Genomic DNA, 142,791 nt, shown 5'->3' on the forward strand with positions numbered 1-142,791 from the left:
AGTCAGAGCAGCATGTCCTGCTCGGATTAGTGATCGGTGATATGTGTTCTGTGGGTCTGCTGTCCAGACATTACTCTGAGTGTGACCCAAATATTCTGAATGGCAAAGTGGGAGGTGCACGCTGGGGCTCAGGGAAGTGGAGAGTAGAAGGGTTGGCAGTTTATAGGTTTGGCAAAGGATTTAGGACCATCTTTGGAGTTCAAGTTCATTGATATACAATCTGTCTAGGCTTTATCAATAACAAGTTAACGCATCGATATTTTATAGCCATTAATGAGCTGTGTAACCTGAGGGAAGTCATGCTCTCCTTTCCTGGCTTCACCTTATTCCTCTGTGAATGAGAGGTCTCGGCGAGGTGACATCAAAGGTTAAAAATTCCTAGCTGTGGGGCAACACCTGACATGTGGCACTCTACCAGGTTAACTTTCCTAACCTGCTCAGGTCTCAGTCCTCGCCTTCTTGATCGTCATGCTTGTGGTTAGGAAGAACCTTTTAAAATAAAATCTTAAACCTCTGTACTTGACCTAGCCAACTGGCTTCAACATTTGGACAAAAACCAAACAGTTATTAACAGGTTAGTGACAGATTAGTAACAGTCTGATTCAATTAAAATTAGTCATTTAAGTCAGGCACAGAATCTCAGAGGAGCTCAGGGCCAGCATCTGGGCTCCCTCAAGTTTTTCTGGGGAGGCAAGAAGGTGACGTAGGTGACACTGTTGGAATCCACCAGGAGACCTTTGCTGGCCCCAGGGAGGATTCAGTTATGGGAAATCCACAGACAGACCTGCCTGTGGTCTCCTAGGCACTCCCCCAGGGTGGTGGTGTGATGGCAGAGGGACTCTTTGGAGATTGGCACTGGTGTATGTGGCCGGGAAGGCAACAGAGGGCATCTCTGCTTGCCCTACTCGAGCTACACAGGTGTGTCCCAGCATACACTGAATACAATTTACATTGTAGCCTTCTGGATACAATTTACATTGTAGCCTGTCAAGGCTGTTGAGTCATCTACTTGGGGTGAATTTGAGCCAGTACTTAGAGGACAGCCACAGCAAGATGGGCACATCTGATACATCTAATCACCTCTCCCTGGGGGCTCAGTGCCCATGGGGAAGCCTTCTGCAAGAATCCCAGCGTTTGCTACCCTCTCCCTGCTTCGGGATCCCAGTTCTTATAGCACCAGTGATTCCAGAAAACAGGAATATGGATCACTGAGGGGAGGACTGAGACGGGTCATGCTGGAAACCCGTCTGAACATCAGGATGGAGTAGCCCTTCTGCAGGACTCTTTGGGTAGCCAGTCATGGGGATACTAGGCTCCAAAGCTGGGACCCTGGGGAGATCACCTGTCGACAGGTCCTGGGGAGTCCACAGTTCACCGGTCTCAGGGAAGCTCTGCCTCCGAGGAGACCCACTTGGGGTGACTCACCCTCACCTCCCTTCTCACACCCCCTCTCTGCTTCCCAAACCCTCTGTTCTGGCTCCTCTGCCCTGTTCTAGGGCTTCTCAGCAGAGAGAGAACCTCCGGGAGTTGATGTTCATCTTGGTGACTCCAATGAGCTTGAGTGGTGTGGAGAGACTGAAGGAGGAGGCCAGCGGAGAGTCGCAGAAGAGGTCTGACAGCTCATCCCTCTCCTCCAGCTCATAGGTGGCGTCGTTGAGCATCCGCCTGTGGAGGTCACAGGTCTGCTCTATCTTCAGTTTGTTGATGTCACTGCGCAGGCGCATGAGCTGTCTGGCCAGCTGCTGGTCCTGCAGCCGCATCTCCATCTGGAAGGGAGGAGGGGCCATTAGAGCTGAGCTAGAAAGGATTGGGGGGGGGGGGGGACAACGATGGACTGCAGCTCCACAGCTCCTGACAAGCACAGACCCGCTAATTGGACTCAACTAATGGTTTGCATCATCAATGAGTCCACTTGGAGATATTAGCAAGTTCCCAGCTCAGGGGAGTGAAAAGGCACCCATAGCGAGGTCACAGATGATGACATGCTTGCCAAACACTCCTTTGTGCTAAGCTAGACACGATGTCGAAATCTTTCTGGGAGAAGTGCACGTCACTCCTGGCTTAATGGTGTTTCCAGCCCTGTCTCATAATTTACAGATATGTACAGATGGAATAAGGGTATAAAGAGAATAATGGGGATAATAAATACCAAATTCCGAAGCATAGTTACCTCTGGGCAGGAAGGAGGGAATGTGATTGGAAAAGGTATATAGGGTCTTCAACTTGTATTGGTAATGTTTCATATCTTATGTTGGGTAATGAGTATGCTGTTATATTATTCTTTAAATGTTTTAGAATGCCTGCAACATTTTTTTTTTTTTTATCCTCACCCAAGGACATTTTTTCATTTTTTTGTTCAAATAAAGTGGGAGGGGGAGAGAGAGAGAGAGAGAGAAACATCAATGTGAAAGGGACACATTGAGGGGCTGCCTCCCACACGACCCAACCAGGGCCAGGGACAAACTGCAACCGAGGTATGTGACCTTAGCAGGATCCGAACCCGGGTCTCTCTGAAACGCAGGCCGACGCTCCAACCGCTGAGCAAAACTGGCCAGGGCTGACTGCAACATTTCTTAATAAAGTATCCAAAGAGCCAAACATAAATACATGCTAATATTTATTGAATGTTTTCCTATAAACTGTTCTAAGCTCTTTGAGAATGTATTGGTCAGTTCGGGCTGCCATGAAAAATACCATAGACTGGGAGGTTTAAACAATAGACATTTATTTCTCACAGTCCCAGAGGTCAGGAAGTCCAGGAGCAAGTTGCAGTCTGATTCAGTTCCTTGTGAGGACCCTCTTCCTGGCTTGCAGATGGCCACTTTCTCACTATGACCTCACATGATAGAGAGAAAAAGACCTCTCTCTTTTTATAAAGACACTAATTCTATCATGGAGGCCTACCCTTGTGACCTCAAAATCTAATCACCTCCCAAGGACCCACCTCCAAATACTATCACATTTCGGACTAGGGCTTCAACATGTAAATTGGGGGAGGGGATACAGACATTTAGTCCATAACAGGGCTTATTAATATGCAACAGTCAATCTTCTACAATTCCATCAAGTAATTTCATCATCTCCCCAATTTATATATGAATAGGCCAAGTAAGTCACTGTGTCAAGTGACAAAGCTCATACATGGCAGAGCTGGGATTAGGAACTCAGACAATCAGACTCAGGAATCTAAACTACTGGCAACTAAGCTCTTCTGCCCTTTTGCTTAGAGTTGGAGTGTCGGGGTGGGAGTGAGTTCTGTGCTCAGGGACCTAGCAGAAGGTTCATAATATTTCTAGTGCCTCAGTGTTTCCTGTTAGGAAGGGATGCGATAATAACTCCTCACCTGGTCTAACATGTCCAGTTTCCATTATTCACCTACATGTGAACCTTGTTGGAACTGCACAGCCAGTCCTGGGGTAACAGCAGGACAGTCTGAGTATTTCATACGTCTGGGGAAGTTTCAGTGAGTCGCTCAGTGTCACAGTTGTGTGGTGGCAGAGATGGGATTGGAGCCCAATGGATCTCTTCAGAGTCCTAGTGCAGAGCATTTTCCATTAACGATATTTCCATTATCGGTCACTAAGGTCACCAGCTGCTCCCGCTTGACAGATCTGATTTCTGCTCACCCTTTCCTCTGCTTATGCTCGCAAGTGTTTATGGTCTTAGTGTCTTCATGTGTCTCAGCTGTGTCGTTCACCTGGTGCTTGAAGCCAAACTAATATAGAAAAATCAACCATGAGATCCCAGAGGGACCCTCTCTGTGGTTATGTAAATAAATCCAAATGTTGTCACTTTTCTCCTGTTCATATTTACAATCAAGTGCATTGCAGGGTAGAAAATAAGCGACGTCATCGGTAAGCATTTCACTTTTTTCGCTCTCTCTTTCATTTTTGTGTACTTCTACAGATCTCTTCTCATTTTATAGATGAGAAAAATCAAGATAGAAAGTCTTGCTTGGGGATAGCAAAGTATTTAATGGCAGAATCTGGATTAAAATTTATAGCCTCCACTTAAGTAGTTTACTTCTCCATCTTTAGGCATAATGACCTGAATTTATTGCCAATTGGAATCTATTGCTCTAGATGAGCGCCAGACTAATGGTGGCAGGCTTGCTCCTGGGCAGCTGCTCACTGATTCATCCATTTGGAGGCCCCAGCACGCCTGGAAATGGGCTAGCTGCTGCCTAACCTGTCTCAAACTGGTTGTCTGAAAGACAGGGCCAGCTCACACCCATTGTTTTATTTGATAAGGTCTTCTGGGAGTTTTGCTCAAACCACTTACTTTTGGAGTATTTTATTATTTGAAGAGAGAGTTCTGAAAAGCTAGGAGCCCTATCATTTAGATTTGAACTTTGGCCTCAGGAATTGGATCTTTGGTCTGAAAAGAACCTTATTTAAAGTTGGAGACTTTTAGGTTGAGCAGGTGTCTGGGAGTATCTGTGAGATGTGGCCTGCAGTGGGTACCTGGTGGGGGGAAGGGGCCATTTTTTCTTTTTTTAAACACTTTTTTAAAAATATGTTTTTATTGATTTGAGAGAGAGAGATGAAGGAAGAGTGAGAGAGAAAAATCCATGAGAGAGAAACATCCATGAGAGAGAACCATCAATCGGCTACCTCCTAGAGCCTTCTACTGGGGATTGAGCCCAAAACCCTGGCTTGTGCCCTGACCAAGAATTGAACCAACAACCTCTTGTGCATGGGATGATGCTCAATAAACTAGCCACACGGGCCAGGGCGAGGGGCCATTTTTCTATGGCTGATAGATGTGGTCAAAGGTCAGAGGAACAATTTAGGGTTTAAAACCCATCAGAATCAGCTGGACAGAGGGGTGATAGTAAGGCACATGCCCAGTGTCGTTTGACTGAACAAAAGTCACCTCAGTGGAGCCACCTCACAAACCCATTCAGCTTGGACTCAATCAATTCTGCAGGAGACAAAGAAGAGAAAGAAAACCACACTTTCAGTAAAGCTGGCGAGTGCCCAGTCTGCTCGTTTGTACCCCACCCTGAGGGCGGGGAGGGAATCTGCAGGCCTTGGTCTGAGGACCCCTCCTAGGATGAATGCCCCACACTGGGAGTCTCTCAAAATACACATTTTGTTATGAGTCCTGAACATCTACCAACTATTTCAGTTGATGCTGAAAGAAACAGTGTTTGTTCCAACAGTACAAGAAAAACCAGCAGTGACAGCCCTAATCTCACCTACTCCGTGGGCCACACCGGGGTTTTCCAAGGGTGATTTACGCCTTAAACACTAACTTGAGTCCCTGTTTAAAAGGTAACCCAACTGTAACCACATAGAAAAAAGTTCCCACTGCCTCCGAAGAAACCTAAGCATAATGCGCAGGAGTAAGAGGCATTTTTTCCCCCAGAAATTTTTTTCAATTGGGATTAAATACATAAATCTTACCATCTTAACCATTTTAAGGTGTGCCGTTCAGTGGCATTAAGTGCATTTATATTGTCGTGCAACCATCACCACCACCTATCTCCAGAACTTTTTACCTCTTGCAAAACTGAAACTCTGGGCCCTGGCCAGTTAGCTCGGTTGGTTAGAGCGTCGTCCCAATACCCCGAGGTTTGGGTTTGATCCCCAGTCAGGGCGCATACACGAATCAACCAATGAATGAATGAATAAGTGGAACAACAAATTGATGTTTCTCTATTTCTCTCTCTCCCCCCCTTCCCTCCCTTCCTCTCTCAAATCAATTAATACATTTTTAAAAATCTGAAACTCTGTCGTCATTAACAACTTCTTGTTCCCCTTTCCCGCCCTTGGCAATCGCCATTCTACTCTCTGCCTCTGTGAATGTGACTGCTTTAGAAACCTCCCGTGAGTAAAATCTATAGTATTTGTTTTTTTGTGACTAGTTTATCTCAGTACAATGTCTTCACGGTTCATACAGTTAAGAGGCTTTCTACAAATTGAATATTTTCAGAAAAATTTTATGAACATATGTCTCTGCTGATCCTGTGTAGAGTAAGGCAGAAAAATTGTAGTTCCTGAGGATGGTGGAGAGCAGGGTCTGGGGATGAGGCAGCAGCTGCTTCCTTTCTCTCTTTTCTGCCAAGGGGACCCTCAGGGCAGTGGTGACCCCGCCTCTCTCCACACCTCCCACCCTGTCTTCTGCCACGTGACCTGGATGATTGGGATTTTTACCTGTTTCATGGTTGAGGAAACCAACTCAAAGAAGTTAAGGAACTGTGCCTGGTGGCACTCAAGTCACACGGGGCCTGTCAGAGCCCGGAGATGGCGACCTCTCCATGACCTCTATTGACCTGAGGGGGGCTGGGTCCCAGAGGCAGCAGAAATGGGAAAGGCATTGCTCTGGGGTTGGAATCGGGGCTCACGCTGAACTTCACTCCTCATTAGCTGTGTGGCTTTGGGCAAGTCACTAATGCTCCTTGAATTTCTGCCTCTTCACCTAAAAAAAAAAGGCATAATGCCTATTCCAAGGGCTGTGAGAAGCAAATTAGATGTTAAGTAATATGCCAAGTAAGCTGAACAATGCCAGTCAGATAAAGGTAAGTGATTCAGGGCTTGAATCTTTTCTCTCCACACCCAGGTGCAGGACATGGAAACCGCCAGGGCCTCCCAGTTTTAAGGCTTTATTAAAGAAACTGAGATGCTGGCCCCAGTGATTCAACTACCAAAGTGGCTTTGATGCATTCCCTGGCAAAGGCTCACCTGTAGGATGTGGGGATCTCTAATCCCCCCTCCCAAGGGTAAAGGCGCTTGCTGGATTCTCAGAGGTGTGGCCTCTATCCCAACAATCCTGTAATTAGGGGATAGAACTTGGTGAAAGGGGAAGAAATGTCACTGCGTTGCCTTCAGCACACTGTGGTGCCAGGCGGGTTCCAATCAGGGCAGAAAGCACATGAAGGGTTGGCGGACAACCAGTGCTCTCTTGTAATAACTGTTTGTAGCCCCCACAGGTTTGTTTTCTTGAGTCAGACAAGAACGCTTCTTAGGTTGTTTCTTAAGGTAGAAGGTGAATCTCCAAGCACAGGATTAAGTAACTAAAGGTGGTAGTTAAACTGCTCTGGAGGAGATTTCCTTAGCTCGGGTTGGTGAGGTGAGGGGGTGGTGGGAGGCCAGGGAGAGAGGAGACAGCCAGGAGAATGGCCAGAGAGGAAATTCAGACGGCAGGGAGATCTAATATGAGTGAGTAAGTGGTTTACTGTGAGGTCTCTTTAGACAAGTCTCATGGGTCACCAGTGAGTCCCTGGGGAGTTAGTAGAGGGGCTTGACTCCTGCCTCCGGGCTGGGTGAAATAAAGACAAAGTCAGTAAAATGATGTGGATAACATCTGACAGGTGCTCAGTACATCAAACATAGAATTACCATATGATCTAGCAATTCCCCAAAGAAATGAAAGCAGGGACTCAGATACTTGTACACCATGTCCACAGCAGCATGTTCACAATAGTCAAACGGTGGAAGCAGCCCAAGTGTCCAGTGATGGAAGAACGAATATACAAAATGTGATAAATCCATACAAATAAATAATTTTTAGCCTTGAAAATAAAGGAAGTTCTGACACATGCTGCAATATGGATGAACCTTGAGGACATATATAAGTGAAAAAAACCCAGACACGAAAGGACAAATACTACATGATTCCACTTATATGAAGTACCTACAGCTGTCAAATTCAGAGACAGAAAAGAGGATGGTGGTTGCCAGGGCCTGGGGAGAGGGGGACTCAATGCAGACTTTCAGTTTGAGAACATGAGAAAGTTCTGGAGGTGGATGGTGGTGATAGTTGCACAACACTGTGAATGTAATTAATGAATTGTACACTTAAAAATGGTTAACATGTTACATTTTATGTTGTATGTATTTACCACAAGTAAAAGTAACAACAAAAGTTGCAAATTTGGGGTGACTACCCAGACCTGGTTTGCCCAGGACATTCCTGGTTTTAGCCCCCCAAGTCCCACAGCCTGGGACTCTCCTGGCCCCAGGCAAACAGGAATGGTTAGTCACCCTACCTACAGCAAGTATGGCTGCAGGCGTTGACACTGAGGACTGGTCCTGGCCAATCAGAGACACCCTCTGTGCAGTGTAGGCTTTAACTTGAGCAGCAATGGGAACTGATCAGATCCTGACAGAGGCCTGGTGGTCGAGAGGTTGACGGCCTCTCTGAGGTGGGTTAGAGGAGCCCTGGCCACAAAAGGGGGGCCAGAGTATTTTGTTCTTTGCCACCGGCCACTGCAGCATTTGGGAGAAGCAGCACTTTTGTGGAAGCCTGGAGAATCCTTCCTTCCTTAGCACCCCTTGCCCACTTCCTCTATGTTCACTCGCTCTGTCTAGAACACCCACTGATCTCTTGGCATCCCAGGGAAGCAAATGCCTTTCTTCATAGTTGCCAATGGATCTGCTTAAATACTTTCTCGAGTCTGATATCTACAGGTCCAAAGTGTCCTGAAGGTTTTAGGAATTTAAAAAACAACAAAGGCCAAGCCGGAGTGGCTCCGTTGGTTGACCATCGTCCTGTGCACTGAAAGGTTGCTGGTTTGATTCCCAGGCAGGGCGCACGCCTGGGTTGCAGGTCCAATCCCTGGTCAGGGCACGTATGAAAGGCAACCGATCGATGTTTCTCTCTCACATTGAGGTTTCTCTCTCTCTCCCTTCTTCTCTCTAATCTCTCTAAGCATGTCCTCAGGTGAGGATTTAAAAAACAACAAAAGACTATAAATATCAGACTGTCCGGAGCAGAAGCAATTCTTCCGAAGGTGCTGTCTTCATCCCATGGCAGCGTCTACTTCCTAAAACAGGTCCAACGTGTGGATTGTCACACAGACCCTCCTCTTTCCAACAAGACTTTCCTGGAACCCTATTCATAATCTGCTTTGTTTCTATTCTCCAGTGCTTTGTTTTCTGGAGAATTCTGCACATTTGGCTGCAGAAGTTTCTGTTCTCTGTTTGGAAAAACAAGAAATCATGGCTTGACACCTGGCCCTGTGCATATCCAAAAGCACATCTGGGCCCTGGCCGGTTTGGCTCAGCGGTTAGAGCATCGGCCTGCTGTCTGGAGAGACCCGGGTTCGGTTCCCACTAAGGGCATGTACCTCGGTTGCAGTTTGTCCCCGGCCCTGGTTGGTCGTGCGGGTGGCAGCCACTCGATGTGTCCCTTTCACGTCGATGTTTCTCTCTCTCTCTCTCTCTCTCCCCCTCCCACTCTATCTGTGCAAAAAATGGAAAAATGTCCTCGGGTGAGGATAAAAAAAACAACAACAAACAAACAAAAAAAACAAAAGCACATCTGGGACAGGGATTTCCAAATGCATCTTTAATGCCTGCTCCAGAGAAATCCTGGCGCCCAGGGCCCAACCAGAGGCAAATGAATGAGCTGGGTTGGAGGGCATCATAATTAGCACAGACCTGGGCAGACTGAAAAAATCCTAAAGTGATCAAGGGCATTTTGTTTAATCCTTATCTCTGAGGCTCACATCTACGCGGCCCCGCCCAACAGCTGCAACTGGTTGCTGATTGATGCTGGAGAGAGACTGGGAATAAAACCCAGGCCGTTTTCTCAACTGCACACGAGGGAACGCAACATGCATCGCTCTCCTGTGAGACTTAATTCTCGAACCTTGAAAATACTTTGTGCAACCCATTCTGAAACGTCCAGCTTACTGTTTGACTCAGTGTTCTGTGGGGATGCATTTGGAAGCCTGGGTAAAATATTATTCATTATTTGAGCTTGAGTTTGGCCTCTGAGAAACAGCCAGAATAATGCTGTCAAGAAATAAGGGCACTGGGGTCATTGAAGTGTGCCGCTAGATGGCAACTTCAGATTCTGGGAACGATTTCACTACATTTTTTCCCCAATAGTCTAGAAACCAAACTGAGTTGGTGACTTTGTTTCCAGGGCAAGCTGTCAGCTCGGGGGAACCCCAGTGGCTGTTCTCTGGAGGGAGCCGACCCCGGGACCACTGCTCCTGACAGGCAGAGGCCACCTCGCGGCTGCAGAAAGTTCCCTCACCCTTCCACCATGTGAGGACACAGCGAGAAGTCTGACCCGGAAGAGAGCCCTCTCCTGCCCGTGCTGGTACCGTGATCCTGGACTTGCAGCCTCCAGACTGTGAGAATTGTGTCTGCTGTTCTAAGCCACCCAGTCTGTGGTATTCTATTGGAGCAGCCTGAAGGGGCTAAGACACAGTCCTCGTTCAGCTCCTAATGAGATGAGTGACTCTGGGAGGTGATGTGACCCCTCTGTGGAAAGGGGATGTTGCTCACCTCCCCTGGCTTCATAAGACTACATTCTGAACAGGATGGGGGGCTGGACACTCTATACCCAAGAAAGAAGTTCTGTGCCCCAAAGTGAGAGCAGGAGACACGGGCACAGGCTGGGAAAGACAGGTCCAGATTAGTGTGCCCACAGTCACCTCTCACCCCATGCCTCAGCCTTCTCGCCGGCCTCCTCCCTGCTTCCCCTCCCACTCTTTGTACTGGATCCTACACTCATGAGGTTGAGGAACAAGTCTCCCCCCTTCTTCAAATATTTCAGAGGTACGACCGCCCCTCCTGGCTCCCCTGCTCTCTCCTGCCTCACCTCTCCCATTCTCTCCCCAGCCCCGCCCATGGCAGCCACACTGGGTCCTTGTCCCCTCCCAAGAACCCCTCCTTCAGGCCTCATCGTCCCTCAGGCTCAGCTTGACCTTTAGCTCCCCATCCCACGGGTTGGGTGACAGGCCTCACCACGAGTAACTATCATAGCACCTAAACATGCCATTGTCAGACTGTGCTCACCAGGACCACCCCAGTGCCCGGCACATAGCTCTGGTGTGCAAAAGCCATTTGTTGAATGAATGAATAAATAAATGATGAAAGCAAGGAAAGAAAGAGAGGGAGGGAGGGAGGGAGGGAGGGAGGGAAGAAGGAAGGAAGGAAGGAAGGAAGGAAGGAAGGAAGGAAGGAAGGAAGGAAGGAAGGAAGGAAGGAGCGAACCAGGTCTTGATTTTTCGCAGCTGGGACAATCCTTGGGAAACCATTTTTTTGACCTTCCCACACAGGCTGCCCTCCACGCCTATGGCGAGGCAGTAAAGAGAATGAACAAAACATCAGCTCATGGGTTCAAAGTCCTCCACGCTCACTGGCGTTTGACTCTGCGCAAGTTGCTCAAGCTGAGCCTCAATTTCCTTATCTGTGAAATGGGCATAATATAATAATACTCTGAGAATTAAATAACTAAAACATACAGAGTGGGGCAAAAGCAGGTTAACAGTTATTTGTATGGAAAATAATACGATAATTAATAAATACTAATACAAGAATAAACTGTTTCGTGTACTCACAACTATAAACTTACTTTCGCCCCACCCTGTATATAAGATACTTGGTACAGGACATGGGAGTCCATAAATATTAATTCTATCTTACCCTTTCTTCATAATCAGAACCACAGAGCTAAACACTCAATTTATTTATTCTTTCAACTATTTTCCACATGACACTCTTATCTCTCCTACTAGGTTACAAAACTCCTACAGGCATGTAGGAGTCTTCTTTGCTCCCCAGCAGTGCCTGGAGCAGAGCCTGTCACCCACCTATGCTTCCCACACACGTGTGCGTGGCAACTTCCACCTGACACCTGTGTTACTCTGCACTTGCCCGAGCACAGCCCGTGGGGTGGGTAGGGCAGTATTAGCATCTCCATCATCAAGTGGCTCGTTCAGTGTCACAGAGCCAGTGATGCCAAAGCACTTCAGGATTTCAAATGGAGGCAGGGGACCTCCCAAGTAGGGGTGTCCTTAGCTGGGATACGAGAAGGTCCAGGTTCAGCCAGTGTGGACCTTCCCCAACTTCCCTACCAAAGCCCAGGACAGCAAGTGGGGGCTGTCTTGGACCAACAGCCTGTCCCAGGACTGTGCCACCCACAGCAAGGCTATTCCCATTGGGCCCACAGCCAGACTGCAGGGAAGGCTGGGTTCCTCGCCTCCCTGAACCAACATGCCCTGCAAAAGGGTGGACAGAGAGAAGACGCTCCAGGTGGGGACGTCTTCCTGCTCTGCTGGGAGCTCCCTGCATTGCCTTCTGAGCTCCCACCTGCAGGAAGCAGTGCCTGGCCCAGCAGGGATTACCTTCATTAACTGATTGCCTGGAGCTCAGCTTTGGCCAGGGCAGGTGTCAAATGTGGATGCAGAGTGCGAGGCACCCGAGCCCCCTTAGAGAGCTTCAGGAGACCCTTAAAGCACCCATGTTGGGACTTCTAGACTTTTCTTGAGTTCCGGGCTTCCCAGCTTGGACACCAGTGGAGTGGAAGTTTCATGTGGAGGCTGGACAAAGAACAGAGGGTCTGGGCTTCACCCGCTGGAGGGGCCTCACAGCAGCCTATGGTCCTGGAGTGTGCTCAGAACCCATCTCAGGGGCATCTGTGCCCCGGTTTCCCTCAAGTTCCAGGGTGACAGGATAAGTCATAGCTGCTCTCCCCTCATCCCACCCCGCTCACCTCAAGTGCTCAGGTAGGTCTCTGGAACTGCTGAGTACGATGAAATGTGGCCAGCACTGACCACGGGGGCTGCTGACCCGAGTGGGAGACAAGAAAGGGGTGGGCTGGAGAGGGCTGGGCTGGAGCCGGCGAGACGGTCTGATGGGCCCTCACGGAATCTGCACAGCTCCTTCCTGCCTTGAAAACGGAGGGTTGCCCGACCGGTGTGGCTCAGTGGGGGAGCATTGACTCATGCACCAAGAGGTCGCGGGTTTGATTCCCAGTCAGGGCACATGCCCAGGTTGTGGGCCCGATCCCCAGTAGGGGGTATGCAGGAGGCGGCCAGTCAATGTTCTCTCTCATCGATGTTTCTATCTCTCTGTCCCTCTCCCTTCCTCTCTCTCTCAAAATCAATAAAGAAGAGAAATAAAAAAAAAAAAAAAGAAAAGAAAACAGAGGGTTGATCATCCCTTGGTTCCTTCCTGCTCCAGGACTAGATGGTTCTGCTCATAAGTCTAACTAGCACTGTGAGAATTCGCACTGTTAGAAAGAGGAGGTTTGGTCCTCTCGAATCGCAGGCACTGGTGGGGTGCCTGCCCTGGGTGGGAGCTGGAGGGGAGAAAGATAAGCTTCTCGACCTGCCCAGGACCTGCCTTCCCCCTGGCTGCTGAGCAGCCTTGCAGACACGACCTGGGTGGAGGGCCGAGAGCTGTGGCTCCTGAGTGCCGGGCCCGGCACAGCCTTGGACACCGCTCCATGCTGCCGAGGGCTTAGCGGCCTTCCGTGAGCCTGCGTGTGACTTCCCTGGCTTTTGTCACTGCCGTGACTGGTTCAGGCCTGCACCCAGGGACTGGACTACAACCACTGGGCAGGGCCTGGTGTTTCAGACCCTGGCAGCAGCCTGGGGGGAGGGAGTGGGTGCAGAAGCTTGTAGAATAATCCATCCCACAGAAAGGAATTGCCCGGCCAAGGGGCATGCCTCAGGCTTGCCCTGTTGACAGTCCCTTCTGAACCTATCTGCCCCGGACCCTTCTCGGAGAGAGACGGGTGTTCTTGGAAAGGGGGCAACATCGAGTCAACTTTGGAGAGTAACAGCCCAAAGTTCCAGGAATTGAGAGAATGTGTTGACTGAGCACAAAACTTTATGAAATACAAAGTACATTCTCACTCATTTGATCACAGGAGCAACTGGCTGCGTGGCAGCTGTTCCAAGCAGGGGTTCTGAGGTCAGGCAGACCTGGGTTCAAATCCCTGCTCTGCTGGTTGATCTCGGGCAAGTTACTTACCTCAGTTTTCTCTTCTGTATAATGGGAATAGTAATAGTGCCTATTCAATGATGTGATGTGTAAATAAGTATTAACCTAGTACCTGACTGTTCCAGGAACTCAGCAGGTGCTCAGTCTCCTCCCCCTGCCTTCCTCATTGTCCCTTCATGACACCCTGCCAGCTAGGTATTGATTATTCCCATTTTACAATGACAAAACTCAGGACTAGGCTAGTTAGTCTTCCTAAAGTCACACAGCTAAGGTGTGGCAGAACTCGATTGGAAGTCTCATCTTGTTAGAAATTTTATGCTTTTCCCACTCTGCCTGTGACCCGTTAATGGGCCAATAGCCTGAGAATCACCCATGGGCACTTGTTCAACTCCTGACACCCATCCAGAGTTTCCACAGAGAGTTGGGGAGGGCGCTGTATCTTTAACAAACCTGGAGCCTCATCCCCACTACCCACTAGACACTGTTGTATAGTTATTAAACCCAGAGGGTGGCCATTGGAGGAATTGGGTTTATTATAGGAGAAATACGGAGAAGCTTAATGTCAGTTATGCTCAAAGGTGTGGATTTGGTTGGTGAGGAAGTTGGGGGTTTGTGTATTTCCCCTTGGCTAATTTCATTGTTCACAGTGCCTAGTACATGGCGGCCATTCAGCATGGAACTCAAATCCCCCATGCATTTTGGAACTGTATTTATTGTACCTCTAGTATAGCTTTTATCACACTACATCACTGTGTTTACTTGCTGTCTCTTCCACAAAAGGGAAACCCCATAAAGACATTCACCTGGGCCTCCACCTGCACCAGCACCTAAGCCCAGCACCAGTGAACATGGGTTGCATTGAACAGACAGAGGACTGAATCAATGGTCCCTGACTGCCTCTTACTGCCCAGGACTGAATCGAAGGTCCCTGACTGCCTCTTACAGCCCAAGACTGAATCAATGGTCCCTCACTGTCTCTTACAGGCCAGGACTGAATTGAAGGTCCCTGACTGTCTCTGACAGCCCCAGACTGAATCAATGGTCCCTGACTGTCTCTTACAGCCCAGGACTGAGTTGAAGGTCCCTGACTGCTTCTTACAGCCCAGGACTGAATTGAAGGTCCCTGACTGTCTCTTACAGCCCAGGACTGAATTGAAGGTCCCTGACTGTCTCTTACTTCCCAGGACTGAATTGAAGGTCCCTGACTGTCTCTTACTGCCCAGGACTGAATCAATGGTCCCTGATTGTCTCTTACTGCCCAGGACTGAGTTGAAGGTCCCTGACTGTCTCTTACTGCCCAGGACTGAATCAATGGTCCCTGATTGTCTCTTACTGCCCAGGACTGAATTGAAGGTCCCTGACTGTCTCTTACTTCCCAGGACTGAATTGAAGGTCCCTGACTGTCTCTTACTGCCCAGGACTGAATCAATGGTCCCTGACTGTCTCTTACTGCCCAGGACTGAATTGAAGGTCCCTGACTGTCTTTTACAGCCTAGGACTGAATCAATGGTCCCTGACTGTCTTTTACAGCCTAGGACTGAATCAATGGTCCCTAACTGTCTCTTACAGCCCAGGACTGAATCAATTGTCCCTGACTGCCTCGTACTGCCCAGAACTGCCTCGTGCTGTTATGCAGGTTGGATACAACCATCAGGCCTCTGCTCCTTCCCTCTCCCCTCTCCTTTGCACTACAAGACAGCAAGAAAAGGAAAGGAGGTGAGACCTCCTGATTCCTAGTCCACTACATCTCACTGGTCCTCAGTCCCCACTCACTGGCTTTCACGCAGAGTGGGGAGTTTCTGGGGATCCCAGGCCTCACCTTTCTTACCTTATTCTAGGAGACTCTATGCCTCTTTTTTTTTTTTTTTTTTTTTTTTTATATGCAGACCACAAGATGAAGAATGTGTACCAATTACACTGGCAAGAGAGAGAGGAGTTTGGTTCTTATCTTTCTTTTGTCTTTTATTTTTATTTTTTTTCCTCCCTAATTATATATATTTCCATTTTAGAAATTTTAAAAGCTACAGAGAAGTCCAAAGAATGATATTAGCACCCAGAAATTAAAGATCAGTGCTGTTGTGGCCTATCTGTGTATAAATTTGACGCCTTCGTTATACATTCTGTAGTAACCACTACAGGGCCCACCTCTGGCCAGATGAAGAGAACAGAGTTCTCCTCCGGCAGCTGCTGGTGTGGACCAGCCAGACTGAGAAGACTTCGCCTGGAGCAAAGGGCCACCTGGACGAGCAACTCTCTGGATGAACCCGCTCAGCCAGCACCCGGTGGCTCTGACCAAGTTACTCTCCTCATGGAACGGGCGTAGCTGCCCCGTCTCTGTAAAGGGCTGTTATGAGACATTGCTAATAGCTTTCTGTAACCCTTTACATGTGTCTCATTCTGAAACTGCAGGGTTTTAAATGTGGACTTTTGAAAAAAATCATGGCCCCACTGACTTGAACATCACATGTGAGTACTATGCCTCGTACAAAGGGAAAATATCTGCATCCAGAGCCAGGACGTGCCGGTCCATGTCTGGGTTTAGCCACATCCTTGCATAGGACCATGGGCAAATCCTTGCATAGGACCGTGGGCAAGTCAGCTTCAGTGACCCTCAGGCTCATCATCTTTCTGATGCTGACCCTTCCCATCTGTAGAATGGGAATAGCAAATACCTCCAAGCCACGCACAGAAAACTGTATGTATAAGTGCCTTTGGGACCATAAAGTGCTCCTTAGATGGAAGGTGTTCACATGGCCATCTTCACATTTCTCACCTCTGCCCCTATCAGGAGATGCTCGGTGAGTTTGAACTGTCATTCAGCCGTATCATTCAGCAGCAATGGCTAAGACTGGCCTCAGAGGGCTGGGCTTGGACACTCCAGTCATCTGCTTGCCAAGCACAGGTAGGAAAGGGTTAACCAGGAGAGGGTGAGCTCACGCTGCCACCAGAGGGGCCAGGTGAGTCCAGGGCTGCAGCCTCCTGCCACAGCAGGCCCTAGAATGATGAACAGGTCAGGGTTCTTCCCCCTTCCTCTAACAACCACAAACTCTTTGAGGGCTCTGTCTGCGGAGATCCACCTGCAGGAAGCTAAAAGAGAGCCATCTGCCGACGCCCAGGGATTCTTGCTACAAAGACAACCCTGGAGGAAGCTGGAATGTTTTCTTTTGAGCTGCGGCATCACGCGGGCCACGCAGAAGAGTTCCCCCTTTCCTTTGCCTTCCAGGTTGGCAAAGGGAACATGGCAACGGGATTCAAGAGAGAAGACGAGGGCAGGGACTGCTTTCCTCTTCCCCTCGGGCTGCTAGCTCGGGGATCAGGGACATGTCTGAATTCGGCCAGAGGGTCAGTCCCACGGCTTCAGGGTCCTGCCCTCTCTAGCTCACCCTTTCCTGAAACACTGCCCCCACCCCAGCCCAGGCCACCTGACCACCTAGCCAGACCGCCCCAAAGGTGGAGGCTGGAGGCTGCGACCTTTGGCGAGGTGAGCAGGCTGGAAATATCAGACTTGCACAGTGGCCATGTAACTGGGTTCTGAGTCAGTCTCCCATCAACAGCAAAGCTGGGTGTCAGCCTGGAGGAGCCAAGTGGCCCAAAGCCAACCTAGGGCAGAGGCAGCCACCCTGTCTGAATATCCTGAAAGTCTTCATAGCTGGAAGGGTAATGCTAACAGCTACACGTTGATGAGCAACACCTTCCTTGTATCACCTGACACATGGACCTGAAAAAACCCCACTCTACTTGCAAGTCCCTGGGGTGGTCAAAATGACTGGCCTCTTCTTCGATGGAAACTGAGAGGGAGAGTGGACCCTGAAAGGAGCTGATGGGATCCTTTAATGCACTGGAAATAAGCCAAAAACCAGGCAGTCACTGGGTGTCTTTGAGCTGGACTGGTAGGAGGCAGGGGGTGGACCAGCAGATCTCTCGGGCCCACCACCACCTGCCTCTGGAAGGGTCGTCACTGAACAAATGCCTTGCCGGCTGCGGTAACTGCTCCTGGGACCACCGCACCACAGTCAGGGGACCACTGGGCACAAACCCACACTGAGCCCAAACTCCAGTCATGTTGGGTGTTTGGCTTTGAGTAGGGAAAACAGCCACACAAGGGACTAAATTACAGATTTCTGATCTGTTTTCTCACCCCGTCACGAGAAAAGACAACTTTGCACCTGAGCCTGCCCAGGTAGAAAACTTGATTCTGGGTTTAAAACATAACCAAAGTTATTTGAAACCACTTACATTGGGTTAAAAAAAATTGGCGAATGTTAAGTGATACCTTGAATGAGTTAACAGATGATGAATTAGAAAAACGATGACAAGAAGTGTAATGTTTTGACTGAGTTTTGAAAACAGGAGAGTGGGTTTGTTATTCAAATGTTGAACTCTCTTTTTTAATTCGGTCAAAGCATTTTACAAGTTGCCTTGTAACTGTTTAATCTCCTAGAAGGGCAGAATTGTGCACAGTTGAGTTGTCCTGCCTGCCAGTCTGTGTTTGGGCTGCTTCTGACCTCAGACATCCCCTCTTCTGAGCAAATTTGGTTCTTGGACCTTCTGTGCGGGATGCTGTGAGTGGTTCCAGCCACCGGCCGAGCCCCAAGCCAAAAGGGCAGTTACAGCAGGAACAGGGTGCAGGCTTGGGGATCCTTGGGGCTTCCTCTGAGGTCTAGTCTCCTGGTCTGTCTTGCCTGCCTATCAGTCCTTATTCTCAAAGTGTGATCCGTGAGCCAGATCTTTAGGATCAGAATCTTCTTTTCAATGAGAGACCCTGGGATCTGTATGCACATTGGAGCTCACCCGAGCCCCTCTGCAGGGAGGTCACCTCTCCAACCTCATCTGCCTCTCTGCCCAGCGCTCTCTACTCCCAGTGGAAAAGGCTGAGGTCAAGCTCTGACTTTGCTGCTTCCGAGTCATATCATTCCAGGCAGCTCATCTGACTTCTGTGCGCCTTGGTTTACTCATCTGTAAGATGGAGACAATAACTGCATTCGCACAGGTCTATTGTAAGAATCACGGAGATAATGGAGTGAGGGCTGGGATTCCCTCATTCAATCTCATTTCTCCCTCTGTCCCCACCCCCACGCACTCTGTTGACCACTGACATCTTTGCGAATTTGCATTTTTAGGAATCATGCAGCAGAGTCGAGTCAAATGCACTACGTAGTATGGTGGCTAAGAAGAGCACATACGATCCAACCAGATGGGCCACTGTCCACATTTCTACTCTCTCACTTATTGCTACATTCCTCCCTGAGCCTCAGTTTCCTCTTCAGTAAAATGGGGGTAACAGGAAGGTGATGTGACAATCAAAAGAGGTAAGTAATGCAAGTGATGCGTCCAGTACACAGTGACAAATCTCAGGCTTATTATCATTACTTTTATTAACCTCCCCTGGTTGCACAGAGAAGTAGAGGGAGGGTGGGAATATCATGCAAATATAAAGCATCAGTAATAATAATGCTATTCCCTGTACTTATTTAAGAAAGGCTTTGGCAGCCAACTTATTCCTGACACTTACTGCTTCTCTCTCCACCTATGGAGTATTCCTCTATCCATTGCCCATGGTTGCCCTTGACCTGGCTCACCTTCCTTCTCTCAGCCAGCATACTCTGGCCAGGCACGTGTTCTGCTTGGTTGCGATGGCTTGGCAAAAAAAGTGAGCGTGTCTGTAGGTCTGTGCCAATGGTTCACCAACTACTTGTACTTTTGAGGAACCTGGGAACTTTAAAACCCACGAATGCCTGGTACTCACTCCCTAAATGTTCATCTGATTGGTCTGGGGTATGGTCTAGGATTCGGGAGGTTTCCAGGTTTCCGTGGCGATTCTAAGGTGCAGCCTGAGTTGAGAGGCACCTCTGTCATACAGGATGGGGACAAGCACTAGTGAACTCCCTACCAGTTCACAGGAAATTCCTTCTCGGATCTGCACCCCAAAGGGAGGCCGATGGGGAATGCTCACTTAGAAAGTAAAAGCCTCTGCTCCCAGAAGCAATAAAATCCCAAGTGAACCCTAAACCAACAAATTGAATCCTTGATTAATGGAAATATTATTTGTTCCTCTTTATGAAAACAAATGAAAGCAGTTCAGCTTCAGGAATTTAAAGGGCAGCTTCCAGAGTCTGCCCTGACCACCTCACGTGCCTCCCTCCTCCCCTCTTACACTCCCCTGAGCACCCAGGGGTGATGGAGCATCTGTGACACGTGGAGAATCCACAGGTGCCATGTCTTTTATGCAAACCAACTTACACCCCGCTTACTAAAGACAGACACAGTGGAAAGGTGCGTTTTAAGATGCAGTCTCAACATCAGGATGTCCAATTAATCAGATGCCTGGGTCCCTGAACACCCCCAGCCTCAATTATTTATTTCAACTCATGGGGAATTTCAGGCCCCAGTGAGGAGGTATTTTTTAGTGTGCAGAACGAACCAAACAGGCTCTGCCTACCCAGCTGACTCAGAAGTTACTAGTGACTGTGGAGTCAGCTGGCCCTTGGTGACTGGCTCAGCTGTGGTTAGAGGGGCCTGCCCGGGCAGAAGTGACCTGGGCCGCAGGTGATGGGTGGAAGGCAGGCGTTGAGAGCATGGGGAGAGTTAGCTTCATGCCTGGCTCTGCTGAGAGGCCGAGGCCTGGGATCAGAGCTTCTCCCTGGGCAAAGGGCACACAGCCTGCATGCCGCCCCCCCTCACGTGAGATGCCACTGACGGGAGCCTACTGTGCCCGTGGGCAGAAAAAGTTCAAACGGATGGCCCCAGCTCCCAAAGCCATGCCTCTTGCTTACACTCATTTCACCTGGATGCGCTCCCCGCCCTGACTTCTGGGCAGATTCCTACTCAGCCTCTGGGGCCCGGCCCGAAGCTTCCACCCCAGGCCTGGTCAGCCACGCTGCCCTCCGTGCGGCTCCCTGCACACCGCTCGGTTCCGACAGACCACTGCTGGGCTGAGCCTGAGCTACTTACAGCAGTGCCCCCACAGCTCGTGCCCTGACGCTCTGCCCGGAGCTCACCCCACTGTCCAGCACAGCACACTCTGCTTGCTGGATGGACGGTCGCTGGAGCCAGGCGGCAGCTTGGCTGGATGGCAGGGCTTCAGAGAGAAGGAGGGGCTGTCATACTCCAGGAGCCCTCCGAGCCGTGCAGGGACCAGAGGGTGAGACCCTGACGTTGCGAGTGGCACTGGGGAAGGTTGGGGACAACTTCATGGGCTCAGGTTCTTATAGGCAACACTTGCTTCCTAAGTACCTGAGATTAGGGGCTTATTGCTGCATGGATGTCATGGAACCACATAGCAATAAAGTCTACCCCTGATGTAATAGGAAGATGATAGATGTGCAATTGGGAGAGGGAGAGATGGGGACAGAAACAGAGAGAGACACACACACACAGAGACAAACAGAGAATGGCATTTCTGGGGATCCTTGGAGGGGCAGCCACTTACCAGTTCCTTCCTGAGCCAGGCTATCGCTTCGTCGATGTTCTCAAAGCCTTCCAGCTTGCCAGTGGGCTGGGTCGCCTCATCCTGGCTGGCACCTTCACTAGGCGGAGGATGCTGCCTGGTCTCTCTCGGCGGGGAGGGCTCTTCCTCCCCACACTGCCCCTGCTCAGCCGCTGGCCTCGGGAAGGGCCATGCTTGCTCCTCCAGCCTTGCCTGCCATTCCAGGTAGGAGGGCCTGCGGGTCTCCAGCCTCAGTTTCTCAGTCAGGGCCTTCAGGCTCCTCAGGTGGTCGTCAGGAGGTGGGGTGGCTCCTGCCAGCCCATCTTCCCCCACCACTGCTTCTTCCACTTGGATCTGGGGCACAGACATTCTAGAGCCTGCTGGGGCAGTCAGACATGGGAGGTGGCGGAGTGATGAGGGAGTCCTGGCGGGTGGTAAGGTTGGAGCCGCTCTGGAATGGTCTCACCCAGCTGGGGCCAAGGCTCCCGAGGGCATTGCTGGGATCTGAGCAGCTCCCAGGGCCGAGGGACCAGGGCCGAGGCGCAGAGTGCCCACCGGAGCAGCTGCAGAGCTTTGGGTTTAAGCTTCTTTCTGGAGTCCTGTGGGCGCCATGCTTCACACAAGGCAGGAACAGACAAGCGTTAGCAGGAATCTTTGGGGCAGCTTTGCCAAGAAGATCTATGAGTCCTGGAGATGCAGGCAGATCAGAGATGGGCGGGGACGCAGCTCCCTCCTCAAGGGGAAGGGCAGGTGGTGAGAAGCTGCTGGCCACCACAGGCCCTGCAGGAAGGATGCAAACAATGTCAGTGAAGGATGTGAACAAGGCCTGCATGCTCCTGAGCTCCCGGGAGAGCACACTGAGGCTCAGAGAGGTTCAGTGACTAGCCTGCTAACTGTTACTTAAGGACTAGAAGTGAGGTGATTGCAATGCCTTAACTTGGTGCAGAGAAGTTAATAATAAATCAATACATTGTACAGTGTTTCACGATTTATGAAATGATTCCACCTCTATTATCTTATAATCCTCACTGCAAGTCTATAATTACCTGCTTTTGGCCCCATTTTACATGTAAGATACCTGAGTTTCTGAGATGTTAAGTGACTCACCAGCGAGTTCCCAGCAATTAGCCGGAACAAGACCAGGTGGTTTGATTCTGAGGACTCAGGTCTCTCTGAGTGACCACTGCCTGAGGGCCCCATGCAGAAGCAGGTGTCCCGCTGGGTCCAGGAACCAGTGACCCCACCCCTCCCCGCCCACCACAGCACCTGTCTTTGGGCACCAGCTCTCCAAGGCCTGTCTTGCAGCACACCCTCAGCTTCTTCCTCCAAGAACAACACCTTACCTCACCTCTTCAGAGGAGGAAGCAACTAAACCTGCAGCTGAGGAAGGAAAAGCCAATGTATTCAAGGTTGATTGGTAAACCAAGTGACTCACCATTCCAGAAAGATGGTTATCACATTCATGCCCACACAGCAATGCCTCCTGGGCAAGGGCTCCTGCTCGCTCCCCTGATTTGGCCAAGGAGAAGGTTGAGCCAAGGTGCTTGCCCCGTAATGTCAGGGCACAGAGTAGAGAGTAACTTGGAGTTAAAATTTTGCCCTGGCCCCCCAGCCTCCTTGTCCCTGCACCCACAGGGTACATCAGAGCAGGAACGTTTGACTTGGACGATAGAGAGAAGTCCTTGGCTTTCAGGGTGTTTTAAAAATCCATGCTGAGAGCAAGCTGTGAAAAAGAGTAAAGTGATGTGGAACAGTGTCCAAGATAAAGCTTACGTGAAAAAATGAGACGTTCGCAGACTGGAGAGGATGCCACCCTTGGGGTGGAAAAGGAGGGGGAGGCAGAGTGATTTTTGTCGACTTGTGTGTGCCTAAAAAGGTCTCTGCAGGGAGAAAAACTGGAACCCAGAGTTGTGATTGCTTGTCTGGGGTGACGGGGACTGGGCGTCAGGTGATGGTGGGCAGGAATAGGAGGCGGCAGAATTGGGGACTGGGGGGCAAAACCAAAACTCAGGCTGGGCCACCCAGGGAGGATGTGCAGTTTCTCTCCGACTGGGGCATGGAGATGCTCAATAAGAGCAGAGCTTGCTGTCTGCCCCAGGCGTTGCTGCAGTTCCCACCTGCAGTGCAATCTGGCCAGGGCAAGGCTCGCTGCCTTTCCCCCTGCTCTGATGCCCCTGCTTTGAAGCATCGCTGAGGAATGAGGAGTATTCCACCCCAAGTGATAGCACAGAAACCTCCGCCTCACCTCCAGCCATGCAGGTAGGAATTCCCTGAGGAATTTCCACAACCTTGGATTGCCAGGCCGCACTCCTGGGAGCTGAAATTCAGTTAATCTAGGGAGGGCACTCCGGCACTCCGGGGTCAGCGCATTTTTAAAACTCTCCACGGGGTCTGAGTGAGCTTGGGGTTGAGAACCACTGGGCTTGAGATAGAAACACTACATGTGAAATCAGATTGTGTTAGCTGTAGGTGCTGTCAGGCTAGCTGAGCCTCAGTTTCCTCACCTGTAAAACGGGGCCATAGTACCAACCTCCTAGGTTTGGGGCATTGGCAGAACTACGGTTGGATGGCGCACTCAGTGGGCTTAGCATGCTCTGCGAAGGGGTGTTCTCATGAGCGTCTTTCTTTGCAGTCTCACGGATACACAGGCGTCTTTGGAATCTCTCCTAATCTGAAGACTTATTAGCCGCTTTGTGGGGCCCCTCCCAGGCGCCGGCTCCCTTTGTCGAGGTGCCAGAATTTGTTTTGAGTTTGCCTTAGGACGTTTACCCTATAGGGCTTCTTCCCACTGACAAGGGAGCTCTGGTTATTTCCAGCGAAGCTTTTTGGAGAGGATCTAATTGCAGACAACTGTGAGCAGATGAAGCTGATGGGAAGGCTCACAGGCCCTATCTCCCCGCTGCACACCCACCAAGGAGGGCAGGGTCATCTACAGCCAGAGGGAGAGCCTGTTAGGGAAGGGCCTTCCCTTTGGGGTGGGCGACAGTTATGCCTGGATGACTTTAGGGGGCTGCCTCCTTGGGAAGGGGGGTTAGTTTAATTGGTGGTCTCTACGTCAAGTCGGAGAAGGCCTGAGAAGACAGGGTCAGGGCGACTTGGAGGCACCAGGGGGCTGTGAGTCAGCTAACAATGACCCTTCAATCCACTGAGTTTTAGGGAGTGTGTGAAAGCAACCCTGTGCCATCATGCTCCTCCCAGGAGCCCTGAGCAGCAGGAGGGATCACCCCATTTCACAGATGAGAAAATCAAGGCCAGGAGGGGTGAAAGCCCCGCCCATGGCCACAGGCAGGTGGCAGCAACGGGAATTAAGCACAGAACCCTCAGACTCTGGTCAACCTTTCTACTCCAGAGGGTGTAGGCCTTTGGGTCAGACCCCAGGGCACCCAGTTCTCTCATTGTGGACATGTCACATCATGACCACTCCATTTCTGCGTCCTCTTCTGAGAAGTGGGGTCACCAGGACCGGCTATATAACTTGCCCGGCGTGGTGCAAAATGAGAATGCAAGGCTCCTTGTTAAAGTGAACTAAGAATTTTAAGATGGCAACAGCAGACTGTTAATCCAGGTGCAGGGCCCGTGGGGCTGCCTGGGTCCCTCGCTCATGAAGCGGACCGTGGGGTGACCCCGTGGGCTTCATAGGGCATTGTGAGGGTAAAGTAGCTAATAGCCAGCCCTTAATGTGGTGCATGGTATAGTTTTTAAAAGTATACCTTTAAAGTCACACTTTAAAAAGTATTATTCTTAACCTATATAATTTTATTAACCAATGTCACCCCAATAAATTTAATTTTTAAAGTATTATTCTGAGGACGATAAGACCTATCCGGGTGCATCAGTCATGTCACCAGATGCCCCCTCGGGCTGCGCTGAGCAGTCGTCCTGTTGGTCCCTGACCTGCTGGGTGGCCTGAGCTCATCTCTGCCCCTTCCATCCTTCCTTGAAAGCCAACGGAAATAGAGTCGGGGGAACCCACCTCCCCCCAGATTTTCAGGACTCAATTGCATTTTCATCATGCCTCACTAGAAGGTCTGCCATAGGAAAGAGAAAAAAAGCAAAGCTTAGAAAATCACCCCAATAAACCCCACTCCCTTCTCTCCCTGCTCATGTTTTATTTTTTTTATTTTTTTTTTCTTTATTGATTTTAGAGAGAGAGGAAGGGAGAGGGAGAGAGAAATAGAAACATCCATGAGAGAGAACATTGATTGGCCGCCTCCTGCATGCCCCCCACTGGGGATCAGGCCCACAACCTGGGCATGTGCCTTGACCGGGAATGGAACTGGCGACCTCTTAGTGCACAGGTCGATGCTCAACCACTGAGCCACACCGGCCGAGCTCTACTCACGTTTTAAACAGCCCTGCTGATGGTTCGGGCCCTGGGTGACCCAGGTTTGACTGTTAGCCACAAGGCGAGAGCAAGGGCCGGGGCCGAATGCCTTGGTTCTGGCTCCAGATCTGCTACCAATGAGCCGAGAACCTGGAACCAGGCCTCTGCTCTTGGCCTCAGTTTCCTCATCTGTGCACTGGTGGCCCCGCCCCCAACCCATCTGCCTCAAACGGAGGCTGTGAGAGTCAGCTGGACTCGTGTGTGAAAGCGCTCCGCAAACTGTAAGGAGCGGTACCCACCTGAGGATCATTGTCATCGTCCAGGCATGTGTGATGGAGTCAGGGACCCACCACTTTAGGAGGTGTGGTCCATACAGCCTTCAGGGACCGGGTCCTAGACTGCCTCCTCTTGCCCCCAGCACTCCCAGGTGACCAGCATTTACTGAAACAGCCTCTGCCCTCCTGGTCACTGAACAGTGTTCCAGGGAACACTGCCTCTCTGGATGTCCCAGTGCCTAAGAGCCCCATGGAGCCTCTTCCCTCCCCTCCAGCTAGAATGTCACCCATGCAGGCCAGTCCAGGTATGACTGAGTTGGACCCAGTCTGAGCTGGTGGAGAGGTGCCAGCCGGTGCAGGCTACAGCGGCAAGCACTGGGCAGCTCCCTGAGCTGAGGGCAGTAGGGGCTTTCCCTTCATCTGGACAAAGCAGAAACTTCCAGGGTGCAGGCTCGGGGAGGAGGAGCCCTCTAAAACCTGGGCAGGCAAGCTTTCTTTACATCCAACCTAAGTCCTTCCTACTCCGGGGGGCCCACTTTCTCTCACTCTGAGCAAAGACGGAGAGTCCGAGGAGGAAAGCCAGACCTGGGACCTGGGACAACCAGTAAAACAAGGTCAGACTATAATCCCACCAGGGCCAGGTGAGCCCACTAGGCAGTTCTCCACCCCACCCCACCCCCACCCAACCCCCCGCAAGGGACCAGCCCCGCGGAATATTGGCCTTTTTGCAGCAGGGTCTTGACTTTCTGTGCCTGGCTCACTCTGGACTATGGACCACAGAGGCTGCGGGAGGGAAGGGGGCCGTGCCAACCATGAGCTAATTTCTCTGGCTGCTGGAGGAGTCATGTGGGTGCAGCTCAGCCATTCAGCCAACACCTCACCACAGGATGATCTAATATGTTCACTTGGACAACTTCCAAACCCACTTCCTAGATGGGCTCTGAGGTCAGGGAATGGTGCAGGGGCTGCTGACCCATATCCGTCTCTCTCTGTCTCTGTCTCTCTTTCTCTCTCAAAGGCCTGGCATCACTCACTCGCTCAGTTCCTCTCGCCCTACGTTCTCCTGAGAAACTTTCAAAAGCCACCCTCCCTCTGGTTCTACAGGCTTGTGCCTGCTCCTTCCAGACTTAGGTTCTTCACTGGGAGCATTTCGTTTCTTCTCCATAACAAACCATCTGTCCCCCACTCCTGTCCCACTGACTCCCATGCTCTCATGCCTCGTGACTTTGCACAAGCTGTTCCCTCAGCCTGCAACGCCCTTCCCTCGCCTCCACGCCCTAACTCTCAGGAATTTTCTCCTTCAGGAGGCCTTCCTTAACTTGCCCGAGCTGTGTGTGCATGGAGAGCACATCGGAGAAACAATTACGTCACCACAATATTAGCTAATGCTTACTCTGTGCGTACCAGGCCAGGCATTGTTCTAAGAGCTTTGCATGCACTGACACATTTAATCCACACAACCCTCTGAGGCAAGCACAGATTGCCTCCGTTGCACCGATGAGGAGACTGAGGGACAGAGTGAGTGGGTACCTTGCCCAAGGTCACAGAGCTAAGTGGTAAAGATCGGATTTGAACCCCTCCCGCCTGGCTCCAGCCTGGCTTGTAACCACTAGGCTTACTGGCCCTCTCAAGCCGTAGCACTTCTACCAGGGACCTTTTTGATGGTGTCTTCTACCCAGACTGAGCTTCATGAGGGTGAGAACCAGGCTTTGTGTCCTGGGACCTTCAACACATAGTGCTATGCTATTCTCTTGAAATGTTCATGGGCTAAATGAGTAAATAGAACAGATTCCCCGCTGCCCCTCCCCCCCCCCCACACACACACTCTCTCTCACTCTCTGTAGCCTGTACTTGCTCTAGTTTGAGCCAGTCTGGACAGGTTCCGAGGAGCAGAGTGGACCTGGACTTCCTGTTACGGCTCCTTCACCACCTGTCCTCATAAGACCTGCCTTGCCCTCAGAGGCCTACACACAGGCTGTCAGGCCCCAGAATGTCAGGAGAGGCCTCCCCCTGCATCAGGTGCCAGGACTAGGAGCTGGCACACAGAGAGGGGGCTCAGCACCACAGGTACAGCTGGGGGCCCTCCTCTGTCTAGCACCGCGAGGCAATTTCCACTCAGCATCCCTTCCCTCCTCTAGAAGGAACATGATTTTTCCTGTGGGGAGCCCCTCCATGTGCTTCCTGGGGGCCGACATCCCCTCTGTTGCCTCAGAGTGGGCACATGGCTTGAGCTGGGCCTGTCAGAACCCTCCTGGGTTTCTGAGCCAGAACCATCCAGAAGCCGGCTGTTCCATGCTGGCCTGGGTCTGCTGGCCCTCCATCTCCCTCATCACAGGCAGACGGTCCACTGACCAGCAAAGCCAAGCCGGTGAGACAGTTAGAGGCCCTCAGTCGGACCCTGTGCGAAGACATCCCACCTGCCCTTGATTATATAGCTTATATAGTCTCGGCTGCTTAAGCTTCTTTGACTGGATTTCTGACATTTGCAACCACATAAGCATGTGTTGGACAAAAAATGTAGAATGACACAGTGGATATTTGCGTTTTGTTTGTTTGCTGTTTACTGTTTTTAGGGAGCTCCCCATTTTGTGCAGGACAGCAGACAGGCTGGGCACCTCTGCCCTGTAACCAGGGGATCATGTCCTCCCTCCTCCCTGGCCACCGTGTGCCCTGGCAACCAGGTGCAAACATGTGGGTTGAACTTGGCCAATCAGATGCCCAGTTCTCTGAATCTGTTGTGTGAGGCCAGAATGGAGGGACAGCCTTGGAGGCAGATGTGACCTGCAGGGCAGGTGGAATTAGTTAAGCCATCCCCAGTAAAGGACTGTTGGAGGGTCTGATAATGTATTATAATACGAAATAGATATTTGGTCTCCATCCCCAGTTCCTGAAACAGAGCTTCTCAAACCCTTTAAACCTTCTAGGTGATGAGAGCGATAGAACTACCTCTTATTATAATGTCTGCTTTTTGCCTGCAGCTCCATACTGATAAAAATGGAAGGAGAGTCTTTAGTTACTCATGAGAAGGCCCTTTCAAAGCCACCTGGTTTGTGCTTGGAAAACCCCTCAGGATGGGCCTGTGTCCAGGGCCAGTGACCAGAGATTTAGAGAGCTGGGACTTTAAAACCCACTCCCGAAGTCTGGGGAGGGGACAGGGGCTAGGTGTAGAGTTAACCATAAATGGCCAATGACTTCATCAATCGTGCTTATATAATGAGGCCTCCAAAAACCCTAACCGAAGGGGTTCCGAGAGCTTCATGTCAGTGAAAATGTGGGGTGCTGGGAGGGCAGCATGCTTGGAGAGGACATGAAAGCCCTGCACCCCTTCTCCACACCTTGTACGATATGGGTATCTCTTCCTCTGGCCGGTGAATATAAGAAAATGTCCCCGAGTTGTGTGAGCCATTCTTAAAACTACTGAATCTGAGGAGGTGGTTGTGGCCAATTCCTGATTTATAGCCAATCAGAAATACAGGTGACAACTGGGGGCTTGCGATTGGTGTGTGTAGTGGGGCCGGGCCTGTGGGACTGACCCCTTAGGGGCGGAATTCGCTACTAGCGTTAGGTGGACAGTGTCAAACTGAGTTCAACTGGAGGCTTCCCAGTTGGCGGCTGCAGAGACGTGGAGAATTGTTTGGTGTGGAAACTCACACATCTGGTGTCAGAAGTGTTCTGGGGTGTTGTGTGGGTAACAACCTAGCACCCCTCTGAGCTGGTCTCAGACGGATCATTTCATTTACAGAGCCTCTAGCCTCTGTTTTCCAAGTGGCCCTGGTTCTGCCTGTTCTCTGCCTTGGGTCTTTACCTCTTGCCAGTTCTGTGAACGCCTCACAATAATGTTATTTCTATTACAACCAAGAGCCCTGGCTGAAATGAGGGGGGACATGCAATTCACTTGGGGAGGCATAATGTACAACTGAGGGCTAAGCAGTGGCATAAAACAGTGTAACTCCCCTTCCCATGTTTCCATGTGTCCCTGAGAGGGGCTGGTGCCACCTCCAGTGAGAATCAAAGGGTGGATGACCACTGTCTTCTTAAAGAGGCTTTTACTGAGAGTCCATCTGCATTCATAGTCGATATGTTTCATAATCTACATTCTGCTACAGGCAACGCTTGAGGAGGATGTAAGGACAATTCCCATGTGTGTAAATTTACACTATACTCTTTCTTCTGGCAGAAGTGCTGCCCATGAGTCCTTGTGCATAAACTGACACGCTCTGGCTTTGGACTTGGTGAACACTGAGCACACTCACCAGAGGAGCCTGCTTCGCACATGCGTGGGAGGCCCTGCCTGCAGTCCAGGCCGCCCTGGCTTCCAGCAGCAGAGCAGTGGATAACAGGCAATGATGGGGAGATGAAGGCAGGAAGGGACCCTTAGGTTACCCCATCCCCCCGCCAGGCCTGCCTTGCTGAGGAAATTCAGATCCTGCAGGATCCTTAAGCACAGTGTAGCCAATTCTTCATTGCAGAAATGTCCCCGAGGAGGCAGAATAACAGCAGCAGGGCCCGTTCCTGGGGGATAGTGCCTCTGGCTCTGTGTTCGCTGCTGAGCCTTCTGCCGCCCCTGCTCATTCACTGTCTCCTGTGGGCTCTCATGCTCCTGAAACAGGCCAGAGGGGTCATGCCCGAAAGCCAGCACCTCTGTTGAGTATGTTGCGAGTATCACCAAGCCTAAAACCCTCATTAGAAAGAGTCAGTCCCTGAGCTCAGGAGTGGTCTAAGGACAGGCAGCAACTTCCCCATCCTTAGCCAACACTGTGTGCTGGGGTGGGGGGGGCTGCAGGAAAGGCAGCTGAAGCACCCACTCTGACTTCCCATCTCAGCCAGGCCAGGCCCACCTCCCAGCTCTCAGCAGAGCTGCATGCACCGCCCCCCCCTTACCTGAAACCAAAGCAGGGCCCACGGGCTATGACTGAAAGCATATCAGAGGTTGATGGGGCTGAAATCAACCCCCAGGCTGCGGGTCTGCATTCTGAGACCAGAGCCACCTCCAGTGGGAGCTGTGAGACTTGGGGAGTCACCTTACCTCACCTGCCTGGGTCTCGGCCCCTCTTTTGAAAATGGGGTTGATGGAGTATCCACCCTGTGGAGCCACACGAGAGTGAGGGGGAGGGCTTGGTGGACTAGAATGCGTTTTATAAACTGGAAGAAATTCAGGGTGGCTCAGGCCACACTGACACCTGAATCTTTTTCTATCCTTTTCTAAGTCAGATAATCCCTTTCCTCCCCAAGCTGGATGTGAAGTCAGAAGGTCTGGGACTCAGATGTGGAGCTGTGACAAGGCAGGCTTTTCAGTCTGGGTTTACTCATAAACCCTGATGCTCATCTCAAAGAGGAAGCTCAGGGCCAGGTCTCAGGACCGACCTCGGCGGTGGCTGACGGGGGCTGTGAAATCTTGGTCTGTGTTCCGCAGACTTGCAGGAACGCTAATGACTGGGGCTGAGAGGCTAGGGGGTTGCAGGCCTGTGCCCCATAGAGCTGCCCATGGGAGCCAGGGAGCTTCCAGGAGCTGCCAGAAATTGTGTTTTCTCTCCTCATCAGAGGTTGCCATGGTGACCGAAGCAGGAGGAGACACCCGCTGGTCTGGCTCTACACAGATCATCTATCCTGGCTCATCTTTATTCCATGTCTTGGTCAGAGCTGGAACTGGGAGTGCCTGAGATGGGGGAATGACATCATCCAGAGACCAGACCCTTGGCACCAATTATTCGTACACAGTGGGACATTGTACGTGCATGTATATAGGTAGGGGGCAGGGGTGGGTTACATTGTTGTGTGTGTGTTCTGATGTGCAGTGGGGATGCTAGCAAGGGAAGTGGGGTGGTATCACAGGTGCATGGGACAGTAGGATCTTTCTCAAATGTACCCTTGATCTCCACCTGAGGGGAGAGCATGCCCACAGGGGCTGCATGCTGACCACACAGGAGAACCCTCCACTTTCAACATCCTGGAAGCCACTCATTTGCTGCTTGGATTATGCCTCCTATCCTCCCGGCAGCAAACCACTGTGAGAATCCAGCCATTTCTACAGAGAGTCTGAGGCTACATTTCCTGCCTTCAAGCCTTGGCTGCATCACCTGACTTCTCCCTGATTTCACTCGAGCTCACTCACGTCTGCTCCATCCACATAGAGGCCAGCTCTGACCATCCTATCGAGATGTCCCTGCTTCATTTTCCTTTGCTCTTATCACTCCTATAACTACAATGTTATATGTTGACTTGATTGCTTGTTTATTGCGTGTCTCACCCACTAGCATGTAAACTCCTTGAGGGCAGTGACTTTCTAGTGTTTACTGCTGTGATCCTAGCACTCAGAACAGTGCCTGGCACATAGTCAGTGCTCAGTAAACCTGTTGAATGAGTGAATGAGTGATTGAATGAATGAATGAATGAATGAGAACTTTCATCCCTCGGTTTGTCATTGGCCCATCTGGGAACTCCCTATTCCTCAACAATTCTAAAGCTCTGTTTTAGAGCTCAACTGAGGGCTTGCTTTCTCTCCTCAGCCCTCAACAGCACCCCGCCTTCCGGGTCATACTATGTCTGAATTCTGGCACTGGCTTCTATCATGCTCATGGCACACTGGCTGGCCTATATGACCTTGACTTGTGAAAGTGTCTTTTCTCCTTGATCTGATGTCCAGTTCCTCAATGAGAAGGGCATCACTTTCTCTTCTGTGTTCTGAGCACAGGGCTCAGGATATTTAATAAGTGCTGAAGACTGCAATGCTGTGAATCAGTGAACAAACTCACACCTCCAGATGGTTTTCTGCCCAGCAGACTTCCTGCAGGTTCATGGGTAAGACTTTCAAGGCGAAGATGTTTCTAGTGAGTCTGAATTAGGAGGCAGATGTTGTTTGGGAAGCAGGTCTCAACTCTGTGTTTTATCTTCTCCCCATAATCTCATGTTTGAATTTCACTAGGTCTTCGAGCCTAGTTCACCACCTCATTCTACAGTCTTTGCTCTTTTGGAATGGAAGCGATCACTTCCTCCCATAACACATTTTTTAAGCACTTTTTTTTTTCTACACCCATATAGGTACTGACCACTCGTCTTCTTGAATTGTATGACTTAGTTACCTTTCTGATGTACCTGTTAGGTGGTCAGATACATCATTGTTCAGCATCCCTTCTGTAGGTACCACCCCTGTATCATTTCAGGTGGTCTGGAAGGACCATGAGTTATGGCTCCCTGCCCAACACCCCTACCCCCAGAAACACTCATGTGACCCAGACTTAGACATTCCTTTTAGGTCTTACTCTGGCAAGAGTGACAGGTCCATTGGATGTACACCTGGCAAAGCAAGGCCAACTGGATATTTTCATGGGATTTAAACATAGATACTTATAGAAACAGGTTGTCTTTTCAGCTGGGAGGATCTAAACCTCAAGTTTCCAGGGTCCATCTTTCTCAGCCTCATGGAGAAAGCCCAAAGGAATAAACCTTCAGGAATAAGAAGAAAAAGGAGGAGGAGGAGGAGGAGAAAGAGGAAGCTGACATATTTCAACCCATTGGACCCAGCAGTATCATAAGACCTAAACTTCCAATTCTATGCACTAAAATATCCTCTCTTTGCTTGAGCTCATTTAAGCTGGACTTCTGTCCTTTGCCATCAAAGGTGACCTGAGTGACCTACCTACACTAGACTGTGAGACCCTAGAGAACAGTTCTTCCCCATACTACTCACAGCTACTGGCTTCATAAAACCAGATCAACTTTAATGTATATTTTCTGTATAAATAAAATAAATAAATATATTTATGATTATTGTGCCTCTATCTGAATACAAGAACAAGTGAAAACCTTAGACTCAAGAGGAAGAGGGGAGAAAATCATTACCCAGTGCCCAGCACTGTGCAAATGTCTAGTCGAATCCTTGAAATGACCCCTAGATAGGACGAGTAGTATCCCTACTTTACAGGTCACACACAGGTGAAGAAGCCACCATCTCAGCCCTACTCTACCATTGTGACCATGTCCCCAAATGGCTCCATACATAATAAAGTAACAGGAATACACGCTTTATAGTATTTCGGTGTTTTAAAGCCCAGCGTCTTTAGGAATCCCAGGAGCAAATGCTAGCACTGAAATGTTCTGATGGCACTGTTTTGTTTCCCTGTGAAATTGATCGGGGCAGGTGCAGGTGCAGGTGAGGAGGATGAGATTCAGCACCTAGTCCCTTTCTGCTGACACTGGGGGGCGGAGCTGCTGGAGCCTGAAGGTCTCTCTCCTGGACTGGAGCTCTCCGGGGAGGGCGGGGCCTGGCATCAAGGAGTCCCGGACCCAAGCAAAGTTCTGCTATGCCCAGCTGTGAAACTGTTCTGGACAAGTTATGTGACTTCTTGGAACTTTAGCAAAGTGCCTGGCATGGGATAGAAGTCATTGCATTTGTTCACTGTGTTTCTGTTGGGGGGCATGGTGCTTCAGGACCAGTCCTAGGGGCAGCTGTGATGCCTAGATCTGAGGCTGCCAGTGTGGGGGGCCCAGTCCAGGGCCCAGAGGGGGCAGGGAGCCCTAGAAACCTATACTTCTCACTCCCCTTAACTCTCCCGCTCCAAGCCACCTCCCACCCAGGGTCTTAGCATTGCTGCTGAAAGATGGGAATGAGACAACCATTTTGGATGCCCACCCAGGGGCAGGAGAGGAAAGAGCCTCTGGCCTTGGAGTCAGCCCCAGGGCCCCGTCCCACCCTGAGTTACTATAGCAACTCACTTCCCCTCCCAGGCTCCTGCTTGTCTCCCTCGGAAATGTTTTGGTGCGATGGCCTTTATACTTCCTTGTACCCCAAGCACAGAGTCTCAACCACAGCAGCTGGTGAGGTTGTCAACATGTTACGGACTCACACCCACAGGGTGCAGAAGCAGAACCACTGACTTACCTGTGTTCTCCCGGGTGTGTCTCTCAGTGCAGGTCAGTTTGCAACGTCCTGTACTAACGGTTGCACCTCAGCTTATTCAAAGCTTCTGTTTCCACACCTGCAATAACAAGGGTGATCACAGACATTTTGAAATCACGCAGCAGTTTACAATTTTTTTTTCTCCCCACACTTGATGGCCTGGGCTGGAGAGACTTTCCTGAGAGTTATATCCCAGAACAACTGCAAACCAGAGAAGTCACCAGACTTGCCTGGGTCACACAGCGCCCTTAGTGGGGCTGGCTGGCTTGGATCGATCTTGATTCCAGGTTAGTTTCTGTTGTCTAGAATATGGCAGACCCTTGCTCTGTCTCCCTGAGATATCGTGAGGCTAGAATCTATAAAAATTCTTGTTAAGACCTTGCACATTCAGAGTACTCAGTCTGTGCTAAATAATTGATGGGCTCCGCTTCTGGCCGCTGAGAGCAGACGCACAGGCCTCTGCCACAGACTGGGAATATGGAGACCTTTCCCATCGTTTTGCCCGGTGAAAGAATTTGCCGAGGAAATCACCAAGGAAGAGTTGTGCTTCCCTGTAGGTGGGCGTGGACCCTGGCTCCTGGGAGCCATAGATCAACTCGAATTTATCGCCTCACTGAAAGGAGAGGAGAAAGTGCAGGGCTGCTGCAGGGAGGGGCTGCTGGGCCGCCCAGAGGCGCCGCCACCGGGTCTTTTCCAAGGCTGCAAGGCCCTGGGAAAGGGCTGCTCCTCTCTGACAGGCGGGGAGAAAGGTGCCTGGGAAGCGGAGAGGCCAGTGGGGAGGCGTGGAATCAGCCATGGGAAAGGCAGGGTCTGAAGCAGAGATTCTCCTCCATGAAAACGCCTGACCAGGCGGAGATGCCCAGGAAGGCTGCATGTGACCACAGAAACTTTCCGACCCAAGGCCATGACAGCAGGGATTAGGGGGCAGAAAGTGGACACAGAGTGACCTTTAAAACAATTTGCAGAGATCAAAGGAGAACACAGTCTGAGCCGGTATTCTGGCTAGCAGCACGGGAACATGTCACAGCAGACGGACTCAGGGAACCATTCACAGCTAAGGACACCGAGGACGTACATCCTCCCCCTCCGCGGGCTGCGGCCCACCAAAGTGTCTCCAGAACTGTCATTTGTCTCAGCCCCCCAAACAAGGCCGATTTAGGACTGTCCAAATCCACGAGATAATTAGCTCCAGCTTCAAATGAGCAGAATCAACAAGCTGCAGCTCAAGTGGAATTTGTTCTGACAACCGCTTTCTGTCTTACTTTGGACAGCAGGTTCCAAACCCCCTGGTTTCGCAAGGACTTCCTAAGAAGTGTCATGGTGTGCTCCCTGCTGATGCAAGGCATTGTGCTTTCATAATTTGTCTGGACGTGCTGACCTCCCAGGCGGTGGAAGGGCCCTTGGAGTTTCCCTGGAAGTGGGCAGGGCCCGTCCTAATGACTCTGGATGGGCAGCTGAGGGTGGTTCCAGCCTGAGGAGCAACGTTCAGTGCCGCCTGCAACTCACCCGAGGTGCTGTGCTGCCCCTACCCTGGGGCTTGGAGAGGACCATTGGCTTGGGCACTGCACAAGCTGAACAGAAAACAGGACATGTGACCTCGCTCCACACTGCGTCAACTTGAGCTGAACTTAACTCGGCTTCCGAGCTCCCTGAGTTCACACCTAACAAAGCGGGTTAGGGATCAGGTCAGGACTGGATGGGCTGATAGCCCAGCTCTTACTAATTCTATGCCCTCGGGTCATCGATTTAACCTTGTAGTCCTCAGGTTCCTCATCCATGAAATGGGGAATCATAGTGGAACCTACCTCAAAGCCTCGGAAGGATCCAATGAGAAAGAGTGTATGCAAATTCTTAGTTTGGCCTCCAGTGAATCTGTCACCTCTCGCCCAGGACAGCATGTGGCGGGACCTCTCCTGGGACTATCAAAAGAGGGCATGGCTGCTGATCCAGCTAAGTTAGCTCAGGGGTATCTGTGTGCTCCAGAATATGAGGAACATCAACTTCCTGCCAGCCCGGTACCCTGGGCTGCACCACTTGTCTTTTCTCGTCTGCCACCCCGACCAGACTCCACGCTACTTGAGGGCAGGGCTGTTGTCTTCTGTTTCCCTGGGAGAATGTCTGTTGTTGATCTAAAAACCCTTCACAGACATGGTGAGATACCCTCTGAGGTATCACTGAGCTAGTTGCAACCACATTCCAGAAGGGGGCATTCACACCAGGACTCCCCATGCCTGGCTGGCAGCCTCATGTGGAGTCGCCACTCCAGGGACCATGGCAATCACTTTAGCCGGCTGTCTTTCCGCCAGCTCAACACCAGGGAGATAATTAGCAGAGTAAACGTTAGACATGCATTCTTCTTGGTGAAAGCAGAGGTATTCGGGATATGTGGGTTGGCCAAATGAATTTTGAGACACACTTGACTCTCGTAGGAGCAGGTGAAAGAATGTAGTAAGGCCTCAGCGGAGGTGCGGTCAGGGCGTCTGGAGACACAGATGGCCGCAGCTAGCCCACAGAACATGCTATGTGAACGGTGCTGGACCCGTTGCAAATAAAAAGTCGCTCAGAAAGTATCTGCATGTGCAGCTGAGTTTGGTGGTAGGCTTGCTTTTATTCGACCTGCTAATGAGGTCTGCCTTCACTTCCTCAAAGTTTTCAGTGGCTGCTGTCAAACAAATAAACCAAACACCAAACACAACAAAACCTGAGAGTTCTGACCAAATGGACTCAGGTCAGTTCACAGTATGGTGCGTCTCCAGGGCATAGCACATGTAAATGCTCACAGGAGAGGGAGGTAGTGTCATTTTTCACTTGATGGTGGTCAGGGGCACTGGGGCCTCAGGGCCCTGCAGTCCAGGATCCTGATCCAGACCCTCCTGGGTACTCACCCCCCTGAGAGTTCCCCAGCTGGCCTTCCCAGGCTGAAGTGCCCAGATCACTCTGGGTCACACTCACAGGCATTGCTGGTTTTCTGGAATGAGGAAATGTTGCTCAGTCTTCAAGAAACACTGAAACTGTGGCCACAGCCGAGGTCACTGTCTGGGTCCATTATGGGACAAGCCCTATGAGGAAGTCTTAGGGGACCCTTTACCAGCTCCCACACTTGGATCAGAATATCAAGGAGAATTTCTAGCCATCCTGGATAAATTGCCTTGAAGAAATGGGGGCTCAGGCTGCACCCTGGGAGAAGCTGAACTTTCATGCCTTCCTGGGGCTCTATGAAGGCTGTTGGGCAGGAACCCAGGAGTGAAGAGGCTCCAGGTGCTGAAGATCTCACTACCCCTCCACCTCTAGAGAGGAGAGCCCTTCCTTGATGGGCAGTGCCCACTGGGAGATGGGCCACTGCTCTCTGCACTCCCTTCTCTAAGGAGTTTTTCATGGGTGAGCATTTTTGAAGGTGAGGGTGGGGAGGTCCAGTACCCTTCAGGAGGAAAGAAGATGAACATGGGGCAGTGCAAGCCTCTAAGTTCTCCCGTTGCCCACCTTCTTTCTCCTTTTTTTTTCTTCCTCTCCAGAGAGAAGTGTGTGTGGGGGGCGGGGGGGGGCGGCGGCTGTCAGAGAGGGGAGAAGCGCTGTGTTTTCATACAGCAGGGCAACTCTCCTAACCTTGGAGAAGCTGTAGCCTTCCCCAGTCACGTGGCAGCTCAAACTCTGCAGGCTGATTGAAAAGCTAGCCAGGCCTTCATGTCACCCCGCTTCTAAACCCCGTTCCCACCCTCAGTCTCACCCTGCTCCCACGTACCCATTGCCCTCATTTAACACATCCTCACCCCATCAAGGTCTGCTTCAGAATTTGCCTTTCCTTCCTTCCTCCCTCCTCTCCCCTATGCAAATCCTAGGGTACATTTGCATTTTAGGAGCCATCCTGGTTTCCAATTCCTGAGTGAGAGCTCCCCCACCCCTAGTCTGTAAACCAGGGAGCAAACTGCTCAGCTTATCATTCATCGTTCACCTTTGCAAGTTAGCTCAATATCCCAGTAAAGCAAAGAGCCACCTCGGGCACAGCACAGTCCCAGAGGGTTCTGGGAATTCCAGATGCTGTTATAGGGCCAAGGGAGTGTTCCCCTAGCAAAACTTACCCAGAGAAAACCACTCAAGTATGTGAGCAGCTTAACAAGCAGTTTCTTCCTCATTGGCCTGGGGCTCTGTGGATGTATCTCAGGAAATACTTAGGTACTGCCTTAATTTACTTCCTGGACAGAGTTCCTCTTGGAGGGAGGCCAAGCTGGTGAATATGGAAGCCGGATTGATAATTTAGTGGAAATCCATGTGTATAATTGGGAAAACAAGTGCATGAGAATTTGGGGGTCTTAGGATGGGCAAGGGGGAAAACTCTTCTCTCTGCTTCAGGCCAGTGAGGCTAAAGTAAGCCAGACCTGATTACAGAGCCTTTTAGACTCCTGATACAAGAAACAGCTTTCCTTACTCCACGGGGTCTCTTGAGACGGCAAAGGACCTTCCTAGGTCACAGGATGAGCCAGTCACACAGCTCTGGGTGAGACTGGTTTCTTTCTCCTCTCTGGGCCTTTCTCCTTGGATCTTCTAAAGCAGCCACCCTTTGAGAGCACTGTCTTAGGAGTCAGGCACGTGAAGCTGAATCTCTCTGCTCTTCACCAGCCACGTGAGCTGCACCAAGTTTCTAAATCTCTTGAGCCTGGTCAGCAAAACGGGGATATTATGTCCCGTGGAAGGACAATTGTGAGGATAAAATGACCAACAGATGTAAAGGCTTCTCACGTAGTGCCTGACTGGTAAATGCGCTTAAGAAAGAAGAGCTGTCATCTTTATCCACTCTAAATACAGCCCATGGCTGCTTTGCCAAACCCCTTAAAAACATGCTGGCAGCAGCTCCCAGCCTGTGGATGCGGTCAGGCTAGAGGCGCCACTCCACCTCTGCTCTTCCAGGACTTTGCGGAGCACTCTCCACTCCCCATCTGTGCCTCGTGGGCAGCAGGACTGTTTGGGTCAGAAGAAAAGCTGCTTCAGAGCCTCGTCTCCCTTGGGCACTTTGGAGATGATCCTGTTGATGGGACCTGGGCTCATCCTATCCGGGACTCACCAGGAATGGCCGGGAGTTAGTGGAAAACAACCTGCCTTCCAGACCTTCTCAGGGGGAACCACACACCAAGGGGAATGAAAACTAGTACAGGCAATAGGTGTTGTGTGTGTGTGTGCATTTTTTTCCAAAGCAGAACATCTGACCTGGCTTGGTGGAAGGAGACAGCTGCCCATTTGCCAGGAACTAGGACCTTCCTGCCCTCTCCTAGTAACCCAACCTCATGGCTGACCTGCTCTTTCTTGAGGGCCCTTTGGGCTGTACATTCCCCCTGATTACATGGGCCTCAGCCCTACAGAGCACCCTGGGCCCAAGCGCTTTTGGTCACTTCTCCTGAGTTACATGCAAATGCCATCTTGGGGCAGGAACTTTGTCACTGGGTCTGAAGTAGACAGAAGGGACAGGGTGGGCTTGGAGATGACCAGAGGTCTGGACTAGACCTGCAGAGGCTGAGTAGGGCTCCTCCTTCTCAGACCTGGTACCCCAAATCTCCACCCTGGAGGGGGCCGCTGAGAGATGGGAGATGGAGTCCAGCCACTAGTCCTTCGCCCTCTGGGGGAAGAGCCCCAGGAGCCGGCAAGGCGGGGTGCGCACCCCGGAGTGCTCTGAGATCCGGTGCTCCTGGTGCTCCCGCAGACCCAGGCAGCTGCTCCTGCTGGCGGCCCTGAGACCTGCGGCGCCCCCGCCCCGCCCCTGTCAGCACCGCCGGCCACCGCACCCCCGACTGATTCCCAGCCCCGCTCCTGCCGCAAACCCACCTTCAGGGTGCTCAGAGGCCCCTTCCAGGGGTGTCACCGAGGTCCCTGCCTCCTCCTCCGGACGCGGGCTCCCCGCTCCGCAGCCTCTGGCCCCGGCCTCGGGGGTAAGTCGGCTCCTGCCTCCCTTTCTCTCTTGCTCCCGAGAATTCTCAGCACTATTCTTTTTTTAAGGGACTTTTTTTTTTTTTTTTTTTTTTTTTTTGCGTTGCGTCAGGACGGTTGCCTGGCGACGGCAGAGCTATTCCGCCGCCAGCCCTTTCAGCCGCGGTCCCCTTCAGCCTCCCATTCATGCCTCTCCTCCCGCGGCTCCGGACCTGGGCGCGCAGGGTCCGGACGCGCACCGGGTCCTAACGCCCGGCTTCTGGCACGTTCCGGCCCAAACCCGCCCGGAGCGGCCTCCTTGCCACACACATTTGCCAAACCCTAGATGAAACCAAACCCAAATGTCCTTTCTTTTTTTTTTAAAACCCGAAACCAAAGCAGTTTCCCCATACGCACGGCAGCGTGGCTTTGCCACTGTCAGCAATTTGCCTGCGTGGAGGGACAGGAGAACCCCTTCGGGCCTCGTCAAGCCCAGAGCTGACACTCCACCCACAGGCGGCTTGGGTTCAGACTATCAGCAGCAACTCTCAAGACCCAGAGCCCACCATGTGCCACACTGTCAGAGCGACTCCGCGGGCAGAGGTGGGCATTTCCAGCTTACAGATGAGGAAACTGAGGCTCAAGAGGCTGAGCAGAAACCAGAAATGAAGCAGAAAACAGACGTTCTTCCAGATCTGTCTCCCAGACCAGCTGGGAGTAGTTCGAGGGACCTGCCCCAAAGCATGTGTTTCCCCCACTAACCACAGGGTGCCTCATGACATATAATACTCTGTGCTGGGTCAACCACTAGAGATGGTTATATTTTAAATCCAGCTGCTGCTCCACCAGAGCCTAGAGCTCCAGGTACCCAAGACACATATAGGACAGCAGCCAAGGCTGCCCCATCCTGGCATTTAGGATGGAGCCTGACTACAGACAGGGGACTCTAGTCCAGATCCCTGGGCTCCACCTCCTCCTAGGACCTCTGGCCCCAGGGCGATTACTGGAAGTTGCCTCATTCTCAGGGCAGCCTGAGACATGACCAAGTTCCTTTCCTAGCTGCTTAGGGTTGGCAAGTCCTTCAAAGTTATCTACTCTGCTATGCTCACAGTAGCACTGGGGGTGCAGGGCAGGTGTCTTTATTTCCCAGGGCACATGTACACGCTGAGGCATGGAGCTGCGAAGTGACTTGCCCCAGAATCCACTGAAAGTGTCTGGGTTTGTTTTCTGTAGGGACTGGACACCAAGATGCCCAAGATTCTTATGTTGCCCCCTGGTGCCTGTGCCCTTCACTGCATCTCCCCACTGGGGCCTTGCCCTACTTCCTCTTTCCCCCTTCACTAGCATCCTGCTAATGTGAGCACTTTTTCATGCTAATGGGTTAATGCTTCTAAGCTTGCAAGTGTTCTTGAATAGGGGTCTTTTGGAGAGTCATAGCATCCACCTAACCTCTTGATTCCAGCTCCTAAATATCGATGCAGTCTTCCACTTCTTCCACCCCCTCTGCCTCTGCCAAGTCACCATCAGCTTGCCCAACCTCCAGCAGTAGCCTCTTATTGATGCCCTGCACCCACTCTTGGCTCCCCACCTGCCTTCCCCTGAGCCAGTTAAACTGGAAATCCAGCCCTGGCTTCTCCCTGCCTAAAGCCCTCCAACAGCTCCCACTCCTCCCAGGATTAAAACCCAGCATGGCTGACCAGGCCTGTGTGGTCCAGCTCCGCTCACCTCTTGGACCTCGCCTTGTGTTGATGCTCTGCTCTCCAAACAGGTGCTCTTCCAGGTCCTTTTACACACCTGCTCCTCCTACACAGAGCTGGCTGAACTTCTGCCTCCTGCGAGAACCCCAGGTTACATGTCCTCACCTATCTCTCCCTCATGGAACATCTGTCCTTTTATCTTTCCTGTGAGGTTATGTGTTTAGTATCTGTCTCCTTCCAAGGCTATAGGCTCCAGCTGGCAGGAACCATGTCTGCAAGTTGAAGGCTCCATTTAGACTTGGGGACTTGGCATCTTCCTGGGCTGACTGGCCCTTGCCACACTGCCCTGTGCTGAACACTGCTCACCAGTGTGTTCTGACCCCAGCATGTGGTAAGTGCTCCAATGTCTTCTTGGTGGAGTTATTCCACCCCATCTGAAAATGCTTTCTCCCCTCTTCAGCCTCCTAGCCCCTCATTTGGCATGGGGCTCCTGGTGCTGCTTTCTCGTGGATATATTGTCTTCCTTCTGCACATAGAGAGATAACCTGTCCAGGGCAGGATTGGTCTTACCCTCATGCTTCTCATTCTGCCTGGAGTATGCCTGTTAGTGATGAGGACCAGGAGAGCCAGCAAAGGAGGGAAGAGGTAGAGGAGGGAGAGCCAGGTCTCTGTTGGAATAGTCTCAACTCTAGTGTCTAACCAGATGCAGTGGCTGAATGAGTTCTTGGTGGGGTTCTAGCACAGGATAGTATGTAGCCATACAAATAATATTTTCAAAAAAATATTTGATAACATAGGAAAATGCTAATGATTTCATGCTAAGTAAACAAAACTGAAAAACCAAATATCTAAGCTAATAAGACATTATAAAAACTTTAATTCTACTATCCAATTCCTTTAAATGTGTAGAAGAAGAGATTGGAGGGTATATGTAAATATTAGCTGTGGTTATCTCTGGATGGCAAGATACAGGATTTTTAATGTCTTCTATAAATTTGTATTAAGTTTCTATGTTTTCTACAATAAATAGTTTCTGTAATTATCAACTTCAAGAAAGACTACTACAAAGAAAAGATGGCCCTATGTTTGTGATACCTGATGCCCCCTGCTTTGTATGAAACTGCCTTTTACATGGGAGGCTGGGCAGGAGCCCAGTGATGAGCAGGGGGATCCCCATGGCCCAGAGCAGCAGGACCATCTGGGGGCTCTTCCCCTTAGTTGGCCCTTTGGACCAGGGAACACCGGGCCAAGCCTGGGAGTCTGGACTTGGTGACAACACACTGGTTCCAGAGCTGACTTTTGGATCAGCCGCTGTGATCCCACTTGTCTTGTAAGATGTAATGTGTGAGATGGCTGCCCCAGGGGTCTGGACAGCCTTAATGAGTGCATATGTCAGCCAACAGCCCCCTCACTGACATTAGCACAGCACTTTGCAGGTTACAGAACAGTTTCCTTTCCAGTGGTCCCAAGATGAATGAGACAGTGTCTCTTTTGGGCCAACAGAAATCCTGTGATATAAGGGAGTCCAGAAACATTTTCCTTATCTTACCTACAAGGACACCAAGCTTGGAGACGTTCGAGGCTTACTCAAAGTCACACAACTAGAAGTGGTGACTCCCAGGACCGTCCAACTCTGAGTCTAGGGGACTTCATATTGCACCACACTGACCCTGCAGTCCCTCCGAGTAAGGGCAGGGCAGCCTCAGTGACCATAGTGTGCTTGATCCATGCACAGTGGGCAGGGATGACTGGATTAATAGGGTGACGTTTGAGCAAAGATTTGAAGATGTAGGAGTTCGCCATGAGGTACCTGGAGTAAGGGTGTTCTAGGCAGAGGGAACGGCCAATGCAAAGCATGCCTGCTTCAGCCAAGGAAGAACAAGGAAGCCTCACGCTGGAGTGCAGTGAACAGGGCAGTGGTGAGACCTGTGGGAGATGATGCCAGGGAGGTGACAGGGCGGTAGATCCCGTGGACCTAGCAGACCATTGTAAGGACTTGTCTCCCCCAAAAGGAACACTGAGGATGCACAGCTGGGTTGGGTCTCTGCCTTCCTGGCACTCCCACAGTACAAAGCACTCTCTAAATTAGTCTTACCAATTCCCAGAGGAGTTTTTTTAAGTTACACAAGGGCAAACTCAGTTGTCTATGGCTCCTGGGTATCCTTCATGGTGATTAAAATTGGATCCCTATGGACTGAATGAGAGAAGGAAGAAATAAATTTCTGTTTGGCTCTATTGTAGGGAGGACATGGAGGGTGGTGATACCCTCCCTTGCCCCAGGGAGCAATTAGGTCTCACAGTCCTGGGTCAGAGTCCATTAGCTTCTACCATCTGCCTTTGAGAGGGACTTTTCTATCTGGGGCCCCAGCGTTTCAAGAGGATCCAGGAAATGTTTGGCATTTGGCATTGAAGCTGTTATCAGGAATGGCTTTTCTCTGCCCTTATCTCTCAGGAGGGGTTGAATCAGACTGAATCACAGAAGACTCCCATCTTGTAGGGGACCCATTAGTTCAATGAGCGGTGTGGGTGGCTCGCTGTGTGCCACCGGGTGCTAGGCATGGGGACACAATGCCTGCAGCTTATTTGTATAGGAAGATCATTTGAAAAGCAGGCACCTGAGAACTGGAGTCAGGGAGGTGACAGCTGCCCTCTGAGTCTAGATGAAGAGGAGGAGTGGGAGCTGGCTAGGAGCGGGGCGGGGGGGGGGGGGTTGAAGTAGAGCATGGCAGCAGAGGACATGGCATGTGGAAATCAAAGAGGATTCGGCGTGGCTGAGAAGAGTGCAAGAGGGTGTGATGGGCCGGGTAAGGTCTGTGGACTCTGAAGGTGAGGGGTTAAGCAGGGAGCATGTCATGGCTTTTATATCTCAGAGAAGCTGAATGGATCAGGGGACAAGACAGGAGGCAAGGAGACCAATAAAGAGAATGTATCCATTTTAAAAGCAGTGAGAGGCGATGGAAGTCCAGACCCACAGCAAGATGTGGCTCACTGTGTTTCCCAGGTGATGGTGGGCAGTGGGGAAAGTAGCACTGGGAAGGGGACAAGCAGGGCGTCTGGAGGCAGGCAGACCCAGGTTCGAGTCCTGACTCTTCTGGTTACTGGTGTGTGTGCCTGTAAGAAGTCACTCAAGTTTTCTGTGCTGCAGCTACTTCATCTATAAAATGGAAATCATTTAAATAATACTGTTTGGGGGTTCCAACTTGGCTTCCCTGAATGTCGGTGGCCCTCACACCAGACTGGCTGAGAGGCAAGGTGCGAGTCAATCAGGAGCCGGTACAGCGGCTCCTGGAGGAGAATGACCCGCTGATCAGCTGTATCACAGAGGATCAGAGCAAAGGCCAGGTGGACGAGTGTGCCCCGTGCCAACACGCGTTACATATACATCTCATTTATTTGGCTACCATTGCAGATGCCAACCCAATCAGCCCTTCAGAAGTAACAGAAAAATCTTCCAGTTGGCTCTTGTGAGGAGTAATTGAAGGTAAGCCACTTCCGGTGATACAGAGACAGGATCTTTACCAACTCAACTGCTGAAAATATGAAGGACATCTCTGTGGCTCTTTTTAAAGTGTAAAATGTGAAGAACTCTACTAAATTAACTATATTTCCATGTAAATATTTATTTCAATAATTAAGCAGATTCCCTCAATGAGGTTGCCTCCTGGGTGTTTTCTTTCCTGACATAAAATAGGTTTGGATAAGAAAGATCTCGTGGGCATCTTTACGCCCACCTTTCTAGTTTCAGCCTGAAGAGGAAACTGAGCAGGTGCTTGGGCGCAGCAGGAAGTGAGAACATGTAACTGTGTCCTCCTTTCTACTCGTTTGTAGTTCTGGACCCCAGCTGCTCTGTTCAGGTTGCTTTGAAATAAAGTGAGCCTCTCCACAATTAGTCAATCAATTAATCAATCAATCAATCAATCAATAAAACTTCATATACATGGGTACGAAGGCCTGTCTTGGACCCTGTACTTTAGAAAGCCCAGTTCTGGGCTCCCTTAAGGTAAGGTGGCCGTGGGGCCAGGGAACATGCCTACTCACTATTCACTCCTTTTCTTCTAGCGCATGCTCCAAGGATCAGGACCCGGAACTATTCTGGCCAAATGGCCCACATTCAGGCTTGTGCAGGCCTCTTTCCTGGTCTGTGGAGTGTGGGTGAAGTTTGGACTCTCAGTCTGGGGTGCCCCTGCCTAAGCACAAGGGTCCGCAGGTGGGAAAAGAAAGAGGGAGGGCCATAGGTAGGGCTGAAGCCTCACTCCTCCTGACCCTACACACTCCAGGGTCCAAGGGTGCAGAATTGTAACCTGCCTTTGAGGCTGTTATAAAGGTATATTTTTCAAGACAAGAGGAAAGGACAAACAGTGCCTCCCAGTTTGTTAGCTTGGTTTATAACTCTCAAATATTTAGACACATGGCATGGGAGCCCCCGTTTGCGTACTTGCTTTGGAGCTCTCACATGTTAGGGGTGGGCCTGATTGTGGGCCTGGCTTGCTGGTGGGTTTAAGAACGAGAGACGCTATACACAGCACACAGACATGAGTTATTACCATTCGAATCACTCTCCTCCATCATGGCATGTCGGCACCACCAGCAGTTCGCCCTTTTTTCTTGTGGACACTTGGAGGAATCAGCATCTGGAAGAGGCTGCAGAGAGTCTTTCCAGGCCCAGGCCCAGCACATCCTGGTGACAAATGGAAGGAGGCCTCCCTGGGCATGCGCAGCATTTGAAGGAAATCAGAAAGGATGCCACTAACAACTGCAGTGAAACAGCCCTGATGGGTGGGGGACACCTTCTAGATTCTTCTAAGCATCATCTCACCTGAGGAGCCAGGCCCTTTTGTTTTGTTGTAATGTGTCTTTATTGTTAAGCGGTTACAGATACCCCTCCTGCCCCTGCCTTTTGGAGCCAGGCTCCTTTGAACAGTGGAAAGAACCCTGGATAGGAAGCAGGAGATCCAGGTTCCAGACCAGGCTCTGTTACGAATTAGACCTTTGTCAAATCACTTTCCCCAGTGGATGGTTTCCTCATCACTGGCACAAGGAAGTCAAGCTTTGGCATCTTCTGACCCAGGATTCCATGATGCTCCCCACCCACTGAATAGAATGCTGGGCAGTGGCAGGAGGCAGAACCATAAACTGCAAAGTGGAGGGTCCGGCAGATACTGAAAGTCTGGGGTAGCGAGAAGTCAAGGCCAGCTGGACAGAGAGAGAGAGTCCGGTGGGCTTACCCTGAGGCTGGGGTGAGAGTTTGCAGGTGAGACACTCGTGAACAAGGCTGAACCCCCATATCCTGGGGGAGAACCTGCTTTAAATTCAGTGGGTGGGGTGGGGGAGGGGAGGAGAGGTGGTCCTAGCGGAAAAGGCAGGATGAGGAAGTCTAGGGTCTCCAACAGAACTCTGCCCCTTACTAAAGCAAACAGAGATGCCCACTTGCTTCACGAACTCAACAGCGCTCCTAGTGGTTGAGCCAACGGCTGCTGCTAATGAGTTTATGTATTATTTCCACCAGCCAGCCAATCTCTGATGACTTAGGCTAGAGATGGGTGTCAGGAGGAGAAATGCTCACAAACAGGGATGAAGTTGAACTTAACCAGTCTATCACTAAGAAAACCTAGACCATAATCATGGGCTTTAGAGGCGGGATCAAGACCAGGTTATCACAGAAGATAACGAGCGCTTGTCATCCATCATCACACAGAACTCTAGGGGAAGCTGGACTGCGGATCCTCCTACTCAGTGCCTTTCCAGGAATTCTACCCCAGTACACAACTCCCTCACTGGAAGCAGAATCTCCTTTTACTTAACTGCTCTCCTAAAATCAACTCAAAACTACTTCCCCCATAGATGTTAAAACAAATGGGATGCACACTTTTTCTCCCACCCCCTTGTGACCAGCGATTGAGGGGGTTGTGGAAGTGCAATTGACTTGAACAACATGGGGGTTAGGGCCATCAACCCCCCTCACAGTGAAAAATCTGAGTATAATTTTTGATTTTCCCAAAACTTAATTACTAATAACCTGCTGTTGACTAGAAGTCTTACCGATAGCACACAGTTGATTGATGCCTATTTTGTATGTTTATGTATTATACACTGTATTTTTACAATAAAGTAAGCTCGAAAAAATAAAACATTATTAAGAAAATTATAAGGAGAATAAAATACATTTACAGCATTTATTGGAAAAAATCTGCCTATAAGTAGACCCATGCAGTTTAAAACTATGTCGTCTAAGGGTCAACTGTATTATTATACTACACTATTCAGGTTTCGGGGAGCTTGGGTCTATTACTGGCTCCGTCACTTGTTATCAGGCTGTTTGGGGCAAATATCTAACCCTTTTGAACCTCAGTTTCCTCATTTATACATTGGGGTAGCAATATCTATCAGTATGGGTTGTTGTGAGGATTAGAATGAATGCCTGTGAAATGCCTGACATAATGTTTGGCATGGAGTAGGCACCTGATAAATGTTTCTTGTTATGTCTTGTGAGTCCACTGAGTCTTTGACTGTGCACCTGAAACAGGGCGTGCCTGTGCCCCCTTCGAGTCTAATGAACAGCATGAGCAAATATTAAACAATCAAGCTGGCAGGATCTCCAAATACCTTAGCTGCCTTATTTATGTCCTTTGAACATGAGGTAGCTCTGCTTGGAATCTGACACCAGGAAAACAGGACGGAGCATGGAGCAGACAAACATACCCCGTGGTTCGGCCACAGGTTTCAGGCACAGACTCAGAGCACTTCCCGGCAGGGGTGCAGCCAGCCACTTCAGCATGGTCGGCTGCCATTCTACTGACTAACATCTTGTGACTATGACTGTTTCTGGTTCACAGAGAGAACTGGCAGCAGACAGGGAGAGAAAAATATTGCAGGCACACAGAGATGGACGTGTTTCATGCACTCTGGGACGAGAGGAACAAGGTACAGATAACAGACTAAACCTGTGGTGAAATCATGTCTGCAGGACCCCCTCGGGTTAATGTTTCCTGATCTGATCAGAATGTTTAGCAAGCAGAATCAGCCTTCATTAAAAATGGTTATTGGGGATGATGCCTTAGGCTTATGAGAAGAAAAGAGAGAGTGAGGGAGAAGGAGGAGGGAGGAAGAAAGTGGGAGGGAAGAAGGAGGAGGGGAAGGAGAGGAAGAAAAGAGAAGGGAAGGAAACTGTTTAGAATGGGTGCGGTGGTCCGAATTTGTCCCCCAAAAATCCATATGTTGAAATCCTAACACCCAAAGGTGATGCTCTTAGGGGATGGGGACTTTGGAAAGTTATTAGATCTTGAGTGTGAAGCCCTCGGGAATGGAATTAGTGACCCCATAAAGAGACCCCAGAGAGCTCCCTCTCCTCCACCACGTGAGGAAATGGGGAGAAGGCACCAGCCATGAACCAGGAAGTGAGCCCTAACCAGAAGCAAGTCTGCTCATGCCTTGACCTTGGACTTTCAACCTCCAGACTGTAAGAAATAAAATTCTGTTGTTCATAAGCTCCCCAGCCTGTGGAATAAGATGTGTGTATAAGTGACCAAAGGAAGAACTTTTGTTAGAGCAGCCCCAACGGACTAGGACAGTGGGACTGACATGTTCTTCTCCAGTGGCCTGGTGTCCTGGAGCCCACAGCCTGTGAAGTGAACAGGACACTGTCAGAGTGAACTGCTAGTCCCAGTCTTCCTCCCGCGCCCTCCCGAAGGCCTTGGTCCATGCAGGCCTGGGTGGTCCAGCTGTTGCAGGAAGGGCCAGGTCATCCTGGGGCTAAGAGTTCTGCAGCCAGCCCTGGCAGTGTGGCTCTATGGTTGGAGTGTTGGTACGAGCACCGAAGGGTCAACAGTTCAATTCCCAGTCAAGAGCACATCCCTGGGTCACAGGTCTGATCCCTGGCCCTGTCAGGGTGTATGTAGGAGGTAACCAATTAATGTGTCTCTCTCACATCAATGTTTTTCTCTCTGTGTCTCTGTCTCTCTCTCTCTCTCTGTCCTTCCCTCCCTTCTACTTTCTCTAAAAAAAAAATCAGCGGAGCCCACCCAGTGTGGCTCAGTGGATTGAGCATGGTCGCACGGATGGAGAGGTCCTGGTTTGATTCCCAGTCAGGGCACATGCCCAGGTTTGGGGCTCAATCCCCAGTAGGGGGCATGCAAGAGGCAGCCAATCAATGTTTCTCTCTCACATTGATGTTTCTATCTCTCCCTTCCTCTCTCTGTAAAAAGAATCAATAAAAACATATTTTTAAAAACTCAATGGAAAAAAAATATCCTTGGCTGTAGATTAACAAAACAATGAGTTCTGCAGCCAAGCCCCACCTGTGGCAACCCCCACCTCAGGACAGTCTCATCACTCCTCCTCTTTGTAGGATCCACTCTCTCCTCCTTGGACCTAACCTCAGTTTCCTCAGCCGTGGGCGCTTCTGCATCCTTGCAGTCAGGTGCTGAAGGGGTTGGATTATTTTTGAAGTTTTCCAATTGGGAAAAATGCCTGGTGGCAGTTGGGAGAACAGTACCTTAGAGTATATAAAATCCACTCAACCCCCTCCCCATCTCCAACTGACCCCTCTTACCCTGAAGTCCAGCCGTGCAAACAATGCAGGCCTGTGGGACCTCAAAGGATAAAAGCAATCAGATGGAAGCAAATAGAAATCAGGCAGAGGCTAAGCTTTAACTACAGTTCAGGTCCAAACAACACAGTCCTTCTAAACTATGTTTTTATAAAAGATATCTTGCTATGAGAACCGTTAGACTTTTAAAATACATTCACATTCAAACACGCCCACACAAATATATCTAGTACCTGCAAAATACAAGGTTCGGGCTAGATTATTGTTCTTGTGTGATCTGACTTACGTGTTAGAAGAGAGTAGAGAAATGTTTGATAAGTCTGGTCAGATGTACCTATTGGCAGGTCCTAGGATGCAGAAATCCTCAAATCTTTCCCTACGTGTATTCATTCTGTTTTCCTCTCTCCTCTCCCCAGTATCTACTCCTCTAACTGGAATTGGTACCTTTCATTTATTCTTCCCCATCACCTGCCCTACCCCGAGGTCACTGATTCCTTGGCTGTCTCTCCTAAGAAGTTCCAAGCCCTGTAAGGTCAGGGATGGTACTGCGCTCCTTCCGTTCCTGGAAATGCTCCCAGGGCCCCTAAATCAGTGATGTGTGTATGAGTGAACAAATGAAAGAATGAATGAGTACACACTCTTATAATCACTCTTATGCTTAGTTTCCTCTGCTAAGGAATGAGTGGGAGGAAAACAAGTTGAACCAGGGATCCCAGGAATGTTCTGGATGGACAGCTGGAGAAGGGATGGGTGGTTTGAGGGCTGGGTCATTTACCTTCTCCCATCCTAGGAAGGAGCTTTATGGGGCTCCCTTGGTTCACCTCAGATGTGATCTGGCCACCACTGGTCCCCCCCACAAACTTACAGAAAGACAGGAAGGGATCTCTCTCCATTACCAATGGGGCTAAAAAGGGTAGTAGTTTACTCACCCCATCTTTTTCAGCAAGGGACAAACTTTTCCATGTCCTTTCTGCAGATGGAGAGGCTGAGGTGAGAGAGAGGTCACTTCCCCAAGTGCCTCCACAGCTGGCTACCAGTCGGGACTTCTCATCCCCTCCAGCCCTGAGCTCGGGAATGAGAGCATTAAAATGTTTTCCATTCATTAGAAACCACTTGGGGAAATTCCACGACTTGCCCCACCTTCCCCGAGCCCGAGCTCAGGTGTTTGCACCTGGGTGTCTAGAGTGCGTGTGCACCAAGCAGGGACAGAGCCAGGGAAGATGGGCCTCAGTGTATTTCTGGGCCTTGAATTCATTTCTGTGGCAGGTGAGTCCCTCCTGACGGCTTCCGCAAAGCAGTGAGAATTCAGCCCCTCTGACTTTAGGCCTTTTTGAGGCCAGAAACTCTCTTGTGTGTCCTGTTTGAGAGACTGGGCTATGTGGGGGCCGGGGCTGAGGCAGGGCCAGTCTGTGGGGAATACACGGGCCAAGAGGGCAGGTGCTGTGAGAGCAAAGCAGGAGCAGCCCGCCCCTGGGGAGGCCTGGGAAGGTAGCCTGCTGACTTGGGCCTGGTCCTGCCAGACCCTGGGCTGTTTGCCCACCACAGGGCCCTGTTCCTCGGGTAGTCGGGGACACAGGTTTTGGTGCCTTTGGTTTAAGTTTTGGTCCCATTTCTTTGCAGATATGGTACATTTGAAGAATAAGAAAACAAAATTTCAAAAAAGAAAAGAACATTCATTCATATTCCCACCACTCATAGTTAACTATTATTAATATTTCAGTATATTTGCTTCTAGGTTTTTTCCATACTGTATATTGTCTTAAAAAGCATATTAATTGTGAGTAAATTTATTCTTCTTCTAAAAAGGTTAGAATTGTGTAGGTAAGGCTCAGTCCCTTTTTACTAGCCCCTGCCACTTAACCTCCCCAGAAATAACCACCGTTATGAGTTGGGAGGGTATTTTCCTTATTTGTGATTTCACTTTCACACATGCGAGTATGTTGTGTGTGCATGCACACACACACACAGAGCTTTGTTTTGTTTGTTTGCACTTTTCCCTAATGGTAGAATTCTGTAGGTATTACTTTCCAATTTGTCTCTTCCTCCCCAGTAGGTGCTTGTTGTTGACACACTGGGATCTGGGCCACTTCAATGGTCCACTCCCTTCCTGGACATTTTCATTGTTCCAGTCACAGCGTCATCCTCATCCGCCTGTGCTTCTCCAGTGTGGGTTTCTGGAGGTGACACTGTGGGTGACTAGGCCTTTTTCTTCTTGCTAGATACTGACAGATATCCTTCCCTGCAGAGATGGCACCATTTACACTCCAACCAGTAGGACCCTCTGGCCCACGAACCAGGCTGAGTGGAGAGGACTTCATGGCAGGTTTGGGGCCTACTATCCTCATTCCTGGCTCCATCTTATTTTTCTGCTCTTAGTTTCCTCTTTGACTCATTTCCCTCTCCCCTCCCATCTACTTAGAATTTTTTTTATGTTAATGTATTGTAGATGTAAATCTTTTTAGTTTAACGACAGTTCTTTTTGGAAGGCAATTTGTAAATGAAAATATTTCAGGTAGAGGTGGGAGCTACTCAGGCCTGATCCCAGTGGGTGAAGAAGTCCCAAGGTCTGATCCTAGCCCTTGTAGCCACTGTGCTGCTCCAGCCCAGCCCCAGAACCCTGGTCTGTTTCTCCATGCTCTTGGGGCTTGGTCTGTGTTCCACTGAGGATCAGTTCGGTCTCAACTTCTGCTCCTCCTCTTCGTGAGTCCAGGGCCCTCCTGGCCACTCAGCTCCGAAAGAGCTTCCATAGACTCAGCCATGACTCACCAGTGGTGGCCCCAGCAGGCGTGGGGGGGCCCTCAGGAGGTCTGGGGCGGGCCTAGAGTTGCCAAGCTGCAGACATTGCTGACCCTTCTTTAAATGACTGAGAAAGTCCGATTCAAGGCAGCTCAACCTTCAGGGTTTGAAGCTCCCAGAACATCTGCTCTTAACTGAAACCAGTCATTAGTGGGATTGTGGAATGGAAGTCTTGGAAGAGTTTCCCAAGAGGCCAAGTGTTGGAGAAAAAAGAGGACTGGACTATATGGGTCAGGAGACCAGGCTGCTACTGGTGTTACTGCTCTCCAGCTCACAGCCTTGAGCAAATCCTTCTCTTAACCCTGTAAATGGGCATGATATGACCCGGATCAAAACTTTTTCAATCATTCAAGTACCTATGACTGGGCACTTTCAATGTGCTAAGAACTGTTTGAGGGGCTGGGGATAGAATGACGGACAAGAAGGATAAGAACTCATACAAGTTCTCCCTGTCCCCTTTCTCTGCATGCCTTCTGCACTGATGTGTTTGTTTCCCCTGACACTCGGATCCTCAGAGTCCCTCGCTGAATATAGATGCCCAGATAGCGACTCAGTCCTAGAGACAAGGAGTTGTAGGATTGGAGTCCATTCTGGTGAGCAAAGACAGGCAATAACAATCAAATAACCAACCAACAAGGTAACTTTGGCTACTGATAAGTACCATCGAGAAAATAAAATTGGGTCGCTCAAGGGAGATTCCTGGGAAGAAGGCCCATAATGCCTGAACTGGGGTGATAGCAGCAGGTGTGGATGTGGAGTGAGAAGATTCTAGATCACGCTGGAGGTACAGCCCATAGGACTTGCTGATGGGAAAAAGGGATCAAGAGGATGGTTACAAGGCTTTTTGGATTGAGCACTGGAGTCAATGATGGTGTTGACTCATGGAATCGGGGAAGAAGTGGGTCTGGAAGGGAAAATTGAGAAATTAGTCTTAGACATGTGAAATCTGAGACCCTCAGTAGACAACCACGTGGGGACGAGATGAAGACAGCGGGGCGCCCGGTTTTGGAGTGCGATGCCGAGCTGCAGAGCAGATGCAAAGAGCTCACCATGATGAAGTGCCCCTGGAGGTGCGGGTGCAGGTATCCAGGGCTCTTCACACATATCCCACCCACTCACCCACTTTCAAATGCCCTCACTCCCGGTACCTTGAGCACTTCAGTGCGGGCCCCAAACACCTTCTGCTGGTGGTTCTGAGGCTGTTCCCACTTCTCAGCACAAAATCCACACCCATTGCATCCTGGGCCATGGGCCTGGCTCCTGGACAGCAGTTCCAGATCCCTTTCACTGAGGTGTCAGTGACACCACGTGCTTTAGTCTCTGATGGGGTATGTCCCTCCTTTTGGGGGGTGGGGTATGCACTGGCAAGGCAGCAATGCCCCAAGTATTACCGATGGAGATGTTGAGGTGTTTTGGATTAAGGCCTGGCTTTGAGCAGTTAAGAAACCTCTGAGGTCTTGGAGCTCAGTATGAGGAGCTCCCTGGAGCAGGGGAAGACCCCCTTCCTGAGGAAGCTTTAGAAGACAAAGAGGATGCTGGCTTCTGGAAAAGGGGTACCCCAGAGACCCCCTTAGCCCCTTTCACCCTTGCATCAGCAAACACTGGGGGAGTTTTCAGTGGTGAAACCTTCTGGGTGTCTGCAGCAGAGACCAGGGCTGATCTCTTCCTCACGTGGGAAGGTCATACTGGAGGGGTCCCTCTGGGCACCGAGCTATGCCAGACTGGGGAATGGGGTGATCCCCATAAAGATATTTCCTCCAGATACTTCCTCCGCTTTTCTGTGCAGTCATCTTCGGGTTTTGTGTTTCACTGGGTTGCTGCAAGTGCTTCATTGCATTCCAGAGCTCTCTCAGAGCTATTCTGATCTGTTTGTTGTTCTTTGTTACTTCTGTTGTGGTTGTTTTTGTGTGTGGGAGGAACAGCATCTGGACCTCCTAGTGTGCTAATTTGCTGAGATCACTTCTCCTTTTTACTTTTAAAGTACGACTTCAATTGATCACAATCTACTTTAAATTAACTCTGACTTTGGTGAAAAAAAAAAAAAGAAAATTTGCTCCATTTCTCATGCTCCTTCTTCTTTGTTATTACTGCAAAATGTATTATATGTGCTATAAACCTACATATGATGTTATAATTTCTGCTTTGAGCAATCATATGTGTTTTTAAAAAGTTAAGAGAGGAAACGATAATATACATTTATATAATTATATATAGTTTTACTTGCCTACATGCCATTCCCACTGCTTTTCATTCCTGTCTGTGAACTTGTTAGCATCGGTATCGTTTTCTTTCCGGCAGGATTTCCTTTAGTTTTTCCTGTACTCTAAGTCAGAGAGAAACACCTTTTCTCCAGTTTTGTTTATCTGGAAAATTATTTATATCAACTCCATTTTCCAAGGATAGTTTTATTGGATAGTGAATTCTTAGGTGACAGTTCTCTTTGTTTTTTAGCACTTGGAATATGCTTCCACCACCATTGTTTCCAATGAGAAGTTAACTATTAATTTTATTATTGCCGTAATATGATGCATCATTTTTTCTCTTGCTACTTGCAAGATTATGTCTTTTCTTTGATTTTCAGTATTTGGACCTAATGTTGAGGTGTGGTTCTCTCTTTAAAAAAAAAGTTTTTATTGATTTTTTAGAGAGAGAGGAAGGAAGAGAGAGATAGAAACATTGATGTGAGAAACATCAATTGGCTGCCTCCTGCACGCCCCCTGTTGGGGAAAGGGACCTCTCAGTCCACTGGAGGACACTCAGTCCACTGAGCCACACCAGCCAGACAGAGGTGTGTTTCTCTTTATGCTTATGTTAGTTAGGTTCTTTCAGTTTCTTGACTGCCCTAGTCAGTTGGAGCTGTTATAGCAAGATAGCATTAGACTGGGTGGCTTATAAACAACAGAAATTTATTTCCCACTGTTCTAGAGACTGGGAAGTCCCAGATCAAGGTGCCAGCAGACCTGGTGCCTGGTGAAGACCTGCTTTATTGATGGTTATCTCTTTGCTATAACCTCACATGGTAGAAGGGAGGAGGGAGCTTTCTTAGGCCTGTTTTACAGGAACACATTCTAATTTTTTTCCACATAAATAAAACTGAGAGATTTTATTTCTATCCAGCTTACATGAGGTTCCACCCTCATGACCAAACCATTTCCCAAAGTCTCCACCTCTTATGTCATCACATGGAGCATTACATTCCAACATACGCATTTTGGGAGGACACAAACATTCAGACCACAGCACTGACTCTTTAAGTCAGTGTTATTCACTAACACCGGAGAATTTTCAACTAATTCAAATAATTTTTCTGTGTCTTTTCTCTTTCCTCTCCTTTGGGACTCCTATTGCATTTATATTTGAACATTGTTTGGCAGGTCTTTAAGACTCTGTTAGTTTTTCTTACCTCTGTTAGCTCTTTCTTTCATTTGGATAACTTTTATTGCTGTATCTTCAAATTCACAGTTTCTTTGTTCTGCCATCTCAGATCTGCTGGTAAAACCTATCTGGTGAATTTTCAATGTTAGCATTTGTCGTTTTCAAATCTAGAAATTCTATAAGATTCTTTTTATAATTTCCATTTCTCTGTTGAGATTTCCTTTCTGTTGACTCACTGTTAATAAACATTGTTTTAATTCTTTAAGGATATTTTCCTTTTCTTCCTTGAACAGAACCATAACAGCTTGGAGTCAGAATCTATTGACTTTTTTCTGGTCTCAGTTTTTTGTTTCTTTGTGTGTCTAGTAATTTTTAGTTGAAAAATGGATATTATAGTGACTCAGAATCCTGAGTTATTTTCCCAAAACAGGTTACTTGGTTGTTTCACTAACTTACCTGCGTTTGAATCGCAAAGATGGTCCCCTCCATAGTGTGTAGCCACTGAGATCACTGTGCAGTTTTTGTTTTTAGTATTTTACTTTGTATTTCAGTTTGGCTCTCTAAGGGTGTCCCTGTTTCTGCATTGTTTAATGGTCAGGCAATTATTTAGACAGAGGTTAGGCTCAGATACCTGGAACAAACAAACCTCCCACTTTCTATTGCCCCAACTGTTTGTAGTTGGAGGAACAAATTCAAATCTATAGCATGTCCTTGGGTCTCCTTTGGTGTCCACTTTCTGTTGCACTCTCAGGCCTCCCTGACTCCGGCATGTTTTAGCCATCAGTCGGGGATGCACGGGGAGTTTATTATCTCGGCACTTTCATGGCTGTCTAACTTCTAGGATTTCCCCCATGACCTTTCTGGGTGATCCCCTACCCACTCTGAACAGAAGTTCTAACTGTTAAGAGGTTGAGCCAATAAAGCTGTAGTTTTTCACTTCCTGCAGAACCAATTCCTTGACCTCTACCTTATAAAGCTGCAGGTTTTCATTTCCCCACCCTAGATCGGATCTGTCACCCAGCTGGCAAAGCTGCTGGTCTTCACTAACAGCCCTCAAAACAAGCTGACCATCCCCACAGGGAAAGCTGTGGTTCCCATCACCCAGGCTAAGGGATTGGAGGAGGCGTAGAAGCCCTAAGCCAGGAGACCACAGACTCATGACCATTCGGATGCAGTAACAGTTTTTCTCATGATTAAAGACTTCTCAATTTGTTGTGCCTTGGGTCATCTTCCAGTGTCCTGACATTGTCGGTTTTGACAACTTTGTCTAGTTTCATACTTGTTTCCTTCAGAAGGAAATTGCCCGACTTCTCACACCACCATTCCTGAAGTGACTCTTGGACTGGCTTATTTCAGTGTTTCTTCCACTCAAGTATTCTATTGCCCACAGCTTTTGATGTAGATGAGAAATGTGCTGGGGTTGGGAGGCTGGCGAAGACACGTGGAAGGAGAGCTGTGAATTTTGCATACGTTACCTCAAATGTACAAAAATAAATGAGGGAGCCAGTGAAGCTGAACCCAGAACTGGGGGTTTCAGAGCCAGGGCCTAGTCTCAGTGCAGCCCCAAGAGCTCTCTCTGAGGTTTTCTAACAAAAGTGTCTAAAAAGGACTCCCCTAGCCTCACCTAATACATCTCAGAGCGTCCCGTCTTCCCCCCTGGGCCTTCCTTCCCTCCGCCATGCTCAGAGATTCTGACTCTGTGAGAGTGAAAATGGCTGAAATTAACTTTCACTTCTGCTCAGACATCTGAAACCCAAGAGCAAGGTCATTTCCTTGTTCTTTTCTGAACAGTACAGGAATCATTTCTGGGTGTTTTTTTTCCGACCCCTGTCTGTTTGAGGTGGACAGAAAGATGAAGGTTTTTTTCCGGACCACACAAAGGCCATCTTACCCTGAACCTTCCCTCCCTGCAAACTCTCACATCCCCTCTCATTCTGACCTTAATTAAACAGATGAGCCAGAGGAAGAGGAAATCGGATTTTCTCCTCAGGAAGATAAATTTTCTGCTTCCCCTATATTCTCTGTATCCTCAGGTCCAAGTATATAAAAGTTGCCCAAAAGTCACTTATTTAGTCCCCACTGATAAAAACATTAGATATAATTAGGCAACATCACTGGATCCTTGTTCAGTAAAAAGTTTGACTTAGTTATCTGCCTCTAAGTGTTTGCAGGATTCTCAGTCACAAATCATGTTCAAAGCCATCCCCTTGGTAACTTCCCCCAATAATCCCTGATGGAGTTATTGCCCCGCCTCTGTTCTAATACTGTGCCTTGTGGAGGCATCCATAGCTGCACTTACCATACCCCATTATAATTAACTGCTGGACCCTCTTCTCAGACTCTTTAGGCTGAGTCCTTCAGGGAAGGGCATGCCTATTTATATCTCCACCCCTAGCTCTAATGTGTGCTTATCACAGAGTAGACATTCACAAAACTTTGTTGTGCTTATTGACTTAAAATAACAGGACTGAATAATCTCATCTCAAATCAGTAAGTTTTTTAATTATAAGTTTAAGCAGGTCTATATTCTCTCAGCTTGTATTTAACGCTTAGATCCAACTCTCAGGTGTCAGGAGGTGAATATAATACTAAATTAATAGTAGCTGTGATTCACTGAGCACAGCCGGATCTGGGCACTGTTCTGGGCCCTTTGCTACCCAGGACAGAGGACAAAGCAGTTTTAAAGAGCAGATTTGGGACTTTGGTTAGGCATATTTACATCAGCTACCAGTCCTCTGGAGTTAACTGAAGTGTAAATATCATAATAGATACTTGTTATGCAAAAACCTTTTGGGTAAATGAAGCAGATTGTTTCCAAAGAGTCTTAGAACCCAAGAACTCTATGTTGCTATAAATATCTGTCAAAAATCTCTTTTCTACCAGGAACTCAGAGCAAAGTATTGTCTGAGTCCTGAAATCCAAGGGAAAAAAACTCGACGAGGAAACTGAGATTGTGGACTGTTGTCCCAGGTTAAGGGTCAAAGCGGGTCTATCTGAATTCAATTCCCCCTGAAGGTTCCCAGACATGACAGGAGAGGAGTCCACCAATTAGCTCCCTTTGGTCCATGGATCAGAAAGCAGGTGACCCCAAAAAAAGTTAAATTAAATTATTTAAAAAAGGAAAGAAAGCAGGTGACCAGTGGCTCACCTGTCTGGCAGGACCAGCAAGTCTCCTGAGGTCATCCCAGCAAGCTTCTTGGTCCCGTCGGTCCCTCGGCTGGTAGAGTCCTGGACAGCACCTCGTCACTCTGGATGTTAAGTTCCTTTCCCCATTGCCTCCATCATTCTCTGCTCCTTTGAATTTCATAGCCAAAAAGGTAGCACATTGAAGAGGCTCTGAGAGCAGAATCAACAACTGGCTATAAACACCGAAACAGCAGAGAAGTAGCATTTATTGAGATCCAATTCTGTGCCCCTCTCTCACACCCATCCTATCATTTCTGCTCAGTGTCTCACAGGCCAGCTGTTATCAACAGTATTTGGAAAACCAAACTAAACCAGTAAGGCTGAGAGAACAGTGGCCCTGGCTCCTACCGATGGTACCAGGCTGCAGATCCCAAGCTCTTTCTTGTCTTGCAGACAAATGCTGCAAAGCAGAGCAAAATACCTGATTGAGTTAGCTAGAAGGTTTATTAACCCTGCTAGGCTCATGAAGGAAAAACACCACCCAAATTGGTAAACCAAAACCCCATGAGAAAACTTTCCGGGGGCACAGCGGCATTGTGACCAATGTGGCCCAGGGCCAGAGAAAGACCACCTGCTCCTGGTCCTTCCTCATGGGCTGTTCTCGGGCAGTGGCAACCATTGGACCCAGTGAGCCCATCAAAGCTTTCAAAGTGCTCAGGAGGGGCGGGGCTCCTTGGGGGTGGCTGGTACAGCTCTGACCACAGACCTGAGAGCCTGCCACCTCTGCCTGGTGCTTGCTGTGGGCAGGAAGCCACGAGCTACGTGGACTAACGGAGACCGCTGAGATGGGCTTTTCCTTTAGGATTGCATCAGGTGTTGCTGGTTATAGTTAGAAGGCCACTGCACCACAAGGATGCTGGGATTTGAAGAGCTATGGTGAAAAGCCACTGAGCGTTACCAAGGTAAGACTCTGCGTCTTCCGCCTTCTAGAGCATCTCATTTCCTTAAACTGTGCAAACAGTGCCCTGAGGCCCGGGGTTGGGAAAGTGGCAGAAACATTGCTATGGATATAATAGGCAGAGGGAGAAGACATCAACATGATCTGAGCCACAGCAACAAATAGACTGTCTAGTGTTGGTTTGTTTTAATTTTAGAGAGTTTTGTGATTTATAAAAGTTCATCCACCCAGGGTAGACTCTGCTTCTTGGGCTTTTGAAGCTAGACAAGGCAGTGACTATGCTATAGAGGAAAAACAGACAAGGCTGTGGGCACACATATGCCAGTTGTGGGGGCTTCAAGCAAGTTACTCAGCCTCTCTAACAGAGGGTAATGCTATGTACAGGGCAGAGCTGATGGAGGCTAGCAGCGGTGTATGGGGAGTGTCTGGCTCAAGGTAAATAAATGATTGGTTGTCACTTTTGTTTTATTTTGCTTGTTTTTGAAAAAGGTTTTTCGTTTTTTAGTCATTGCGGGTGGGGTGATGAAACAGGTTTAATGATGAATTTTTTGGCCAAGAGATCTCTTTGGCCAACTGCAGAAAGGCAAGAACAGTTGATAACATACTTTGAGAGGGTTTTTTAAAGGCCTAGAGTTTAGACAACTTTTCCAGTCGTTTTTCTAACTGGCCACTGCTTTCACCTTCCCTGTCTACATTACCAAGGAACTAAAGAATTGCTATCATTGTGTTTCCATAGTTAGAGAGAAAATACGTATATGTAGATGCTCCTCTTTGCCTGATAGGAGCTGGAGTTCCCTCACCTTGAGTGAGGACAGGACGTGGAGATGGAAGGAAAAAACTCTGTAGTGGCAAATCCTGACAGACACCACTGTAGGCAGGTGATCAAGGTTAACGTCTTGGCCTTGCCTGTGTGGCTCACTGGTTGAGCATCGACCCATGCACCAAGAGACCGCTGGTTCGATTCCCAGTCAGGACACATGACCAAGTTGTGGGCCAAATCCCCAGTGCGGGGCATGCAGGAGGCAGCCATCAATATTCTCTCTCATCTATGTTTCTATCTCTCTCTTCCTCTCCTTTCCTCTGGCTCTAAAATCAATAAAGAAGAAAAACAATTCATGTCTTGAGGGCAGTCATGTATTATATACCTTCTGCTATGATATTAGGAGAAAATATTTTACCTCTGTTTATTCTTTCCCTAAATGCATAACCGCAGTCTAGTCATGAAAAAACATCAGACAAACCCAAACTGAGGGACAGCCTACAGACTATTTGACCTTCAAATTTGTCAAGGTCAAGAAGAATTAGGAAAGATGGGGAAACTGTCACACATCAGAGGAGAGTAAGGACACAGGACAAGTAAATCCAGAATTCGCCTCCTGAATGGGACTGAATCCTGGAACAACAACAACAAAAAGTCTTTAGTAAAAAATAGGTGAAATCTAAATAAAATCTAATATTTAATCTATTTATTTGAAATGTATCTTTATTGTTGAATATATCACAGATGTCCCCCATTTTTCCCCCATTGACCCCTCTTCCCTGCTTTCATTCCCCTCCTGCTTTCCCCACACTATTGTCTGTGTCCATTGGTTATGCATGTAAGTTCTTTGGTTTATCTCTTCCCGCCCCCACCCCCCTTCTCTTTGAAGTTTGTCAGTCTCACAACCCATTTGTACTTGTTAATCCCTTCACCTTTTTCACACATTCCCCCAACCCCCCTCCCATCTGGCAACCAACAAAAAAGTTCTCTGTATTTATGAGTCTGTTTCTGTTCTGCTTGTTCATTTTGTTTGTAGATTTAATTGTTGATAGATATATATTTATTGCCATTTATTGTTCATATTTTTTTATCTTCTTCAAGAAGACACTTCAACATTTCATATAATACTGGCTTGGCAGTGACGAACTTCTCTAGTTTGTTCTTGTCTGGGAAATTCTTTATATGTCCATTGATTCTAGATAGCTTTGCAGGATACAGTAATCTTGGTTGTAGGTTCTTGCTTTTCATCACTTTGAATATTTCTTGCCACTCCCTCCTAGCCTGCAAAGTTTCTTTTGAGAAATTGGCTGACAGCCTTATAGGAGCTCCATTGTAGGTAACTAATTGCTTTTCTCTTGCTGCTTTTAAGATTGTCTTAAACCTTTTGCATTTTGATTATGATGTGTCTTGGTGTGGGCCTCTTTGGGTTCATCTTCTCTGTGCTTCCTGGACTTGTATGTCTGTTTCCTTCACCAAGTTAGGGAATTTTTCTGTCATTATTTTTTCAAATAGGTTTTCAATATTTTGCTCTCTCTCTTCTCCTTCTGGTATCCCCAAGATGCAAATGTTGGTCTTGAAGTTGTTCCAGAGACGCGTTACACTATCTTCATTTTTTTTTTTAATTCTTTTTTCATTTTGCTGTATTGATTGGGTGTTTTTTGCTTCCTTATATTACAAATCAATGTTTTGCTTCTTGACTTTTTATACTCTACTGTTGATTCCATGTAAATTATTCTTTATTTTAGTTAGTGCATCTTTCATTTCTGGCTGGTCCTTTTTTATGCTCTTGAGGTCCTTACTACTAAGTAAGCATCCTTAAAACCAGTGTCTTGAACTCTGCATTTGTTAGATTGCTTATCTCCATTTTGTTTAGTTCTTGTCCTGCAATTTTGTTCTGTTCTTTCATTTAGGACATGTTTCTTTGTCTCCTCATTTTGGCTGCCTCCCTGTGTTTGTTTCTATGTATTAGGTAGAGTTGCTATGTCTCCTGATCTTCCTAGGATGGTCTATTATAGTAGGTATCCTATAGGGTCCAGTGGCACAGCCTCCCTGATCACCCCACATGGGCCCTCAAGATGCACCCTTCTTGTGGACTATATACTCTTCTGTTGTAATTGAGTCTTGATTGCTGTTGGCACATCAATGGGATTTACTCAAGCTGATCGGCTGCCTGGATTGACTATGCCCATTGACCACTGACCTCTGACTACCTTGGGGGATCAGCTGTGCAGGGGCCCAACACACAGAGCAAGACTTACCTCAGCAGGGTTCTTGTACCCACTGAGTCTATTCCTTGAGTGTGTCACTTGTGGAGGTGGTTGGGTGATGGTGCTTCAGTGTGGTCTGAAGCTGTCCACTCGGTGTGCTGGCTCTGGGGCAATATCAGCCACTGCTTGTGTTCTACCTGGGGCTACCAGGCATAAGCTACAAAGTGATCTGCTGATTGCTGCTTTTTGTGCTGGGTTTGGAGGTGCCCAGGCAAAGCCAAGCTGTGAACCAAGGCTGGTTGCTTCTAGTGCCAGGCCTGGGGCTACTTAGCAAGAGGTATGGGACTTACTGAGACCAGATGCTGCTTGATAGAATTTAGGAAAATTTGAAGCAGGAGTCCAGGCAGGCCAATGCTATGGTAAAGCCACTGGAAACCACTTGGGTGGGCCTTAAAGTTGGGTGGGGCGGGGTCTCAGGGAATCACCAGACCGGGGCAAACAGTATGAGCCAGGTTGCTGGAGTCCCAGATATGGCACCCATCTGCCAGCCCCATGGGGAAAGGGCTCACCAAAGGAACAAGAGCCTCTGCCAGCACATCCTTCTGGGAGAAAGATGCCTCTCCAGCCCTGGCCCAGATGCCAAACAACTCAGTTCTTCCCTGTATGTCTCTGGGGCCTTTCAAGCTGCCTCCCCCATGCTGGAGCCTGGAGGGAGAGAGTCTAAGTTTATACATGGACCCTTTAAGAGAAATAACCTGGGCGTCCAGCAGGCTCAGCCTCAGTTTCCACTAGTTTTTACAGCCAGAAGTGATGGGGAGTTATCTTCCTGGCACTGGAACCCTGGGCTGGGGAGCCTGGTGTGGGATGGGGACCCCCCATTCCTCAGGGAGGATCTTCATAGCTGAGGTGTCCCTCCTGATTTTTATCCGCCACACGTGAGCGTGGGACCAGCCCGTCCATGCCGCCGCCCCTCCTACTAGTCTCAATGTGGGGGGACTTCCATTCAGCCCGATTTCAGGTGGTTCTGAATGATGGTTGTTCTGTAGTTTAGTTGTAATTTTGATGTGCTTGTGGGAGGAGGCGATACTGCATTTACCTACGCCACTGTCTTGACTGGAAGTCCTCAAATATTTTAATTAGTTTCCTTGTACCAATGTGAATTTCTTAGCTCTGGCAAATGTAACATGGTGAAGTAAGATGTTAACATTAGGGGAAGCTGAGTGAAAGCTATAAGGGGAGTCTCTATACTATCTTTGTAACTTTTCTGTACACCAACAATTATTCTAAATTAAAGAGTCAAAAAAAAGTATACTTATCCTGCCTTAGAGCAGAAGTGGAAGAAATCTAACCATGCTTGGGAAAAGAGCATCCATGGCCCAGTGGTCCCTGCTATCTCTTGAACATTCTGGAACATAGAAGACCTTTTACATTTTCTACCATTCTCTGCCAACCCCCACCTTATCCAGGAAACCTCTTTATTTCCCTCTCTTGATGGTATTTCTCACAAGTCATTCAGCACCCATTTTTTTGAGCTCTCACTCTGTGTCAGGGGTTTTAAAGCCAAGTACCCTCCTTTTAGTAGCCCAGCAGAGCTCACTGGGCTGGACCAGGCCTCCAAGTGCATGCCCAGCTGCCCAGACTGACCCCTCTGCAGTTAGGAAACAGAAAGCCAAGAATGGAGGCAAGTGGGGGCCCAGACCCTGCATAGACCTGCATGGAATCTGCTGTCTTCGGGCTCAATCATCCTCACGGAGTCTGTGGCCAGCCAAGCAACTGCGAACTGTGCTAGGGAAATACTCCCTTTGAGGGAAGCTGTGGCCTTAGGGACCTGGAGTGGGACTCCAACAGCCAGTTCCTGCTTGAGTGACAACCTGGCCTTGGGAGCCCACTCTGCTGCCCTAGAATCTGCAGCAGCCAGATGAGGCCACCAGGAGCCAGCGTCCTTGCTTGAGAGGTTCACGTGTGTGGAGAGGTGACGGGGAGACAGAGGAGCTTGACGCCCTGTCCCCACTTCTCCCCCCCACACACACACACCCCACATTCACAGCAGAGCAGGTGTGCCCTTGTTCAAAGGTGATGTCTCAACCAGATTACGAAAGGCTTCGGAAGCAGGAGAGAAAGAGGAAAGAATTGTGAAGCCACAGGAAGACAGCACGTAGATGAAAATCACAACACTTAGATGGAGATCAAAACCAGAGAATGGTGATTCCCACTGGGCTTAAACTGCCTTTCCTGTCACACGCCCTGCTCCCCACATGCTCCCCCCATAAGCTGTGACTACACTTCTGCTTCTGAAATGCACCAGCCCTGCTCCTGCTGGCCCCTCTGCCTGTCCTCTCCTCGCTTTCTCATCCAGGACACTCCCACTTGTCTTCATTCTAGGGCCCAGCACCAGTGTTTGCTCCTCTGTCAGCAGTGCCCAAATCCGTCCCTGTGTCCCCAGGAACCTCTAGCACATGCTTAGGGCTATTTGTTTCCAGATCTGATGCCCCTCTGGACCTGAGCTTCCCCAGGACAGGGACCAGGTCCTCTCCCTCTGTTCTCCTTAGGGTCCAGCACCCAGAACAATGCCTGGCACAGGGTGGGCACCCTGTGAAATGGTTCTTGAGTGAAAGAAACAAGGATACATTCTTGAATGCAAGTGAAGATGAGGAAGAAAACTTGAAGGAGGGAAAGCATGTGAGATTTAATGATCACGCTTAGCCACAATGAGCTCCAGTGCCTTCGCCACGTGGAGGTTTTAACAGGGACCCTGGCAGAAGGAGATGGCTCTGTGGGCCAGAGAATGGTGGTGGGCCTTGGGCCAGCCAGTTCTACCCCAGAAGGTGGCTCTGTCACTTGCCACCTGGGGGGTGTGAGCAAATGACCAAGCTCTCTTGTGAGCAAAGGGGACAGTTGCATTCAGCTCCAAGCACAGATGTGAGAACTAAATTGAACAAGATGATCCTAGCATAGAGCCTGAGACAAGATGATCCTAGCACAGAGCTGCTGCCCCCATGTGACCTCCACTCCCCATGGGCCACTGTGTGGTTCAACTTCTTGGATGCTTTGTCTTTGCTGGCCTCTGCACACCTTGATACCTGGGCTGCTGGGCTGAGGCTAGCCAGGCACCAGAGGCACAAAATTTGAAAAGGTCCTGACTCTCGGTGTTGTCCAAGTACAGGGAATGTTCGTGTATATTCGTGTGGTGTCTACAAGTGTATGAGATGATCTGCACTTAGCGAATTAAGTCAGGAGTTCTGACCTCCGTGACCATGGACCCCTGGTGAGTTGCATGGGTCCTATGAGCTCCCTGAACTTGTATGTGAGCTTCTGTGGGTATGCACAGCTTTCTGCAAGGAGCGTTTATGGCTTTCATCAGATTGCCCAAAGGATTCACCAACCTGAAAATATTTGGAATCACCAAGTCCAATATTTACTAAGGATAATTTAATTTTATCTCTGTGTGTTGTGCATACGATAAAGTGGAAGAACGTGGGCATTGGAGTACAACAGGGCAACCAAGACTGAGAGGGCCTGTAGTGTAGAGGTTGGACACCTGGCCTTGTGACCAGAGGGCCTGAGTTCAAGGCTCAGTCCTGCCACTTCCTGGCTGTATGACCTTGGACAAATCACTAACTGTCCTAATAAAATAACAATAGTTTGACCTCACTCTATACTGGCGCCTTACCTACCTCAGGTATGTTACTTATACCCTTGAGTCTAATTTCTTTATTTGTTGTTAACAGCACATCACAGGGTTATAAAAATTAAACCCCAAAGCCCTAATTCTTAGGTGAGTTGAAATAATATTTTCATCTAGATTCTTTCCAATTTTCCATGTAAGAATCGAACAGAGGAGTCCTTGTAATTTGAAAAGGTACGTGTCCCATTGTAATGTCTGTGACATTTTGTTTGTTTGTTTTTTATCCTCACTTGAGGACATTTTTCCATTTTTTTGTTCAGGTAGAATGGGAGGGGGAGAGAGAGAGAGAGAGAGAAAGAGAGAGAGAGAGAGAGAGAAACATCAATATGAGAGGGGCACATCGAATGGTTGCCACCCGCACAACCCAACCAGGGCCGGGAACAAACTGCAACCCAGGTACGTGCCCTTAGCAGAAACTGTACCCGGGTCTCTCTGGACCGCAGGCCGATGCTCTAACCGCTGAGCCAAACCGGCCAGGGCACGTCTGTGACATTTTTATGCACAATATTTATTTTGAAACCTCAAAAAAGGAGAGGGTGATTTTGTTATGTTTCTCAAAAAAATGAGCTTAATAATACTGAGACACCTGAATCCAGATATGTTGGGTGTTACCCTGGATGGAGCTAGTCAGTCTGAGACATGTGTCTGGATCCCAACGCTCGGGGTGTTCAGGGAACCACATTCCAGAGCAGGCGCCCTTCCTTGGTGAGGCCGTGCGCTCCTAGGCTCGCGCTGAAGGCTGCTGGGCCCGGCAAGGTGGGACACTCCCTGTGGCATTGCGGCTGCCACGCCATCCAGACGGCCACGCCGTGGACACCGCCGCCCACCGCTCACTCCCAACCACCTAGAGGAGCCTCGCGGAAATGACTCGCAGCCTCCAGACGCAATCTCTGGCAGCCCATGGGGGCGGCGGGAGCCAGAGGAGGAGCCCCGGCGCCGTGGACAGAGGAGGTGAGGCGGTGCCTGGTCCGCCGCTCTCCCTGGGGTCCGTTCCTTGCCCGACTCCACGCAGAAGAGTCCAGGTCTGAAAGCTCTGGGTCCCTGCCTGTCTTCCAGCCCCTGTAAAGGGTGGCTGACCCCCAGCAGCTCCGGGAGAAGAAGCCTGGCGAGTGTGAGCAGGCGGCTTAGCAAAGGCCAGAGGACCACCTGGAACTCACATCCAAATGGAGAGCCTGCCGCTGTAAGAAAGATCTCTTACCCTTTGAGACACGTGGAGAGACCTGGAGAGCATTATGCTGAGTGAAATGAGCCAATCAGAGAAAGACAAGTACCACGTGATCTCACTTATTTGTGGAACAGAATGAACAAAATAGACCCAGAGACATAGAAGTAGGGTACCGACTGACAAACCCCGGGGGAGGGGGATAAACCAGAGAACTTACATGCACATCGGGTGGACATAGACAACAATATTGGGGGTGGGGGTGCGCGGGATTGAGAGGAGGGTGTCAATGGGGGAAAAGGGAGAAATATCTGTAACAAAAATAGATTAATTAAAAAAAATAAAATAAACAAATGAAGAGCCCGACCTCAGCCCTGCCTCGGTTTTCTTGACTGAGGACAGTGCTGTGATGGTGTCTGTCCCCTCCTTCCCCAAATGTGTCCCAGATCTCAACGCTCTGGTTCAGGTCCTCCCTCCCTCTAGAGCTCGCCTCTCTACCTCCAGCCGCTCCCACCGCTACATCCCACGCGTGGCTTGCAGGGTCTTCCTGAAGCTCGCATGCGGCCCTGTGCCCTCCCCAGGATAAAGTATCCGTGATGCCTGAGACCGAAGCCCAGGGCCCTGAGACCAGACAGTCTGGGTCTCCCTTCCCAGCTTCTCTCTCGGCGTCCTCCAGGCCGCTGGGCCCAGAAGCCTGGTCCCTGGGGACCCTGGTGTCCCTCATATCTCAGAGTTTTTGCCAAACCCTCCTCTCTGCCTAAAATGCCCATCTCCCTGAGGAGAACTGTGTATGTTCGAAGGTCCGGTGCTAAAGTCTAACCACCCTCCCAAGTTTTTTTGTAGCTGTTCCACTTCCCTGGCCTGGGCACCACCAGGCTTGGGTATGGCTCCTTCTTCTGGGCCCAGAGGGGCTGGAGTTCAAAGAGCTTTGAACTTTGTGCCAGGTGGACATGGCTCTCCACCCTAGCTTCGCATCCCACCCGGTGGCATTGCCAGCTCCCAGTCACATCTCCGGAGAGTACAGTGCCTTCCTGAGCTCACACAGATCATCCATGACCAATAGTCAGACCTTGCCCCTGACCTCTGTCTGCCTGTCCGCACCGTGGGGCGTCTGTCTCTGAGCAGCTAGGAATCCACCTTGAACTTCTCCCACATCCCCTTTCCAAACCCAACGGGGAAACAGAGCAGGGCTGAATTTGTCTCCTTCCTTCATGTTTTTCACCTTCCCAAGGCCACACATGTTCCTGGGGACACTCAGGAATATGTATTTGGTTCATTTGTCAGTTTAAAAACATATGTGCCATTTTCAAGAACAGTGACGCTCAGGAGAAACTTTGAAATTGTTGCCAATGACACCAGTTTCCTAAAAGGCAGGAGAGTGGGTTGAGCAAGTTTATTATGAAGGTGTTCCCGCCTCTGGAAGGACATCTGGCAGGCTCAGGGAAGTCATGGCAGAGAGCAGATCCATGTGGAATCTCAGTCACACACAGAACATCTAGTCTGAACGTCTCAGTTTCCACTGGGTAGTGGAAAATCACCCCAGTGAGCTCAGAGTGCTCCCCTTTCTCCAGGGTTGGGTCCATGGGGGGCTCATGGGGCTCAGGACTTTGGGGGTGACCCATTTGGTCTTCATTATCAATCCACACAAGCCTCTGCAAGGGTGTCTCATTGCAGCCTCTGCCCCGGGTCAAGCCTTCTCTCAGGACTTCTGGGCCACATCAGGGGTCAGAAACCACGGTGTCGCTCTGGGCCGCTCGAGACCCTGAGCCCGTCTGCCCAGACTGACTCACAGCCTTTCTCTTAGTTGGTCCCCATGGTCTGCTCTAATCCAAGGCAGGTCTCTTGTCTCTCCCTTCTGCTCCCCTGTGGCAATGGCTTGAATGTGGGTGAGGAGCAAAATAATAAATGGATGGAAGTAAGAACATCCATTCATATCTTCAAAGCCATGTGTCTGCTCTCCCTGCTGACAGAAGCAGCGTGCCTTGATCTGAGTCCGTCGCCTTGATCATCTTGCCAACAGAGAGTACAGATGGGAACGTTATTTACAAACGGTTGACAAGTCAGGGAGCTGTGTGAGCGCCTGCAAAGCTGGGAGCCGACTAGTTCAAGTCAGGGGAGGAACGGACATGGGGATTTTGAAAGAAGGAGCAGAATGTCCCTTCTTCCTGCCTGTGGCAGGCTTTGCCCTGGGAATGATCCTGGATCTAGTGGGCCTGGCCTGGAGCACCAGCAGGCTGTCGAGGTGCTGGTGGGTGCCCACAGATCCTGCTGGACACAGGGACCTGTCTCTGCCCCTGAGGGGGGCAGGTGTGTCAGCTGTGATTGGAAGTGAGACACCACCCACGTCCCTGCTGCTAAGAGCTGTCAGAGGAAGGACAGTCAATGCTCTGAAGGAACTTTAAAGGTACAGGAGCCACCCTGGCCCGTTTGGCTCAGCGGTCTGAGCGTTGGCCCGCAGACCAGAGAGACCCAGGTTCGGTTCCGCGAAGGGCACGTACCTCGGTTGCCGTTTGTCCCTGGCCCCAGTTCAGGTCGTGTGGGTGGCAGCCAGTCGGGATGTCTCTCTCACATCAATGTTTCTCTCTCTCTCTTCCTCCCTCTCTCCCTCCTGCTCTGAAAATAAATGCAAAAATGTGCAGGAGCCTGGTGACCCTGGTGACCTCAGTAAGTTAAAACATCCAGCTCAGGAGGCCAGCAAGTGTAGAATTTAGGAGCTGCCAATCAGAAAATGCCAGTGGGGGGACCAGAAGGTTTGGGGGATACAGGTTCCATGTGGAGATAAAGCTATGAGGGTGACAAAGGTCAAGCTGGCCTGGGGGTGCAGATACTGTAGCAAGACAAGAAGGTCCTCAAGTTAGGACGGGAGCAGGAGCCTGGAACTGGGAGGGGGGAGAAGCCGGGAGCACTGGCAATAGAGTGCCCATGAGTGCCAGGGCGTGCCAAGCTAGTTTCACCCCCCTAAAACTGTAATTCTACAGCTGGGCCCTGGCCTTGCTGTCGTGGCTGGGTGACTTCCTCTCTCTGGGTTTCAGGTTCCAACTTTGCCAAACAAGGTGTAGACTAAATGGCCTCTGGGTATTCCTTCCATCAACCCTTTGATGGGTCTACTTGCCACGTGAGGCATGCTGGTCAAATCTGGGATAACTGCCAGTACTCGAGTGCCAAGAAATGTGCCAGGTGCCTTGTGCACACGCGTTCACGTGATCCCCACAACAGCCCTGTAATGTCACCAGGAACCACCCAGAGCCCAGAGGCAGACTCCAGTCTGTGACTCTAAGACCAGTGCCCTGACCCCTGCACTAGTCGGTCTGCTGATCGATCAGTGTGTGCAGAGCACTGGTCAGTGCACTACAGAAAGGCAAGGGAAGCTCGTCACGCATGCCGCGGTGAGCGCTACACACGTCTGTGAAATCGTCCCTGGCTTGCAGACATAGGCACAGAAACAGAAAGCCAGGGATGGAGGAGCACAACACAACATCTGGGAAACCTCTGTCCAAGGAAGCATCTATTCCTCCAGGAGGCACCTGGCCCAATCCTGCCTGAAGAAACAGCCCTCCAGAGAAGGCCCGTCTCATCCTGGGCTGGGTCAGTACGTGCCCACTTCCCTTACCCTGTCTTGGTGGGCATCATCCTGTGTGCCCCTGGCTCAGGCCTCCTTGCTGTTGCCTTCCATTTCTCCATTGCGCCCACATCTGCCCACCGTTGGCGTCAGTCCTCTCCTGAACTCCCCCTGCCTCGTGGTCTCCTCGCCCTGGAACTGCGGTCAGTCATTACTTCCTGCAACTCTCTCTAGGCCCACAGGTGCAGAAACAAGAGTTGCTGTGAAGTCAGACGTGTCCACCCATTCTTCCCACCCCAGTTGGCCAGTGACAGGGCTGTCACCCAGGTTCTGCCATGCTCTTTGGGGCTGTCAGACAAGGAGCTGCAAAAGGAGGGGTTTCACAGGAAACAGGGCAGCCCTGCATCTGTTGAGCACTTTTGGAAGGAACCATCCCATGTGCAGGATATGGGCTGACTCCTGCTCTTACTGTGCATGCTCCCCACCCCCAGCTGCAGGTGCCAGGGCCCAGATGTGAGGGAGGGGGTTAGGCTTGGCCTGAGGGGAGTGAGCCAGACCTTGAGGTCAGAGCTGCCTTGCAGCCAGTGCCACTTTTACTTAGGAGGCTCCGTGCTAATGACCAGTGCGCTGGCCGTGAACCTCGGGAAGGTCAAGTGGCCTCCTGATGGATTGAGCTGCTGCCCCTCCTGTAGGTTACACCGCAGGAAGCGTTTCAGTGATTTACTCCGGGTGGTTTTTATGAAAGCAGCCACCCTCCCAGAACCCAAAGGGACCCCGTGGGGCTCCCATGTCTCTCTCCAGCATCAGCAAATAGCAGCCAGGCCCCAGGATTGTCGTGGGAGGGATTCTAAGTCCGTCCCACCAGGACCATAACCCTGGATAAGTCATTTGCTTCTGACTCTGTGCACAGCCTACTTTCAGGTGGTGTGAATCTGAAACTCCAAGGTCACATAGATTAGACCTGAAATTCCTCACGCTGTCCGCAAGAACTGCTCTTTTCCATCAGCCCAGACTCAGATGCCAAGGACCTAACTGTGCAGGGTCTGTCGGGAACCTGGGTGGGTGCTGGGAACGATGAAGGGGTGCTCACCGGAGCTTTGGGGTCTGAGCTTGCCTGGGTCTGCCGAGCTCTGGCCAGCCTCAGGCCAGCTGCCTTCTCCGCCTGCTCATGAGGGAAGCAAAGATCCGGGCTGCTGGCAGGCAGGAGGCTGGCCACAGCCATTGGAAAGAACAGGCTGACTTTGAACAGCTTTATCATTGACTTCCTTACCTTAAAACTGTAAAAATTATATAATACCAAAAAAGCTCTTGAAAACAGATACAAGCCATCAATAATTCCACCAACCTCACATTTTTACCCAAGAGCTGCTTGTCTTGGATCACATGGTGCATTTTTTCATCGCTGGAATCATGAAAGATTTATGACTTCAGATTCCACTGTTTTTTTTTCCTTCCTTTGTTTTGTTTTGTTTTTTTCATCACAACAGAGACATCTTTTCCATGGCTATATGTCTTCACAATGATCATTTTTGAGGCTGTAATAATATTTTATTGTATTAACTCTATTCTACCATTTCAACTAGTCACTTCCCCTTTTTTAAACACTCGAGAGGACTGTGATTAAAAACAAAATAACATGTTGCTTTCAAAGGCGTTCTGATCATCACTGGCAGCTGAAGACTATTCTTTCCGAATCCCTTCACAGAACGATGATGGTGTAGGAAGATGAAATGCTCATTTTGGGGGGGCAGGGAGAGTGGGGTGGACTTTGAATAGTATGGTGATAGTGGCCTGAGTTTTTCGTCTTCTCTCATCCAGTTCCCTTGTTGTCAGCAACTGTGTTTGCTGGCCAGGATTACTGGTGTGGTCTTTGGCCAGAGAACACACTTTCCTCTCTATGAAATGAAGTGACTCATAAGGAAACAAAACCCAAGGGTTTGGCCTCATTTGTCCCATAGTTTCAACCAAAGTTCTTAATCAGATGTCCACGAATCGTTGTGGGCAGGAAGGGGTCCTGAAACTGTGCACAAAGTTTGACATGTGTGTGCATATGTGTATTTTCTGGGGAGAGTGTCTGTAGTCTTACCAGATTCTCAAAGCAGACTGTGGCCCCAAAAATGCTTTGAAAAACAGCTGCTCTCTCTCTGTCTCCCTATCTCCCTCTCTCCTCCGTACCTCCCCTTTTGGGAGTCTGGGGTTAAAATGAAAGAATCCTAAAGATATCTGTCTACATACAGATCTCCAGTCATGGGTTGGGAACACATTATTCCCAGTTTAAGGATGAAGAAACAGGCTCAGAAGTACTTCCAACTAAAGGAAATGTTTTGGCTTTTTTTTTTTTTAAATATGCAACGCTTCACGAATTTGTGTGTCATCCTTGCGCAGGGGCCATGCTAATCTTCTCTGTATCGTTCCAATTTCAGTATATGTGCTGCCGAAGCAAGCACTTGGCATTTTTTAAAGCCTTGAATTCAAGAGCTAATACAGAAATATTTGTGGTTGGTTAACTGTTCTTTCCTGCTACAAGCATTAACCATAGGAGGTGAATTGTTTATCAAGCTGAAATGTTATCACTCAAGGCTTAAGGAGACAAAGTAACGTTGAAATTCAAGAGACCAAACCCAACAGTTCAAACCCAATGGGTGGGAGACATCGGCCCACAATTTCCTAAACACCACTGGGCCTTTTTAAACATATGTTTTTATTAACAACAGACTGTTTGACACCAGTAAGTGACTTTGGCTATCTAAATGTGTTCAGTTTCCTTCTCTCTTACTAATCCTTTCCTAAATCTTCTTAAACTCCAGTGCACATACCTGGAGGCAAAGAAAATGGGGCTTAATTTAATTTCATGTCACCTTGTTTCTTCTGGGAATCTCTGCTAAATTACCCACTTATTACTACTGAAAATTGGCAACCTTTAAAGGGAAAAGACTTTCTGAACTATGGGAAATAAACCTTCAATAAAAGAGTAAATTTTAATTTCACCTTGGGCATCTTAGATGTAATACATTAAACATTAGATCAATGTGTCTTGTTGGACCCAAAGTTTTGACTAACGATCAATAATCAGGGTATGGAATAACACTGGCCTTGGTATAAATGACATGTTTCTACCATTGTCTTGGTAAATTAATCTGTTTACCATTTATGGCAGTGGGTTATTGAGTCGGATAAGTAGGCATTTATGTTTTCCCCAATTAATTAATTGATTGATTCATTTATTCATTCATTCAAAGGAAGAGAAAGATTTACTGCATATCTAATGTTTCAGATGCTGAGATGGGCCCTGAAGATACCAAGATGAAAAAACAAGTAGCCCCTTCCCTGGTGGCAGGCTCATTTAGAAGGCGGACTTTAAACAAAAGGCCCAGTATACTGTGGCTGGTGTTATAAGTGCTGTGGGCCAGCCCTTGTTTCTTGATGGTTTGGGGTTACTGCCATAATAATTACTGTGCCAGCTAGAACAATAACTGATGTTTATTGAGTGCTTACTGTGCGTTAAGGTACCCTTCTAAGTACTTTGTACATATCATCTTATTCCATATAAAATCATTCAAAAACGTCCTTTCATTTGGTTTTTGTGCCTTTGCCTCATCTTATAGATAAGTCAAGGTTTTTTGGGCAATATAACATAATTGTCTTTCTAAAAAAATAATTATTTTTTCAAGAAAAGCTGAAGCAAGTTTCCTAAAAAAGTTTTTTTTTGTTTGTTTTGGGGTTTTTTTTTTTTTGCTCTAGATAGAATACTTATTTTCATGCTTTATCACAATTTACCTGCTCTCTTACCTCCATGCCCACATCCTGGATTAGCCTGTGGTATCGAACCCCAGCAGAACGTGCTTGAGTCCCAGAGCATGTTCACGCCTGGGCCAGGCTGCTGATGACACTGTGTGGTTGGCTCAGGAACCAGGACCCTCACATTGTAAAGTGTGCGCCACCGGGTTGGGAGGTGGAGATGGTGAAGGCAGCGGAACAAGGCCAAGGGTGCAGAAACAATAGTGGTGACTCGTGGAGCGTGAAGAAGGCAGAGACAGTGTTGAGAGGGGAAGAGAAACCAGAGCATAGCTCCTAATAGGATCTCCGTGTCACTGCCTCCAGCTCCTTTGGGTAATGAGAATGCAGGGGTAGACCATGTCCATGACTCATACCCGTGTCCCATCCTCATTCTCTGCAGCTCTGAGCAGAGCCCATGTTACCACCCTGACCCTGCTGTTCCTCTGTGCCCCCATCAATCTACAGTGGAATAATGGGAGGGCTGGGGGCCATATGGAGCTCCTCCATCCAAAGCCCACATCTTACAGATGAGGAGACAGAAGCAATGAGATGAATTGACTCATCCAAGATTTTGTCATGAATAATCCAATGATGCCCTCAGACATCATGCATGATGCTCAAGTACCCGCTAAACAGCCAGAAAGAGGTAGATATGCTCAGAACAGGCTGGGAGCATTTATTAAATTCCACATTAGTTAAACCTGGTGAGCTGGCAGACCAGGCACCCCACGTTGTATATAAAGGCTCTGTATGGAAAGACTATGGGTAACCAGAGTAGCCAACACCCGGCCCAGCTGGATTTCAGAGTTTACCATAACTTGGACAAGTCTGTGCCTTGGAGAATGTTTAGCTCACTGGTCTGTCTTTTGTGAGGAACCTATTTGGGATATATTTTTTTTCTTCTTTTTTTCTGTCTGTGTCTTTTTGGGATTTTTTTTATAGGTCACAGTGGCTGTGGTATTTTATTATACTGGACCCAATAAAACCTGTAATAAATATCCAAAAGAATTGAAAGCAGGGTCTCAGAGAGATATTTGTACACCCATGTTCATAGTGGCATTATTCATCACAGCCATGGTTGAGTGAATCCATAATGGATAAACAAATATTTGCATATACCTACAGTGGGATATTATTCAGCCTTAAAAGAGGAAGGACATTTGAACACAGGCCACACATGGATGAACCTTGAGAACATTATGCTAAATGAAATAAGCCAGACACAAAAGGATAAATTCTGAATGTTTCCACTTATGTAAAGTATCTATAATAGTCCAATTCATAGAGACAGAAAGTAGAATGGCGGATACCAGGGGATGGCAGAGTGAAAAATGAGTTTTTCTTTCATGGACACTGAGTTTCAATTTTGCAAGCCGAAAAAGTTCTGGAGATGGGTTGCACACCAGTGTGAAGATACTTAACACTCCTGAGCTGCACACTTAAAAATGAAGATAGTAAATTTTATGTTAAGTGTATTTTACCACAATGTAAATTTAAGAAAGAAATAGAAGATATTTAAGGGCGTTTGTCGCTTGAGGTAGGGTAAGAAGTGTTTAGTGAGCCTCTGTTTCATGGTGTGGGTGTGCATATGTGCACCTACGTCTGTTCTATCTTGGGGTGTATGTACAGTGTATTTCTTGCTCATGGTCATCATGAAAAAAAAAAAGCAAAAGAATTTTGGCACATGCCGAGGTGGACGAACAGAGAGCAGCTCAGGAGGGCAGCTGCTGTTGTTTTATTGTCGTTCATTCCCAAGGGACCTTCTTCCTGAGCTACTCAGGAACCACTTGTTAAGGTCACTGAAGAGAAAGAGAATCTAGGAGGCCATGCATATTCTCTATCTTCTCCCATTTCACTCTCAACTGTGGAAGTGGGGAAGGAAGGCAGGAGAGAGAGGCAGGAGGGAGGAGGAGGGAGAAGGAATGAAGGAAGGAAGCAGGTGGGAATAAAATGGAGGTGGTCTAGATTTCTCAGCCTTGCAGATTTTAGATAAACCCTCTGTAATCTCAGGAAGCTAAGAGCCTCCTTGGAAGTCTTCCCAGGGCTTGAGCAGTGGTTTAGAAATCTGCAGCCTGTCCTGCTGAAGAAACAGGGAGAAGCACCCCCTGCTGCTGGGCCTTGGGGGGGGGGCAAGCTGGGTGTTCTGCCAGCGGAGGTGAGCTGGGGACTGCCCTGCAGCTGTGCCAAAGGGCAGACACTCTTCGTGGAGTGTCTGGAGTTTGTGGAGGGGAACCTAGTGCAAGTGAAAACGTGGGGATTAATGGAGCAGCTACCATTAGCACCCAGTTTATAGCTTTCAGGAAGCACTGCACATAAGATGCCCGAGCTCCTCACAGCGGCTCCCAGATAAGGAGAGTGAGCTCAACTAAGAAGAGGCAGAGCACTGACTAAGTGCATTCATTGTGAATTACAATCCCTACTCTTCCTGACTCCTGGGAAAATTGATACCAATAGTTCTGGACCGTGTGGGACGATGGACTAAAATGAGAGCCTGTTTTCATCCTGACACATCATTTATTAACCTCAAAGCTTAGTACCCTCCCCTCCCAAACCTCACAGGGTGGTTGCAAGGACCAAGGATGACACATTGAGTGGCCACTATAGATATTTATTAGGGTGGATGCCACATTATAAGAGGAGCCATCACTAATTCATTAAAAAATGTCTTTGTGCTTTTAATACAGGCACTGGGGTTTCAGCCATGAACAAAACAAGGCCTGTCCTCATGGGGCTCACCTAGTAGTGGGAGAAGACAGCTACTACACAAACCAGTAATTCTACAGTGTCAGGCGGGGATCAGGACTCTGGAGTAAAATAAGTCAGAGTGATGTGCCTGGGATGGGCTGGTCTGTGTTAATTTGAAAGGTCAGGAAGGGTCCCTCTGCTAATCAGGTGACATTTGAGCAGAGGCCTGATGGAAGTGAAGGAGCTGGCAATATCTGAGGAAGAGCACGTGCAAATGCCCTGAGGTGAGAGTGTGTTTGCTTATTTCAGGCTGAGTAAGAAAGCCAGCGAGGGGCAGAGTGGGCAAGAGGGAGGGTGGTAGGAGATGAGGGAGGAGAGAAGGGTGCAGATCATTTCTAAGGACTTAGATTGTGTGTGTGTGTGTGTGTGTGTGTGTGTGTGTGTGTTAAAATACACATAACATAAAAGTCACCATTTTAAGTGCACAGTTCAGTGGCATCAAGTACATCCACATGGTTGTACAACCATCACCACCCTACACTTCCAAGACTTGTTCTATCTTTCCTAACTGAAACTCCAGACCCCCACCCTCAATTCGCATGTTGAAGTCCTAAGCCCTAACACCTCAGCATGTGAGAGTATTTGAAAACAGAGTCTTTCAAGAAGTCATCAAGTTCAACTGAGGCCATTATTTTATAATTAAATCTGACCATGCTCTTGTAAGGAGAGGAGACTGAGGCGCAGACAGACACAGAGGGAAGACCACGTGACGACACTGGAGGAAGATGGCCATCTATAAACCACAGAGAATAGCCTCACAAAAAACATTTTCAATACCTTAATCTCAGACTTTAGTCTCTAGAACTGTAAGAAAATGAATTTTTGTTGTTTAATCCCCTCAGTGGGGGGTGCTTTGTTAAGGCAGCCGGAGTAAGTAAACATACCATTAAACACTCCCTCCCTGTTCTCCCTCCTCCGGCCCCTGGCAACACCACTCATTCCACGTTCTATGAATTTGACCAGTCCAGGTCCTGCATATGAATGATCATTAAGCACTGTCCTTTTATGCCCAAATGCTTTCACTTTGCATAATGCCTTCAAGGATCCCCCATGTTGCAGCTGGTGTCAGAATGTCCTCCCTTCGTAAGGCTGAATGCTACTTTCAGCCTTTTGGATATACCACATTTGGTTTATCCATCCATCCCTGGATGCACATGGGTTGCTTCCCCCTTGGGGTATGGTGAATAGTGCTGCTATGAACGTGGGTGTACAAGTTTCTGCTCAAGTCTCTGCGCAGTAGAGCTGCTGAATCGTAGGGCAGTTCCGATTGATTTTCTGAGGACCTGCCATAGAGGACTTTGGATTTTTCACTGAGCGGGATAGGGCCCTTGGAGGGTTCTGGGTGAAGTTTCATGGTCTCACCGACATTTCCCAGGACTTCAGCTGGCTGCCTTGCTGGAAGTGGGCTGATGGGAGAGCAGACACAGGAGCAGAGAGACAGTGAGGGAGCTACTGCAGGGATCTCCACTTTGACTGGGACAGCACAGTGTAGGCAGGGGAGTGGCCCAGCTCAGGATGTATGTCGAAGGTAGAACTGGCAGATTTCACGATGGCTTGTTTGTGAGCTGCAGGAGAAAAAGCGTGAGCAACTGGAAGACGGAGTTGCCCTTTGCAGAGACAGGGAGAGCCTCGAGAATGGCAGGTTTGGGAGCCGGCTACGGGCTTGTTCTGGCCACTGAAGTCTGAGTGTTCACTAAGAATCCGACTGGCAATAGCAATGGTGAGGTCAGCTGGCTTTCTGAGTTCTACCAGCCGCTTTCTCCGGCTCTTCCCCTGTGTGTGTCCAGGGCCTGCCAGCCTGGAAACATGCCTAGACCTTTCGGACCTTTCGGATGCTTCTAGGCTCCCAAGAGCCTTGGCTGCTGCAGCTCATGCCTTATCCTCTGTGCCTTTCCTGCTTCTCAGTGCATTCGAGAGAGAACTCTCCTGGGCATGTGGGAGAGAGAAAAAAAGCGGCCACCAATGAAGAAAGCATTGAAGTGCAACAATAGAATTATGTTCATTCCGACAGTTTAATTTGAAACTGGACTATTCTATTATTAAATAGAAGTAATACTGTTAATATGGGCAAGAGGAATAGCTTCTCCCTGCATGGACTTAGAACGAATAAATCACTGATAGTTAACAAAATAAACTCAACCCAACAATAAAACACCTATTAAACTTGTGAGCCCAATGCAGTCATGTATTCAAGGAAAAACTGATGAATTTCAAAGGAACTTGTCAGGGTGGGAGATAGGGTCCAGCTCCGGCAGACCTTGCTCCTTCCCCTGGGGTCGCGAGCCAGCTGCCTGTTCTGCGGTCAGAGGTTTAGGCCCCCTTACACGGTGGGGTCCTACTCCCCAGGGCCCCAACAACAGTACCCCAACAAGTCCAGGGCCCCTCCCAAAGCTGACAGTGTCTTCTGGAGAAGCCAGAGAAGTACATTGTCCTCCCAGCAGCAGCAGCAGCACCCAGGGCAGCCCAGCCCTGTGCCCACGGACGTGAGGGGAGCTCCAGGAGTAGTCATTAAAAAGATGTGGGAGCCCTGGCCAGTTTGGCTCAGTGGTTAGAGCGTCGGCCTGCGGTCTGGAGAGACCCGGGTTCGGTTCCCGCTAAGGGCACGTACTTCGGTTGCAGTTTGTCCCCGGCCCTGGTTGGTCGTGCGGGTGGCAGCCACTCGATGTGTCCCTTCACGTCGATGTTTCTGTCTGTCTCTCCCTTCCTCTCTCTCCCTCCCACTCTATCTGTACAAAAAATGGAAAAATATCCTCGGGTGAGGATAAAAAAATAAAAAATAATAATAATAAAAAAAAAAAAAAAAAGATGTGGGAGCAAGGCTTTCTCGGGTGGCTGGCTGTCAGTGAGCGCCACGGACGCCAGACTCAGATCTCACGTTACAGAAAGGGACTCGGAGGCTGGGAGAGGGTGAGGGAAAGCACAGGGTCCACAGCCTGGTTGAATCAGGCAGAATCCAGTTCTCCTAGTCTGGGGGAGCTGGCAGCCTCCTGACCCTCACGGAGCAGCCCTTTGGCCTCACACAGGCATTGGGACCCTTTATCCTAAACGAGGTGCAGACTTGCAAATCCGGGCTTCAGCTAAGGCTGTAGATGGTGGGTGCTCCTGGCAGAGCTTGGCTTTGAGAGCAAGCCCTCACTTTCATGCGTGTTGATCCAGCACATTCAGTTTGTTGAACTTGACCTGTCCACAGTAGGGGTTGGGGTGCAGCAGAAGGTTAAATTCCTCAGGAGGATTGAGGGGCATCTCTTTCCCCTGCACAGACAGCCCACTCCCTCAGCTGAAGGTCATTGTCACCTTGTCATTGGCATCTCACCATTTCCATGCACTGTGCCCATTTCCACTGACAGAGCCCTCATCTCACTACCTCTCACCCCACCTCCTGCCCTGGTCTCCTGCCTAGTGACCCTGCTTCCGGGCTCGCACCCCACAGTCTTCTCCACACAGCAGCCTCAGTGATCTTTTTAAAAGGTAAGTCAGCCCTGCTTAAAGCCATCTGGTGGCGCTTTGAAAGAAAGCCCTGCTTCTTTTTCTGTCCCCTCTCTTTGTCCGGGCCTCCTCCCGCCCCCTGCCCTCCCCGCTCCAAGCATGTGTCAAGTGCACCTCCCCAGGGCCTTCTCTGCTGCTGCTCCCCTTGCCCTTCCAGACCTTCGCCTGCTTGTCGATCAGACCCTTGTTTGAAAACCTCACCGCCTGGGGGAAGTCTCCTCCTCACCTGAGAAACCCAGTGCCTCTATGGCAATTGTCTCACACCATCCTCTTATTTTCTTCCCAGTACTCACCTTTTGGGAAATAATTGGCCATTTACTTTGCATCTTTGGTCTCTGGCTTCCCTTTCACTCACTGCTGTGTTAACAAGTTTGGGGCTCCTTAGCTGGAACCTGGTCTACTGTCCCACCGTCTGTCCAGTACTCACCCCAGCCTGGCCAGGTCACGCTCAAAGGTACCTGCCGGGGAGAGACCGAGTTACTCCTGGGGAGGGATGAGCCTGTGGGACTGGCCTGGGGGCCTGAGGGCCAGGCTGCTGCAGGGGGGCGGAGGGGGGCTCCCACACAGCTGCTGGCGGCCCGCCTTGTCACAGCCCTTCTGGAAAGCAATTTGACAGTGAGGATCAGGAATCCTGAAACAGTTCCATGGTATTGGTCCAAAGCAGTTCTCTGAGAGCCTAAACAAAGGGGGAAATCTGAAACATAGGCAGCAATTTATACAGAAATATTAGATAAAGCTGTGTGTGAATGTGTATACACACATGCATATAGTAGGACAAAAAATTTCAAGTGTGTTTATTATAAGTTGGAATGATATAAAAAGGCCTATGATGTAGTATTAAATCATAAGAAGAACACAAAAATGTATGTGCGGCAATAATAGCTAATACGCATTTATAGGCTGTTTGTACTGAGGACCATGCCGAGGACTTTACTTTTATTCTTTCTAATCCTTTCAACAACCTCGTGGGGCAGTTATTAGTATTTTACTGACTAGAAAAGCGAAACTTCAAAAGATCAATGAAATTGACAAATGTGATGTTGTTTATAAATTATAAACTCTGGGTTGAAATCCATTTTGAAGATTCTGTTTTAAACCATCCTTTATACTGATTTCAGCTTTGTAAAAATGTTTAACTGTTCATATCTTCCCCCCTTTCTCCACTAAAAAAAGACTAAGAAGAAATACACCAAAATATTATCAGAGGTTGCCTCTGGGTATTGGGATTATAGGACATTTTCTTTTTTATAATTTCCTGTATTTAAATTATTTTCTGTAATGAGCACATTATTTTTACACGAAGCTTTGAGTTTTATTGAAAAATAAGTTGTCACACACAAAACTGCAGATGAGTACATGGATAAATAAAATGAGGTATATTTACCTAATGGAATAGAATAAAACAAAACCCAGAAGAACTAAGGATCCATGTGGCAAAGTAAACAAATCTCAAAAACAATTTCAGGTAAAAAAAGAAAAGCCAGCTGCAAAAAGGTTACACGTGTTATGAAGCCATTTTTGCAAACCATAGGAAGCAAGACTATATATTGCTTGTGGCTGTTTATACATGTGTCATAAACGCTCAAAATCATACATGGTAATAACACCCACTAACTTCAAGACAGTGATTACTTTTGGAGGCAAAGAGAAGAGAAAATAATGCTCAAGCTTTAACTATGTCTGTGACATAAACAGACAGAGAAAGGAAAAAAAAAGAGAATTGCCTAAGTGTAACAAAATAGTAGCATCTATTTGATATTAGTGCTGTTACATTAGTTTTTGTCTTTTGTACATATAACATATTTATAATTAACAGTAAAACAAAAAACAAAACAAAAAAACCTTAAACCAATTTAATATTCCTATGAACTTGGGGTGGAGAAGAAATTTCTAAGTGTGAACATTAAAGATAAAGATTGAGAGAAAGATTAATAAACAGGCTAGATAACGATGATAACCTTTGTGCGCAATAAATACCACAAACAACTTTAAAAAGCAAAAGATGAATTGAGATAAATATGTATAACATATATGACAAATTAATGTATAAACTAAATACATAAATCATATAAAGAGGTCCTATATGTCATTAATATAATGTACAAATAAGCAGGGGACATGGACAACTTATTTATCATATGAGAAACACAAGTGGTTGATAAATACATAATAAATATTAATAGCAAATGAAAGTAAAACTGTGTTGTTTATCGCCTTTCATTTAGCAGACTGACAAACATTTCTTTAAAACTTGATAAAAACCGTTGCCGAAGAACCAGGGAGATGGGCTTCTTCATCACTGTGAGACTGTAAATCAGTATTACCTTTGTGGAAAACAACTTAGCATCACAGATCAAGATCCTTAAAAATGTTCATCTTCTTTCACTTAATAACTCCACTTATAGAAAAATAGTTTTAAAAATATTGGAGCCCTGGTTGGGTAGCTCAGTTGGTTAGAGCACTGTCCCAATATGCCAAAGTTGCGAGTTTGATCCCCAATCAGGGTACATATAAGAATCAACCAATGAATGCATAAATAAGTGTATGATGTTTCTCTCTCTCTCTCAAAAAATAAAATCAATTAAAAAATAAAAATATATATATTTGGGCAACAAATAAATATATGTTTTACAAGGATTTTTTTAAATTTTTTTTTATCCTCACCCGAGGACACTCCTACATTTATCTTCAGATAGAGCAGGAGGGAGAGAAGAAAGAAGAGAAATATCGATGTGAGAGAGACACATCAAGTGGTCACCACCCACACAACCCCACTGGGGCCAGGGACAAACCGCAATGGAAACCGAGGTACATGCCTTTACTGGGAACCTGGGTCTCTTTGGTCCATGGGCCGATGCTCTAGCTACTGAGCAAAACCGGCCAGGGCTACAAGGATTTTTATTACAGGCGTCTTTAGAATAGTCAAAGGTTGAAAATAACTTATTTGACAATAGTGATTAAACAAATTAATGTTAAGTCTTTGCAATGGCATGTAGTTAAAAATATTGCTTCTCAAATTGTACTTCCTTAAATATAGCTTACACTGTACTATTTACCAAAATAATGACATCATAATCTGTATAAACAGCGTGGCCCCATTTTTATAAAAGTGGATGTGGCCCTGGCCGGTTTGGCTCAGCGGTTAGAGCGTCAGCCTGCGGTCCACAGAGACCCGGGTTCGGTTCCCGCTAAGGGCATGTACCTTGGCTGCAGTTTGTCCCCGGCCCTGGTTGGGTCGTGTGGGTGGCGGCCACTCGATGTGTCCCTTTCACATCGATGTTTCTGTCTCTTCCTCTCTCTCCTTCCCGCTCTATCTGAGTAAAAAATGGAAAAATGTCCTCGGGTGAGGATAAAAAAAAAAAAAAAAAAAGTGGATGTGTACTTTTGTTTGTTCGTTTTGTTAAACCTCATCCAAGGACATTTTTTCATTAATTTTTTGATAGAGTAGAAGGGAGGGAGAGAGAAAGAAAGATTGATGTGACTGATTGCCTACCTCATGACCCCAACCAGGGCCAAGGATTGTACCTACAACCTAGGTATGTGCCCTTGACCGGGAATCGGACCTGTGATCCTTTGGTCCATGTGCCAGCATTCTAACTGACCGCTAAGCCAAGCTGGCCAGGGCATGGACATGCATATATTAAAAACTCTGGAAATTCATCACCCAAGTGCTCATAGTGGCTCTCCATATGTGGTGATTTTTATTTCTTTTCTTCACATTGACCTGGATTTTCTGATTTTCAACATGTGTGTATTACTTGCTTAACAAAATTAGGTTAAAAAGTAAAAGGTAACTTTTTAAATAAATTAACTTAGCAAGTATAAAAAAGTGATCTTGGTGATGAGAGGAAGCGCAGGGAAATGCATACTCATGTACTGTTGTGTGAAATTCCTAGAGACGATTTACAAAATACATCAGAATACTTGAGCACAGTCTACTCTTGGGCCTACTAATTGCAGTTCTAGGATTTTTAACCTCAACCAAGATTGATGGGGGGTGTGAACAAGGATAAAACACACGAGCAAAGGACTTTTAAAAATAATCCTCACCCGAGAATATGTTTTTCACTGATTTGACAGAGAGAGAGAGAGAGAGAGAGAGAGAGAAACATTGATGTGAGAAAAAACCATCAATCGATCGCCTACTGCATGCCACTCTGACTGGGGATCGAACCCACAACCTAGGCAGGAGCTCTGACAAGGAATTGAATTCTCAAACTTTTTGGTGTACGGGACAATACTCCAACCAACTGGGCCAGCCAGCCAGGGAAGTAAAGGATATCTTTGCTGCATTATTTTTGATACTAAAAAAGAAAAAAGTGGAAACAACTTGGGTGTGTAACCAAAGCAATGGGTAAAATAAGTTGAATACAACCTTCCAGTAATGTGACCCGCAGCCTTGCATTCAATGCTACAGGCAAAACAGGTGACAGACAAAGATGGCCGAGATACATTCTTCTAAAGCAGGTCACAAAACAGGATGTAGATAATGATCCCAGTTTTGCTTTTTATAAAATGGCAATGCAAAGTTACATACCAGAGTGTTCCCTGTGGTTATGTCTGGATGATGGGGCTGTCTGTAACTTTTATTTTCCTCTCTACTTTCTGAATTTCCTGCAGCAAAAGCAAATTACATGCGTCAAGAGGAAGGTATATTTAATGTGATTCATTAAGAGGAGGCTGAGTCCTCCAAGCCTGACCACGCACGTAAAGGAAAGCATCCGGTGACTTCATTCACCTTTCTTAATGTTGCTCAGGGGCACACGTTTCATAATTGTGGGGGAAGCGGGAGTATTGCCTATTTACTTTTATTTAACTTCACATTTTAAAATGGCAGTTAAGGGTATTACGTATTCAAGCATATTGCTTTGTGTTTAATCCAAACTGCACAGAGGTATGCGAAGCAAAAATATAAAGTCCCCCATCTCTTTGCTTGCGAATTTCACTCTCCAGAAGTGGCTCTGTTAGCAGTTTCATTCACATCAAGGACTCCCAGACATTTCTTTTCATTTGCAAGTATATTTATACACTCCTTTTTTTCCCTTTTATGCAACCAGAATAATATTATTCAAAGCATTCTGCAATTTACCCTCACTTAGTGATAATGTATTCTGGACATTTTTCTTTGTCAGTTAGATTTCTTTTATTCTAATTTACAGGGTGGTGCAAAAGTAGGTTTACATTTGTTAGTACACAAACCACAGAGATTATTTTTGTATTACTATTTATTAATTATTGTATTATTTTCTAAATGAACAACTGTAAGCCTACTTTTGCCCCACCCTGTATTTATCTACCCATTTATTTACTGAGATAGAGTTGATTGTTATATTAGTTATCTATGAATATAATTTCTTAAAATGTGGACAGCCCCAAAGGGTCCCAACTAAAAAATAAAAGTTTGACTCCCTTGACACCACCTCAGAAATAAACAATGACAATGGTTGTTGTTGTTTTTATCAAAATCTCCTTTTTGTTACCTTTAGAATTTCAAAGAATACTAACACTTTTATTGTAAATTTATATCTGGGATAATTATATTGTTTTCCCCTCTGAAAGATGTAGAATGCACTTTTTTTATCTTCCTTCCACCCTCTCCTTTCTATCCCCTACATTGTTATTGATTTGTTTATCCTTTTAGTGATTGACTTTATGATATAAAATAATATAGTTAAATCTTTATATCTTAGTTTATTAATTTCAGACAGTATTATTGACCCTCCACACACACACTCCTGTAAACTTCACATACTACTTTTTAAATGTTCTTATGTACAAATGATTTTGTAGAGAGAGGGGAAGGGAGATAGAAACATCAATGTGAGAGAGGTACATCAATCAGCTGCCTCCTGCATGCCGCCTACTGGGGATCGAGCCCGCAACATGGGCATGTGCCCTGACCAGGAATCAAACCAGGACTCCTCAGTCCATGGGACGACACCTAATCCACTGAGCCACACTGGCTGGACCACATACTATTTATTTGTTCTATTATTATTTTTACATATAAGCATTTGTTATATGCTCCTAACAATTATATTCTGCTCTGTGCCTATATTAATTTTACTGTACTTCACACTCAAAATTGCAAAGTCTCTTAAGTTTTATGCTTAAAGACAACTTAAGTGGTTGGTCAAAAAGGTCGTATTATTTCATCCTAAGTTAAATTGGGGAAAATGTTTTTAGTTTCTACTTATTCAAAAACAGCAAAACAGGGGAAGACTGACACAAAAGAACCCCTTTCCCTTCTTTAGTATACATAGTTCAAACCTCTTTTTGTCGTTGTTACATTTAAACTATATCCATATAGTATACATCATTCTGTTTTGGACTCTTCAGCTAGCATTAAAGAGAGAAACAAAACTATTAAATTTTTTGTATGTGATTGTCCAGTTGTTCCACCACCTCTTGTTGAAGAGACTATCCTATCTCCATTGAATTGCCATTGCTCTTTGTCAAAGATCAGTTGACTATATCTGTGTAGGTCTATTTCTGGACTCTCTATGTTGTTGCATTGTTCTATTTGTCTATTTTTTTTTTTTTTTTTACCAATGCCACAATTTCTTGATTACTCTAGCTTTATAATAAGTCACAAAGTCAGGTAGTATCAATTCTCTGACTTTACTCTTCTCATTCAATTTTGTAGTTACTACCCTGGGTTTTTGGCCTCTCTATACAAACTTTTTCATCAGTTTCTCGATATCCACAAAGTAATTTAATGAGATTTTGATTGGGATTGCAATGACTCTTGATCAAATTGGCAAGAACTGACAATTTTAACAATGTTAGGTCTTCCTATACATGTACATGGAATATTTCTCTATTTATTTGGGTCTTCTTTGATTTCTTTCATCAGAGTTTTATAGTTTTTCTCATATAAATCTTGTACATACTGTGTTAGATTTATGCTGTGGATTTAGTTTGCTTGGTGCTCATGTATATGGTGTTGTATTTTTTATTTCAAATTCCAATTGTTTATTGCTGGTATATAAGAAAGCAATTGACTTATATATATTAACCTTATATTCTGTAACCTTTCTATAATCACATATTAGTTATAGGAGGGATTTTTTTGTTGATTCTCTGGGATTTGCCAAATAGACAATCATGTCACTAGTGAATAAAAATAGTTTTATTTCTTCCTTCCCAATCTGTATATGTTTTATTTCCATTTCTTGTCTTATTGCATTAGCTCAGACTTCTAGTATAGTATTGAATAAGAGTGGTAAAAGTGGGTATCCTTGTCTGCAAGATATTATATAGTTTAGTCTTTCAGTGCTATTTTCTAGGATATATCTTAACTTCATATTTCAGATTATTAATGTGAACTTCAGTCATATCCTTACTATTTTATCACATTTTTAATTTGCAAGAACTCATTTTTCTGATTCTTCTTCTTTCACATTAACTTATTCCTTTTACATTTATGTAATCTATAAAATCTCTCTGAGGATACTAAATAGAGGTTTTTCTTAAAAGCTATTTTCTATACTCTATCTCTGCTTCCTCTTGAATTATTCTATTTGTTTATTTTGAATCTTCTCTTTAATATTAATCATTTTCTCCTGATTCACTTCATTGACTGTTTATATTTATGGGCAAAAGATTACATTGTTCTGAATTGATCGTTGATACAGGTTTTCTCTGAAGTTATGTAGAACTATTTCCCCACAGTCCCCTTCGTTAAATAGAATGATAGACTGTGTATTTTGTGTAAGATCTGTGGGCTCTTCTAAAGATGTAAGAAAGAGGCAAGAAGGCAACAAGATTGGCTCTTCTTAAAAAGTGAGTCAAGCCCTGGCCGGTTTGGCTCAGCGGTTGGAGCGTCGGCCTGCGGTACAGAGAGACCCGGGTTCGGTTCCCGCTAAGGGCACGTACCTCGGTTGCAGTTTGTCCCCAGCCCTGGTCGGTCGTGCGGGTGGCAGCCACTCGATGTGTCCCTTTCACATCGATGTTTCTCTCTCTCTCTCTTCCTCTCTCTCCCTCCCGCTCTACCTGAACAAAAAATGGAAAAATGTCCTCTGGTGAGGATAAAAAAAAAAAAAAAAAAGTGAGTCAAGGTATGTAATGCTAATTGTCATGCCGGCACCAATAATCATGTTAGTTGCTATTATTCTCTGTGGTGGTGGTTATATCCAGATTTGTGAATTTACTATCTGCTGCTATGTCTATGTCTTTTTCAAACGAAAAAAAAAGTTACTTTTTTTATGAAGCACTCACTATATGCCAGCCTCTTATGTACACTATCTTTATTCTTTATAATAATTGTGCAAGGTAAGCATATTATTTCCATTATGCAGATGAAGAAACAGAGGCTTGCAGTGGCTACATCACATTATCTTTGTCCAACAGCTATTGGGTGTCAAAGCCAAGATTCAACACATTTCTTTGAGTTCCCAAAGGCAAGAAGTGTTCTCTCTGTCACACCCACTGGTATCCCTCACACACTACTATTGAGTCAGGCCTCTCTGCTAACTTGCTTCCCAGGGTGATTTCTTAAGCCTAAATTGCATGCTTATTTTAATTCAACTTGTTAGTTTCAGACAGTCATTCCTGAGGGAGTGTGTGTGTGTGTGTGTGTGTGTGTGTGTGTGTGTGTGAAAGTCTGGCTCTATTAGTTATTTCCCTCATCTTATATCTTCTGAAATTCTAATGAGCAAAATTTTAATGTCTGCATTAAAAAATGCTAACAGCCCCGGCCAGTTTGGCTCAGCGGTTAGAGCGTCCGCCTGTGGTCCGCAGAGACCTGGGTTCGGTTCCCGCTAAGGGCACGTACTTCGGTTGCAGTTTGTCCCCGGCCCTGGTTGGTCGTGCAGGTGGCGGCCACTCGATGTGTCCCTTCGCATCAATGTTTCTCTCTCTCTCTCTCCCTTCCTCTCTCTCCCTCCCACTCTATCTGTACAAAAAATGGAAAAATGTCCTCGGGTGAGGAAAAAAAAAAAAATGCTAACAAAATAATGACTATGAGAGGCTGAAGATAGAACCTTGAAGCATGCTACCACAGACCTTTCTCAATGTGAGATTAATCTATTGTTTATTTAGTACCATTAAGTGAGTGGCTCCCTCAGACAAGTTTGCCTGGTCCTGGAATAACAAGGCTGGTCCAGATGAGAATTACAACAGTGATTATAAATACATGGAAATTTGAAACTCTCCATCGCCCCAATTCTGTTCTAAAATCCTACCGTAATCCACCTTTACTTACTTATCACTTATACATAATTTTCTAATCAGTTTCACATTCTTCTCAGATATCATCACATGTGTTTTATTTTTTATTACCTCACACACTTTTGAAATGGAGTAGAATCAGCCAGATTTCGGAGTCATATAGAAATGATTCTCAAATATCGGTTTGTGACTCACTGTGTGGTCTCGAGCAAGCCCTCAAACCTCACTGAGCCTCAATTTCTTCATCTGTAAAACGAGAAGGAATATGTCTGCTGTTGGGACTAGATATACACTACATGAAAAGCACAGAGCATAGTCTGGCCTGGTCGGAAGGGTGCTAGACACTGCGCTAGTCATCATCAGTATTCCTGTTCTCAGGTGAGACACAGATCCTACAACAAGAATTTTATTAGTGAATTTCCAACCTCTGTCTCTAGCTGGTCCTCTGTGCCTCTAGATCCACCTAGTAGTCACAGTTAAGCCAAAAATGTCAGGGACTGGAGACCTTTTGGTTTCTTTCTTTTTTCTGTCTTTAACCTTTTCCAAATCATGTTTGGAAACATGAAACAGAGCCAGCTTTTTTCAGTCCATGTGTGCCCCCTGAAACCTGGTGGAGGTGCCTCCCCTCTGTTCACAGATCTGGGCTGTGCTTAATAACCGCTGGAGGGCAGCTCAAAAGGATTGAAGGTGGAGAGAGGGCCTTTGCAAAGAAATTCAGGTCGTGAATGATGAGTATCTGGGAGGATCCCTGGAGCCTCAGTAGGAGAGAGCTCTGGAGGCAGAGACCTGACTAACTCCCTGCTCCATGCTTCCGTTCTGTCACCTCTGTCCACGTCTCCTGTCTGAGGATAAGGATGAAGATGAGGATTTTGCTTCGCTCATAGGGTCCTTTTGAGGATTCTAAGTTACCTTTGTGAAAATACTTTATGAACTGGCAGGTATCAGAGAGATGCTACCATTGTTGATATAGAAAGGGACGATGTTTCCCCCATGTCAAGAAAAAAAAAAAAACTATGCAGAAATATATTAATGTGTAAGGAATATTTGTATGGAGGACAAAAAAATGCATTTTATTTAAAGACAAGAGGATCTTTGGCAGGGAAACTACAAGCATTCTTTATGAGGGACTCATGTGACAAAATACCCAAGGTCGGCAGGGCTATCTTTTAATCCTTTTTTTACATGTCATGCTCCAGAAGCTCGGCTTCTGTAAGAAAGGCTTTTGTAAAGAGAGGTTGGTGAACCTGTCTCCATCAGCATCTGGAGGGGGCACTGGTAAAAAGTGCGGATTCTGGAGCCCTGCCCCGCACCTGCTACGGCTGGGCTCAGGAGTTTGCAAACTGGGTATAACACAAACTGAGCTCTGCGAACGTTTGTGCTGAAGAGACAGAACTGAGTCCATTAGGAAGTAGTGAATTCATGATGTAATATTCTGTTTTTTTGGTTTTTTTAATGAAAACAATGCAAGAAATTTTTAGAAACTGCAAAATAGATTGAAGTTCATGGTCCCATCAATACAGAATACAACAGTAGCTGTATTTCCATTTTGGCATATCAGCAGTATGTTTTAATGATCACTATTGTGGGGTTGTTGTTGTTGTTGTTTTTTAAATATAAATGAGTGCGATGTCTCCAATTAGAAGAATTTTATTCGCAGGCTAGTAATTATCATGAGAATTTAAATATCAACACAGTGCCATTCCCCACGCTAAAGCCTAACGGATTCCGAGCTTCTCCATGTCAGCAGAATCAAGTGTAGGTGACTCAGTAACGTGCGTCTGTATTTTACTTAACACAGCTTCACAAAAACGCTGTCTTCCTTCCAAGTTTCTTGTTGCACCCTCAAAATTTTAACCACCTAAAAAGTATTTTCTACCACCGTTACCATTGTGGGGAGTGAATTTCCACTGTGGAAATATTTTCACTCGACAAGATTGAAATAGCCACCCACTGTGCTTCCTCCACTGTGCCTAGGTTGGCAGCCACGTTGACCAAGGGCATACACACGTCACACGTCATCACTGCCAGCTTGCCCCTTGCCAGGGACCACATGTGCAGAGAGGCCCTTACATACTCAGCCGGGCGTTACAACTCTGTCTCAGGTCCTACGCTAGTACTGGACAAATATTCTACTAGTATTTAGAAGTATCACACAAGATGTTAACTGTAGATTTAAAAAAATAATAATTCTACTATATAATCAACAATCCAGCTGATGGAAAAGCTCTGTTTTCTGAACAAGTTTCCTGTTTCCATGCCTTAGGGAAAGCATTATTTTTCTACATCCAAATATCTCTTGGCCCTGATGAAATTATGCCCATATTTTCTGGTGTTCTCTCTGTTTCTTCTTTTACTCTATCAACTCCCAACTAACAAATGTGGAAAAAATGGCAGATTCGGAGCATTAATAGTTAGTAACCCTAATGGACCCATTAGCTGAAATGTTGATGAGAAGCTTTTCAGTGGCAGGATCAGACTGGCATCACCTAATTTCAGATCTCTCTTAGCATCACGGAAGTGTGATCACTGTATGATAGCATTTGAAACATCCTGATAGTATATGACTCAGAGTACATGTCACCCCCACAAGATATCCCTACAAGAAAAAGCTGAACCGGAAGCTAATGGAGCCTAGAGAGTTAACTGTATGCGCAAGGGATAGGGAGACAGAGGAACGAGTTATGGGCTATCACAAGGAAGTAATATCCAGAATAAATGCATAACATTCTGTTAGGACCACTGACCTGGTTTTTACAAACTGATGCCATGAAACAAACCAAAGTGCAAGGGTTGCGGGGTGATGGAAGCAACTCTAGTAAAAGAGACATAACGACATAACAATTATATGTCATGCATAAAGCTTGTTGGAATCTTAACTAGAAAAACCCAATAGCAAGAAGCCATTTTTTGAGACAATTGGGAAAAATTGATTATGGATTAAATTTTAGATAATCCCAAAAGGAAAGGTAGGAAATCCCCACGAATCCCAGGGCCACCTTGGGGCATCAGGATGCTCTAAAATGACGATAATTAACCTATCAATATTGTTATGACTATCAAATACATCAATATTTCAAGTGCTTTTCAACCTGTGGAGTGCTAGGTAGCTGTAAATAAAGGGTTTCTAGTTTCTCTATTTTTGGTTGCTGCCTCCACCACATCCCCTGTCAGCCCCAGGCTGTGTTTCAGATTTTAAGCATCTCCCCTGGGGCCAACATTGACCCCCATGCTCTGGTCAAAGTCTGCACAGGGGGGTCTAACCCAATCACAAGAAACAAACAGAAGTCCTCTCCCCCATCTTCCTGCTTCTGTTCAGCTCTTTACCACGAATGTTATGAGCATACACACATATTCTCTCTCTCTCTCTCTCTCTCTCTCTCTCTCTCTCTCTCTTTCTTTCTCTCTCTCTCTCTCTCCCTTCTCCCATCCATCCTTCACCCAGTGTCTTCAGTCCAGCAAAACCACCCGAAACTGCCCAGGACCTGCACATGTTACACCTGGCTTTTGCATGGACTTCTGCATTTCCTGGCTCCCCCCGGCCAACAATGGCTAAAAATGTCACAGTGGGGTGGCAGGCCACACACGAGAGCCAGCTCTAGTTGTCACCTGGCCTCCTGAGTAATTCTAGTCTCCAGTCAGAACCATTGGGATGGAGGGACCTGTAGAGAACCTACGTATTTATAAAACCCAAGGGAAAATCATGTGTATATTCACTGCTAAGGAGTCAAAAGACAAATAATGGTAAACAGTGGGTAATTTAACTTTCAGCATTTTACTCTCTGTCAAGTTACTTAAATGTTGAACTATATTGTTCAAGAGGACATAAATGTTTACATGGGAAGTTTAAAATTGGTGGAAATATGGCTGACTGCAGAGGGCAGGTCGTTTGGGCAGGCACAGAAGCAGGACTCCAGGCTGGGAAAATTCTAGAACCTGCTGCCTGCTCACCTTCATTGACCCTGGAGGCTGGGAGAGGTGAGGAAAGGCCTGGGGCTCAGGCTGCCCTGGCTGGCTGCTCCCTGGCCACTCTCAGGAGCTGGGACCCGCCCTAGTCCAAGTTGTATGCCCCCTCCGTGGCGGGCGAGTCATTCACATTCTCATTTTATGTTTCTGCTTATACCAATCTATATGCTGACTATTAAAGAATTGAAAGAATATGTAAAATTATATATATGTAAAAAAGAAAAAAGATAAAAGTCACATGAAGTCCTGAGATAAACAATATTCGTATCTTAGGAAATATCTTTTTGGGGCACTGTTTTGCATTAACACCCACACCACATACAAGTTTTTCAACTTTTTTTTTTTTTTGGTGGAAAGGGGGCTTCCACCTCCCTTTTCTATCTCCACCACCCCCACCAGTAACCAGAGGAAACAACGAGGTGTGCGTCCTCACAAACCTCTTCATGAGGTATAAACACATGTCCACATGCCCACACTGGGCTTTCTCTTCTCCTTCTCGGGGTTTCCAAATCCGGGACGACCGCGTGGATTCCTTGCATTCTGCTCTTCTCACGTACTGGCACGTTGTAGAAAATCCTCTGAGCCTCACTGGTACAGATCTAGCACATGCTTTTAAACAGTTGCGTCATATTTTACAGACTTTCAGAGTGTGGATTTATTCAACAATTCCCCAATTCGTGAGCAATTACAAAGCTTCTTTGTTTTTTTTTTGCTGCTTCAATTTTCACTGCAATTAACATTTTGATATCTCACATATTCCTATATAATGATGCTTTATTACTCTGAGAGATTTCCATAAACTGGGATTATATATCAAAAGGTATGTATAATTTTTTATTTTAATAGAACTTGAAAGATTACTTTCCAAAAGGTAGGTAATATTTCATATTTTATTTGTTCAATATTCATTAAGCTCTTACACAGTGCCAAGCACTGTTTAACAATTAGGATTCAACAAGGAGTAAAACAAAGATCCCAGACCTCCTGGAGTTTTCGTCCTACAAATGGAGTGGAAAGAACAGATAAAATGACGATAGCTTTAATAAATACTTTTGTACCAGAAATGTAGAAAAGCACAGTAGTCCCTTGCTTTAATCAACAACTGGTATTATCATTCTTTTCATTTTTCCCTAATTTATTGAAGTAATGTGATATTTCATTATCTTAATTGACATTTTCCAATCGGTACATAATTTTAACGTTTTTTATATGTTTATTTAGATATTTGGATTTGTTTTGGGTGAACTGCCTATTGGTAATCACACATTTTTCTACTGAGTGGATTGTAGGCTAGACCCATACTTCTTGTCAATGTTCATGAGCTCTGTGTGTGTTATAAACAGACATTTATCTGCTGTCTGCTTTGCAAATCTTTCCCCCAGTCTATTGCTTATCTACTGACTTCATGATGGTTTATTTTCCCATCTAATACTGTTACGTTAATGAATTTGTCTTTTTGTTGTGACTTCTTTTTGTCCTCTCAGCTTCTGCCTGTTCTATCTCTGTCAGGTCTTATCTCCAAACTCTCGCTCATATAAATTATTTCCTGAATTTTCTTCCAATTAAAATTTTTTATTTTTCTTCCATACACCTCGAATTTATCTTTTAATGTGGCATAAGGTAGGGGTCCAGTTCTATTTTTTTCTAGGTAGGTAGCCATTTTCCCAATACCTTTTATTACAATAAACCCTCAATTCTCCACTGAATTAAAAGGCCACTTCTTACAGTTCCCATATGTACTAGAGTCTGTTTGCCTGGTTATTGTTCTGCTCCAATAGGTATTTGTCTATTCTTATTTCAATTTATGCTGTTTTGATTATAGTCTTTTTTCCCCATAATCTTAAAGTTACGTTAAAACTATATTGTCATAGAAATTGTCAGATAATTTTATCTAATTAAAAATTGTAATTTTTATTGAAAATATATTTAATTTACATTTGGAACAAGAAAGATTTCATAATCAAGAAACAAAAGACATTGCACAGCCAGTGTGGGTCAGTCCCATGCACCAAGAGGTCACTGGTTTGATTCCCCATCAAGGCACATGCCCAGGTTTTGGGTTTAATCCCCAGTAGGGGACGTGCAGGAGGCAGCCAATAGATGTTTCTCTCTCATTGATGGTTCTATCTCTCTCTCTCTCTCTAAAATCAATAAAAACATATTTAAAAAATAAAATAAAATACATTGAAAGAATTATAAAACACTGCTATGTAGAAGTTTATGGAAACAAACTGCAAAATGTGAAGAAAATTAAAGCTCTCCAATAAATCACTTAAGTCATCAAAATGGTGCAAGAAAGAGGAGGGACTGGAAACAGATAAAACCAGGATATGTCTGGACAGATAAATTTCTGAAGAAGAAATTAGAAATGTATTTAATGGTCTACTATTTAAAAGGGCCTGAGGAACAGATGACTTATCGGCTAAATTCTTATCTAGCCTTTAAAAAACAGATAATCCCAATGTTGTTAAACTATTCAAGACCAAAGGGAAAAAGACAAAAGTCTCCCTGGTATGTGTTACGAAGCCAGCATCATCTTCATGGTAATGCTTCATAGACAAATCCCATGTGAGAATATAGAGTCTCACTTGAAATAAAATATTTGCAAAAGATGATCCATCTATGTATCAAAAACACTAATGAACAGTAACCAAACAGCTTTTATTCCAAAATGCAAGGATGTTTTAACACCAGAAAATTGATCAACAAAATTTATTACCTCAACAAATTAAAGAAAGACTATCATACCAATAGATACTAAATAGATACCTGATAAAATTTAGTAGCCATTCCTAATATAAACCCATAATCCTTTATTCAAAATTCTGACACTCAAAAATTTCTGAAAACTAAAACATTGACCTGTAACTTTGCACTGTATTTTATCTGATGTTAAAGCTGCTCTGAACTGACAAAGAAACTATTTAAATATGAAAAGTATTAATTTTTTTTAATTTTATTTTTGTTACAGATGTTTCTCCTTTTTTCCCCATTGACACCCTCATCCCCATTCCCCCCACCCCGTCCCTGGCTTTGTTGTCCGTGTCCATTGGTTATGCGTACATGCATATAAGTTCTGTGGTTTATCTCTTCCCTCCCCCCACAACTCCCTCTCCTCAGGGTTGTCAGTCTGTACCCTACTTCCACGTCTCTGGGTCTACCCTATTCCTCAGACTATTATGTTCATTATATTTCACAAACAAGTGAGATCATGTGATATTTGTCCTTTTCTGTTTGGCTTGTTTTGCTTAGGATAATATTTTCCAGGTCCCTCCATGTCATCTCAAAGGATAAGAGATCTTTCTTTCTTACAGCTGCATAGTATTCCATTGTGTACATGTACCACAGCTTTTTCATCCATTCGTCTACTGATGGACACTTGGGCTGTTTCCAGATCTTAGCTATTGGGGAAAGTATTATTGTGGGTTTTTTTTGTTTTGTTTTTTTTCACAAATGTACAGTATTACATGTTCTGTAGGCAAACATACTCAAAGATACTTCTGGATTATTTGTGGCTCCCTGTCCTGTATTCAAAATTATTATAGTCTTTTATATTTTCAAGTTGAGGAGAAATAATATGAGGCATGTGCCTACAATTCTCTGGGGGGAAAAATTACCATGTTTCATTGAATCTAAGATGCCATTACTTGGAAGGCTAGCGTTTATTTAATGTATCACTAAAAGAGATACATAAAGGTGATGGGCCAGGTGTGAGTTGGAGTGGGGTGGTCTGGGGTCAGCCAGGCTCCAGAGTTGCCTCTGTATTGATTAGTTGTTTAATCATAAACCAGCCATTTAACGCCTCAAACTCCAGTCCTGGGATAGTACTAATACCTACTTACACTTATTTTAGAGAGTTGAAAGGATGATATGAGATAGGACTTGTGACATTCCTGGTCAACAGTAAGCCCTCCCTAAATAGCAACCCCTGGAATGAGGATGGTGATAATAGTGGTCACGAATCTAGGGTCTTACCCACATCTGTCATCCTGAGATTTTTGACCCAACAAAAATCTTGATCATATTTCTCTCACCTCTGAAGAAGATTCCCCGATATTACTGGAGAGCTACAATCGGCCTTACATGCCTATGCTATCAGTGTGCCCTGAATGTACACCACCTGACCCGAATATCTGAGTAGGAAAGAACATCAGCCCTGTCCTAACCTGGGTCAAGAGAGGAAATGTGACAAGGATGCAGTCAGTGGTACATGACAACGAAGACCCAGACCACCGGACACACTGGTCAGACTCTCCCTAGGTGCCAGGACTCCTGTCCCCAGAGGGTTACGGTCCACCCCAGCAATTTCTGGCAATTCCTTCAGCCACACAATCTCCGTATCCTAAATCCAGTCATTGCTCCTCTCTGGGTCACTTCTTCCTGCGCTGGATGCAAGTTTGACTCATCCAATCTCCTTCTGACTTTGACCTTCACTGTCCTCTACTTCCACCCCCTCCTTTCTAATTGGCCACCCGGAAGGAGTTTGGAGGAGCTCTTGCGTACAGAGGCTCCGGAGACCTACTCACATCGCCCATCTGCTGTGTGCTCTCTGACAGGATGGGAGTGGTGAGCAGCAAAAAGCAGGTCAAGGAGAAGGGTAGGGGACAGTGGAGCCCCGTGAAGGTCAGCACCCAGAGCAGAGAGCCCCCACCGCTGCCACCCCTGGTGAGTGATCGCTGTTCCCAGCTGGAGAGTGGGGGGAGGAGGGAGAGCACAGAGCATGTGTGGTTCCCTGGGGTTGCTCGTAGTCTCTCGCCAGCCCCGGTGCCATCTCTTGAAAACTCAGGGTTCCCACAAATAGGCCCCCACTAGTGCCATTCAGTCTCCTATTGGTGCGGCAATATTGTAGAATGTTTAACAACCAGGTTGCTGGCATTCAAATCTGTTGGTTGTATCTTTGAAGCAGGTTTTTTAACTACCTTAGCTTCAGTTTCCCCATCTGTAAAATGGGTAGAATAAAAGTGCCTTTCTGAAAGGGATGTAACGATATGCCACATAGACACAAGTATGCCATGCTATAACGTATTGCCTTCAGTACAGGACTAGGCATGGTTAGCCCCCAGTAATTCTTCGCCAGTTTTCAATGGGCACTGGCAACCTCAACCTTGAAGAGAAAGAGAAAACAAAGAGGTCAGCTTGAGGAACGGGTGTGGTGGGGAAGAGCCTAGGGCATTTAGCAATATCTGCTGCCCCGAACCCTGTTCAGATGCTCCTGGCTCATTGCCCCCTTCCTGGTGTGCCAGCATTCCAGAGAGCTTACTCCCCTGGAATGAGGCATCCTAAGACGGGAGGGTGCCTATGCTCACCTCCCCCACAGGCCCTCAAGTGTTCATGGAGCCCATCTTGCAGTTCTGGGTTGTTTAACAGTAGTTAGCTCCCTTCCTCACTACCGGTTTCTGAAGACACATTTTTAGATGACTATTTGTGTCCCTCCTGCCTGGCACCTACCCCCTTTTAGTTTGGGGCAATTGGAAGTCTTTCCTGCTCTCTCCTCCCCCACAGGCACATCCAAGTAGTCGTCCTTCCGACTGTGACCTGATGGGGGTGGTGACTGCTTCTTCCATTTTTTAGATAAACCAGGCATCTTATCTGTGTCCCAACTCAGATCTTGGCATGTAACAATGAAATGTTTGTTGAATAAATAAATAATCGAAGGGCCATACATTAATTATTGAATTTACGCCATCGGACTTGGATTGAGTAATTCTTTCAGTTACATGCTAATGAGTAATAGGGCCTGGAATGTGCTTAACTTTTATAAAAAGTCACATGATACATATTAATTATGGGGGAAAAAATACTCATTATCCCACCACCCGATGATACCCAGAGTTAGCATTGCAGAGTCCCTGCCTCCAGACCCTTTTCCTGTGTGTTATTTATATGTTTATATTATCAATGGAACTGTACTATACATACCATTTTGAGAAATGCTACTTCAAAATTGTGTTTAATAAATATAAAATACAAAAAGAAAGATTATTCATAACACACAAGTCAGGTTGAAAGGAGAATAAAATGAACACTAGTGCAATAGTGGGAAGTGACCCGTCCCACTGAAGGTCTCTGCTGTCCTCCCCATCTGCCCCCCTCATCCAGGCCCCACTGTTCTGAATGTGCTTATCATTCCTTAGCTTGGCTTGTTCTGCATCATCCCATGTGCATATATTCCTAAACACTATTTAGTTTAATTGTGCATGTTGTGAACTTTAAATCAAACGAATCCAACAGTATGTATTCTTCTGAGACGTGGGGTTCAGACCCACGCTTTTCGTTGTGAGGTGGTCCGCGTGGACACACACAGCTATAGCTCATTAACTGCCACAGCTGTGTGGGGTTGGACTGTGTGCATATGCCCCAGTCTATCCATTCTCTGGTCGCAAGCCATAAGGGTGATTTCCATGCTGTAATGATTTTTATGTAATTATTATGTATTATATTATGCATTTCTGCTGGGAACAGTCTTGTACATGTTTCCTGGTATACATAGGCAGAAGTTTCTCTACAGGGTATATACCTAGGAATATATTTGTTGAGTTTTAGGGAAATATGTGCTTCAAATAATTCTCCCTGAGAACAAATACCCTTTTGCAATGTCGTCATGTAATGACAGAGCCAGGATTTGAAGCCAGGTGATCAGACGCTTCCCCCACTCCCACTCCCCTTCCACGGCTGCCTCTTTGTAAAGTTGGGGCATCCCTCCATACCCCTCCTCTAGACGTGTCTATGGTCGGGGCAAAGCTGGCAGGTGTCCGGGGAGTTGTTTGAGATGGCACCGGTGCCCGGAGTAGAATTTACGTGTGTGACCTCCCGCAGCGACAGGGCAGCCCCACACTCCCAGCAGTCTCGCCCACTTCAGCAGGCCCTGCCCCGGCCCTGGGGCCTTGAACTAACTCAGAGGTGTGTCCACTCCAGGTCGTGTTTAACCACCTGGCTCCTGAACCTCCCAACACACACCCGGATCAAGGTAAGAAGGGGATCCTTTGGAAGCTGAGGCTCCACGGGCCATCTCCCCGGGCCCAGGCTTTGTGCGGTTAGAACAGGGGCTCAGTTGGGAGCAGCTTCCTGGAAGAGGGGCGTGAGCCCGCTAGGGTCTGACAGGAGAAGGTGGGGGAGGCTGAGGAGGAGCACCTAGCGTGTGGCCCAGCTTCACCTGCCCTTGGGAGCCTCTCCAGCGGTCAGGCACTGGTTCTGTTAGTGCACCTGAGTCTGGATGGTTTTTTTTTTTTTTTTTTTGGTACGTGCCCCTAGTGGGAACCGAACCCGGGATTCTCTGGTCCACAGGCCGACGCTCCAAGTGCTGAGCCAAACCGGCCAGGGCATGAATGGGTATTTTTTAAAGGGCTTTACAAACTATAAATGAACACAAAAAGACAAGAGTTACAGTGAATACAAACAGCGTCATTAAACCCAAGATTTTAAAGATCTAACTCCCCACCTCAAAGGGTGAGTTTCTCCCTCCCAGCCCTCAGTCTGTTCCAGGCAGAATTACCATCTCGTTCCCCAATGTCCCAGCCCACTTTCCAAAGTGTTGATGTTCTTATCACCCACGACACCTTACCTGGTCCCCAGTCTCCTCTCGCATTTTGGTGGACAGGACTGTGGAGGTGACAGAGCAAACGCCTTCGGCCTTCCTGGGGCTCAGTCCTCAGGAGGGGCTCCCAGGATGGTGGCCTCGTTCTGAATTGGCATACAGGAGAGCAGAATACCCAACATCCTCACAACTCTCTTCCACACAGCACCAGAAGGCCATTAACTTCCTCGCACTGAGGGCATTGAGCCAACAGGACCCAGAGCCCAGCCCTGTCCAAGGACTGGGGAAGCTGTATAAGACTGAGCTCCTGCCCTGGCCGGCTTGGCTCAGCAGTTAGAGTGTCGGCCCGTGGACCGAAGGGTCGAGGGTTTGATTCCCGGCCAAGGGCACATACCTTGGTTGCATTTCAGACCCTGGCCCTGGCTGGGGTCTTGTGGAAGGCAGCCAATTGATGTGTTTCTCCACATCGATGTTTCTCTCTCCCTCCCTCTCCCCCCCACCCCTTCTCCCTCCTTCCCTTCCACTCAATCTAAAAAATCAATGAAAAAATATCCTTGGGTGAGGATTAACAAGAGAAAAAAAAGACATAGCTCCTCCCCTGCAAGAGCTCAGTCTGTCAAACTAATGAGCAAGGCACAGGGACCGGGTAGTGACCTCACCTGGTGTCTATTGTCCTTTTGGAGATCACAGGTAATTGGCATCAGGGGCCATCCTTCACTTCCTGCCAGAAGGTTCCTATTTCCAGGAAGGAAGCCCAGGGGAAGGAAATAAACTAACTGCTTCGGACACAAGAATGAATCTCAGAACCAGAGGGGCCTCTGTCACCTATTCCAACCCCCTCTTTCCACCAAGGGAAGGTGGCCACACCAAGCATTAGTGACAAAGTTGAGTCATCTATCCCAGGAAAGCTAGGTGTCCCCAGGTGACCTTTTCCAGGTGGAGCTCGGCTCCCCAGAGCTGTGCAGAAAAGCCCTCGCTGTTAGCAGTGGTCATTGGAAAGACCAGCTCCAGAGCCCTCTCTCCACCTCCATTCTGGGGACCACCAGCAAGCATGGTCTGGCCAGCCCGAAGTACCATGATGGGGCCCTGGGCATGGCTGCCGGTCTAAGTTACAGTTGCCATGTTCCGAGACCACTGCTCCCTTTGAAATTAAGGCTGGAAGGGACAGGCGAGCAAGGGGAGGGAGGAGAAGCTCATATGCCTCCAGGACACAAGGGATCAGCCAACACTGCAGCCATCAGGTCCATGCAACATCTCTCTCTGAGCTATTGGGTCCCTGACACAGTAGTCCCATCTAGGCCTTAGGGTTTCTATGTGGGGTCCAGAAAGGATGACATGATGGGATCAGAGGGGCAGTGTGTCCTTGCTACTGGCAGCAAGGTCAGGAGGTCAGTCTGCCAGACAGAAATTTCTTCTTCTGCATCAGTGAGTGAGAATGCTCACCACGGCCTCCCCTCTGTCCTTGCCTTTCCTGACCCTCTTAGTAGCCAGAAGACGGCTCATAGCACAGTCTTACCCCGGCCCCTACCATCAGTCCAATGGCCTGAGCCATGGCCATCTCTTCCTTGTTCCCTCTAGAAGAGCATTTCGTGGTGGCGCTGTATGACTACATGACAGTGAATGACCGTGACCTGCAGATGCTGAAAGGGGAGAAGCTGCAGGTCCTAAAAGAGTAAGTTTCCAGAATGCTATCTTGTGGTCAGAGGTCCCTGCAGCTCCCTCTCCCTGCAGGGCTCCCACCATCCACCCAAACCTCACTCCGCCCCACCATGCTCTACTTGGCTACCAGAATATTTTCTCCATTGCCCAGCCCCAAGCCCAGGTTCCCAGCATTTTCTTTAACTTGACTCAACTGTCTTTCTTCCACCTGTCTTTCCAAAGTCTTCCCGGTGACGTGGTTTCCTGCTCTGCTGTCAAAATCTGACTCTTCCTTCAAAGCCCACCTCTAATGTCACCTCCTCCATGCAGCCCTCCTGACACCCACAGTGTTTGCCTAGTGAAACTGCAGCTTTGTGTTGGAGTCCGTTGTGTCTATATCTGTTCTCTTGCCAGATGAGATCTCGCCCAGGATTCTACTTATAAATCAGCTGTAGTTTATTTCCACTGTTCCTGCTCAGAAACTCCTCCAGAATCTGTTAGGGTCCTGAGAGCCTGCTTTGTTCTTGAAGTTTTGCAATGAGCTTGAGCTAACAGCGTGAAACCCTGACCCGCTGACCATGGCTGGGCGGCCCGGCCTTTCTGTGTTGTCTTTCCTGTCCAGTCCCAACTCGCTCACTACATTCTAAAGACATCCATGAATCAAGAGGAAGGGTACTCACTGTGAGACAGGGGCTCTAGTGGGCTGGTCAGGCTGTTGAGACAAACTGTCCTCTGGAGGCTGTGCCAACCCCCTTCCTCCCCTGAACCAGGAGCACCGGTGTGTCAGAAGTAACCCAGAGAGCCCCGTGTTTGAGCAGCTTCAGTAAGCTCCCTCTCATCTGCCAGACTATCTGCTAGCAGGGCGGGACCATGTCGTGGGGGGCTGTGAGCTGCCCTGGACAGACCGACCTGAGCCACACTCTCACTGTTGTTTTCCCTTCTTCCCTTAGGTCTGGAGACTGGTGGTTGGCCAAGTCTCTCGTCACGGGAAGAGAAGGCTACGTGCCCAGCAACTTTGTGGCCCGGGTAGAGACCCTGGAAGTAGAAAAGTAGGTGGACAGGCCTCCGAGCAGAGGCGTGCTTGCGGCTTCTGCTGTGCGGGCTGCTGAGCAGGGTGTGGCCAGACAGTGGCTAGCCTGCGAGCCTGGTGATCCCAGCATGGAGGGAACAGGAAAGGGACAGGGAGCGGGAACTCCTGGGAAAGGCTCGCCTACTGTCCCAGACGACGTTTCAATTGCTGTGCAATACGGAGGAGTCGGTCCTCCGTGAGCCCTCACTGTTCCCAGCTGTAAAAGGGAACCATCCCTTCCCTGGCTTACCTGGACAGAAACGGCCTGTGTCCCGTGGCCTTGCAAGTTGAAAAGGTGCTGGATCAGCCACCCCTCCGCCAGCGCCTCCAGTGGGCAGGACTCAGGGGTTGGACGTGGTGGGACTCCAGGATGGTGGCCTAAATCAGAATTGGATTATAGAGGAGCAGGATCCTCATACCAGCTGCCAAAAGCACCAGGAAGGTGCACTGCAGGACTCGGCCATTCGTTCACTCACACAGAAGGCACTGGGCAAGAAGGACCAGAGCCCGCTCTGTCTAAGGACAGGGGAAGCTGTAAAATGAGTAAGACGTGGCTTCTCCCCTGAAGGAGCTCAGAGTCTCACACTCAGGAGCAAAGTGCGGGAGCCGGGTTAGTGAGCTCACCTGGTGTCCCTCGGGCAGCAAGGGCAGCCCTTGGGAGGGTTCCTGTGCCTGTTACTAAAACAGCGAGCAGGACCTCAGACCCCTCCACACTGACCAGTCCGTGCTCAGGGACCAGGAGGGAATCATGCTCTGAGTCTACCTCTGAGACCCGACCCCAAGGAGGGTGTGGTCTGAGAGCAGGTGGTCGGGCACCTTTTCCCAGAGTGAAATTAACAAGGGCACCCAAATAATGTGTCTGTTTCATTTCAAGAAAAAGGTCCGTCCAGAAAAGGGAGCACAGACACCGCTGTGAGGAGCGGTGCCCAGGGAGGCCCTGGGGGCAGAGGCACAGCTCAGGAGGGAGGTTTGGATAAGAACACTCGGAGGAGCGGGCCTGTCTCTGACATGTGCCTGCCTTTGTCCTTTTCCAGGTGGTTCTTTAGATCAATTAGCCGGAAAGATGCCGAGAGGCAGCTTCTAGCTCCAATCAATAAGGTGGGCTCCTTTCTTATTAGAGAGAGCGAAACCAACAAAGGTAAGCGTGGGCAGCAGCCCTCCCCTCCCTGAGCGCTCTGGGCAGCCCCCGCCTGAGGTCTGGCTGCTGCCCGTGCAGGGGGAGGGGAATGCCAGCCAGGAGAACCCAGCAGCCTCCAGGGTCTCCCTCCCAACACAGGCTCTGCCTGGGCAGCCCGGCTCGAGCCCAGCAGTAGAGCTTGAGGCTGCACCCACAAATCCTTCTCTCGTCGCCCAGGCTAGAAGTGCACCCTGGGCTCGGGGAGGGCAGGCATGTGTCTCTCAGGGTCAGCAGCAGACTGAGGCTGGAGGGGTCCGAAGAGGGCAGGTAACCCAGAGACATGTTCTGGAATCAACGGAGTTGGGAGCGGAAAAGATCCTTAGAGATCGTGTCTGTCAGAGGCTGTGACGTCAGGCCCTTACAGGAGCCTGGAAGGTAACATAAGGTTGTGGAATGACCTGTGGCTGGAAATAAAAGAAGGGGGCAGTGATGGTGGAGAACCAGGGGGACTTGGGGATTCAAATCCACTGACTGAGCAAAACCTGTCTGCTGCCACCGCAGGCCATGGGTTTTCTTCTTGTCCGTTCATAGTTTTCTCTCCTTTCCTTCTTACATCTCTTTTTTGTTATAAAATATAAAACACAGAAAAATTGCATTATACATTATAAATGAGTGCATACTTTTAAATATAGAGTCATAATAAATAGACACTTGTGCTACCATTAGAACGTTCCAGAAGTCTGAGCCCCTCTCACTCCTCCATTTGTGCCCCTTTCTAACTCAACCTGCCCACACCCCAGAGAGGTCACGGCTAGTCACACTTCTAGGGAAATCCTTCCGTGCTCTTCTGTATGGTTTCAGCATTGGTATTTTGTCTGTTTCTTGGCTTTCTACAAATGGAGTCCTACCACATTTACTTTCGTGTGTCTTGTTTATCTCACTGAATATTGTGAGAGTCTGTGTTAGTTTGCTGGGCCCGCTCTAAGTACCAGAAACTGGGCTATGAAACAACAGAAATGTATGTTCTCATGGTTCTGGAAGCTGGAAGTCTGAGATTGAGGTGTCCGTGGGTTGGTTTCTTCTGGGGCCTCTCTCCTTGGCATGTGGATGGCCGTTTTCTCCCTGTATCTTCATATGGTCTTCCCTCTCTGTGTCCTCATCTCCTCCCCCTCCTCCTCCTCCTCCTCCTCCTCTTCCTCCTCTTCCTCCTCCTTCTGTTGTTGTTGTTGTTGTTGTTGTTGTTGTTCTTCTTCTTCTTCTTCTTCTTCTTCTTCTTCTTCTTCTTCTTCTTCTTCTTCTGTTAATCCTGACCAGAGGATATTTTTTCCATTGATTTTCTTTTTTTAGATAGAGTGGAAGGGAGGAAGAGAGAGAGAGGGAGAGAGAAACATTGATGTGAGAGAGACATATCGATTGGTTGCCTCCCTGTCCAAGAATCAAACCTGAGACCCTTTGGTCCTTGGACCGTCACTCTAACCACTGAACAACACCGGTCAGGACCTCCTCTTCTTCTTATAAAGTCACCAGTCATACTAGACTAGGGTCCGCCCTAATGAGGTGGAATCAACGGAGTTGGGAGTGGAAAAGATCCTTAGAGATGGTCTCTGTCAGAGGCTGTGACGTCAGGCCCGTACATTCACTTGAATGTAATCACCACTTGAAAGGCCCCATGTCCAAATGCAGTCACATTCTGATATATGGGGGTTGGGGCTTCAGCATAGGAATTGGAGGGGTGGGGCACAATTCAGCCAGTAACAGTCACTCACGTTTTTGAGAATGGCAATAGTCGGTTCACTCTCAATGCGAACAGGTTATATGAACCTTCCATAAGCTATTTCGCTATTCTCATGTTGGTGGACATAGAGTTGTTCCAGTTTGGGGCTATTATGAACATAAACTAGGAACCTTATTACTGTATGCTTCCTGGTACACGTTTGACACTAGTCGTCCATCTTTGAGATACTGAGTCAGTACCCCCATTTGAAAGATGAGAAAACTGAGTCTCTGAGGGAGGAAATGACTCACTCAAGGCTAACAGTGAACAAGTGTCAGAGCCCAAACCATCTAAGGGGTTCCGAATAGCTTCACAGGACCTAAAATGCATCAAGCTGGCCTAACCTGGGGCAGTGGGGGGCGGGGGGGGGAGATTTCCGCAGCAGTGTGGAGAAGCCTTTGTTTATCAGGACACTGCACACAGGGACCCTTTACAGATAAATTTTAACCGGAGAAGAGGTGAGAACAGCGACATCGGTGGAAGGGAAGGAGGGTGGCTAGACTTTGATTTGGTTCCCTGTGGGCTGGCACAGTGAGAATTGACAGAGGTTTGGCCCAGGAGGAGCACCCCACTGGGCTTGGCCCTCAGCTCCATCATGGCCTGAGATCTGCAGTGAGCGGAAACACCAGAGCAACAAAGCTGGACAAGGAGCTGTTTACAGCACACTGGGAGGCTCAGGGGGCAGCCCTCGGCCTCATCGCCCTCGGAGGGTCAGGGCTGGGCTGGGGAGGAGAAGGGGTGCATGATACATTGGGGTGCTCTGTGCAGAATTTCCTGAAATGCACCAATGGATGCATCTTATTACACACACACACACACACACACACACGCACGCACACACACAGCATGAGGCAAAAGTAGGTTTACAGTTGTTCCTATGAAAATAATACAATAATTAATAAATAATAATACAAGAATAAACTGTTTCACATATACCTGTAAACCTACTTTTGCCCCACCCTGTTTATATATTGTCACTATTCCATTTTAATGGCAGAACACCTATGTCCAAGAATAAAACTGTTATGTGTTGTAGAATATTTTCAACACATACAGAAGTGGAGAGACTAGTATAATGGGACGCCTTGTGCCCAATGCCCAGCTTCAACAATGATCAGCTCAGCCAGTCTGGTTTCACGTACATCCTCACCTAAGCCTAGTACTTTGAAGCAAATCCCAGATATCATGCCATTCCATCCTGGAAGTGACGTTTTATGACTGCCTAGGGCTAAGGTGCCCTCTGGAGGGAAAGGGGCTTCCAAGCTCAGAGTGGAGGTGGAAGGGGCTCTCTCAGGGTGGGGTACCTCCTCCGGTCCTTGCCCGCAGTGGGAAGCCAGCCCAAGATGGTCAGTGGCAAGATGGAGCTGGGGCTGTAGGACTGTGCAAGCAGCATCACCCCCACACATGCTCCTATACACACATGTATACACACATGCACACACGTGCCTCAGAACTCCAAAGCAAGACCCCTCTGTCTGCATCTGGAAGCCACACCCAGAGGCTGCAAGACAGGGAAGGAACTCAGAAGCAGGGGGAGTGAGTTCTAGCCCCCTGTGGCCTCCAAGTTGTCCCTTAGCTTCTCAAGCCTCAGTTTATTGATATCCATGTGAGGACCCACTAGTTTCTCAGTCCAAAAGCAGGTGGTCTTTCAGGGGTTAAGAAAACTCAGCATCTGGGAGCCCAGCCTGTGTGCCCAGCACAGCCCAGAGGCAGGGCAGGGGGTCCAGATTTTGGAGCAGGGTCAACCAGATTTTGTGAACCTGAAGTTGATAGGATTTGGAGGTCCCTTTAAGAAGAATACCAAATTGTAAAAATCTGTATATCAGAGACATGCCCTTGGATGAGCACGGGTAAGTGAGGGGCCCTAATCATGAGCTTGGGCAGTGGTCTGTATGGAAGGAAGAGGGCCTCCTTGGCCTGCTGTGGGTTTCCACAGCAGGGTGCAGCCGAGGAAATGGGGAGAAGAACCCTTTTCTTCACTCTGATGGTGCGAGAGGAATGAACTCACAGAGCCACTCTCCAGTTCTTTAAATTCCGGGGCAGAGCTGCACCTCCAGGCGCGGGGTGGGCGAAACAGTGCAGAACGCGGCTGGGGCTGGGGTTGCAGGAGTGTTGTGGGCTGTGGCCGCGGCAGGACCCCTGATGGGGCGCCCGGCCTCTCGGAGTTCTTTTGCAAGTAGGTTAAGGGAGATGGGAGGAGAGCAAGAGTTTGCGATGGAGTGATGGTCTGAAAGGAAAGGAAAGCTGCCTAAAGACCAACAGCACAGCCGAAAACCAAGCGTCCACACTCAGGAGAAGAGGTGTCCAAGCCTGACACCTGGCGGGCGAGGGTGGTACTGCTCACCGTAGGTGCGCCCTCAGGGAGGACCCTAGAGCCCCCAAGCCTGCCGCTTAACTAGCCGAGTGACCTGGGACAAGTGACATCCCCCTTTAGGGCTTCAGCTTTCTCATCTCCCAGATAAGAGTCGGGGCATGGTACCAGGAGAGCTGGGCAGAGGCATTTTTATGAAAACATCAAGTTTATGGGAAGAAGTTTCTCAACTGGAAACTGTCGCCTCTTTAACTTGCTCTTAATCCCTGCCATCTGCTAGCACTGGCCTGCAGGCAAACACTAACACAGAGGACAGAGCACTCAGGTGTGTGAACGGATGTGAGCAGAACCCCTGGAGGGGGTGCTGGAGGTTGGGACGCGGTGCTGCGTGTGGGAGCAGAGGCAGCCTTTTCAGCCAGAATGAATGAATGATCAATCAATCAACCTCTTAGTTCCTCCATCAGCTCGACATTTCTCAGTATTCCATGGCAAAGGGTCCCTGAGTGACCTGGCTCCCAGGGGAGGGATGCCATGATTCTTAAGAGAATGTCCTACCTGCTCCAGGGTTCTGTGGTCCTCTGGCTGAGTTTTGGGAGACGGTAGGGGAACATCAAGAAGAGAGTCGGATGGAGCGGATAGGGCAGACTCCCAGGCTGGAGGTTGAGATGAAGGCAAAGATAGGGTGGAAGTGGTCAAAACAGAGCAGAATTCAGGGAGTTTTCCCCCAAGGCTTTGAAATGAAGCCCAAATCTCAGTCCACTCTTCCCTCATTGGTTATGCCTTCCTTCTCACACTTGTGTCTTTATTAACCCTCCAGGTGCCTTTTCCCTGACTGTGAAGGATGCAACCAGCCAGGGGGAGGTGATCAAACACTATAAGATCCGCTCCCTGGATGAAGGGGGCTATTACATCTCCCCCCGAAACACCTTCCCCACCCTCCAGGCTTTGGTGCAGCACTACTCTAGTAAGAGGGGGCACCTGATGGGGGCGGGGGTTTGTGCCAGAGCAGCCCTTGTATTTCTCTGTGGCTAAGATCTCAAGATTGAGAATCACTGGTGCTATCTTGGAGTTGTCAACTGTCAACATAGTGGTTCAAAGTCTGTACCTAATCCCTTCTACCCTTCTACTGGATCAGCATTCAACAACCTGGAGTCTTAGAGAGAGCAGGTCGATGCAAGCATGCCTTGCTTTATCCGAAACCATTGTAAAGAGCTGTGTGTGTGTGTGTGTGTGTGTGTGTGTAGTGTGTGTGCAGATGTGTATACATGCACTTGGGGGGGGGGGGCGGTTGGGACCAGCAAGAAACAGTGAGGGACACGGCTAGAAAAATTAGGGCTCTCCAAGGAGAGATGCGAGTCTGGCTGCTCTGTAACTTCCAGCCCCATGTCTCCTTCCCTAATGCAGATAAAGGGGATGGCTTATGCCAGAAGTTGACCCAACCCTGTGTGAGCCTGGCTCCTCAGAACCCCTGGGCCCAGGATGAGTGGGAAATTCCCCGGCAGTCTCTCAGGATGGTCCGGAAACTCGGGTCAGGGCAGTTTGGCGAAGTCTGGATGGGTGAGTATGTGGCATGCCGGGAGCCTCTCACCCCGCCCAGCATCCTGAGGCACAGAGGGCTCAGGATTTGCACAGTGTATCCTGCTTCCCTAGAAAGGCTTGTGAGGGAGAAGGGACAGAGGCTATGATGCCCACTTCACAGGTGAGGTAATGGAGGCATAGAACATTGTCCCTCAAGTGCCTGAGGGAGGCTGAGACAGGCTGGCACATCCATCTGCCTCAGGAGCTGTACATTCCAGCCCAGGGCCACCTCCTAAGGGGGTGGCTCTAGCTTCAATCCCCCACTCCCACCCCCCAGCATCAGGATGGCTCCTGAAAGCTTATGGGATCACCTTCCACAACCTCAGGGTCTTCTGAATGACTTCTTCATTCTCTCCCCCACCCCCACCCCTCCCCTGGCTCAGGTTATTACAAAAACAGCATGAAGGTGGCCATCAAGACCCTGAAGAAGGGAACCATGTCTCCAGAGGCCTTCCTGGGCGAGGCCAACCTGATGAAAACTCTCCAGCATGAAAGGCTGGTTCGCCTCTACGCTGTAGTCACCAAGGAGCCCATCTACATCGTGACTGAGTACATGGCCAGAGGTGGTGCCCCGTGGTGGCCTGTGTCCCTCAGACAGAGGCGGGAGGGGCAGAGGGAGGGTACTGGCTTAAGGGCTGAGAAGGCAGAGGCCCCTCTGCTGCTGTGGGTTTGCCTGGCCAGGGGACCTGTGCAGGGGATCGCTGAGCCATGGGCTGGGCTGATTGGCCTATGTCCTGCGCACCTAGGGTGTCCCAGGTGCACAGGGGTGGTGGGAGGGGAGGAAGGTGAGAAACAAGACAGACAAGTGGTTCTGTAGAGTTGTGTCCTCAGTTCAGGAGCACTTGGAGTATGTCTTCTGTGCTCAGCACTGTGTGACGTTGCTGTGGAGGACAGAGCATGGCCAAGTTAGAAGAGCAGTAGGCTGGGTGTCAAGAGACGGTTCTAGTTCCAGGTCTACCACTTACCTTTTACATGGGACCTTTTATACCTGTATGAATATTTTACCACATGGTGAAGAGAGAGGTTGGGTGAGATGACCTCTGAGGTCCACAGTGTGGCCAGGCTCTCATGGGGCAGTGGGGGTCAAACCTTGGCCTTTGACCTCCTTGTCACCCCTCCCTGAGGCCACACACTGCTTCCTGTAGGACCCTAAGGTGCCATGCTAATCTAGTTCCTCAAATGTCCCCATGAAGGGAACCCCACATTGAGCTGGGGACCCAACAGCTCCTTTGTGCACCTCTTAGCCATACCTCAGAGGAGTGTGTCCTCCCCCCCCCCAGTTTTTAGATGCTCTAAATCCCAGGAGGCGGGAGGCGGGTCTCTCCATTCTGGTGCTCAGAGGCACAGTCTCTGCCAACAAAGGGTGAAGGGGGCAAGAATGTCATACCAGGAATGCGCACTAAACTTGTAGTCAGAGGAGCAGGTTCTGCTCCCGACTACTTGCCCCGTGAACCTGGCTGAAACCTAACTTCCTGTGAGTAGATAGGAGCGTATCCGCTGCCTCCTGGGTGCTGTGAGGACCGGGGTCCGAATTCTGTAAAGCAGAAGGCACTCGATGCTGTGGGTGGACTTCTTCTCTGTGGACAAGAGATCTCACAGAGCGCCACCCACTGCTGGCCCGCGGGCGGGGAGCAGCCCACACCTGGAGGAGGCTGGCAGAGCCAGGGAGGGCCGTGTGCAGAAGTGCAGCCACAGTGTCTCTCCTCAGGGTGCTTGCTGGATTTCTTGAAGACGGATGAAGGTAGCAGATTGTCCCTCCCGAGACTGATCGACATGTCGGCCCAGGTTTGTGAGCTACCAAGGGCAGTGGGCCTGAGTACCAACGCCTTCGTGGGGGCTGAGATCCCTGCCTCTTGTCCCTGACCTCTGCCTTAACCAAATCAACTATTTAGAGGTTGTATCAATCCAATTTAGGCTGGGCTGTGAAAGACAGAAAATCCAAAGTCATAGTGACTTACATTTTAATGTGTAAACATCCAAAGGTGGGAAGTTTGGGGTGGTAGGTGGGACTGCCCCTCAAAGTCACAGGGACCCAGGTCTCTTCCACCTGCCAGGTGTCTTAACATGTCATCCGACTGCCCAAGGTGGATACTCGCACTTTACCATTCGTCCTCTTCTCAGTCAGCAGGAAGAAGTCAAGGGGGGTGGGAGGTGAAAGTCCATGTTCCTTCCTAGAGACATGTCCCTGAAGTCACCCACTACATTGCTCTTACATCTTCCTGGCCACAGTCACCTGGCCACACCTAGTTGCAAGGGAGCTTGGGAAATGTAGTCTTTATTCTGGGCAGCCATGATGGGATGAGGTGCGTTCTATCAATAAGAAAGAGAATAGATGGTGGTGGGGAAAACCCAGAGTTTGCACGTATTCCATTTAACATGGTCAGCAAGCGTTTTGTGGTGACCTCATTTCTTCCTCAGAAGGTGCCCACAAATGCCTTCTGTAGCAGGTGGGAAAATGGAGAGGAGGGATCTTTCCTCCCCAGGGAATTTAGCTGAGGGCTCCAACTGGCAGAAAAACCCATCTGGGGGCCCCAAGTCTGTATGTCTGTTAAAACTGGAACTCTCAGCAGAAAATCTTTGTGGTCAACCTGTGAGACATGTACACACATGCACACATCCGGCTGCAAAAAGGAAACCTCCCCCCGCCGCATGCTGCCCCTCCCCAGCTCACAGCCTTATCTGCCCTTAGTATCGAGGCAGGAACTGATGTCACCGCACCCTTTTTCCACAGACAGGTTTGAGGAGCTGGCGATATGGTGTCGGAAAATTAGCGCTGGTAACTGGTTTCAAACCACATAAGAGTGATAAACCTGTGAACTCTTTTTCTTACTTTTCCTTCTCTCTCTCTCCCCTGCCTTCTTGGGTCACCCAGGGGCAAAGGATGTGAAAAGCCACCTCAGTTTATACCTAGGTGTGGTCAAGATGCTGAGAGTTAAATAACCAAAATCAGAACCTCCCAGGTGGTCAGCTTCTAAACCATGTTCTGGTCAGGCTAGTGCCTCCCCAGGTGTGCATACATGCGCACATGCATGCACACACACACACACACACACACACACACATGCACACACCCAATCTTCCTTTTCCTGCTCTACAGGATGAAATGCAAAGCTCCCCTCCAACCACAACCCCAGGTGTCCTACTTTGAAGTCACATGGCAACTCCCTAATGTCTTGGGAGCCTTTGCCCAGGCTGTCCTCTCTTCCCAGAATGCCTTTGACTTTCTTCTCACCTGGAAAAATCCTAATCAGTATTCATGATCCAAGTCAAGTGTCCTTTCTGGTACATTTTCCCTGGACCTAAAAGTGTTGGCGAGCACTTAGCTCATATGTTCTCTTTAGCATCATGCACAGTAGATTCTTCTCCTTGAAAACACATCTGGGCCCTTCTCAACCTTTTTTTTTTTTTTTTTTTTGGTATTTCTAGTACTGCTAAATACATATTTTTAAATGGAATGAGTGCTGCTAAATGCTGTCCAGATATAAGATATAAAATATTTGGTACTTAGCTTTATAGTCCTCACAGTACCATACCAGTAAATGTATGTTGATGGAATGGTTTAGCAAAGGAAGGGAGGGAGGGAGGGAGAGAGGGAGGGATTCATGGGTAAATCAATACAATGGAAACAGATCAATCCCAGTACTGGCCTCTTGCTGCTACAGATTTGAAAGATAAACTGGCCTTCTATCTCTGCCTCAGTTTCTTCCTCTGTCAGTGAGAGTGCAGATAATAAAGCCTGAGTTAGTCTCCTTGGCTGAAGGGCACACCAGCAGCACAAACAGCTATTCCAGCCCAGCGCTGGTGATGGGGGCAGAGGCGGAGTCCCCTCTTTTCCTGCCTCTGTTCCATGAGGATTCTCCCTGCTCCCTGCGGGCCCACCGTGGAGCAATGCTGGGTTGGGTTCTCTGCCACGTGTTTCATTTCATGTTCACCTCAGCTCCATGCCCTGCAGACCCCTTTCCTCATATTCCAATCAGTTCAGTGACATTTCAGGGAGCATAAGCAACATGCCAGGGGTCAGCGATTTCAAACCAGGGCACCCTGCTCCCAAAACCGTGCTTCCAACCGGCCATGGTGATGAAACCCTCTCCTTGCCTCCACCCTTCCCTCTCCCTGCGGCCTCTTCCCTTTCTTCTCCCCTCTCAAGAGAGCTCCCTTTTCTCCTGCCTTTATTCTGCTGTCTTCCTCCCCTGCAGACACTTGGAAGGAGAGGACAGGTGGGTGGGGGTACAGGTAGCCCCTAGCTCTGATGACAGCATCTCTGCCTTTCTGGGCTCTTATGGGACAGGGGTGTATATCTTATTCAGCTGAGGAGCGGTGGACGTTCCCACCAAGCATCTGCTCCTTCTTCAATAGCACCACCATCCCTTATGCACCTACCAAAACACACACACGCCAGACACCCAAGCCTCTTCTCCTTCCGGCTGTGAGACGATGGATGCTGCTTCTACAGACAGGCTGGTGGCGAGGGTGGGCAGGGTCCTTCCTCTCCCCAGGAGCTGTAGGGGACCCTGGCTGGGCTCGGTCCTTGCATAGAGGTCCTCACATTGCTCTACCCTGTGTGGCATGTTCCCTCAGATTGCTGAAGGAATGGCGTACATTGAGAAAATGAATTCAATCCACCGTGACCTCAGGGCGGCCAACATCCTGGTGTCTGAGACCTTGGGCTGCAAAATCGGTGACTTCGGCTTGGCCCGGATCATTGACAATGAATACACCGCTCAAGAGGGTGAGCCAAGACTCCCAACCACAGGGAGACCTGGGTCTTACCTTCCCCAGATCCCAAACTCCCTTGTACTTCTCATCACCACATAGCAGAGCCCTATGTGAAGAGATCAGAGAGCTGTGTGGTTTCCACAGCTCTGGCCTTATCCCCAGCAGATCAGCATTTCCCTAACTGTGCTCTGAAGAGCACTAGAGCATCCCGAGGAATGGTTCTGTGATGAAGTAGGTCTGGAGATACTGCAAAGTCCATCCAGTGCCCCCATGGTGATTTCCAATGCACACCAGCATATTAAAGGCACTGAGACGTCCTGCAGCAAAGCAACAGTGTACATTTGCTTCACCTGGTGTCCCTCAAACTAATTTTGTTCGTTTGTTTGTTTTTTTCTTTATTGATTTTAGAGAGGAAGGGAGAGGGAGAGAGAGCTAGAAACATCAGTGAGGGAGAACATTGATTGGCAGCCTCCTGCATGCCCCCCACTGGGGATTTGGCCCACAGCCTGGGCATGTGCCCTGACCTAGAATCAAACCCACAACCTCTTGGTGCATGGGCCGACGCTCAACCACTGAGCCACACCAGCCGGGTTCCCACAAACTAATTTGAACCCAAAATACTTTTCCACTTATTGCCTATTAACTCCCCACAGAACTAAGGTTCCAAAGGACACACTTTGGGAAACACTGCTCTGAAGTGGGAGCAGCAAAACCTTATACCTGAATTAGGTTTCCACAGAGTCCTCTGGTTTTCTCTATTAGTATAGGAAGTAAAAATCCTCTTCACAGGAGGAATTGAAGGGGTCACGTGCATTTATCAAGCAAGCTTGCAATTCATATCAGCTGAGCATATTAATCAGCAGGCGCAAGAGAAGGGTGCATATGGCTCATTCTCCGTTCTCTGAAGGAACTGCAGGCTGGCTGGGGAGGCAGGGAGAGCCAGGCGAGGTGGGAGCGGATTGGGTGCTGAGTTATGCCATCCGCTCTGAATGCTGATCAAACTGTAGCCATCCACATGGCGCCCTGGGGCAGCAGGGTTTGAATCCCCTTCTCACTGTGACCCCTAAGTGATGTGTAATCATTTCCATGTTGCAGGAAATGATTAACTGAAGCAGGGACAAGTTAAAGTCAGTCACCCAAGTCATGAGTTCCTTGTTATTAACAAGGCCAGGGCAGGAGGAAATTGATGCCTCTGTGCAGATGGAAATATGTGGTGGTTACCCAATGAAGCCCAGTGGGCAGGGACCCAAAGAGGGTGACAGCGATGATATTTGTGTCCCTATTGTTCTTTCATGCTGTGGCCCCCAGTGTCTGCACATGCCTGGTCATGTGTCCCAGTGGGTCTCAGTGACTCCCTGGATGAAACGGTCGAGTAGGGCGGGCCAAGCCCTGTAAAGGGAGCTGGGGGGCCAGAAAGAGCAGTGGGGAGGGGGTAGGCATGCAGGGTCAGTCAGTCCTGGACTCACAAACCTGTTCATGGCTTTTCCCGCAGGGGCCAAGTTCCCCATCAAGTGGACTGCCCCAGAGGCTATTCATTTTGGGGTGTTCACCATCAAGGCGGACGTGTGGTCATTTGGCATCCTCCTGATGGAAATTGTCACCTATGGGCGAGTACCCTACCCAGGTAGGCAGTTTCATCCCGCAGTGACTCACGGGTTCCTTGCTGTCCTGGGATGGCAGGGTGACCGTGCTGCCTGGGGCCACCCACGTATGTGTCAGAATGCAGTCTCGATGGTGGTAAGCATACCAGTCTGAGGGCAGGGTTCTGCCCCCTTCCTCAACATTGCTCTTGTCACCAGGGCCCTGTTCCCTACCTCCAGCAGGGCTCAATCAGTCCCCAAACCTGGAATTAAGTAAAGGTCAGGATGTGAACTCTTACTCACAACTGGATTGTTCTCAGTTGAAGACAGTCCCTCCCTTGGCCTTGGGTGTACTCTCGAAAGTGCCACCTTGACTGTGAAACCCCAGGCCCAAGCCCCCAGCCCCGCGTCAGAAGGGCTCGGGCAGCTGAGCAGTCGCTCCTGGTCAGCAGGTGGCGCGTGTTGGTGGAACACCTGCCCAGGGAGCGATGGGCTTCAGTTGTGTGCCAGGCAGTCCCCGACAAGCCAGACAGGGTCCCATCCACGGAGGAACCGCCAGCACTGAGGACAAAATCTGCAGCCTCGTTTCCAGAGGTTCTCCAGGCAGTGAAAGTAAATAAAGAGGTGTTTAAAGGTGGCACCAGGCGGGCAGCCAGGTCACCTGCGAGGAGGTGTCTCGCCCGCCCCTCAGCCACGCCCTGCGTCCCCTCTGCCTCCAGGAATGAGCAACCCCGAGGTCATCCGCAGCCTGGAGCGAGGCTACCGCATGCCGCGTCCCGACTCGTGCCCGCCGGAGCTGTACCGCGGGGTCATCGCCGAGTGCTGGCGGAGCCAGCCCGAGGAGCGGCCCACCTTCGAGTTCCTGCAGTCGGTGCTCGAGGACTTCAACACGGCCACCGAGCGGCAGTACGAGCTGCAGCCCTAGCCCGGCTCCGGGCTGCGTGGGCGCCGCGGGGCTGCGGGAGCCCGGCGCGCGGCTCTGGGGCTGGATGGCGCGCGCCTGTGGCCCGACCCGCGGAACTGACGGGGCAGGTTCACCCCGCGGCGCTTATTCCGGCCCCACACGGGCGGGAAAGGCGAGGAGGGGCGCCGTTCGCCCCGACGCGGCACCCAGAGGCGGCCTAGAGCGTGGTCCCCAGCGTGGACCCCGAGCCGATGTCGCAGTCCCGCCCTTCTCTGGCTGTACGTCCTTGGGCAGGCTACTTAGCCCCCGGCGCCTCCGCTCCCTCTTTGTGCAACAGGAAGGAGCGTTACAGTACCTACCTCGTCCATTCCTCGTGGGTCCAGAATAGTTAACCCGGTACGAGGTTCAGAAGGGTGCCTGGCACACTCGAGTTTGTCGTCATACCAGGCGCCCCTGTGCTGGCGCAGGTGACCGGAGTGCCGTGCTCCCACCTGCGCGGACCGCCTCCCCCCAGGCTCCCCTCCGCCCATCCCAGACGCGGAACTGGTCCTCCCCAGCCGTGGGCTCCGAAAGCTCCACCGGTGAGGGCTCCGGGAGGGGAGCGCTCCAGAGCTTTGGGACTTTGCCGTATTCAAGTCATGAGCTCTGACCCTTTCCGTGCCGTTGCTGGTGACAAGCCTGGTCATCGCTTCCATGACATACGTGGACGGAAGAGTGGCTCCGCTTGTGACTCGAGGATGACCGGGGCTTTCCGGTGGGAATCGAGTCCCCAGCCCCAGAACCGCTGCGCAGACCCAACTGGCACTGCCTTTGAGCAGGGCCAGCAGGTGGCGCCCTCACCTCAGAGATCCTTGACCTCAGCAAAGCGCCAGAGCTGACGGTGGGAGCCTCGCTTCTTGGGGACACCCACAGATGAGAAGAACAAGCCCCCTAGGCTCCCAGTCCAGCCACCAGGCGCATAAGCAGAAAGCAGATGACCGTGAGATGCTAATACCAAGAAACATTTAAGAAGCTCTCCATTTGTCATGTTTTTTGTTTTGCTTATAATAGATCTTTTTTAGCAGTTACCGAAAAAGAAGCAGAAAATACAGAGAAAACTATTTACCCATCACCCCTGTCCTTCCCATTTCCCCTATTATTATCTTGCAAACGTGGGGTATATTGGTTACAAGTAATGAACCAATTTTGACACATTGTTAACTAAATTCATAGTTTCCTTTAGGATTCTCTCTTTGTGCTGTATGTATTTTTCTGTGGTTTTGCACAGATGTGTAATGTGTAATGACATGTCTTCACCATTACAATATCACATGGAATAGTGTCAGTGCCCTCAAAATTCTTGTGTTGCACCTATTCATGTCTCCCTCTCCCTCTCTGAACCTCTGGCCACCAACTTGCCATGTAGTGACTCGTCTGATCTTGTGACAACCCAGAGAGGTATGATCACTGACATCCATAGACAGAGGAAGAAACTGAGGCACAAAGAGCTTACCTGGTGTTCCCAAGGTCACACCGCTCATTGTAGCAGGATGGGGGTGTGGACCCCAGCAGAGTTGTGGGACTGTGGCAGCAAGGTAGGTGGGGCTGCTGGGCTAGGAGAACCTCGCTGGAGGGGCTGCTTCTTCAAGGAAACAGAGGTGACTAAGCAAAGAAGGACACGTGTCTGTAGAGTCCTTGCTGGTTCTAGACTACCTGCCCATCGTCTAGATTCTCCAACAGCCCTGGGAGGAAGGAGACTGGCAGAGACTCCACACCACCAGTCTTGCCCAGAGGCTGTTAGCTGGCCAGTGCTTGGCCCCCAGCCTCTACCATAGTGCAGTGTAGAGAGCACAGCATTCCTAAAGGGGGGGAGGTGTTCTGCAAAGGTAGGTCTGGCCTGAGCAGTTCCCAAGTGGATCCCGGGGTTGGAGGCTGTGATCAGACTGGGACTTGGACAGATCTCCATTAGGAGGTCCGGGATGCTGGAGGTAGGGGCTCCAAGGAGTTCTGGCAAATTTCCTCAGACCTCTCCCTCAAACTGAGGGCTCTTTTTAGGAAAGTGACTGTTAAGTCTCGGGGGGGGGGGGCACAGCTCAATCCCCTTCCACACCCCCAGGGGCTTAGCACCCACACCCCTTCTTTCTGGAATCTCTAAAAATTAGGGCTGCCTGGCCCAGAACCTGGGGTGAGGGGGTGTGACTGGTGGGAATTTGGGACACCAGAGAGTCAACTGAACCTGCAGGGGCTGGGTGCATCCGGCAGACACAAATCTGAGTGGAGGTGCTCATGGGAGAGAAGGTCCCCAAGAGGACCTATGGGTGCCTTCTGAGGTAGGGCCAGGAAGGAACCGAATATCTATAGGATGTGGAATGAGTCCTTCCTTCTGGCTTTGCAGCCCAGACCTCGGGCTTGAGGACCATCTCCCTGCCTCCCATGGCCTCTCTGAAGTGGGCCCCGGCTGTCCAGGAGCTGGGGCTGGCTCGCCACCTCTCTGGATCCCGCCGCCTTCCTGTGAGGTGAAGGGAGTCACCCAGTTCTTGGCCAACCTGACTATTCATGAGAATCACCTCCATTGTTTTGAAATGCAGTGTCTAGCCCTCTCAGTTGGAGATGCGAATCCAGCAGGTCTAAGGCGGCATCTGGGAACTTCATTTTCCCTAAGCGCCCTGTGTGATTCTCGGCTCAGACCCGTGTTTCTGGATGGATGCATGGACCACTGTGGGCAGAAGGGGGACAGTGTCGGGAGGGCACATTGAAAATACGGGTGCCAGGATTCCGGGTGGGGCCTGGACATCAGCACATTTTATTTTTTGTAAATATTTTAAAAATATGTTTTTATTGATTTTTTTAAGATAGAGAAGAAGGGAGAACAAGATAGAAACATCAATGTGAGAACATTGATCGGCTGCCTCCTGCACACTCCCTACTGGGGATCGAACCCACAACCTGGGCATGTGCCCTGACCAGGAATCAAAACGGGACCTCTCAGTCCATGGGACAACATTTAATCCACTGAGTCACACCGGCCGGGCCATCAGCACATTTACAATGTCCCCAGCTGGCTAATGTTCATGCAGGATTGGGAACCACTGGGCGAGTTGCATGGGGTTCGGAAGTACCCTCCCCAACAGGGCTGGCTGCAAGTAACCAGGGCCCAGTATGACTCTCAGGTCCTGGCTCATTCTCAAGGATATGTTGTCCCGCCAGGCAGGTACATCTCCACCTCACCTCCTCACAGAGGTTTTCTGTGCAAGGTGATACTGGAGCTTGAAGGGTCAATGAGACTTTTACCCACTAGGGGGCGCCCTTGCCTTAGTGGTGGCCAGAACTGAGGCTGTCCTGGTGGTTTATGTCAGGTATATAAGTGACTTCATAAAGGACAAGAAGCTATCCGATTCCCAGCCAGAGAATAAAGTGTGGGAGGGTGTGGAGAGATATAAAGAGGCAGCAAGACAAAGAGAGACAGGGACAGAAAGACAGACAGAACCAGCAATACAGGCAGAGAGACAGAGACAGACAGAGAAAACAGAAACAGACACACAACAGAACATGAATGGGTGAAAAAAGCCACATTTTCTGCTCTGAGAACTTGTCTCACCAGTGGGAGGGGAGGCCGTGTTCCCCCAACCACAATCTGCACGTGCGCGGGTCTTGGAAAGGGGCCCAGGCCTGAGACGTCTGGAGCTTATGATTGCTCCCCATGTGCCCAGAGCTCTGCTGAGGTGTGGGCCCCAGCTTGGACCCCAGATGCCATCTTGCCTGCGATGGAGACTGTGTTTTCTCCCAGAGCCAGTACACACACACTTGCTTTTACTGTCAAATGAGTAACACAAGATCTTCGGGGTCGGATAGACCTGGGTTCCAATTCAAGCACTTTCTCTCTGGGCCTTAGTTTCTTCATCTGCAAAATGGGAATACTAATAACATATTTTAGAGGCCCGTTTCAAGGTTTTGATGAAATAGTACCTGTGAGGCATTTATCATAGTGCCTGCCTTATGGTAAATGCTCAGAAATGTTAACTCTCATTATTTTACTCTAGCCCCCTAAAGGCCTTCCAAGACCCTGACCCTAACCCTCACCACCCTTCACCGGGGTTCCCCTGTCCCCTGGGATACGTTCTCTGTCTGCTGCTACGATTTCCTTTGTTTGCTTCCATACTCCTCACACCCCCGGGGTCGGACGGGCAAACAAGCGCGCAGGATTTGAAGCCAAGGACCAGGTTTGCCCAGCCCTTTTCAGCTGCACGTGGGCAAGTAACTCGAGTCCTCTGAGCCTCGATTTTCTCAGCTATAAGCAAGGAAAAAATGACTCCCTTGCAAGGTTGCTTTAAGGATTTAAAGAGTCCTCTGAAAATGGACCAGCATACCAGGCTGCCATGGTGAATAGCACAGGCCGGGAGCTTCAACACAGACATGTATGTTCTCACAGTTCTGGAGGCTGGAAGTTCGAAATCAAGATGTCAGCAGGATTTCCTTCTGAGACCTCTCTCCTTGGCTTCCAGACTGCCGCCTTTCCTGTGTTCTCACGTGGTCTTCCCTCTGTGTGTGTCTCTGCCCTGATCCCTCTTCGCATAAAGACGCCAGTCGGATTAGGGCCCATCCAGTGACCTCATTTAATTTAAATATCTCTTAGACTCATCTCCAAATAGTCACATCCTGAGGTACTGGGAATTAGGGCTTCGATGAAGGAAGTTGGGGGGACACAATTCAGCCCATAACAAACAATAATGCATAAATGTTATAATTATTTCTTCTTCCATATTTCCTATTATTTCTTATTTGTATTTCTTCTTTTATATCTTCACTATACCTGCCCTGTGCTAGGCGTATAGTAGATCCGGTATATTCTTGTAACTAACTGACTAGTTTCAGAAACAAGAATATATGCTGTGAATAAACTTCTCATCTGCAAATCAGGGAGACCCAAAGCTAAGGCGGAATACCGGTGGACCAGCGTTAAGCGAAAATCCAGATTCACATGAAAGGTACAATAGTCTTTAATGATATTTTTATAAAAGGCCTCACCACATATTCCAGTAGGTACTTTAAAAGTAGTACTCAAGCCCTGGCCGGTTTGGCTCAGCAGTTAGAGCGTCGGCCTGCAGTCCTGAGAGACCCGGGTTCGGTTCCCGGGTTCGGTTGCAGTTTGTCCCCGGCCCTGGTCAGTTGTGCGGGTGGCAGCCACTCGATGTGTTCCTTTCACATCGATGTTTCGCTCTCTCTCTCTGTTCCTCTCTCTCCCTCCCGCTCTACCTGAACGAAAAATGGAAAAATGTCCTCGGGTGAGGATAAAAAAAAAAAGTAGTACTCAAGCCCAGCCAGTGTGGCTCAGTGGCTGAGCATCGACCCATGCACCAAGAGGTCACCGGTTCGATACCTGGTCAGGACACATGCCCAGGTTGTGGGCTTGGTCCCCAGTGGGGGTCATGCCGGAGGCGGCCAATCAATGTTCTCTCTCATTGATATTTCTCTCTCTCCCTCTAATGTCAATAAAAAAATAAATATTTTTGAAAAGTAGTACTCAAATTTCCCCAGGCTTCATGTTGTCATTTTTTAAATTGTGGTAAAATACACATAGCATAAATTTACCATCTTGGGCTTTTTTTTGAGAGTACGTTTATTAAAGCTGGGACAGTGAACAAGGCAGGGCTTAGGAGAGAACAGCAACAGGAGAGAGCCTGGGCGGGCTCTGCCTTGGCTCCCTGGAAACACTGTAGGAAAGAAGTGAGCTAAGGTGGGGCTGTCGTCAGCTCACTGGAGGGTCAGAGAAAGGGGGCCTTGGGGACAGGTTTGGGGGGTTAGCCCCGGATGAGCTGCCCCTGCCCTTTTTATTATCCTCACCTGAGAATATGTTTATTGATTTGAGAGAGACAGGAAGGGAGAGAGAGAAGGAGAAGCATCAATGTGAGAGAGAGATATTGATGGGTTGCCTTCCCTATACGCCCCAGCCAGGATCAAACCCACAACCTAAGTACACGCCCTGACTGGAAATTGAACCCACAAACTTTTGGTATATAGGGCAATGATGCTCCAGCCAACTGAACCACCCAGCCAGGGCTGTTTTGGTTTATTTTTCATGGTAGCCATATCAATGGATGTGAGGTGGACATCATTTCAATAGCAATAACCCACATTTCTCTGACTTTGGTCCCCATAGGACTCAGTCAGATCTCTGTGAAATGCCCACAGGTGATTCTAAATTTTCAGGGTCCCCCCTCCTGCACCTGTGCTCACGATGACCCTTCAGGCCAGTGCCTCTGAAGTTCGGCTGTTTCTCCCCGGGCCCTGGGGCAGGGGGCTTCCTGGGCCTGGCTGAGAAGCCCCAGCTGGCTGGTGGGGTGAGCACAGGGTTCTATTCTGGGGAAAGTACCTTCCAGTTTCCGCCTTGGTGAGTCTGCCCAGCGTGCCTCGAGGTCTCCTGGACCATGCCTGGGGCTCTCGCCTGCTGTGCCCAGCTAGGTCTGTGTCCTGCTGCTGTGCCCAGCTAGGTCTGTGTCCTGCTGAGCCTGTGCTCGAACCTCGGCCTCAAAATGGTCACGAAGATTTGCTTGACATGCGGAAATTCAGTCATCCCAGGAAAAACCTATGTTCAGCCCTGGGCACTCGGCTGCAGAGGTGAGGAGGAGAGAGTAGAAGGCAGTAGCCACCATGACGCATAGGCACCCAGGGCTCTGGCATGGGCTTCTCAGCTCATTCCACGGCAGACTGAGCTCGTAAAGTCTTCAGAATTCAAGAAAGCACTAACCTCGTACTATGTTTAGAATCTTAAAAAGCTGAATAGGACCTTCGTGATCAGTCAACAATAACTGAACGTAAAGTCCCATGATCCTTATTTTACAGAGGAAGAAACTGGGGCACAGAGAGGTTAAGTAACCAACCCAAAGCCACACAGCTGGTAAAGGGTAGCATGAGGACTCTCCACATTTAACCATTCTCCCAAAAAGAATCTGGTGTAGATGTTTACTTCTTTTTTTTTATGTTATTTTACTTTTTTAAAAGATTTTTTATCAATTTTGAGAGAGAGAGGAAGCAAGAGGGAGAGAGAGAAACATCAATCCGCTGCCTCTGCACACTCCCCACTGGGGAATCGAGCCAGGCAGTGCCCTGACTGGGAATATGCCTTGACTGGGAATCGAACCCAGCAACCTTTTGGTGCTCAGGACGATCCCAACCAACTGAGCCACACTGGCCAGGACTGGTCTAGATATTTCAAGTTGTGCTCCTTGGTGGCCTATGGCAGGGCTCGGGAGCAGGAAGCTCACAGTGGGATGGGGCGGGAGGGGAGAAGGCCCCATCCACCCTTCAAACATAACAGCCTTTCCTGCACCTGTTTCAGTGTTCGGCTACCTGTGAGGGTTATTTGAACAAAATGGAGCTTTAAAATTGTTTTGAAAACCTGTCATCTAGTCTAATGTCCTCTTTCCCCTTTTCATCTCACAAATGGGAAACTGAGACCTGAATAAGGACCGACAACCACACGGGGTCCATAACAGGGCCCAGCCCTCCGGGCACTTGGCCAGTTTATCTACCCCAACTCACCTTGGTTTCCTGGTGGGCAGGTGTTAATTTACTCCAGGTTTTTCTAAAAATAGAAGTCCTTGTATTTGAGAACTCTCCATCAGATTAATTGGCTCCCTGGAAACCCTCATTCCTTAACCATGCCAGAATCGCTATTTATTGAATGGATCAGAGGATAGAGCCTTTAAAACAGTTACTCAGCCCTGGCTAGTTTGGTTCAGCGGTTAGAGCATCGACCTGCGGTCCAGAGAGACCCGGGTTCAGTTCCCACTAAGGGCACATACCTCAGTTGCAGTTTGTCCCCAGCCCTGGTTGGGTCGTGTGGGTGGCAGCCACTTGATGTGTCCCTTTCACGTCGATGTTTCTCTCTCTCTCTCTCTCTCTCTCTCTCTCTCTCTCTCTCTTCCTCTCTCTCCCTCCCACTCTATCTGAACAAAGAATAAAAAAAATGTCCTCAGGTGAGGATTAAAACAAAGTTACTCATGCGAATGGGGCCACCACCAGGGTACGGCATTCGACAGTTTGCAGAGGGGTTCCCCTGCTTTGCATCATCTTAGGTGCACAGATGCCTTCATTTCTCTTCGTTCTGGACAGGGTGTCACTCACCGCAGCACCCCTAGAGAGTGGCGGGGCCAGAACGCAAAGCCTGGGCCCCTGACTCCGCGTTCAGCATTTGAGGGACCCATAAAATGGCCCTGAGGTTCAGAGTGCTCTGGAAAAATGAGGGGCAGGGTGGACACACATGGCCTGTTGAGTGGCCCTTGTGGGGCACTCCTGTTAATAACATAAAGCAAACCGTGCCAAGAGGATGACGGGGGGGTTGTAATGCCTGGTGGCGAAGAAGCAAGAAGAGAAACATCTGGTTCTGATGGGGCCATCCGACTTAGTGGATTCTCATCCTTCAGACGGGAACCATAGTCCCCGGAGAGGTGAGGTGCCGGAGTTCCCGTGAGTGAGGTCGGGAACTCTGTTGATGATTCACAGAGTAAGAACTCTGCCTGACATCAGCTGAAGACCTAAAAATAGCCACCAGGGAATGCCGGGAGATAGTGGGGAAAGTTAAATTTGTGGGCAGGATGGTGGACATGCATGGAAAATGTCTAACTGGCACCTGTGAGGACTTTGCGGCCTCTGAGGTCCTTGCTTGACCCTGAAGGGAGACAGTGATGAGTAAGACAAGAACCTACCTCCAAGGAGCTCTCCCCTGTGCCCTCATTCATGGGAGCGTGAATGTTACGTCTCCCATGCTCAAAGCGGGGGTGCTGGTAGCAATGCTACCTGCCTTCCGTGTTGTGTGCTCAGGGCCACAACCTCACGTCGCCCACATGACAACTCAGAAGTGGATTCTGTTACTAGTGCCCTTCTGTAGAGGAGAAAACTGAGGCTCTCTGAGGTGGGGTCATCCACCACGCTCACATAGCTGGGATGAAAGCCCAGGTCGGCCTCTGAGCGGAGCCTTATCCAGCAGGAACTCCTGGGAGGGGGGAGCTGGAGCCGGCCCAGAGCCCACCGGAGGGGCTTTGCCCATGCTCCTTTGGCCTCTCCCTCACCAGGTGTGGGTCATGTGGTAAAGAATGGGCTTTGGGAAGATCAGGCCATGTTCACTTCACTTCTGGACTCTGCCTTTACCTGGCTGTGGAATGAATCCCTGGCGCGGTATCGAACCTCTGAGCCTCAGTTTCATCATCTTCAACATGGGCACGAGCACAGTTTTCTCAAAGGGAATCTGGGGATGGACTGAGATAAGGTATCTAAAGCTTTGGGGACAGGCTCATGCGTGCCGTAGAATGTCAGTACACACATGCTCCCTCCCACTCTCGAGGCCCAGGCCGGACAGCATCTGCCCTGGGGTCACCTCGGAGTTCGTGTGGGAACCCGGCCTGCCCACCCTGCCCCACCGGCCTCCTTCTCCAATCAGCAGCTCGGCCCTTGGGCCACCACGTCCCTCTGGCAACACAGGCTGACAGGGGCTGATGGGAGCCAGTCCCGAGGGGTCTGAAGGCAGATTGCTGAGGACTGATGAGGTGAAGAGGGACTGCTGCCCGTGAGCTGACAGCGTCGCCTGGGAGAAGAGAAGGCAGGAGGGCAGGACAGTTTCCTAATCTCACCCTGATGTCTTCTGGAAGCGCGAGGGTACCTTCTGGGGGTGTCTCTTTCGGAGCCTTTCCTTCTGTGCCAAGGTCATTCTGCAGGTCTTGGTTAAAATTAGCTTCCTGCTCATTGCTCTGGACTGAATGGCCTTTTCCCATGAACCACCAGGACCTGGTTTTGCACAGGAAGGGGCTGAGCTGTGTGCCCTCTGCTCTCCAGAGAGCAAACAGCACACACGTCCTCTGCTCTGGAGGCTAGACAAGAGGGGTAGGGCATGATCACGTGCCTGTGCAGAGGGGCACGCATGGGTGGACATGCCTGCACACAGAGCTCACCAAACCAGGACAGGGGAGGAGACTTAATCACAGAACTGTGCAAGCTCTTCGTCGTTGGTTGTATTGTTTCTTTCTTCCTTCTGTGGCTCCTGTGTGATGTCTGGTGACCTCATCTCACTCATGTTAGCCCCTGACATGAAACAGTAGCCACCCCCATGCACCACACCTGAGATTAAGAAAAATGTGCAGTGCCTCCTGGACCCCAGGTTAGCTACAGGTGTTTATTAAGTGAGTGAGAAAATAATAAAGCAAGATGAGGAAGAGTTCAGCCAGACTGTCCGCTCTGTGGAACTGGGCTGTGTCTTTTTCCCACTGTATCCCAGCCCCTGGCACATAGAATGTGCTCAGTGGATATTTGTCAAATCCATGAATGAATGGGACAAGTTGCCATTTTGCTCTTTGCCCCTATGCCACACGTAGTAATATATTAAGCCAAAACAGCACGCTCCGTCAGGGCTTGGGCAAGGATGGTTTGAGCCACATCAGAAATGGGGTTGATACTGGGAAGAAAAGATCACAGTGACTGAGGCTCTGGGGGCTCTAGGCCTGCACAGCAGAGTGTCCCTCTGCAAGTCAACCAGCTTCCTGAGCCTGATTCCTCACTCTCCAGGGCATCAGGAACCAGGGGCCTGGCCTGGCGCGGGCAAGACGGTGCCTCTCTAGTCCCCCAAGGAAGACCTGGTACACAATAGGCTTTCAATAAGAGGGTGATTGTTCATATTTTTACAGGACTTCTATGGAGGAAATGTGAGTAAAACATCCAGAAGCATAGGATGGATTAGCTGTTATCCTGCAGACGAGGCATGTGGCTAAGCTAAAAGTAAGTGTCAGACAGGGAGAAACATTTGCAGGATCAGTGGAGCAAAGGATTACTGCAAAGAAAACTTAAGGAGTCCTTCCTGTTTCTAAACAACCCAAAGCCAGATGGACAAATGATAAGATGGGGGAATTGCACAGAAAGAGAACTACAATCAGCTGATAAACATAGAAAAAGGTGCCCAGCCACAGCAGTCAATGGGAAAAAAATGCAGATTAAATAGTAATGCAATATTTTTTGCATTGGCAAGACTGCTAATAGCCAATGATTGGTGATGATGTGGGAAAATGGTTACCCTCATCAAGTATTGATGGAAGTATAATTTCACAAAGACTTCAAGGGGAGCATTTCTGACAGTACCATTCAAAGTTGGGGTGCATATGCTTAGCAACAAAGCAATTGTGCTTCTAGAAAATTATCTACACTGAAACATGTCCTTATTCTCAAAGATAAATGATTGCTACCCTTCTTAGCAACATGCTGGTCACAGCAAATAGCAAACATTGGATACAATTTAAAGGTATAACAATGAGAAAGATGTAAGTAAACTGGCACATTTATTTTATGGACTACTATTCTGAATGGAGGACTGGCCCTGATTGGTGTTGCTAAGTGGTTAGAGCATCCACCTGTGCACCAAAGGGTCTCGGGTCTGATTCCCAGTCAAGGGCATGTGCTGGGGTTGCAGGTTCTATTCTTGGCCCTCATGGAAGAGTGTGGGAGGCAACCAATTGATGCATCTCTCTCACATTGATGTTTCTCTCTCTCTCTCTTCCCCTCCCTCCCTCCTTTCTACTTTCTCTAAAAATCAATGAAAAAAAATTTCCTCGGGTGAGGATTAACAACAACAAAAAATGAATGGGGCACTTCTATAGGTACAGATATGGAAATATGCCCAAGACATGTCAATAATTGAAGGGGAGTAGGTGTAGAAAAACACATACGGCATGGTTTTACACGCATACATACGATGTTCTATTCATCACATACACACATTTGTCTGTGTGTAAAATAAAGCAAAGGAACCTGAATGGTACCCACCCAAGAGAGCTCTGAGTGACCTCTTGGGTGTGGGGGTGCTAGTGGGACAAAGGCAGATAAGGGAGGCACTCACATTTTATTCTGTCCTTCCTTGTTGCTAAGTCTTTTAGAATGAGAATGCATTAATGCATTTGGAGAAAAAAAAGCTGAACAGTGGTCAGTGATGGATTGCTCAGTGCAATTGTGCCTGGTGGCAGAGAATGGATGACATGACCCTCAGGGTTGGGTCCCGCTCTGGGGCTCTAAGCGGCCTCCTGACTCTGGACCTTATTTACAGCCCCCCCAGTTCCAGCCCATTTCCTCTCCCGATAGCACCCTCCACCAGGTTATCAGCGGTCTCCAAGCACAGAGAGAAAAGGCCCTGCACCACGCCTTTAATGTACCATCACGGGCTTATCACCCCTGCGCTGAGGGAGGCTGGTGGGAGGTCCAGGCCCTTGGATCACAAGCAGAGGGGACAGGCGTGGGTTGAAAGTGACCAAGCCCCTCCTTTCAGCCCAGGCCAACATCCTAATGGGGTGGGGGTGGGGGGATACCTTCTGACCACCAGCATCTCCTCCCTTCACCACCGGGACACCCCTGTGACATTGTTCAGATGGCCCTCTTCCCTGTAACAACAGGATGGCAGCTAGCAGGGACTGCACGCCTACCATGTGCCAGCCACTGAGCTAGGCAGTGAGGGTGCTGTTCTCTTCTGAGCCGTGACACCATCCTAACAGGTAGGTACTGGGGTGCCCACTTCACAGATAAGGAAATGCTCAGAGATTTCTGTGGTGGTTGCATCCACAGGCCCGTCATCGATGAAGGCCTTCCTGATTCTCAGGAGGTGCCGAGCGGGAAGGGGCTGCAGGACTGCTGAGGACTCGCTGGGGGCGCCCGAGTCCTGGCCCCCATTCCCGTTGAACCCCTTAGTCTATCTGCGCACAAGCTGAGGGGCCCGGGGAAGAGATTTGAGAAGGATACCATAACTGCTGGCACATTTATAGAGGAACTCATACTAAAATACAGCAATGGAATTTCTTATATGACCCCTACTCTGTTACATCTTAGCAAATAACTTATCTACTCAGTCACCAAATAATGGCCACTCACGATAACAAGGATGCTGTGCACGATTGTACCTGCTGCTGATTCGTTATTGGCTGCGTGCCAAACAGTATGCTAAGCGATTTTATATCCACTGTTACATTTAATGCTTCAAATCTCCCTATCGCAAAGGTATCCTTTTTACTAAGTGTATAGATCGAAAGACTAAAACCAAGAGTAACACTGAGTTTACGTAGCTGAACACCGTCTCCACCCTTGGTCAGTGGCTGTAATCCGGGCTGTACATTAGAATCATTGTGGAAACAAAAAAACACAAGGTCCCACGTCAAGAAATTTTGGTGTAAAAGGTTAGCTCACTCGCACACGATGGCATTTAAAATGTTCATTGTGGCCCGGCTGGTGTGGCTCAGTGGTTGAGCATCGACCCATGCACCAAGAGGTCGCCAGTTTGATTCCTGACTGGGGCACATGCCCAGGTTGTGGGCCCAATCCCCAGTGGGGGTCATGCAGAAGGCAGCCAATCGATGTTCTCTCTCATTGATGTTTTTATCTCTCTCTCCCTCTCCCTCTCTCTGAAAATCAAAAAAGAAAAAAAAGTTTTTTCATTAAAAAATAAAATAAAATGTTCATTGTAAAAATAGATGCAGAGACGTGGAAGCATAGAACAGAATGACGAATCTCAGAGGGAGGGGGGCGGCAGAAAGAGATTAAGTAAAGAACTTATATGCATGTGTGTACAGCTCATGGACACAGGCAATAGTGCCAAGTGCAAGGGGGTAAGAGTGGGGTGGAGAGGATCAATGAGGGAGGAAGGGGGGACATCTGTAACGCTTTCAACAATAAATTTACATTTAAAAATAAAAATAATAAAATACAAAAATAAAATGTTCACAGTGCTATGCAACCAGCAGGAGAGCTGATATGTTCAGATGCTGGTTTGACAAGGACAATGAGGGGCTGGCCTTCAGCACCTCAGAGGCAACGGTGGACAAGCCCGACAGTAGAACAGGACAGGCCCAGTCACGGCGATGTGCAAATAGTTCATTGGAAGAGACAGTGGGAATGTCATTTGAACTATTTATTTAATCTTGGTTTATATTTTTCATCTGTAAATGAGTTTAAAAATAGCTGCCCCCTCCTCCCCCAAAGTTGCTGAGATCTTGTGCTAAGGATCCTTAGTACTGCACTTGGCACATAGTAAGTGACTAAGAGGGAATCCACCTTTCCATGTTCTTCTTCCTACAAAGTGCTGTGGAGACCCCAGGTCCCATCTGTGACATAGTGATCATAATACTACTTCACAGGTTCTTCTAAGAGTCAAACAAGACAGATCTGAGCAGGCAGACTTGGATCCTTCTCCATGAATCAAGGCCCCTCCTGAATGGCTATACTTTAATTGATTTTTTATTTTATTTATTTATTTGTTTTATCCTCACTGGAGGAGATTTTGCATTTATCTTCAGATAGAGCAGGAGGGAGAGGGGGGAAGAGAGAGAGAAACATCGACGTGAGAAAGACACATTGAGTGGTTGCCACTCACACGACCCCAACCAGGACGGGGACAAACTGCAACCCAAGTACGTACCCTTAGCGGAACCGAACCCTGGACTCTCTGTTCCACAGGCTGACGCTCTAACCGCTGAATCAAACCAGCCAGGGTTAGTTGAATTTTTTGAGAGAGAGGATGAGAGAGATAGAAACATTGATGTGAGAGAGAAACATGGATCTGCTGTCTCCTGCACGCCCCCTACTGGGGATAGAGCCTGAAACCCAGGCATGTTCCCTGACCAGGAATCAAACCGAGACCTCTCAGTCCATGGGATGAGGTTCAATCCACTGAGCCACACCAGCCAGGGGAGGTATCACAGCATTTCAAAAATGATTCTCTTTGAACTCTCCAGAACCATGTTTGTGCATTTAGTTTCTTGTCCGGAGAGAGTCATCCTTAGTCAAAATAAGGCCCTGGCCGGTTTGGCTCAGCGGTTAGAGCGTCGACCTGCGGTCCGGAGAGACCCGGGTTCGGTTCCCGCTAAGGGCATGTACCTTGGTTGCAGTTTGTCCCCGGCCCTGGTTGGTCGTGCAGGTGGCAGCCACTCGATGTGTCCCTTTCACGTCGATGTTTCCCTCTCTCTCTCTTCCTCTCTCTCCCTTCCACTCTGTCCGTGCAAAAAATGGAAAAATGTCCTCGGGTGAGGATAAAAAAATAAATAAATAAATAAGGAACAGTGGGGCTGGACTTGATGCCATCTCTTGGAGGATTCAGAGATATTAAGTGATCGAGATCACCAGCAATTATGTAGCAGAACCAGGATTTGGACCCAGGCCACTACAAGAACTTCTGCCCAGCAAGCAGGGTGTCCCAGTGGACTTTGTCAGTTCCATCCCTGGGTCTCCCTCGTGCCCCTCACTCCAAGGGAGACGCATTCAGCCCCCTTATCCTTGGCAGGGGTGTGGGGCCATCTCCATTGGGAGTGGCTCACACAAATGTCACTAAACTTGAGCCCCAGTGATTGACACTTTGTGTCTCCTGGCTTGTTCCGGGAGTAGGTGAGGTGGAAAGACCACTTCACAGCATCAGAACCTGGCAGGCTTCCCTGAACCACATCCCAGCCTCAGTTTTCTCATCTATAAAATAGGTATAGTAAAATTCCCTGTAGGAGTAAAGGTGGTGTCAATGTATGTCACACCCTTGGGTGTCAAGAACTGTGGTGTCATCATTTGTGCCAATCTCTGGCCTCAGTTTCCCCATTTGTAAAATCAAGTGGAAAGGTTGGACGATCTTTTCTCCCAATTCTATCTTTAAGCCTGACTAGCCAAAGTGAAGTTTCCTTGGACCCCTACCCAGGAGTCCAGGAAAAAAATCAAAGTGTAGTGGGTATGTCATGGGGATAAGTGGGCTCTGGGACAGTGAAGTATCACGGAGGAATAGGTGTGTTGTGGGGTGGTTGTACCATGGGGGTGGCTATGTCAGGGAAGAACTGGGGTGTGGTGGGGAAGTGAATCATGGTGTGGGCATGATATAAGGGGTGGGTTTGGGGGGCGGGAGGGTGAATCATGGGGGTGTGTCTTACAGGAATATGACTGGAGCTCAGGGCAGTGGTCTTCCCAACTCAGAACCAGCACCAGCAAGATGAAGTATGATTGTGTGGCTTCTGGCAAAACACTACCCAGGGGAGCTGGTAGAAAAGTGAAGCAGGCAGCCCTGGCCTGGAAGCTCAGTTGGTTAGAGCACTATCTAGATGTGCCAAGGTTGCAGGTTCAATCCCTGGTTAGGGCACATACAAGAATCAACCAATGAATGCATAAATAAGTGAAACAACCAATAGATGTTTTTCTCTCTCTGTCTCTCTCTCCCTCTGTCTTTAAATTCAATCAATCCATTTTAGAACATTTAAAAGAAGCGATGAAATAGGCAAAGGAGCTGGATGGAGAGAGGCTAAAGTGGAGACAAGTGGCAGCCAGCCACGGTTTGGGCACCCAAAGGTGTCCTCCGGCAGTAGAGCTGGGATGGGGGAGTCTGATGCCTGAGTGTCCGGTCTGGCCTGGGGCCTGCATCCCTCTGTGGACATTTTCTGAGCTGAACATTGTTCTTGATGACTTAGATCCACCAGCGCACATAATGAGCACTGGCCGAGAGTTCCCTGGCGCGGAGCAGGGTGCTTCAATGCAGCATTGTGTTTAAGGGTATAAAACACTCTGAGAAGGCACAGAGGAAGAAACTGAGGCTCAGGGAAGTCGGGTGAATTGCGCAGTCAAGTGGCTATAATCCACAGTTGGAGAGGTTGGCAGGACTGGAGACAGCTACTGGCAACGCAATTGGCTCTGCTGACTGTGCCAAGAACAGTCAGCTGGGTGAGAAAGGACTCAGAGTAAAGCATGATTTCAGAGTTCCAACAGGGGCTTTCCAGAAAATTCTACTGGGTCAGTGCGACCCTCTCAAGCACGGGGTTGGACCATAGGAAACTGCCATCTTTGTTGACTATTAGCAATAATTAGCAATTTATTAACAAAAAATGAACATTTGCAATTTTGTATTCCTAATAGTGTTGGGGAAAAAATAAATAAATAAATAATGGATGGAGGTATGGAGCTGGGAGAAGTGACCTCTGTCCAGCTCAAGGATTCTACGATTTGCCTGTTGAGTGTAATTGCAACTGTGATCATCCTTACTTGGGACGATGACTGGTACTCAAGAGACATGACAACCACCACCACCACCACTGCCACCGCAGCCAGGGGAGGTGACATATGGTCTTGGACAAGTTCCCTCCCTCATGGCTGGAGGGGCTCTAATGCTAATGAACCTGGAGGGTGGCATTCCCTTGGGAGAAGAGCTGGGTGGAGCTGGTGGTGGGTAATCTACCACCAACACTGAAACCCAGCCTTCTCCTCCTGTCTCTCCCAATTCCTATGTCCCACCAGGATTTCTGGCCCCACACACTTGGCATGATTTACATGGGATCCAGGTCAGGTGAGAAGCGAGGCCAGGGCTCTGGAGGGGTCTGGAGGCCAACACACCTGGACTCCAATCCTGGCGCGGTCACGTGTCAGGTGGGGAGCGGCCCCAGGCCAGGTATTTACCCTCTCTCTGCTGTGGGCCTCAGTTTCTTCTGCTGCAGAATCTGGATAATGAGGGCACTGCCTCAAGGGTTATTGCTAAAATAAGTGGGGCCGTGTTTGTAAAATGAGCAGTAGGTGTTAGCCAGCGTTTGGGTTACTGTCATTCAAGTGGCGAGCATCTATTAAGCACCCGTGCAGGGCCAGGACTGGTCCAGGGCCAGAGGGATCCTCCCCTGGCTCCCCTTTGCTCCACCCCTGCCCTGTCTTCGCTGCATTGTTGGTGGTCCTGGGCCCACCACAGTACTGTCTCCCTGTGATAACTCTGGGGTCACGGGGTCAGTCTGGGGCCAGCGGCTCATCAGGCATCCATGATCTCTCTTAGCTCCCTGCTGAGGGAGGGCCGTGTTGGAGTCTCACAGTCCTCATCTCAACGACAATGGTGTAAACACTGAGATGAACACGACAGGAAACACCTCTCCCTCCCCCAGAAGCCACAGGCCTGGGGAGCGGAAGGTCCTGGCTGAATGTGGCAGCATTCCTGCAAAGGAGGGCCGACCCCAGGACCCAGCGCCCCACAGGTGTGCCCAAAGTACCCGGTGCATGTGGTGGGTTAAGGGGTGATCTCTGAGGCCTCCTTTCCCAAAATACTGCCCTCTGGCTTACTTACTCCTGCATTCCCCCACATACTTCTTTAAATTCCACAGAACCACTGTGAACTTAGGTCTCATTTTCTGAAATAAAGGATAATACCTCCTCTAGTTATCCAGGCACAGTGGCAGGCAGTGGATTGTGTGGTGCCCAACACAGCACCTGGGCATGGAGGAGCTCTCAGTACCCGTCAGCACCTGCCCACTGTGAATCCTGCCCTCATGTTTCCTTCCCTAGTCTCCCCTCCCCCTGAACGCGCGTGCTCCACCTCAGGTGAGTTCAGGATCTGCCTTAGTCTCTTACCTTCTATTTCCTGTCTCCCAGATCTGCTGGAATAGCTTGCAGCCACAGAGAAGCACTTATGTACAATTGACATCCCTTTGACAAGTGACATCCTAACTTGGCTGGTGCGATTCAGGGATGCCACCTGGAAATGATGCATGCCTATACCATCAAAGTATAATTAAAGTTGGTTGTACACCTGTGTTCACAGCAGCATTATTTACAATAGCTGAAAGGTGGACACAACCCAAATATCCATCAACAGATGAATGGATAAACAAATGTGGTACATCCATACAATGAAATATTACTCAGCCTGCAAAAGAAAAAAACATTCTGATACGTGGTACAACATGGACGAACCTTCAGGACACTATGCAAAGTGAAATAAAAGGACAAATACTATAGGATCCCACTTATGGTGGTCAAATCAATAGAGACAGAAAGTAGAAGAGGTGCTGCCAGGGCCTGGGGGAGGGGCAATGGAGATGTTTAATGGGAAAAGTTTCAGTTTGGGGAGAAACAAAGTTCTGGAGATGGATGATGGTGATGGTTGTGCATCAGTGTGAATGTGTTTAATGCCACTGAACTGTACACTTAAAATTATTAAGGCAAAATTTATATTATATCGTACCACAACAGAAAAACTAAAAGTTAGCTCCAATCTTGACATATAGTAGCCCTAAAAACTGTTGAACAAGATATACTTGTTTCAGAATTTGGGACAACCCTGCAGGAGATACAGGACCATACCCTCACTGCTGTATCCCCTGGGCCCTAAGCAGTGCCTGGCACATGGCAGGCATTCAGCAAATATCTGATGGATGGATGAATGAATGGAGAAGCACAGTAGAAAACTGGCTGGCCCTATTCCCACCTCCCACTCCACCCACCACCTTTCCTTCCCATCCCCATCAGAGAGCAGCGGTCAACTGAGTCAGTTCTGATTCCCCACGTGAAAGCTACATTTGGGGGTTATTTAGTCCACCATCTTTCCCCCTGGAATAAATGTTCCAGGCACTTGATACCTATGTTCTCAAAGGCTGCTAAAGAAAGGGGTCTCTCTGATCCCCCTAGGTTGCTTTTCTAACACTGTGATTGATGAGACATTCTTCCGTGTCTGTTCTGCTCTGATTGAAACCTCCCACACCCACCCACCCAATTCTTTTCCCCTGAGACATGTGAGAGGGAGCCCTGAGAGACAGGTGGGGTGCCACGCAGGGCTCAGGGAGGGGGGTGAGAGTAGGACTCAGCCACCTCTTAAATACCATCGGCCCAGACAAGATGTTATGAGGATTAATGAGGCCTCTCCTGGAGCAGGGGTGAGTTACATGACCTCAGGAAATCCCCCTAGCGAGTCTCGGAATTCTCTGAGTCTGTGAGCCCGGGGAGGGCGTGAGGAGCCCAGGCTGTGAGCTGCCATTTGGGAGCCTCTCTCTGACGAGTCTGTTTCTTTGGTCCGCAGGGGTTTTTTAATTTTTGCTTTTGTTTTAATCCTCACCTAAGGATATTTTTCCATTTATCTTCAGATAGAGTGGGGGGGGGGAGAGAGAGAGAGAGAGAGAGAGAGAGAAACATCGATGTGAGAGAGACCCATTGACTGGTTGCCTCCTGCATGATCCCAACTAGGGCCTAGAGATCGAACTGCAACCGAGGTGCGTGCCCTTGACCGGAATCGAACCCATGACTCTTTGGTCCATGGGCTGATGCGCCAACCACTGAGCCAAACCAGCCAGGGCAAACGAAGCAAAGGGTGGTCAGTTAGTGGTCGCTGAGTCTCACTGAAACCCAGCTAAATAAGTGTGCAGCAGAGGACACATGTGAGCGGCGCCCTGAGAGACAGGTGGGTGTCCCGCAGAGCCCCGGGAGGGGAACGTGGGTAAGAATAGGACTTAGCCCCCTCTCAAACATGATCACTCAATGGGAAAATGTGAGTAAATAATGTCAAAACTCACAAACTAGGCAAATGAAGAAAGAGGGTTCCTATTTGGTTGAAAATATAAAGAAATGATGAGGTGGCCTTACCTCCCAACATTCTGTCGTTTCATTTGAAGTTCAATCCATTTTCCACAGATCTTAAAGATTATGAATAACTAGTATTATTGGTAGAAGAAGGCAGTAAGAATAGCGGGTGCATGGTTAATTAAACACATATATATGTATATGTATATGTATATGTATATGTATATGTATATGTATATGTATATGTATATGTGTGTGTGTGTCACTATGACCATGGTGATTTATTTCCATGAGACTGAGCACACTGCTACCTTCTAGCCAGTGAGTTTGTGCAAAAATTGATAAAGAAATTAGATCAGAGTTTCCCAAAGGGTGACCCTTAGAGTCCTATGTAATTGCAAACTCCCTGGAGACCGTAATACAGGTTAGGGTATTAAGATATGTGAAAAATACTTTAATAAAGATATCTATTTTACTTTGCTTAACTAGCATTTCTCCAAATTAATCCTCTACAAAATCTTTAGCCAACAATATCTATTATTCTGTGTAAACAGAATTTCTTGGAACATACACAGGAAAATGCTTATGTATCTCATTCAAATACCCTTGACTCACACCATGATTCATTAAGCAGTCAATGTTCATTCATAAAGACTGGCTGTGTTGCCTGGACAGTGTGGCTCAGTGGATTGAGCCTCATCCCATGGACTGAGAGGTCCCAGTACGATCCCCAGTCAGAGCACATGCTGGGGTGCACACTTGATCCCCAGTGGAGGGGGCATGCAGGAGGCAGTCGATCGAAGTTTCTCTCTCACATAGATGTGTCTCTCGCTCCCTTCCTCTCTCTCTAAAAAATCAATGAAAACATATTTTTTAAAAAGGACTGACTGTGTTGTCCAGGCACTAGAAATGCAGAAATGCATGAGATACAGTCCCCATCCGCCAGAAAGTCACACTGTGTAGTGGACGCTCAGGGCAATTGGTGTAGGGCGGTGTAATTCCACAAAACAGTGGAACGGGACTTGGCAGCGAGGAAGGCGCAGGGTGCTAGAGATGCCCAGGAGAGCCCACCTGCCCTCGGTTAGGTAACCCCAGGGCGCTTTCCTTCAGACATGCTGCTTGAGCTGAGGTTTGAAATAAGAAACTAGCCAGGTTCCCACTGGGAGAAGAAAGTTTTACAAAGAAGGAAGTTTTTATGAGGTCCTCAGAAACACAAGCTAAAAGAGCCTACGCAGGGGATGAGTGGAGAGAAGGGGGTGCATAAAGAAACATGGGGAAGAAGGTGGGAACAGATCGTGGAATCTACTGTCCTACGGAGTGAGGACTTCATCTTAGCACCAAGGGGGTTCTACGCATGTCACTGTCACACCTCCTTGTTGCTGGCACAAGAGGCTTAACTGCATGGGGACAGATGAGGAAGAGCAGGTGCTGAAGAGACAACCCCAGCACAGAGGATGGAGAGACTTCCAGCAGAACCGACCAACCTGGGCGAAGGCGGCATCCAGACAAGCCGTTTCATCTGAGAAGTCCACAGTGGGAAATCCCACAGCGGATCTTACTCTGCACGTGATGTAGAGTAGGAATTAGTTTCAGTTTGGGGAGATAAGAAGTTCTGGAAATGAATGATGGTGATGGTTGTGCAATAAGGTGAACGTGTTTAATGCCACTGAACTGTACACTTAACGATGATTAAGGCAAATTTTACGTTATGTATATCTTACCACAATAGAAAAGCTAAGCAGTGATGATCAGGGAATTTTGTCACCAGGATGTCAGGCCTCTGGCATGAGATCAGGAGACAAGGCTCCAGTCTTGGGGGTAGGAAGCAGAAAGGAGATTGAGATACAAGAGTAATCTAGGGAAGCATTTTTAAAAGGGTAAGTAGTGGTTAAGAGGTAAAAGGAGGTAGTTGGAATTGGCATACAAGTGAGTACTTGGTGTCAAGGAGAAAAATCCAACACTTTTGTGATAGAAGGATAAGATCAGAGGCTACGCATAAAAACCAGAGCTCCTTAAACCTGGTCACTAGAACCAAGATTGATTTCAGAGCCTGGAGCGAGGGTGGCGGTTAGGTGGCCCTCATGGAGAGGTGGAGGAGCTTCATGAAACTGGAAACTAGGCGGGTCCCCACAAGAGCTGCACCCTGGCTCTGCAGGTCTCACCCACCAGAAAGCAACAAAACTGTTCTGGTCTAATGCTGCCATCTGGTGGCTAGGATTAAAAACTGGGAGACCCAAATCTCTGGGCTTGGCATCTCCCATTTCTTCTGGGAATTCCAAACTCTGCTCTCAACTCTTTACAACGTGCCGTGGTTCTCTGTCCAAAACTTAGTTCCCTCCCAATCAGACACTTGCCCACACGTGGACTCGTCGTCTCTTAACTCTGCATCTCTCTCCCTTGGCTCTCACCCACTTATCTCAGGAAGGCTCTCCCGTTCCCAATCTTGCGTTTTGTTCTTTTCTGTATTTTATTTTGGAACAGGAGAAGGTTTTCTTAAATGACCCCAATCACAATAGATAAGAGATAGCAATGGGTCTGTATTATTGAAAGGGACATGTACGCATTTTGAAGCTAAGCACAATGTCGAGAACAGAACCATGACATCGGTCTTGCACAGACAGTCCTCACAGGCGCCCGAGAGCCCTGCTCGGGTGAATGCTGAGGTCTCCGTCTAACTCCCAGCTTCTTCTGATTAAATCTATCGCTCCTCCAGAACTAGCATTTGGGGAAAGAAATGGTTGCTCTGTCAAATGGTTACTTTTTTTCCCTTTACA

At 48.5% G+C, this 142,791-nt stretch overlaps 3 protein-coding genes and 1 non-coding gene across 5 annotated transcripts; 2 read left to right on the plus strand and 2 right to left on the minus strand.

Annotated features, from left to right (window-relative positions):
* Positions 1-624: 624 nt before the first annotated feature.
* FAM167A (family with sequence similarity 167 member A) lies at positions 625-40,509 on the minus strand. Its single transcript, XM_036240727.1, has 4 exons — positions 40,424-40,509; positions 34,595-34,691; positions 21,121-21,897; positions 625-1,766 (listed from the first exon to the last, which is right to left on the minus strand). The coding sequence occupies exons 3-4, from the start codon at positions 21,484-21,486 to the stop codon at positions 1,503-1,505; spliced, it is 630 nt and encodes a 209-aa protein (XP_036096620.1). The 5' UTR covers positions 21,487-21,897; positions 34,595-34,691; positions 40,424-40,509; the 3' UTR covers positions 625-1,502.
* Positions 40,510-45,414: 4,905 nt separating this feature from the next.
* Positions 45,415-45,669, plus strand: LOC118643929 (SS18-like protein 2). Its single transcript, XM_036282253.1, has one exon. It carries the CDS (start codon positions 45,415-45,417, stop codon positions 45,667-45,669), a length of 255 nt encoding a protein of 84 aa, XP_036138146.1.
* A 15,106-nt stretch (positions 45,670-60,775) lies between these two features.
* On the plus strand, positions 60,776-119,764 carry BLK (BLK proto-oncogene, Src family tyrosine kinase). Of its 2 annotated transcripts, none has more exons than XM_036240841.1 (13): positions 60,776-61,005; positions 100,073-100,181; positions 102,432-102,483; positions 104,629-104,722; positions 105,639-105,737; positions 106,792-106,895; positions 111,777-111,923; positions 112,364-112,516; positions 112,921-113,100; positions 114,246-114,322; positions 117,116-117,266; positions 118,746-118,877; positions 119,553-119,764. In XM_036240841.1, exons 2-13 carry the CDS (start codon positions 100,074-100,076, stop codon positions 119,756-119,758), a joined length of 1,503 nt encoding a protein of 500 aa, XP_036096734.1. In that variant the 5' UTR covers positions 60,776-61,005; position 100,073; the 3' UTR covers positions 119,759-119,764. The 2 variants fall into 2 exon arrangements, with proteins under 2 accessions (XP_036096734.1, XP_036096735.1); XM_036240842.1 differs by lacking the exon at positions 60,776-61,005 and adding an exon at positions 96,294-96,336.
* Positions 74,715-74,821, minus strand: LOC118616568. Its single transcript, XR_004956565.1, has one exon. It is a non-coding gene; the product is annotated as a U6 spliceosomal RNA (small nuclear RNA).
* Positions 119,765-142,791: the final 23,027 nt, after the last annotated feature.

This window comes from Molossus molossus, unplaced genomic scaffold (assembly GCF_014108415.1).
Source record: "Molossus molossus isolate mMolMol1 unplaced genomic scaffold, mMolMol1.p scaffold_m16_p_4, whole genome shotgun sequence".
NCBI classification, from domain to species: Eukaryota; Metazoa; Chordata; class Mammalia; order Chiroptera; family Molossidae; genus Molossus; species Molossus molossus.

Bases quoted from the DNA above. Each gene is read 5' to 3' on its own strand.
- FAM167A (XM_036240727.1), bottom strand. From the start codon at position 21,486: ATGTCTGTGCCCCAGATCCAAGTGGAAGAAGCAGTGGTGGGGGAAGAT. The intron at 1,767-21,120 runs GTAAGTGGCTGC...CCTCCCTTCCAG, and splicing joins CCTGGCTCAGGAAGGAACTG to ATGGAGATGCGGCTGCAGGA.
- LOC118643929 (XM_036282253.1), top strand. From the start codon at position 45,415: ATGTCGGTGGCCCTCACACCAGACTGGCTGAGAGGCAAGGTGCGAGTC.
- BLK (XM_036240841.1), top strand. From the start codon at position 100,074: ATGGGAGTGGTGAGCAGCAAAAAGCAGGTCAAGGAGAAGGGTAGGGGA. The intron at 102,484-104,628 runs GTAAGAAGGGGA...TGTTCCCTCTAG, and splicing joins CAACACACACCCGGATCAAG to AAGAGCATTTCGTGGTGGCG. The intron at 117,267-118,745 runs GTGAGCCAAGAC...CTTTTCCCGCAG, and splicing joins TGAATACACCGCTCAAGAGG to GGGCCAAGTTCCCCATCAAG.